At 30.2% G+C, this 143,928-nt stretch overlaps 11 protein-coding genes, 2 long non-coding RNA genes and 1 pseudogene across 14 annotated transcripts; 9 read left to right on the forward strand and 5 right to left on the reverse strand.

Annotated features, from left to right (window-relative positions):
- The first annotated feature begins 7,332 nt into the window (after positions 1–7,332).
- On the forward strand, positions 7,333–7,716 carry LOC125806943 (auxin-responsive protein SAUR71-like). The gene has a single exon (XM_049486695.1). The coding sequence runs from the start codon at positions 7,333–7,335 to the stop codon at positions 7,714–7,716; it is 384 nt and encodes a 127-aa protein (XP_049342652.1).
- A 6,502-nt stretch (positions 7,717–14,218) lies between these two features.
- LOC125841025 (uncharacterized) lies at positions 14,219–23,982 on the forward strand. Its single transcript, XR_007443774.1, has 2 exons — positions 14,219–14,288; positions 23,867–23,982. It is a non-coding gene; the product is annotated as an uncharacterized LOC125841025 (long non-coding RNA).
- Positions 23,983–32,693: 8,711 nt separating this feature from the next.
- On the reverse strand, positions 32,694–35,745 carry LOC125841013 (thylakoid lumenal 15.0 kDa protein 2, chloroplastic). The gene is made up of 6 exons (XM_049520010.1): positions 35,495–35,745; positions 33,706–33,809; positions 33,395–33,485; positions 33,225–33,293; positions 33,027–33,136; positions 32,694–32,937 (listed from the first exon to the last, which is right to left on the reverse strand). The coding sequence occupies exons 1-6, from the start codon at positions 35,694–35,696 to the stop codon at positions 32,845–32,847; spliced, it is 669 nt and encodes a 222-aa protein (XP_049375967.1). The 5' UTR covers positions 35,697–35,745; the 3' UTR covers positions 32,694–32,844.
- A 704-nt stretch (positions 35,746–36,449) lies between these two features.
- On the forward strand, positions 36,450–50,109 carry LOC125840986 (cell division cycle protein 48 homolog). 2 transcript variants are annotated; one of them, XM_049519977.1, is made up of 10 exons: positions 36,450–36,553; positions 40,008–40,085; positions 45,219–45,384; positions 47,057–47,285; positions 47,541–48,307; positions 48,396–48,617; positions 48,702–48,773; positions 48,875–49,156; positions 49,240–49,599; positions 49,694–50,109. In XM_049519977.1, exons 2-10 carry the CDS (start codon positions 40,066–40,068, stop codon positions 49,991–49,993), a joined length of 2,418 nt encoding a protein of 805 aa, XP_049375934.1. In that variant the 5' UTR covers positions 36,450–36,553; positions 40,008–40,065; the 3' UTR covers positions 49,994–50,109. The 2 variants fall into 2 exon arrangements, with proteins under 2 accessions (XP_049375934.1, XP_049375933.1); XM_049519976.1 differs by lacking the exons at positions 36,450–36,553; positions 40,008–40,085 and adding an exon at positions 44,967–45,113.
- Positions 50,110–55,215: 5,106 nt separating this feature from the next.
- On the reverse strand, positions 55,216–57,571 carry LOC125840993 (high affinity nitrate transporter 2.4-like). The gene is made up of 3 exons (XM_049519987.1): positions 56,750–57,571; positions 56,325–56,440; positions 55,216–55,882 (listed from the first exon to the last, which is right to left on the reverse strand). Exons 1-3 carry the CDS (start codon positions 57,569–57,571, stop codon positions 55,216–55,218), a joined length of 1,605 nt encoding a protein of 534 aa, XP_049375944.1.
- A 10,652-nt stretch (positions 57,572–68,223) lies between these two features.
- Positions 68,224–69,199, reverse strand: LOC125841027 (uncharacterized). Its single transcript, XR_007443775.1, has 3 exons — positions 69,085–69,199; positions 68,621–68,720; positions 68,224–68,482 (listed from the first exon to the last, which is right to left on the reverse strand). It is a non-coding gene; the product is annotated as an uncharacterized LOC125841027 (long non-coding RNA).
- A 13,017-nt stretch (positions 69,200–82,216) lies between these two features.
- LOC125806944 (pentatricopeptide repeat-containing protein At5g39710-like) lies at positions 82,217–92,069 on the forward strand. Its single transcript, XM_049486696.1, has 2 exons — positions 82,217–83,798; positions 92,007–92,069. Exons 1-2 carry the CDS (start codon positions 82,362–82,364, stop codon positions 92,067–92,069), a joined length of 1,500 nt encoding a protein of 499 aa, XP_049342653.1. The 5' UTR covers positions 82,217–82,361.
- Positions 86,613–97,841, forward strand: LOC125806945 (putative pentatricopeptide repeat-containing protein At5g06400, mitochondrial). Its single transcript, XM_049486697.1, is given in 8 exon segments — positions 86,613–86,743; positions 92,127–94,054; positions 94,057–94,092; positions 94,248–94,308; positions 94,632–94,656; positions 94,712–94,798; positions 95,758–95,850; positions 95,901–97,841. Coding segments are annotated over 7 exon segments (4,035 nt in total). The 5' UTR covers positions 86,613–86,743; positions 92,127–92,145; the 3' UTR covers positions 97,725–97,841.
- On the forward strand, positions 86,763–89,044 carry LOC125840990 (pentatricopeptide repeat-containing protein At2g32630-like). Its single transcript, XM_049519984.1, has one exon. The coding sequence runs from the start codon at positions 86,763–86,765 to the stop codon at positions 88,683–88,685; it is 1,923 nt and encodes a 640-aa protein (XP_049375941.1). The 3' UTR covers positions 88,686–89,044.
- A 2,864-nt stretch (positions 97,842–100,705) lies between the features above and the next one.
- LOC125806946 (fasciclin-like arabinogalactan protein 12) lies at positions 100,706–101,594 on the forward strand (annotated as a pseudogene).
- A 997-nt stretch (positions 101,595–102,591) lies between these two features.
- On the forward strand, positions 102,592–103,437 carry LOC125806948 (fasciclin-like arabinogalactan protein 12). The gene has a single exon (XM_049486699.1). The coding sequence runs from the start codon at positions 102,592–102,594 to the stop codon at positions 103,435–103,437; it is 846 nt and encodes a 281-aa protein (XP_049342656.1).
- Positions 103,438–104,672: 1,235 nt separating this feature from the next.
- Positions 104,673–108,036, reverse strand: LOC125841003 (probable E3 ubiquitin-protein ligase LOG2). Its single transcript, XM_049519999.1, has 3 exons — positions 107,423–108,036; positions 105,479–105,977; positions 104,673–105,058 (listed from the first exon to the last, which is right to left on the reverse strand). Exons 1-3 carry the CDS (start codon positions 107,779–107,781, stop codon positions 104,966–104,968), a joined length of 951 nt encoding a protein of 316 aa, XP_049375956.1. The 5' UTR covers positions 107,782–108,036; the 3' UTR covers positions 104,673–104,965.
- A 6,948-nt stretch (positions 108,037–114,984) lies between these two features.
- LOC125806949 (putative serine/threonine-protein kinase) lies at positions 114,985–117,205 on the forward strand. Its single transcript, XM_049486700.1, has 6 exons — positions 114,985–115,063; positions 115,154–115,275; positions 115,470–115,686; positions 115,995–116,232; positions 116,338–116,488; positions 116,837–117,205. Exons 1-6 carry the CDS (start codon positions 114,985–114,987, stop codon positions 117,203–117,205), a joined length of 1,176 nt encoding a protein of 391 aa, XP_049342657.1.
- Positions 117,206–117,477: 272 nt separating this feature from the next.
- LOC125841004 (aquaporin PIP2-1-like) lies at positions 117,478–119,897 on the reverse strand. The gene is made up of 4 exons (XM_049520000.1): positions 119,538–119,897; positions 118,992–119,287; positions 117,866–118,006; positions 117,478–117,769 (listed from the first exon to the last, which is right to left on the reverse strand). The coding sequence occupies exons 1-4, from the start codon at positions 119,830–119,832 to the stop codon at positions 117,656–117,658; spliced, it is 846 nt and encodes a 281-aa protein (XP_049375957.1). The 5' UTR covers positions 119,833–119,897; the 3' UTR covers positions 117,478–117,655.
- Between the last annotated feature and the right edge of the window lie 24,031 nt (positions 119,898–143,928).

The raw sequence follows: 143,928 nt of genomic DNA on the forward strand, positions 1-143,928 counted from the left end.
GGAGACCTTGTCTCAAAAATCTCTATCAATTCTCCACTTTACAGCCAATTTGGTGCATGAAAGTATACCGCGTTAATAAAAAAAATGTAAAAATCAAGGGGCCACCCTTGCCCCTTTGGGAGTGTAATTTAGCTATGTATTGATTTCATGACTCGAATACATAATCAATTTATATAACATATAAATAATTTTATTGTTGTTTTAAAGTCTTTCAATAAATTTTGAACCTAACAATAAAGAAACAACAAATTTTGAACATAACATAAACCCAAGCTAGTTCGTAAGGCGATAATTTCCAAAATTATATAATGAAGACCACCAATCTCTTGTTATCCATTGTGAGACTCTTCAATATCCTCTTTTTGTTCAGGTCTAGACATCTGAAGCATGGGTAATTAAATACGAGAGTCCACTATCGATAAAGAATAATTAAAATTAATTTTACTTTGATATCATGTTAAATGAACTGTTTTTATCCAAACAAAGGCATTATTCGAACACCAAACTCTTGAGAAACATCTTGTTCATATTTCTATTTATATATATGGTGTTTATATGATATTCCTTGCTCTTTTTCCCTCCTTATGTTTAAAGGGCCAAATGAGGAAAATGATGTATTTTTACTTCAAAAGTCAAAAATTGATGACACTGCTAATATATATATTTTTTGGAACCCCAGGATAATCTGACCTTTGCCACAACCTCTGTCCTTCGGGTGAGCACTTTGTGCGCACTGGGTAATTCCCTCACTGTGTAATAGTTTGCAAACCTACAGGGGATGTAAACCGCACTAGGCAAGTCTTATGTGGCAAGTTCGACTCAGAAGGCATTGAGGGGGGATCAATCCCGAGTTATCCGTGTGGATAACCACCCTCCAAACCAACTGAGCCATTCCAAAGGACCAACACTTCTAATATGGTTTATTAGAAGTTGTATAAAACACTATTTTCTTCGTCTTATTATATTAGTTATCATTTTTTTTGAGGATTAATTTTTCGAATTATTGCATTACATAAACTTGTAATAAAGTTTACAATTAAGATATTAAAAAATTATATGAAAAGTGCTATAAATTATAATTTTTTAATATTATTATGATAGAAATGAGGTCGTTATATTATCTTAATTAAATATTATACATATTTTTTATTTAATTATATTATTAATAAGCTACATTTAATATTCTCAGCACACGTTATTTTATGCAAGATCGTCTTATGTCTAGTTTCTGCATATATCAACCAAACACCACTATTGGAATTTGCAATTACTATAACGTTTACTCCTTTCGTTTCAAAGTACATTATATTATTATTTCGTTTTAAGATAAGTGATAATTTACAAAATTTAGAAAACATTTATTTGTTTTTAAATTTTATTCTTATTTTAATAAATAGAATTTTACATAACTAAAAGACCACTAAAGAACTATTTCCTTTCAAGGCATTTGACTAAGATAAATTGAAAACATTTCTTACTTTCTAAGAGTGTGCAATTTTCTCAAGGATTGTGTACAAAAACTACACTTCTTATTTTGTAATGAATGAGTAAAGTATATGTTTTTTTTTATATGTTTCTTATATAAATGTGGTGTCAAAATTAATTTGCACCAATGCAATATTCAAGCAGGGGATTCATCATCTATATACATCTAATACTTTCACGTGGAGTATAAATTTATGCGTAAGACTTAACTCAAATTATTGTAACAAATAGCATGTCTTAACTATAATTTATAGATGTACAATGAATTCAGCGCCAAAAACTTAATTAGAATATAATTTCAATATAAACTTTTTGCATATAAATATGTTGTTAAATTTAGATTATGCTTATTTTAAATATTTCATCAAGTATCTAAGCGTCCTCTGGGGTCCATTTTTTCATGAGGACATAACTATAAAGTGGATAAATTAGTCCAATTTGCTTTTATTTTTGATTGGGACAAGTTAATTATATTGTTCATTAGTAAGATTGGGATAGGAAAAAAAGGACCCAATAGTTTTATAAATAGTATTCAATTTTGTTAATTCTCAACTTTCCTTTGTTCATTATCTTCTAGTGAACAACTTCATGTGAGCAAAACAGACAATTTGGTACTACATGAAAGTTAAGGTTGTTCGAACTCTTTGTTTTCCGTGTTAACACAACGTGGATGTAAGATCTGTATCGAATTTGGTCAATCGATTTTTGGATATTTCAATCAAAAATTGACAGAGATATTCAAAATAAATAAAACAATTTATGTAATCAAAACAAAAGCTAAGGTAGAATGAAAGAAAATAGAATATCTTGTACATAGAAAATTTTTTGTCAATCCTTTTTCTATCTCATTCGAGGATTCTCCCGTGATCAATATTTTCAATCTGCAGAATACGACAATAAATATATACATAAATAAAAAGTGGTATAGTCATTAGTAACATTAGTTAATTGTCATTAGATCCAATGTCGCTATAAAATTTAGGGACATTTACAAAGAATGTTAATTGACTCTAAAAATAATAATTAGCGACAATTAAGTTATTGTTAATAATTAATTAACATTAAAAATTATTTTTAGTATAGTGTACGTCGTACGTGTTCTGTCTCATAATTTTTAGAACTTACATTGTACGTAGACTACGTAGACAGAGGCGTATCCAAGGGGGGTCATCGGATTCATGTGAACCCATGCTCTCCTCCCGAGATCATATATAGTAGTGTTATATATTTTCTTTTAAATATTGAAATATAGTTGTGTGAACCCACACTTGGAGAATCACATAATGCGATAATGACTAGGTGTACCTCTGTACGTGAGGTTAGAAATTTGAATTTTATATTTATCTTGTTTTATTTTACTTTCTAAAATTAGATAACACTTCTCTAAGTGGTAATTGATCACAATACTTTTGACATTTTAATTATCTAATAAGAATTAATTTTGGAGCTATAGTATTAAAATTTTAATAATTTACAATTAGTAAAAATCTAAATATCAAATCGATCAAATTTATATCTTAAATCAATATTTTTGTAATAACGCATCTATCTTCTCTAAATCCTGAATATGCCTCTTACTCAATTAATGTAGATGTTTTTCTACTCCCAACACAACACATGCATGAACCTTTGAACAATAACTTCGTGCAGAACTAAGGTACAATTTGGAAGGTTTGGACAGCTCAATCATTTATGTATTATTTTGCTTCATACTTTTTCCGTCCATCTTTACTTATTTTTACTTGTTCACTATACAAAAAATGATAGTTCAATATTCCATCTATCCCTAATTACTTATCTATTTTTTTCTTTTTTTAGTTGTTCCTAATTACTTGTCTATTTTGACAATCAAGAAAGGACAAATTTATTTTACTGATTATAACCCCAATTAATTACTTTGAAAAATGTAGAACCTCTTGAAAACTCTATGTTTTTAATTCATTCACTTCATAATTAATAGAGTAAAATGGTAACTCACTATATCAATAATTGTTTTCTTAAGAGGTGTGTTAATTCAAAAGTGGACAAGTAATTAGGTGTAGAGGGAGTAATACTTACTCTCTTTGTCCCTAATTACTTGTCCACTTTTTCTTTTTTAGTTGTCCCTATTTACTTGTCCATTTTGACAAATTACCTATTATGCCCTCAATTAATTACTTTGAAAAAAAGTAAAACTTTTTGAAAACATTAAATTTTTAATTCATCCACTTCATAATTAATGGGTGTAAAATGGTAAACTCACAGACAATTATTATTTTCTTAATAGGTGTGTCAATTCAAAAGTGAACAAGTAATTAGGGACAGAGGGAGTATCTAGTTTGGAAAATCAAGAGATAGTTTACTCTCTTAATTATGTCTATTTTACCCTTGATATTAAATACTACTCCCCCCCCCCCCCCCCCGTCTCATTTTATGTGAAGTAGTTTGACTCGGCATGAAGTTTAATAAAGAAATGAAGACTTTTAAAACTTGTGGTCTAAAATGAATGATAGAAATTTGTGTGACTATAAATCATTTCACTAAGGGTAAAATGAACAATTTAAAGTTTTAATTGTTACCTAATATAGAAAAGTGTTATTCTTTTTGGGATTGACTAAAAAGGAAAGTAAATCATATAAATTTGGACAGAAGGAGTATTCAACATCTAATACATTTCCCAAAAGATTAAATTTAACATATTCAAAGGGTAATATGGTATGTTACTCCTATTATTTATTATTTCTCAATGTGTGTATCATGTCAATAGTGAACAACTATTGTTGAACAAATAAAATATAATATTAATACTCATGTGTGAGATAAAAATCGGATTTAACAGTTGGACGAATCGGAAATTAGTGACACATGGCAAGAATGACAGGTCAGATGCGAATTTTGAATCGTGTTAATTATAAAATCGTCTTTATTAAAATATACTTTATCCTTTAATGAGAAATTTACCATAAAAAATCAAATTTAGTCGAATATGATATATAGTACATATAAGTTATTGGATTAGACTAATAAAAAATGTCAAATAACTTACTCAAACGGAGAAAATATAACTCATGATGAATCAAACAAGCGCATACGAATATTTTAAAGAATTCGTACAACATAATTTCATACTTAGGTGCGAATTAAGAGAAATAATAATATTTTCTCCGTCCTTATTTTTGTGGCATTTTTCGAATTTCGAAAAAACAAGTTAATTTTTAATCGTAAATTTTTATATATGTTTTAATTATTTTGAATTGACAATTACTGTGATTTATAGTACTTTTTACATAGTTTACAAATATATAAATTTCATTTAAATTTTTTTGAAGATTCCACGGGTAATTTTCAAATCAAATATCTCAAAAAATAAAAAATGTCATATAAATTAAAACAGATGAATGTCATATAAATTAAAACAGATGGAGTAATAAGAATAAAGAGGGACATGGAGATTTGTACAATTATTTGTAGTCTACGGACTAAGATAAAATATTGAAGATTGGACAGCTCATGAACCATATACTATACCGCGTTTTCATTATTGTCGAAAGAAAATTTAACTAAATATAATCCAAACTTTATAAAATATAGGGTAAAGGGTCAAATATGTCCTTAAACTATTCGAAAAGGTTTGGATATATCCTCTGTTTAAAGTTTGGCTCACTCATGCCCTCGCCGTCCAACTTTTGATCTAAATATGCCCTTATGGGCGTTAGTTGGCCTGTTGGACATATCCAGCTAATTTTTTATTTCTTTAAATGCCACATGAAATTGACATGTTATTTTGATTATACCACATGACATTTATATGAAAAATGGAAAGGGATCAATTATACCCCTAAAAAATTTGAGCCCATAAACACCTGATCCGACCCATAAATCAACCCCCCCTTTTAAATAAACTACCCGACCCGTTTTCAATAATTTTGTTTAAATTTTTATTTTTTTCGGTAAATCCGAAAATGAGTAATTGATTAATAAAAAATAGGAAAAATATGAAAAAAATATAAAATTAACGCCAAAAATTCACAAATAAATATTGTAACCTTAAATTCAACAATTTCAACAATTTTTTAATTTTTTTGTTTTTTTGGTAAATCCCGAAAATGAGTAATTGATTAATAAAAAATAGGAAAAATATGAAAAATAAAATAAAATTAATGCCAAAAATTCACAAATAAATATTGTAACCTTAAATTCAACAATTTCAACAATTTTTTAAATTTTTTATTTTTTTCGGCAAATTTCAAAAATGAGTAATTTATTAAAAACAATAAAAATTTAAATTTTTTTTCAAGGTTACTATATTTATTTGTGATTTTTTGGCGTTAATTTTATATTTTTTCATATTTTTTATTAATCAATTACTCATTTTTGAGATTTACCGAAAAAATAAAAATTTTAAAAAATTGTTGAAATTGTTGAATTTAAGGTTACAATATTTTTTTGTGAATTTTTGGCATTAATTTTATTTATTTTTTCATATTTTTTATTAATCAATTACACATTTTCGGGATTTACCAAAAAAAATAAAAATTTATACAAAATTGTTGATAACGGATCGGGTAGTTTATTTAAAGGGGGGGGGGGGGGGTTGATTTATGGGTCGGATTCGGTGTTTATGGGTTCAAATTTTTTAGGGGTATAATTGATCCCTTTCCATTTTCATATAAATGTTATGTTGTAAAGTCAAAATGACATGGCAATTCCATGTGGCATTTAAAGAAATAAAAAATAAGCTGAATATGTCCAGCAGGCCAACTAATGCCTATAGGGGCATATTTAGACCAAAAATTGGACGGCGAGGGCATGAGTGAGCCAAACTTTAAACAAAGGGTATATCTAGACCTTTTCGAATAGTTTAAGGGCATATTTGACCCTTTACCCTAAAATATATGTACTCCTATGTTCTAGGTTTTGTATAAAAATACATATAAAAAGTACACAATTAATTTGAACCCCACACTCTGAATTCCAAAGAGACCAACAGATAAAGATAATTCTTTTTTTTTTTTTTTGTAAAGTACATTTTTTGTTTCACTTTTTTTATTTGCTTTTAAAAACTTAATATATTTTTATATATATAGTAATGATTTAATCTTAAAATATTTAATTATTTCTTAATAAGATAATTTATTAACTTAAGTCATGTAAATATTTATAACTTATTTTAAAATATAAATTTTAAAAATCTTTATTTATTACTATTTTTGTCTCATATTAGATGAACATCATACTACTAAAAGTATTTGTCTCATTTTACTTGACACTTACTAAATTAGAATTAATTATTTTTCCATTTTACCCCCATAATTAATATGACTTTGAAAGTTTAAACAAATTTTGAAGATCCATTTTTTTTTTCAAGAGGCTAAGTAATATTTCCTTTGCCCAACAATAATTGTTCACTATTGATTTGACACAAGAATTCAGAATCAGTAAATGGTAGGGGTAAATTTACCTAATCACCCCTATTAAATATAATTGATCTAAACATTGAAAAATGAATACTAGTATTTAATAGTAAAGGTAAAATAGACACAAAATGGTAAATTATTCATTGATTTTGCAAACTAGACAAATAATGTTGGAGATCCCAAAACAGTAAAGTTGATCAATCTATTAATAATTTCTTAATAATCGTGTAAAATAGAAAGTGTCCATCTAATATAAGACGGAGGGAATAATGATTCGAAAAGATTCATTAATGACAAGTTGCAAGCACATGTAATGGACCTATTCTTAGCATCTTAGAAGTTTCATCAATCTCCTTAATTCAACTTATTGTATAAATTCCCTTCTTCTTAATCTGTTTTAGAAAGCAAAAACAAATATCACCTTACCAAAAACATATTCAAAAATTCTATAATGAGGAAAGAAAGAAACAATTGCAAGGCCATGCTTAATCATCTTATGGTAAAGCTCAAGAACATTATTATTCATCTTCAATTAATTCCAAAATCTTCCAGTAAGCATCAATTTGATGTTGTGGAATTTGTTGAAACACCAAGAGCAAATAATGAAATGGTACCAAATGATGTTAAAGAAGGATATTTTGCTGTATTTTCAGTAAATCCAGAAGAAGAGCCAAAGAGGTTTATTGTGGAACTTCATTGTCTTAATAATCCATCATTCTTGAAATTATTAAAACAGACTGAAGATGAATATGAATTTGGACAAAAGGGTGTTCTTGAAGTTCCTTGTCATGCCTCGGAATTACAAAAAATTCTCAAACTCAAGTTTATAGTTTAGATATATTGCAAAAATTGATTTTTAACCTGAGTTATAGATCATACTAAGATAACTTTAGCGATAGCTCTCTACTATTGTCGTTGTTTTAGAGGGTGTTTATATGATATTTATTGTTTTATTCCAATTTCTTAGTGGCTTGCTACTTCCAAAGTCAAAATTAACCTCTAATGTGGTTTAACAAATTCCTATTGATTTAAAGAATGTTGTGATTATTCCGTTTAAAAGCTTAAATACTTAAAAATATATATATTCTTATTTGTTTAATTATTATATTTTTAGTACACATCGATCTTTAATTACATGCAAGTTAATTTCAAAAGTTATTTATATTAACGATGTATGCTGTTCATCTATGGTTGGAAAATATTTATTGGATTGGAGCTATCCAAAAGAGGTAATAATTATCTCGTTAGTTCATTAGCTTGTCTTCCTTTAAAATATATCCTACTTATAATAACGTATAAATACACCATTATCGGTGTTGGAAAAAAAAGTTTTTTCTAACATAATATGACAACAAGAATTTACACAAAATATGCTTTGCATATCTATCTAGACCATAGAAACCAAAGAAACCATTCATCTTGTAATAATTCCTATAACATTCCACATGTAAGTAATTTTAATTTTTTTTTTCACGGGATAAATATGAGGAAAATTCTTTCTAATAATCGTCGATAGTAAAATTCAAAGTCAAATATGACCTCTACCTACAATAACACTATGTCAAAATGACGATCATCTTATCTAAAAATTTTCTTTATAAAAAAAAGGAAAGTACATTAATTTTAAAGTTCTTAATATTATATCGACAACAAAATCAAAAGTTGTTTGGTCAACTCCTTTTCAACTGTCTTACAGTTGGCACCATACTATGAAATGGAGAAAAATAAATTCCTTTTGAAATATTTGACCTTTAAATATCAATTTCTATAAACACGATAATGTGTAAGAAGTTGTCATCTCCTCGAATTTAGCATACTTCCAGCTGGATATATAACACAAAATACGTTATATACAAATTTTTCATTAATATATAATGGAAACAACTTTTATTTATAGCATAGCGAATCTTATTATGCGATACGAAAGTGAATTAATAATCTAATTATATAGTAAGTAGTATTGGATATAATAGCACACCTTATATAGTGTATAAACATAATAGTGAATCATAACAAATTCTTAAACGATCTATCAAAGATTAGAAAAATGATAATAATCGCGATCACTTCGAGGCAATAACATAGCGAGTAAAATTTGAGACAAGCAGAAAGGGGAAAGGTGCCAAAGACCTTCACATATGCTTAATAATAATAATAACATTAATAATAATATCCTTTTCTGTACGGACTAAGGTACGCTACGGAAAATAAATCCTTTTTCTTTTTATATTTATATATACAAATGTGGAGGTTGGGCAGCTCAATCATATTATTATTATGGTATACCGCGTTTCCATTTACGTCAAAAAAGGAAATTTAAAAATAGGATATCCAACTTACAAAATTATTATCTTATTATATGTGATATATATTTGAACGGGCTAAAAATTTAAAGTTTATGAATGGAGAATTCTAAAAAAATAGCTTAATGATTCTGGATAAATTATTTAAGTATATCTAATAAATTTTAAGCATAAAAAAAATAATTTGCATTTTGAATCAAATTATTGCGTTTAGTCAAACCCTAAATTGATAAGTTTGACAATTTCATTCTAAATTTTGCCACGTAAATGAAACTAATTTAGTAAATGACCATCGATCAATTTTGAGAGTAGTTATATTTGAAATTTTTTCTTCAAATATATGTTTGTTCATGAAATTTGATCAGATTTTGAAATTGAATTCATAGGTGATACTCTCTCCGTTTAAAAAAGAATGACCTAGTTTAATTTGAAACGGAATTTAATAAATGAAAGAAAACTTTTTAATCTTGTAGTTTTAAATTAGTTTTGTCAAATGTATCAAAATGCCCTTTAATCTTGTGGCTTTATATATGTCACGTGGAAAGTTAAAGTGCTGTCAAAAAAAGAAAATAAGTTTTTTTTTTTTTTAAACAAACTAAAAATGAAACTAGACAATTCTTTTTTAAACGGAGGAAATACAAAAAGTCAGAACTTGTTATTAGCACATGGCATGGACCCTATACTGACCATCTCAGAAGTTTCATCTGCTTGCTAGCTAGCTTCTTAGTATTTCAGAAAGTGCATGCATTAAATTCTTATATAAATTGCCTACCTAAATTCACTCCACAAACAAAATTAACTCTTACAAAAAATATATCACCACATCCCAAAATTAGAATATTCAACAATTCTATATATGGGAAAAGAAAGAAGCAATTCATGTATAGTCATGCTTAAGATTATAATGAGAAAATTCAAGAATAATGAAGTGGTACCAAATGATGTTAAAGAAGGACATTTTGCTGTATTTTCAGTAAATCCAGAAGAAGAGCCAAAGAAGTTTATTGTGGAGTTGCATTGGCTCAATAATCCATTATTCTTGAAATTATTAAAACAAGCTGAAGATGAATATGGATTCCAACAAAAGGGTGTTCTTGAAGTTCCTTGTCGCGCTGCGGAATTACAAAAGATTTTGGAACTCAAGATTGGATGAAATATCATATTCTTTATTATAGCTAGGATGAATTTTTCAATTTTTTTTATGTTAATTTGTTTAGTTTTGACTAATTAGTTATGTAGTTTAGTCTAAAAGACTATGTTATATACATCGATAGTGTAAAATGCCCTATCGAATTAAATAATTCTTTTTTTTTTTATAATAATCCATTCATCCAGACTTTCACCTCTCATGGTGATAGGAGGTTTGGCTCGGAAGAAATAATATCACTACTTCTTTTGCAGTTTATTAATCAAACTTTCTAACTTCTCTTTTAATTGTTTAGTGTTGGTGAAAATATCATAAATTACCGTTGAAAAAGAAATTGAGTTAACAAAAATTGAATAAATAAATATTCAGATAATTAAGGCGTAAATATCTCGCTCTCTTTAAGAAATTCAAATTCATTGTAGTATAATTTTCACTCATCCAGCAGTATAACTTTTGACTTGTTCCCTCTAGAATACATTATTCTAATAATAACGTCGTATAACTCAATTAAAATATCATCTTCAACTCTAATTTTATAAATTCTAAATAATAAAGAAAAATATTTGAAATCTATGACCAACCGCCGACTTAATGTCGTAAGTTTTTTTTAAAATCATCAATCCATAGTCGACAAACTTATTAAACTCCCCTCTTTATCCAATTTGCTTTTATGTTTTATTGAGACAAGTTAATAATTGTACATAAGAATTTACATCCTGGGATATAGGCAACAAATTAAAGGACCCAGTAGTTTTAGGAATAATTATTCAAGAAAGTATCTTCTCCAATTTCCATATTGACGATATTTGATTTTCTAGTGAATACCTTTATATGAGAAAAAAACAGTTTGATACGCAAAATATTTCATATATATTAATATAGATGTAATGTATATCATGTTCATGCATGATTCGAATAGGGCCAACCTAAGATGATGTAATACTGGAAAACCTTGAATATAATTAACCATTCCACGAATCAAATATGTGATCTAATCAATAAGTCACACATAAATAATTTTATCGTTACTTTAAAAATTGCTTCAATAATATCACGTAGGCATTATCTAAAATATATTGAAGAATATCCACTTCATGTTTATCTAGTTTGTAGTCTTGTAGGTTTGGAGGGTGTATAAATGATATTTCTTGTTCTTATGATGAAAATGATGTTTTTCTAGTTCCAAAGTCAAAATTATGAGACCTACTCTAATGTGGTTTAGCACATGTATTAATTAATTAAGTAGAAGCTATAAAAGTATCAAATTTAGAAAATGGTGGTGATTATCTCATATTCTCGTTTAATAAAAATATTATATTTTATTTATTTAATCACATTCTTAACAAAAGCAATGTTGTTAGCCAAATCTAGGGGTCAGTCCAATAAAATCTTGACTCACTCAATCCGTTTTAGTTTAGACTGGTTATCTCGTATATTTTATCAATTCAACCCTTTTGACCCGCTTAATGTAGCTTATTTTAAAATTGGACTGATATCCCGTTCAAATTGATTCATGAAAAAATTTATCTCACTATTTTAAAAAAGACATTTTCGTATTTAATATGTTATATATAGTCATTTATAAAGAACAAAGTTTTATTACGTACTCAATCTATAAGAGAACAAACAAAAAAACTTAGTAACTAAGAATTAAGTGAGTTAGATTAGATTATGATCCAATTTTAACTTACTTCTGCCAAATTTCATTGGCCCAACTAATTTTTGAGTTGTACGATTATTCGTCGATTAATTAACTCAACCTATTTTCCTCGATCCACCAATGATACACCCCTAGTCAAATCCTTTTCACCTTTCTTACTGTAATTTTGGCTCCATACTATGAATAAATTCTTGCACTGAAATATTTGACCTTAATTTCTATGAACACGACAATGTGTGTAAGAACACATCAAACTCACCATAAATACAGTACCAGTGGGTGGATGGGCAAAATTGCAACTCCAGCTGCATATCAACCGGACATACACCACTATTTGTATTTATAATAATTAACGAGGAAAATGGTCTGAAAATTATTTTAACTTTAGCCAAAATTGATGTTACGATACCAAACTTTATGAAGGACCTTTTACCCCCTACTCTATTTAATAGTGTATTTTAAAGGTATATATGTGCCCACGTGGACACGTTACTATTTATAATTAAGCAATATTTATGATGTCCACGTGAGCACATATATACCTTTAAAATACACTATTAAATAGTGTAGGGGTAAAAGGTCCTTTCCAAAGTTCGATATTATTACAACAATTTCAGTTAAAATTCGAATATATTTCATACCTTTATCCCATATTTAATGTTTGAAATATTTTTGTCTTATATAACAACGGTGTGACATAATATTCTTTTGTAGTATATAATAATAATTTATCAAAATCTGCTTACACATATCTCAATTATTTCATCAAAACTTGCACATTACAAGTGTACTAGTCGATAATTTGAGAATGTCACCATTTAAATTCAAAAAAGATTTTAATATTTAAGATTTTCAATATTAAACTCGTTTTTATCATTAATAAATTTTTACATGTATAGATACCCTGTATATAAAAAATTCACGTGTTCAGATGAACCCGTAGCGAAAAGAGTAGGCACCTCCACTGCAGTTCACACTAGTCGGTGAACAAGAAAAAAAATCCACCTACCTAGTCAAATTAGAATTTTCCAAAACCATAATATATACGTAGATTATTTCATCCAATAAGTGAATTTTAATTGATGTCTCGTATAAATCACTTACTAGCTCATTTAATGAAGTTTTACGCGATATAAAGTTAAATTAATCAATATAATGTGCGCTGAAAATCGACGCGATACGTTGGAGGAATTTTGACGCGTTGGACAGTGCTGCGCGATGTCAAATTAACGTTCTGATGAAATTATTTTTGGTAGAATTATTTCAAAACATAGCTTATAAGCATAATTTAATGATGTAGCAGCTGTATATTATTAATAAAATAGTATATCCTTTTATATTCCCAACACATGGACCTTACTAAAAGTATCTTGACTGACTGTACGGACTAAGGTACAGTACGGAAAATAAATCCTTTTTTTAAAATAATTGTGGAGGTTGGGCAGCTAAATCATATTATTATTATTATTATTATTATTATATATGGTATACCGCGTTTCCATTTACGTCTAAAAGGAAACTTTAAAAATAATATCCCACTTAGAATATTCTAATTCATCTGTTCTACAGTAAGTATGTGATATATGCTAGAAGCAGAGTTAAAATTTGAAATTTATAAATTTAAAATTTTAATGTTTTAGGTTACTAAAATCTAAGTTTGATTATTTTTATATATTCAATATGTTTTCTTTTAATATATAAATATAAAATTAAAGTCAAAATTATTGAATTAAGTCGAACCTGTAAATAAATCGCGCTAGGTATGCCTCTGCATATACTATTGCATTTTGGAAGTTAGAAGAGTTATTTCCTTTTTCTTTTTTTTTTTGCTTCATAAGTAGTATAATATATGTAGTTTTCAAATATATTAATTTTTTTTTTAAAAAAATAATATATTTTTTTTCAAATTCACATCTAGAATTAATTAGCTTGACACTTATGAAAAATTCAATTAGTTAGATGTTGAAAGTTGCTATAGCACATGGAATGGACCCTATTCTCAGCATCTTAGAAGTTTCATTTGCTAGCTAGCATTTTATTGTATAAATTGCATACCTAATTTTTTTCAAAAATCAAAACAAAATCATACTACAAATATATATCACTACATCCCAAAATTAGAATATTAATTTTTTTTATAAAGTTCATTGATATATGTGGAAAGAAATAAGCAATTCATGTATAGTCATGCTTAAACTTATAATGGGAAAGTTCAAGAAAAATGAAGTGGTACCAAATGATGTTAAAGAAGGACATTTTGCTGTATTTTCAGTAAATTCAGAGGAAGATCCAAAGAGGTTTATTGTGGAGTTGCATTGGCTCAATAATCCATTATTCTTGAAATTATTAAAACAAGCTGAAGATGAATATGGATTCCAACAAAAGGGTGTTCTTGAAGTTCCTTGTCACGCCGCGGAATTACAAAACATTTTGGAACTCAAGTTGGGATGAAATATCATATTTCTTTTTAAACGTTTCTCTGTTTGTTGAAGTATGTGACTGTCTTATTTAAAAGATGTGACAGAAAACACATATTTCATTTATTTAATTATATTCTCACAATATGCCCCCTAAACCCTAACGTGTGAGTCTAATTCTTTTTTATGGACAAGCACATAAAGATTCTATTCTTTATAATGGTGTTGTTAGAACCTAATCTAGAACTTCTATGTACTCTGATATCATATTAGTATATGTGACAATCTTATCTGAACGCTTAAGCGGTTGGAAAAAATACATTTCTATATACTTAGCATGAGTTTGATAATGTTATTAAGAAAGTTGAAGTAAATAAGTGTTTAACGTATAAATGACCATTCAATTTGGTCAAAAGCTTTTTCAAGACCAATTTTCATATTGGTCTGCTTACCTTACATTTTCCCAAAGTGAGTGATTATTTATTGGATCGCGATATACATTATCTATCGTCCATCTATTTTTTTTTTTTTTTTTTAAAACAACTTGATAGACAAGTTCCATCAAAGCCATAGAAATATTTTTGTCATTTTTTTATAGATGGCATTACAAAGATTTATAAGCCTAAAAAGTATGTAACCCATCCTTGAACGATTCAAAGGATTTAATAGCATATAATGTTTTCTCCTTCGTTTAGTTCCTTTCCTAGCGTAGATTGTCAATGTTGTTCAAATAAAAGTTGATTAGGCAGAAAAGATATTCTCAAAATAATTAACAAGTATAGTATGTGTAAACATCGAAATTTTGTGGGCACTCTACCAGACGAGCTCAAATACTCAACCATCAACTCGAGTTCACACCTATATATATAAAAATAACACATTCACTTCTCGAAATCTCATAAACTCTTGAAATATTCGTAAACAAGATCAAGACATCAAATACTGAGTTTGTCAAAGCCGGTGCCAAAAAATGTTTCTAGCGATCAAATACATCCTAAGGAAGCCCAAATCATCTGATATTTGATAAATACATTACTTACAACCCTCAAATCTATGAGAAAATTAATTGTAGATACTATAAATCAAAAAAGGAACAAACTTGCATTAAGAGTGGTGGTGGTTTGGACAAATTTTGTATTAGCATCACCAAGCCAATCTGTATAAATAATAAAGCTGAATATGAAAATGATGACGTGGCGCTCTCTGAGGGCTTGATTCTTATTAATCTTTTTTTGTGTTTTTTTTTGACATTTTTCTTTTATTTTATTTTCAATTATTTTATTTTCATACCTCTTTAATCACATAAATTTTACTCTTAATAAATATTAATAATGTTCATAACTCCTAACCTTTCATATTCATAACCTTCAAATAATTTAATATACAAATTTATGACATCTTAAAATCACACTTATAAAAACCTATTTTCAGACATATGTGATGATTATTATTTTTTTACATTTTTCCTTATTCTTCATCTTTTATCTCTTTTGTTGGTTAATTTTTTGTCTCTTTTGTAGGTTCAAATTTTGTCTTCTTTGATCTGATTTTGCAGGAGAGAGATCTATAATGAAGATTGTTAGACATTTTTGTGCAGTTCAATTTTACAAGGTAAAACTATTTGATGTGCCTAATATAGTTGTCACTATTTTCTGTTGCAATTATAAATTCAATATTATTATTTTTGAATTCATGATAATATGAATCATAAATTTTTAGAAAAAATTGTTTGATTTTTTCTCTTTGCTTCTCTTTGTAGTTTATAAAGATTTTTTTTCTTGTTTTTATAGTTTTTAGAGCATTATGTTATGTTATGTTGATAACAAGATCCTTCCTTTATCTTTAACTCATAACTAAAAATTCTTTAACGTTTTTATTTGATTAATTATCTTCTTTTTTATATTTTGTTGTTGTTGTTGTAAGGTTAACTTATTTTGTTTTTATGTCAGGATATTTTTGAAATTAATTAATAATTAAGCTAAGTGAGTTAAAACTTCTAAATATCCTATTTTTTATTTCAGGATATCATTAAAGTCTATAATATAAGCTGATTCTCTAATTTAAGCAAAAACTTGCTACGAAGATATTTTGGGAGACTTTTGGATGCCATTGATGCAGTTTAGTAACTTTCTTTTGTTAGTATAAGACAAAATCTGAAGGAAAGTTTCTGAAATTATTGCTATTACATAAAGTATCGTTTACGTTAAAATTCTGAATTGTTATTCAACTTTCAATTTATTACATCAAGAAATAATAAATTATCTTTGCAATTTGTCTTATATCCACATCACCAATCATAACCAATAGGTTCATATTATTTTATGATGATGGTCTCAGTTATTCTCAACTCTATCTTTCAAATATTTCTACTAATGTATGAGTAATATAAGTTAACCAGCTAGAATATGTCATACATATTTTTCTACTTTAACTTATATTAATGTAGATATTTATTTGGTGTTAATTTACGTTTATTCATACACAAAACTTAAACTCGATAAATATCTGGCTAGAAAAGTCCTTGGAACCTTCTTTTGCTAGTTTTTTTTTTCATCTTTATACAGAAACAAATTAATTAATTGTACCTAAAATCAGGTAAGGGAACAAAGGAACCAATTGGTATATGAATAGTCATTCAAGAAAGTGAAATATCATAAATCAAACTCATTGCATGATCATGAATTTCAAGTAAAATAAAAGGGAAATGTAGCATGAAGAGAAGGCCCTTCTCTTTTGTATACACATTTTCATGTGAACCATCAATTTTTTCAACTATGTGAAGAGGGCCTGATCATGTGGAAAGTGATGGTTTTCTAATATATCTCAGTATTAGAAGATACATATACAATTAATTATTAGGTAATGTATTTGATATTGTCTATATCAAGTCGATAAATGTTATTTTGTTAAAGTGTGATTGTATGTACATAGATTATTAGCAGTTAATCATATGATTAATTAACATACATGTATTCTCACCACATTAAGGATCCATTAGGCCATGATATTTTTTTTTTTTCCGGATTTTTATACTTTATTTGAAAATTAGGTTTGTCCATAAAATTTTCAGGTTAAAATCTATGGAAATATCATAGCAGGGATCATTTGGTTTGAAGACAAGTTATGTTGGATTTACTTAAGATTGAATTAGTTATCGAGTATTTGATTTTTGTTGTATAAAAAATAACACACATTACATAATTTCTAAGAAGAAGTTGTTTGTTTACAAATATACCCTCCAACTTATAATTTAGTAAAAAGAAAATTCGAGGTACTTCGAGCGTATTTTATCATTTTAATTTTTGTATCTCGAGATAACTTATCCCCATAATACTATTCCACCATGACAGAAATAACTTAATTATCTTAATACTATTACTAATTTTGGAATAACTTATCCCAGACGTAGTAACCAATTAAGGATAAAGCAATACTAATTATTTCTTTTAATCTCAAAACTACATATTCTTGTCCCACCTATCAAACGACTCCTAACATCATAATGAATTAAGTACTTTTATATGTTTCATTATGATACAAAGGTAACAAAAGCACATGCAATACTAATGTACCCTCTGGTCTCTAGCTCATCACCATCTAATAAGAAACTTGTTAATTAATTATTCATAGCTTCAATAAATTAAATCTCCTTCCTACAAATACCTCATGAATTCCCCTAAACACTAAAGCAAAACACATATCATCCATCCTACTACTAAACTCTCTACTTTAATTCCAAATTATCTTCAATAATGTCAATGCTTAATTATCTTATGGGAAAGCTCAAGAATAATCTTATTCAATTAATTTCCAAATTTGATGTTGTGGAAATCCCAAGAGAAAATAATAATCAAATGGTACCAAATGATGTTAAAGAAGGACACTTTGCTGTATTTTCTGTGAATTCACAAGAAGAGCCAATGAGGTTTATTGTGGAATTGTATTGGCTCAGTGATCCATCATTCTTGAAATTATTAAAACAAACTGAAGATGAATATGGATATGGACAAAAAGGTGTTCTTGAAGTTCATTGTCTTGCCGCGGAATTACAAAAAATTCTCAAAATCAAGTTTGTAGTTTAGATAATATATGGTTTAATTTACAACCATATGCTATATCATCATCTTCTTCGAGGCCAATCCTACAGACAATCAGGCAAACGCAAGTTCACTTCAAGTAGTGGAAAATTTCTTCTTTTTATAGTTTATTTAAATATATTGAGTCCATCTCTAAAATAAAACTGAGACTTACTTCATGTTAAGGACAAAAGGGTACTAGCTATTAGTACATTCTCCATGTTGTTTGGATGGTTGTTACTTGTTAGAATTGTAATGTATTATGACGTTAGTTTGGATATAATGTTTGTTTTATTTGGTATTTAAATTTTTATTGTATCGTATTGTTAGATTCAGCGTCATGTAACAATGAAAAATCTTATATCATATAAATACTGATTTGATGTGATTAATTTGTCTTTGCTTATTAATAATAATAATTTAATTTTATCCTTAATCTAGTTTTTTTCTTTATCTTATATCTTACTTTTTTTTTTTAGATTTATTCTTTGAATTACTGATGTATGATTATGTACAATAAAAAATAATATAATTTATTTAAATATTATATTTATCAAAACAATAATAAACAAAATATAATGCCTAATATAGCACAATATATTAGAATTTAGAAACATCATTAAATAAGGTCAACCATAAAATTAAAGTCAAACATTTGTTGACACCTTGAACTGCCCAAACCTCCTATCCAATAAGGGCCCATTCAGCATGATTGTTTTTTTAAAAAAACTATCTAATTACGTAAATAATCATGCTTTATATACCATTCAATCTATACTTTTAAATAATTAATTACTTATTATTTTATCATGTATCATATTATATATATATATATATATATAGACGTCAAAATTGTGAGACACTATCAAAATCGAGCATTCTATAGAACCTTTCCTAAACATCACTATCACTAAGCCAATTAATAAGTGAGTTACCCTTCCAAATATTCTCTTCTTGTTTAATTACTCTTTTATAAGATAACTCTCTTGATTAAGTAAAAACTTGCGATCAAAGATATTTGATATTTTGTGTAGAAAAATATTTCCACAGGAAGATTAAGCATGATGAAATAAAACCTGAAGGAAAGTCTCTTAATTATTATTTATACTAAAATGATATGACGTCGCATACTAGTAGTGCAAGTTAACCGGTTAGAATCGGTCACGTACACATATTTTTCTATGTTAACTTTTATTAATATAAATATTTATTTCTTGTTAATTTATGTTAATTGATTTTATATATAACTATTCATATGTAATGACCCGGAAGGTCATTTTTGAAAATTTTCACAAAATTATTGTTGTATCCCTTTCGATAGTTGTCACGAGTCATTTTCGATCAGTCGGTGAAGTTGGTCTGAAAATTTTGAATTATTCGATAACTACAGTTAGTTAATTGGCAAAATTTATTAAATAATTAATTTATTTAATTGGTGATTAATGGGTCAAGCCCTTAATTTAATTATTATCTCATGTCACTCAGACCATATACATTAAAAATAAGTAAGTAGGGTTTAACATTTTAGTCCATAATCATAGAGAGGCGGAGGGCACGGTTTGACGCCACAAGAAAAGTGACTCGTGCTTCAGGTAAAACCTCAGGTTTATTTTGTTTCTGTATTGTTGTTGTAGGAAAAGAGTAGTATATTGAGAGAGTTTAGTAAGAAAGTAATAATGAGTTAGGTATTTACAGGATAATGATATCTAAAAAATATAATTGAGGATGAATTCTGCGTAGTTTTCCTTGTTTTATATTTTTCTTCTTCTTCTTTGTTTGTTTAGTGGTCGAGGTTACTAATGGTGAAACTTAGCTTAAATTTTAGAATCTTCCTATAGTTATCACATTATGATTCAAGATTTGATATATATTAAGATAGGTAGTTAAATATGAATATTATTATATTTATGATATTGGAGATGTTGGAACCTAATCCTTGACTTGAAATTTGGAAAATATGAGAATTGACATGCTAATTGGTATCAAGATTAGGAGCTTGATTATACCTTTGAGTGAGTTTTTAGATCTAGGCTAAACCTATAGTAATATTGGTGTTGTTTGTTTCAAACTCTTATTGTGATTATCTATTTGAATTGATTTAGAAGTCCAACGAAAGGGAAAAGATCCAGTCCCGGAGTGATTGTTCAACTATTTGAGGCAAATGAATTTCTAAACCCTTGTTAAGTGTATGTAATTCGTGTATTTCCTTGTAATATGTGTTTGGGGGTAATGAGACTTGGTGATGGGTTGACTTGTCCACATTGATTAATTGTAATGATGAAAAAGGGGTAATAATATGCAATGTGATTAATTGTTTGTGTGTGATATGTTGAGAATGGTTTGAAAGGCTTGTTGAATCATTGTTGATGTTGTATCATGATTGTGTTGTTGTGAATTGTGCAATATTATGAAAATGACCATCTCCTCATTATTTATGTGAAACATGTCATTTGCATTGTTCTGAGACATGGTTGTGACAAGTGTTATGTGAATTGAGAAATAATAAGAAATTAAAGAGGATGTACCATTTCGAGGGACGTATCGCGAGCCGCGATGGATACTATATTTCGAGGGACGTATCGCGCGTCGTGATGGTTACTATTATCGAGGGTCATATCGCGCGCCGCGATGGTTACTATTATCACGGGTCGTATTGCACGCCGCGATGGATGCATGGACAGATATGTCCCCCATGGATCCCGAACTGAGAGACAGCGGGTGTGTATCAGTAGGTCAAACATGCATCACTATACTTGACATTGCATTCCATTGCATTGAACATATTTATCATTAGTGAGCTTGATATTGTGATTTGTTGATCTTGTGAGTGCCTTTCTGTGGAACTTTGATTGATGAATATTGAGCTTGTTGTTGAGGATATGTAATTGTTAGAGTGTTGTTGTTGAGTTGTGTGCTATGTGAATTATGAACTGGTTGGGCTGGTTTTATGCAGGTTGTAGTTGTGGAGGTTGTAATTGATGAACATTGAACTTGTTGTTGAGAATATGTGTTTGTTAGAATGTTGTTGTTGAGATATGTGCTTGGAAATTGTGAACTATTAGGTTGGGCTGGTTTTATACAGGTTGTAGTTGTGGAGGTTCGGTTGAGATGTAAGGAGTACCCGTATTCTATCCCCTTAGCTTGTGTTTAGATGTTTACTTGCTGAGTACCGTGTGTTTTGATACTCACCCCTTGCTACTACATTTTTTTGTAGGTTACTAGCCCGGACCTTGTGATATTTTCTATTCTCCTTGTCTGAGGCTTCTTGTGGAGGTTTGTGAGGTAGTTGCTTGTCATTTCAGCAGACCTTCTTTCTCCTTAATAATGATCTTGTTCTATTCTAGAAACAATATCATTTGAAACTTGTATTTTCTTTCAATTTTGTTACAACACATTAGAGGCTTATACACGTGACAACCAGATTTTGGGGGTATTTTTGAGTTTATTATAAAATTTTCGCATTTTATTGTAATGGTTGAGTTTTAGGCTGACTTGTCTTGGTGGGATAAGACGAGTGTCATCACATCCATTTTTTGGCGTGACATCATATATATTATTTGTGCATAAAATTTAAACTCGATAAAATATCTGCCTCGTGAAAGTTTGCCTAGAACCTTCTTTATATAGAAACAAATTACTTAATTGTACCTAAAATCCGGTAGCTAGGGGAACAAAGGACCCATTGGTATTTGAATAGTCATTCAAGAAAGTGAAATATCATAAATCAACTTATTGCATGATCTTGAATATCAAGTAAAATAAAAGGAAAACTTAGCATGAAGAGAATGCCCTTCTCTTCTCTATACACACTTTCATGTGAGCCATTAACTATTTTGGTCTTCAAAAAATCTATTAGATATTGATCACTTCATATCTTTAGCAAGTTGCTAACCTAATTTTTAAATTGAGATTGTCGCACACTTTAATATGATATTAGTGTAGAATAAAGTCTTATTGCTAGTACCCATTATCAAAAAGAATTTTAACATACGTAACTCATGAAAAAACATCAGGTTTGCATATGAATGATGTGACGAAAATATAACTAAGTAAATAAAAGGTGTGTCCTTAAAATAAGTATATCCCTATACTAAGGGGTTGATGTAGCCTTTAACTTTCCATAATATATGCAAAAAAAACTACTAAAATCTCAACAAATATTAGAGTTGAACCCATAACTTTAAGGGATTAGTTGGTTTGAAGACAATTGCTAGCTAGTTATGTTGAAATTAGTTAAGAGTGGATTAGTTATACTGGAAGTAGTTATTTTGATTTTATTTTTTGTTGATTGTTTGATTTGTTGCGTATTAATAACAACACACATTGTATAACTTCTAAAAAAAATTGTTTATTTACAAAACTATACCCTCCACTTAATTTAGTAGTAAGAAAAAAGGTTTGAGGGATCATGGTACTATTAGTCCATCATTTCTCAGAGAGATAACTTAGCATGATACTAATTACTAATTGCAGTATAACTTATCCCAAAATTAAGAACCAAACAAGGACAAGACAGTACTAAATTTTAACCTCAGGACTACCAATATATCTATGTTTATACCATATATCAAATGACCCCAACATTATAATGAATTCAATACTGACAATCTTAAAAGTTTACATTTTTTTTTCTTCAAAACAACAGAATAAAAAAATTAAAGATTCATCATATATGTTCCATTATTGTTGAGTTTAATTTGAATCATTTTGATAATTGTTAGAGTGATGAAACATGTTGATGCAACAAGTATGAGAATTAAGTTCTTAATATAGCAAATCTTGTAACCTGAATTTGTTGAGGTTCTTTGTTATAGTGAAGTTTGAAATAAATCCTATAGAGGTGTAAGTCGTGATTCTTTTACTCTTGTGAGCTAGGTGTTTTTCACATAAAAATATTTGTGTTCGTTTTTTTTTTTTTTATACTTTACTTTTACGACTAGATTATCAGTGAAACATGTAGTTTGAGTTGTTTCATATATATAAATGACATAGGAGTTCACAAAATATCAATTATGATACAAAGGATAGCAAAAGCACATGCAATATTAATGGACCCTTTTGCCTCTAGCTCATCCCCATCTAACAACAATTATTTGACAACTTCAATAATCTCCTCCTATAAATACCCTAAACTCTAAATCAAAACACATTATCCTACTACTACATTCTCATTAAATTATTTTCCAAATTATTTTCAATAATGTCTAGGCTTAATCATCTTATAGGAAAGCTCAAGAATAATCTTCTTCAATTATTTTCGAAATTTGATGATGTGGAAATTGTGGAAACCTCAAAAGCAAATAATGATCAAATGGTACCAAATGATGTTAAAGAAGGTTACTTTGCTGTATTTTCAGTGAATTCAGAGGAAGAACCAAAGAGGTTTATTGTGGAATTATGTTGGCTTACTGATCCATCATTCTTGGAATTATTAAAACAAACTGAAGATGAATATGGATTTGGACAAAAGGGTGTTCTTGAAGTTCATTGTCTCGCCGCGGAATTACAAAAAATTCTCATCAAACTCAAGATTGGAGTTTAGATTATAATATATGGTTTGATTTACAAACATATACTATATGTTCTTCTTCTGTTTATGTTACTAAATTAAGTCCATCTTTAACTAGAATTGAGACTTGCTTCATGTTAAAGGACACAATATACTAGCTAACTAGCTAGTATATTGTCTTTGTTGTTTGGATGCATGGTTGTTACCTACTGTAGTGTATTGAACTTTCATGTACTTGTCAGTTGAAATATAATGTTTGTTTTGATTGATACTTCAAGTTTTATTGTATCATATCGTTAATTCGGTATTATGTAATAATGAAAAGTCACATTTTTTATGTAGCAATAAATTTTACTGTATCGTATTGTTAATTAAATTCAGTATGTAACAATGAAAAGTTTCATTTTAGTTAACAACTAAAATTTGGTTTAGTTTTTTATTATTGGTAATTTGTTTGTATTGTACTGTTAAATTCAGTGTTATATAACAACAAAAAGGTCTCATTTTATGTAGCAATTTTGTTTTGATTGGTACTTTAATTTTATTGTATTGTATCGTTAAATTCAGTGTTATATGTAACAACGAAAAAAATCTCATTTTATGTAATGTAACGATTGATCTAATGTGAAACTAACATCTTTTAGCACTACACATCAAAAGGGATCCTCCCTAAAAACACCTACCAGAATGAATACTCGCCCACAAATAGGCGAATTGTCCCAAACAACGTTAAGTTCGTCTATTCCACTCCAACATACAACAGAAATATTGTACAATTTTTTTTTTAGCTTTTCCTTCTTCTTTTTTTAACAATAGATTTACCCAATATCCTACTTTTTATTTTTTTTAAATCCTTCAAATTGTTGATGTGTGACATTATATATAAAATGACGACAAACAATTCAATTTATCTAAATATTATATTCATTAAAATAATATAATACAATATAATATTATACCATACGATAAACTATAAAATAATATATAACAACCATTCATATGGTTGAGGGATAATTATGCACAAGGAAAAGAAAAGCCAAAATATTCTGAATTTTATTTAGATTTGGAAACAAAATTAAAGAATTTCCCCTTCAAACAAATTTCATGGGATTATTCTAATATTAAATAAAATAAAATAAAATTAAAGAGTTGAAATATAAAGTACTATAGAGATTATTCAATATAGTAAAAAATTCACGGGTATCTAATAACACCATTTTTAACTTGTACTCACTTTTAATATATTGTTATAGAGGTTTACCAACTTCAAATCTATTTCGAAATAATTTCAAATATGTGATGTCTGAAGTTAGTTATCACAAAGTTTAATTTTGAACAATAATGTTTTAAATTACATATAGTTGAAGTTCCGATAAAAAAATTGTTGAACTATAATATATGTCTAAAGTTCAAGCAAAACTAACTGAAATTCCAATAAAATGTGAAAATCCCCCGGAACCTTCGTTTGCTAGTTTATTTTTAATCTTTATATAGAAACAAATTAATAAATTGTACCTAAAAATCAGGTAGGGGAACAAAGGACCCATTGGTATATGAATAATCATTCAAGAAATTGAAATATCAATCAACATATTGCATGATCATGAGTATCAAAATGTGTAGCATGAAGAAGAAGGCCCTTCTCTTCTATATACACATTTTCATGTGAGCCATTAATTATTTTTGTTTTCAAAAAATCTATTGGATATTAATGATTTCATATCTTTAACTTGTTTGCTAGTTTGGGGGGTGTTTATATGATGTTTCTTCTTCAATTTTCTCACTTCTCTATGAAGAGGGCCTGATCAAGAGGAAAGTGATGGATTTCTAATAATTCATGCATTGTACATAGAAGATATACTGTTTATATCAAGTCGACAGATGCATGACATGTGGTCGGTATTGAAGCTTCTTTAAAGGTTAAGCTTTAAAGGATAATGTGTAATGTGAATCGAGAAATGTAGAAAATAAAATGGAGGAAAAATGAAAATTAAGGAAAGTTTGATTCTCCCTTATTGGTAATGAAGAGGAGATGTTTTCTGTTTATATATAGAATTATTATTTTTATTTTAATTTATTGTTTCGTATGATTAAATTCATCGTAAAAATCTCATTTTATGTGAATATCAATTTGATGTGATCTCATTATTTCTTTTTTTTCTCTTATTATTTTATCTTTGCTTATTATCTAATATCAATAATAATCATATTTTATCAATTTTACTATGTACCCTACTCTCCTTTTTTAAGGTTTATCCTTTACATTGCTAATGTGTAATATTATGCAATGACAAAAATTAAAATGATACAATTCATCAAAATATTGTATTCATTCAAACAATATAATACAATACGTACTATAACAAATAACAAATTTAGCAGCTATAATATAATTGAATATATATAATCGGCATTGATTGAATTTCAAGTAAAAATAGTTGAAGTTTAGCCATGACTTTAGCCATTCAACATATATGCATAAATTTTAGTTATATGAAACTTCAAAAATCACATACCTAAAGTATTTAAAAGTGGTTAGACATGTAAAATTTTACGTGATTCGAATAATGATTCCGAAATAAATAGGATATCTCTGCACTTGGGCTCTTGAATATATAGTAGGGAAAATTATATATAATAGCAAACTATTAATTCAAATTAAATGCTATAAATATACTTTGATTTAATTGTACCCTATAGCAAACTATGGTTATTTTCGCCACTCTCCCTGGTGGAATCTCGCTCGCCACTCTCGTTTGGTGGCAATCTCGCTCGCCTCTCTCGCTTTTATACAAACACAAATGTATAAAATGTGTTTGTATTTGTATAAAGCGAGAGGAAATTGTATATATACATATATTTTCGTTCCCCTCTCCCTCGCTCGCCACTCTCCCAAATCTCGCTCGCCACCCTCGCCTCTCTCGCTTATACAAACAGAAACGAAATGTATAAATTGCGCCTCTGTTTGTATAAAGCGAGAGAAAATTGTATATACACATGCAAATACATATATCTTCGTCCTATACATTTATAATTATACAATACAAATAATTTCATGCCCAATTTTCTTTCGTCTTTCTCTCTTTCTCGTTTTATACATACACAGATTATACAATTAATCTTTTGTATACAACTGCTTTCTTTTGTATATATATAGCGAATTATACAACTGCTTTCTTTGTATATGTATAGCGAATTATATATACAATTGTTTTTTTTTTGTATATGTATAGAGAATTATACATATATATGTTTGCTATGGAGCGCAATTATACAAACTTTGCTATAGCATACAAATAAATTTTGTGTTTGCTATATGTGAAAGTTGCTCCATATAGTAGGGGCAACTCTACCTCAAGACATAAATTTGTTTTAGGCCCGAGAAAATTGGAGGCCACAAAATTACTCATAGCATGCCTATATAATATAATCCAAATTATTAATTATTAAAAAAAATTTATTAGTTAAATCACCAATAGTTAATTACATGGTTGAATTTTATGTCTAATTAATTAAAACTCTAATGTCAACATTAGGGGTGTTCACGGGTTGGTTTGGATCAATAAAACCAAACCAACTTAATCAGTTTTAAAATTATCAAAACCAAATCAAACCAAATATAATATACATTTCTCGGTTTAGTGATTATCGGTTTCGGTTTGGTTTGGTTCGGTTATTCGGTTATTAACCATACACAAAAATAAAAGAAACAATTCATTTAAAATGTGAAAAAAGTGACAACAATCCATTCAAAACGAAAAATAGTTAGAATGACTTAAATTACTGAACTTTCGATCACTAAATTTACTATCAATAAACCTTTAAAATTCACTATATTGAAGGAAGAGACAATAACATTTTCAGTCCCACAAAGAATTTTCATAGACACTCATATACATGAAATCAATAAGATAAATGTTTCATCTTGGGCATTTTTGCTTTCAATAAGTAAATTATAAAAAAATTTTAATGAAAATATGTATAAGATCTTTAAAATTGTTTATAAAAACAATATATTAAGTATGTATATTAATAAAATATATGTATATAATTCATCGGTTCAGTTTGGTTATTTCTTCGGGTTTTTTTCGAATAAAACCATAACCAAACCAAATACTATCGGTATTCAAAAATCTAAAACCAAATCAAACCAAACCCAAATAAAATCGATTTTATTTTATCGATTTGGTTTGATTTTTCGATTTGGATCGATTTTTATCCAAACCGTGAACACCCTAGTCAACATAAATCTTATGCCTCATAATTCAAAAATAAAAGCAAGTAGAATACTCCATATATTATAATATAATAATACAAACAAGTCGAAGAAGATTAAAATGGAAGAGTTTGGTAAAGAATAATAATTTTGGAATTGATTGAATTATCATATTTAGTTTGAAGTATTTGTTAATTTTAAGATTATTTTATTATTTGTATTAAAATGATGGGATTACAATTCTAGATATCATTTTGATGTGTTTTACTTTTTTCCAACAAGTGAGGTTTGATGTTTCTAAATTCATTGTATTAATCCCACGTCCTACTTGCAATATGCACTATATATGATCTCCGCTTTACGATTCAATTGCCTTGTATTCAACTATTGAGTTCAAAATTTACGAAAGTTGACTCAAAATATTTTATCTTAGATGCATTTTCATAAAATGAGATAAAATAATTTCATATAATATCTCATCTTATAAAATATTTTTATTTATCTCATCCAACGTATGGAACGATGTTATATATTACTATTACTATTCATGATTAATATATCAGACCGCGTGCCAGTTGTAGAAAGTATACGGAATGGTACCAGACATTGTGGTACAATATGTTTCAAAAAAATCATTAATCTTTGTGGCTAGCAACATTTGTAATTGTCACATTGAACTAGACAAATCTCCTAACCAATAAGGGTCCATTTGGTTATGCTTGTTTTTTTAAAAATAAAAATAAAAATCAAATGTATTTCGGTTATATTCATTGGATGTGTATCGAAAAAAGTCTTGTATTAGTAACTGAATGTTCAATAATTTTGATTGTGTTGAGAATTCTTCGAAAGAATAACGTAAGGTTAATCTGAAACGGACAATATAATATTACACTATATAATAGTAGTATTTTTAAGTTACTTCAGCTCCACTAATATCAGAATCAATAATTCGAATTCAATTTACATATTTATGCATGAGCACTTAAGTAGCAAAGTAGTGCTTGAATTATAGTTACAAATGCCATTATTCTACCGTTATATATATGGAAAAAGGTCTGAGATATATTCGAATTTTGACCGAAATTGTTGTAACAATACTGAATTTTGAAAAAGACCTTTTACTCCCCTGCACTATTTAATAGTGTATTTTAAAGGTATATATGTGTCCACGTGGACATCATAAATATTGTATCATTATAAATAGTAACGTGTCCAGGTGGGCACATATATATACCTATAAAATACATTATTAAATAGTACAGGGGTAAAAAGTCCTCCATAAAGTTTGATATCGTAACTGCAATTTCGGCCAAAATTGGAGTATTTTTGAGACAATTTTCCCCATATATATGATATCTCTTTTTTTGTTTTAAAAAAAATGCAAGATTCTGCTAGCCCTTTCCAATCATTTCTCCTTGATCATTTTTTATAATTATTATAATATTTTATATTAAGTTCCTTTTTATTTATTGTAAAAATTAATTTATTTCTAAATTGAGAAGATGTAGTAGACCGCGTAACAGCTGTACGGAATTATTTTTTCGACGTACGGAATTTGGTACCTTAACTAAAACCTAATCAAACCTCAAACAAACTTTTAGTGCTCATTTGTTTTTAATAAATTAAGATTAAAATGACTTAATGTGAATATATATTTCCAATAGTTTTAAGTATTGCATTATGATTTGAGTACAAAATAATTAAAACTATTTATATTACTTTATAAACTAAGTTTTTGAAAAATTATTAGGTGATTATTGGTAATGGTGATGAGTGATGATGGATGTTGATTAGGATGGTATCGACTGATGATGGTAATTGTGAATAGAAAATAATAATAGTAAAGACGAATGACATTTGTGATCAAAGCTGGTTATTGGTGGTAGTTGATAACGGTGGAGGTGACTATGTTGGATGATAGATAGTAGTAATTGGTGGTTGGTTGAAAATGGTATTGATTGTTCATTGTAGTGATTGACAATAAATGTTGATTATACTTGATAACGATTAACGATAATTAATAGTGAAAGCGGATGATACAACAGTGGATTGTCTTCTTTGTAAAACTTCTTTGAATATATATCTTAATTATATTGAGATTTTATTGAACTTTTGAAAATATATAGATATCTTAATATGAACAAACATCTTAATTAATACAATTAAAATTTTATTATAGATCGATATTTATTAAATGGTTGTAAAACAAATAAAAGATACATTTACTGGTATAAATTTGAATAATTAAGTTTCATACTTAAAAACAAATTGACTAATATAATTAAGATTGATATTTTCATCAAGTATAAATAAATGAGGTTTTAGACTATAATCAGATTATATATAAAGAGCTAGAAAATAAGAGTGGGCTAGTAAATAAGAGAAATGAGCTTATTTTCTATATCAGAAAAATCTGTTGAATTTTAATAAATACATTAATATACAGTATCGTCAACGACAAGCCTCAAGCTCTAAAAGAATTCTATGAATATACTCCAACTATTTTGCAACATACATATCCTCATGATGTGACACTACATAACCAGAAAATATTCAACAAATACATGCATCATTTTTCCCACTAGTATAGACATTGGATAACATATATTTAATTTGCAAATTAAAGCAGGAAAAAACCCATAAAATGTTTCAATTACAGAAGGATGACAACTATATAATATAAATAAATGGACCCATATATATTGAAATTTGAAGCCTCTTAGAAATTTCATTTGTTCCCTTCTTTTCATACATAAGTTAATTATAAAAGCCCCTTTTCATTCCTACACATTATTATCTCACAAATTTAATTCAAAAAAAGAAAAGATCATTTGAAAAATGTTCAAGATTAATATTGGAGGAGAAAGAATTAAAGGCTTGATAATACTTAAGCTTTTAATCAAGAAGGTCATCAAGATTCATTTTTTGCCTCGTTATGATGACGATAAAAATAGAATTGATTTCGAAGAAACGTCGATAGAAGATGAAGAAGTTGTACCATATGATGTGAAGGAAGGACATTTTGCTATTTTTGCTGTCAATACTAAGGAAGAAAGAAAAAGGTTTATTTTAGAATTGAATTGGTTAAAAAATCCAACATTTTTGAGGTTGTTAAAGTTGGCTGAAGAAGAATATGGATTTAGACAAAAAGGTGTTTTGGAAATTCCTTGTTCACATGAGGAATTAGAAAAGATTATTTTGCAGCTCAAGATTGAGAGAATTTGATGATCAAGCTTGTAATTAGTAATTAATATAGGGAAAAAGGATAAATATACCTTTGAACTATCGTAAATGGTATATCGATATCCTTCGTCATACTTTTGGGACATTGGTGCCCCTGCCGTCCAAAAACTAGAGCATATATACCCTTCACTCTAACGGAAGACTAAAAGGGGACACGTGGTGCAATCTTATTCGTTGATCCGATATTTAATAAATGTCGGGTCGGTGGATAAGATTATGACAAGTGTATGTCGGTTAGTATAAAGGGTATATATGTTCTAGTTTTTGGACGGAGGGTATCTGCATACCATTTATGATAGTTCGGAGGTATATTTGTCATGTTTCCCATTAATATATAACTTAATTTGTTTATCAAGAAATGATTATGATATATATATTTACTTGTAATTATTTTATACGTGGACTTATTATTGTTATGTAAATTTCTTTATAACTGAATAAAATACACAGACTATACATTATAAAAGTTGAAAATTAAAGTTACTACAACTAAACTGTTTTTTTTTATTATTACTATAAGAGATTCACTAGGGAGTAAGGTGTGAGAGATGATTGGCTATGCAGAAATGGAGAAAAGTAAAAGGTAACGCAAAGAAGTATCGGGGAGAGGTAATTATACAGAACATGGCAAATGTGTGGCTTACAGAGAAAATGACCCTAGATTATAAGAAGATATATAGGTCAAGAATTAGGGCACTTAGTAGCTAGTCGAGTGTACTCTATTTCCGATATTAGTATTGTTATTATTACCCTCCTATTATCGTATTCTTTAATATTAGTATTACCTGATGTTCTTCGGCTATCGTAATATTTCTTGTTGCTATAATTCTCTTCTTTATTATTTTCAACCAGACTTCTTCGTCTGCTTTCCATACTTGATTCTTTACATGTTTTACTTGAACCAAGACTCGTTCGAAAATAACCGCTCTACCTCTATAAGCTAGGAGTAAGAATGCGTACACACCATCCTCCCAGATCTCACTTGTAGAATTACACAAGTATGTATGTTGTTGTTCGATTTTTTTTAAATGACGACTATTTAGACCAGTTATATTTAGCAATCACGAAAACTAAAATGAACCTCAAGAAACACTATCCCCCCAAGTAGTTTTCATAGCTAAAAAGCCTTTAAAGAGAGACCATAACAGTGTGAAATTTTCTCTAAAATATGCAATTTCTCCATCAATGGAGCCAATATCACAAGTTCGAATTCCAGAAAATAAATGGTCTATAGCTTCTTTCATCCTTTTCCTTTTCTTTACAATGACAGTAAGAAAATACATTGTATAACACTACATTGATCATTCATCTTTCGATGTACAGTTTATCGACAAATATGTTGTACAGAGATCAATTGAAAAATGGAACAAGCTCTACAGTGACACGCGGATATTACTTCACCTCTGAGCAATTATTCGGACCAACTGGTTCTCTCAAGCAGCTTGATATAGCCATAACAGCAGCCTCAATAGACGCGTCTTCACCCTGTTTCACACATCAGATTCATATAAGACTCAAACTTCAAAATATCCTAAATGTAACTCGAGGGAAAAGGAAAAAATTAAGAGTTTTACCTTTTCTTTCCAATAAAACATGTTTCCGTATGTCCCTGCCAAACGGCTCCAGAAGCTACGTGGAATATCGAGATCCACAGTAGCTCCAACGTTGAAATTCAGTATGTTTCCTGAACAAACACAATAAGCAACAGAAGATAATTCATCAGCACAGATTTAATCTGGGAAAAAAAGAAGGATTTCTGGCATACTATTTACCAAATGTAGGATCAGCAACAAAAACTATAGTCCTGTCATCCACTTGCCAAAAATCTTTAATAGCTAATCCTGTGAATATAGCATTGAAACATCACCATTATACTTTTAAAGAAGTTTAGTTAAGCAGCGATAGACGAGAGATAATTAGACACCAATAATAGTATATGTACCAGGCGTATCAGGGTAATTCTGAGCTAAAACTCTCAGCTTAAAACCAGTATCCTTTTCTATATCTGTGATCTCTTGTGCAAGTCTTTTCTCCTGTGAACAAATAATAATAATCAGGAGCATCTTTGTTCCTTTCATATGAAATAACAGCTATCTCAGTGCGTATAGGAAAATATAGACGGGCAAAATTTTTAAACCGCGTATCAAAAGTCTTTTAGCAGAGAAAACAAATTAGAGAGAAAGCAACGCAAGGAAATATGATGAGCGTAAGAACAATAAAATGCCTCTCCTATCAAGTGACCATAAATCACACCTGACCATCCGAGAGGAAGCCAGCAACATCAATAACTGAAGTAAACTCCTTAGGAAGCAGTTCCGGCTTGTTCACCCCAACCTTTCCCTCAGCAATACCAACTCCTACAACGGTACGTTTATTTTTCACTCAGCATTCTAATCCAAGAAAAAAACAAGTCCAGAATTATCAAAGCACACATTTCCTAAGAATTAGAACATATCCAAGAAAATATATCCTGCAGTGTTCTGAAGTACATTCCCTACTGATTCAGTGTTATAAAATAAGAACGAACTAACTAAATATTATTTTAATTAAATAGGAATTATTAAGTATTAACATTCCAATTGTTAAGATAGCACTTACTTTATAGATATGAAGTAAGATGATACCAGAATGAGTTCAAAAGCTGTGCCATTTCAACATTGTAAATCAAGTGAATATATCTTCTCTAACATATGTGAATGTTATTTCAGAAGGTCTACAAGATGTTCTGTTTTGCTGCTAAACTAGAGGACTCTTTTGGAAATTCTATCGGAAGCATGTATTTATCCAATACTTCTCTGGCACATTCCCATGAAAATTTGACATTGCACATGTCTTACTCAAAGGGATAACTAAGGCTGGAAAGAGGAGCTCAATATGACAATTTCAAGTCTCAAGTAGAGTTTTTGGATAATGGCTGTTGAAGCTAGCAATTTGCTTTCCCTTGGATACATTTGAAAAGTAATATGGCATTGTGTCTTACAGAAGAAAAGCAAGCTGCGGAAATCAGAAATCACTTATCGAATGTTAGACGCAGATTATACGATTGCTAAGACGAGGAAACTTGGGAACATAATCTAACAGTTAGACCAGCATGCATCTGGCTAGAGAGTTATAGAGTTCGGACATATGCGGATGTAGCCTTGTGGTACGGGTTCATCCGAACCCAGTCGAACTGAGGAGCATAAATTTATGTTTAGTTCGAGAAATTGATCATGTTTATAAGTTCCATTGGCTGCTCACACTTATGGACAACTTAAGCACTTACACCGTGGCGTCCGGCCGGACTTTGCCTTTTTTAGGAATTACTCATATCCAAAACAGCTTTCACAAGCACCCCACCCCATACAACTAGTTGACTTTTCTGGCCGGTAGGCTTTATAGCGGACCTGCCTTGCTGACAGCTAGGATTTTACATATATAGTTGCGCTTGCCTTCCCTTAGAAACTCTACGCCCCCTATTAGATCCCATCTTGAGCACACCTCAACTAATTCCACACATAAGATAGGAAGGAATCACTTGGTATTTTTTCCTCTGTAGGGAATGAACCTGAAACCTCATGATTCACAACCTACTTCATTGACCACTAAACAACACCCTCAGCTGCTATAAACCAGATTTTTATGATGGCTAGATCAGGGCTATCAAAAGCGAAAAGCGCAAAAAAGCTCTAAGATCCATTGGGCTTTTAGCACAAATAAAGTGTGGTCTTTAATGAGAAAATGCACAAATGGAGTTGAAAATCAAAGGCACTGAACTATGAGCTAATATTTACTGCATATAAAACTTATCTATGAGCTCCCAGCTTACTCAGAACTCGCTTTAGCAAAATAAATCCAACCCATCTAAGCTTTTATACTACATAGGGACAGCAAAAAAGAAAAAAAAATCCTAGCAGTCAATTTACAGTTCTAACGATCTTTATTATGCAAAACAAGCCAATAAAGTGGAAATAGTAAGTTTTAACAAGAACCCATTTGCAACAACTGTAGAAACTACAAAAGACAATGTATAAAAACACTAAATTTTAGGTGATAATGTTACCTGTGAGTGAGAGAGCAAGAGCCAAAGAACCAGAGAGCAAGAAATTCACAGTCTTTGATGAAAATTCTGAAATTTTGGATAATTTGGGAAGTGGGTTTTCATTCTTGACTGAAATTCGGTAATGGGAATGTGATGCTCTGATGGGAGGGTGACAGATTTTGCGGAATGTGAGAGATGAAGGAAGATGGAAAAGAGAAGCCATTTTCAGTTCTTTGTGTCTAGAGAAATGGGCACGTATTCTCACTCTAGAATAATGTACTCTTCTTAATTTATTTGATTTGGATTTAATTTTAAAAAATTCCTTATGATTAAAACTTATACTCCCTCCATTTCACCAAGAATGACATCATTTCCTTTTTAGTCGGTTTCAAAAAAATGACCTCTTTCCTTTTTTGGTAACATTTTACTTTTTACTTTCCACGTGACATGTTTAAGACCACAAGATTAAGGACAATTTTGTACATTTAACATAACTTTAATTTAGGACCACAAGATTCAAAAGTCTTCTTTAATTTTTTAAACTTCGTGCCAAGTCAAACCAGACTAATCTTTTTGAAACGGAGAGAGTACTAAATATTAAAAAAGTTTAAACCGGATATGACTCAACTTCATATTATCGAGGATTCTAGATAGGAACGAAGGGAGGTGTATATCGAAATAGAAGATTAGTGTAGGTGGAGTGTTGCCTTGCGCCACGGAGGTTTAGGGTTGTTAATACTTCTCTAGTTTTGTCATATATATATATTGTGTTTCGATTATCCTCTTTTTTTTCTTACTATTATTTTTTCCGCATAGATTTTATACTACTTTTTTTTAATTAACATATGCACTTGAGTCAAAAAGTTTTTCGAAAACAGTCTCCTTATCTCCACAATGTTATTTTAGGAAAATTATTGACCTCAATTAAAGATTAATAGCGGATTATATCGATAATCTGCCCTCATTGCAGCAATTACATATCTTCTCTCTTTTGCTCTCAATGTTGTTGCATTTTTTGGAATTCAATTTACTCCGCCGGCCCGAATCTGTGTGTATACCGTGAAATTGAGGGATTTCCAGGTCCGTATTTTGTTTGTTGAATAAGCTTTTGATTCTTTTTGTGTTTCAATTGCAAATTAGGTTTTTTGTTAGTGGTACTCTGTGTTGTATAAGTAACCCAAAGTTTGAGCTGAAAGGTTAGTTTTTTTTTTTTAATTAAGGGAAAATATTGAGAATTGCGGTGGTACAGATATGTGAAAATGTTTAGATTTGAAGGTTTTCAATGGTGAAGTCCATATGTGATCATAGGTGCATTAGAGGTGAATCATTGTGGATTTGGATTCTCGTATTATCACGGATATTGTTGAGTTTGTGAAATTAGCTCAAGAGATTACTTTTATGGCTGCCTTCATTTTCCTGATCGGTTTACTAGCATACACACATTTGCATAGAATGAGAGGGTATCTGATCCGTAAGCTGATAAAATTGAGTTAGCAAAGACAGCAAAGGAAGGGAGAAAATGATATAGGCTGCAGTTCCTATTAGAGCTAAACTTTACAATGAAATGGACAAAAAGCCATGTTTTTTTGCTGGAGTTGTTTTCTGCTGCAATCGAGACAATGAAGGATGATCCTTCTGAAACTGGATATGACATGGAGAAAAACCTCCTGATAAGAAGCATGCTGTATGTTTAGAGTGTAGATCTGGTAAGAAAGTCTTGTGCGGTTCTTTGGGTCCGAGACTTAAGAACAAGAGTTCTCAGAGAGAGCATCGGGGTTCAGGCGGGATGAAGAGAAAAATGACAAGAAGAGGAGAGCAGAGCTGATACTTAGGCAAGCTATGGAAAACTAGCAGGAGTTGACTCAATTGTAAATTTGTTCATGGAATGGGTAGCTTGATGGATTCTTTCATATTCTGTTAGGAAGATCAACACTTATTTAGGCTAGATAGAAGTCAGTCAAACTATAGTTGTCTTGTGAATGCTACAAGTCTATGATGAAGTCTGATGTAGCGCAAAGCATTTTTTGAGGTTAGTTGTTTAATTCTCCATTTACTGATCTGTTCCCTTATCTTATCAAACAAATGAAAAGGGAGGAAGTATGAATAAAAATGGAAACTATCAAGGATTTCTAACGGAATCATGTATTTTTTAAGGTGATTGACTGTGATTCTTTTTCTTTTTCATGCAAATTGGAAGTAAAACTGGGGACAAGAATAATTTGTGGACTAGAATAGATGAATTACTAATTTGAGTACCGAATTGCAACTAATAATATCTATTCTTCAAAAAATTTGATGTGTCATTTTACTTATAGCTTAATGTTTGGCTTTTTCATGTCAAATAATTAAACTTGTCATTTAAGCATGCTGAAGTATGCAGCTTCGAATAATGTAACTGTAATCTGCCAGACTGCCATCCTCTTACCTCCCACCCTCGTGATTATCACAGAATCCATGTCTCCCCATGAAAATAGAGTCATTTTTTCCTTAGGAGATGTGAGTGCAACATAATATGATGCTTATCCTATGATACTGATCCCTGTCATCTACGCTTCTTGAGTGCCTATGGTTTGCCCTCCTTCTGCCTGTTCATTCACAGTTTTGATAACCTTGTAATTTGGATTCACGAGTCTACCACTTGCTACTTCTATTAAACCAATATAAGTGATTGTTTCCAGTGTCATTATGCCAATCTGATGGGTGCTTAACTTGTATTTAAATTTGACAAGATAATAGCAACTTGATGATCATCAATGAAACAGAGAGAGTTTTTGGGTTCTATTGTATTATGAAACTGGAACAAAGTATAGTGGGCAATGAGTAAAAACTCTTCCATTTGTTGATCTAAGGTGATGATATAGTTTGTTTAATAAGTGGTCAATATTTCCACAAATCAGATATTTCTTAGGACAATTAGCTAGAGCAACATGTGCTGACGAAACTGATTGCAAAAGGGGGGATATTAAAAATACTTTTGAGGGGGGTCCATTTGATATCCAAAAACTTCTTAGCAACAATCAGACAATTGGGGGATGTACGGGTGAACTGAATCAAAAAAGTTTGGGTTGAGCAGATCTAAGCATTGCCTAGGTAAGCGTCTTGTAATAAGAGGATAACTATGAACCGTATAGAGTATAGACCACCCCCATGGGCAAGAGCTCCAATTGGTAGAAATTATCCCACAGCCACTTGGGTTATCCAACTGGAAGAAGCAAGAATATTAATAAATATAGTGATAATTTGATTCTTCATAATGCTTTTGTCAGCGGCACTAGTATTGTCAATTAATTTTGCGGAAGAAAACATGCTTATGGTATTTCTTGCAAACCTTACAACCTTTGTCATCATTAAATTGCTGAAGTTGCCTTGTCCAAGCTAATTGTTTGTGGTGTTCTCTCAAACCTTGTGAAATTTGAATCTCATGCCTCTTTGATATTTAAAGTATTAACATCAATGAATTCTGCAACGTGAATATATTTCTAATGTTTTTATTCAACTGATTTCTAGCCCATTCTGTGTGCTATCAGTTACTGTTGCTGGATATCTTTGACTAGGTATCATTTGTAATAATCAGGATGCTTTTATATGTTATGGTACTTAGATTTTTTGATAGACTGTGAACTGCATCCGATTTCTGCTGCAGAAAGACATTTTCAATCATGTTATTATTATTCAGGCCCTAAAATTGTGGTTGTACACTTGTATTATTTACTACTTTATGGTTAAGAGATGATCTTTTGTGCAAAACATCTACCAGCCTTACCTGCCACTGTCTGCTTCTGAATAAATGATTTATTGGATTTTCTATTTTTCTTTGGGCATAATCATCTTGCTAATAGATTTCGTTGAAGGGCTTTTCTTATGTTGTTCATAAAACACGATTCAGTGTCATTCATGACTGACTGATTACTTTTGTTGATTTCGTTATTGACACCTGTTGCACTCTATCTCATTCAGTACCATACCAATACACCATTTAATGTCACTATGCTATTACTATAGAATTATAGTGATTGGTTGTAGTTGCCTACTTAACTGACGAAACTCAATGAGGCACAATCTACACAATGCCTTGGATAGGTTAAATTCAGTTGTGCAGCGACAACACATGAAGCACCAAGTTTATTTCTCAAACCACAATTTAATCACCAACAAAATGCATTTGGTGTAGAGCCAGAAGGATAGAAAACTAATTGTGTTCCTTTTCTGTGATCTACGTTAGCTATATCATTTTCCTACTAATATTTTGCTTCCAACGCATCTAATGGAAAATTCAGGGTCTGGCAGCCCCATTTCAATTTACAGCTGATATGGTCGAGGATTAAAGTTGCAAATAATGATTTAGATTCAACCAAGTCTTAAATGGTTTTTGCATTTCGTTTATTTGAAACAATCATGCAACACAAACTCACATACATGCAATGTGCGTTGTAGTTATCAATTTTTTTTAACTTTTTGGTACCTCAAACCCTTTTGTACTTGTTTTCACTATATCATTTAGTTGTACACGGTTCTTAACTCCTCTGTACTGCAGCATTGTATGGCAATCTCAGCGTAAAAGAAGTCTCTGGATCTCACTGGCTTCACATGGTATGACTATCACCCCTTGCTGGTAATATCCAAATTCTCTTTCTGCTTCTTCCAGTAACTTGATAAAAGTAGGATGAGAAAGATAATCTAAAGCCAATGAGAATTTCCTTGGCTCTGCATTCACCCCCACAGCGAGCACCGAGAAGTGCCCTTTCTTTGTTGAAGTTGTAACTTGACCTTTCCATTTCTTCCAGTTGCTGATGTTGTGGAGAAACATCTTTTCAAAATGCTTCATGATCTTCTTAACTTTGGCAAAATAGTCCCCACATATCACTTCTGTTTTTTGGCTTTTCTTGCTCATTCTTGCTAAAATATGTTGAGAAAAGTGCAAGTTTTTGTTTCTCTATTGTGAAAGTTCTAAGTGATATTTCCAAAAGAATTCGAATCTCCTATTTATAGTATCTGACTACCGTGTCCGCCTTTATTTTCTCATTTGACAAGCTATTTTTGGGTTATCCAATTTGTCCTCCCCACAAAGGGACACAATGGAAATGTCACTGTTGAAGGGGTCTTTGGGAACATGGATTGCCAGTAACCAATTCTATTTATCCAGTTTACATTTTCATTTTGACACTGTTCTCTTCCGTGGATTGTTGAGTGAAAATCGAATTGTCTTGTACTTCCTCTGTCCTTTTCTTCTATTTTTCCGCTTGTTTTCTCAAGTATAATTCAGAAACTCTTGAAAGCCAATTCGTACACGATTCTAAATTCTATTCCAATGCATGATTCAAATCTATTACATGCACTTAATTCCCTTACTATTGAACCAAAAACCCCATTCTCTAATTCATACCCCACCCCCACTGTATGGTACCATATAGTGTGTATCGGAAACAACCTCTCCCTTCCAAGGTAGGGGTAAAGTCTGCGTACACACTATTACACTGCATACATTGTTATTGGTACCATACAGTGTGTATGCACAAATGTGGCTAGAGTTGAAACCACAGAAAGTTGGGAAGGAGAAAAGGACTGTTCACCAAAGATGTATATTTATTGGATAGTAAAGATTTGAATGGTAAGAATACAAGAAACGAGGCATTTACAGGTTCAGGTACATAAATAATCAGCTTGGTACAATGCACTTTGGATAGATATTAATTTTCATGCTAAGTTGCCATGATAGTAACATTTTTGCTATCTTCCCAGCTGGCCCCTTGTCCCCAGCCTCTTATGCTTTCTTCAATTCACTCCAATTTTGAACTACGTGGACTAATATGAACTACAGTTCAATTCAACAGTTGTCTACCTCAGAATTCTTTTTTTCTTCACAAAATGCAATCAATTCTTTCGACCAACACAGCTATTGTACTGCTGCTAACTGTACTGTGGTTTCTTTCTATCACTATCTCAGCAGTTCGTCTTTCATATTTCCACGCAGCATCCAAAAAACTGGTCGAAAATGTTGCTCAAGTTCATGCATCCAGCTCGACATGAGTTCAAGCTCTTGATTGATACCTTCGTTAATTAAGACAATATCCTTCGTAAATGAGACTGTCTTGTATTTTGTTGGTTAGCTCATCCATAACTCGGGTAAATAAGTAATATTCCGAAGCTGATTCTTGGTGTAAATCCATTGTTATGGGAACTCCTTCGTATCTCCTACTACTGTTCTCAGGCTAGTGATGATTCTTTCGTACATCTCTCCTTAAATATGTACAGAGAAGAAACAACATTTCGAAAAGTAACAACCTATAAAAAGTGAAAGAAAAAAGTGTACAAGATATGTTTACATTCATCAAGAAAAAGGTTCCTGTAAACTTTGGTCAAGGAACATAAGATATAGTCCCATTCCATAATTGTATTCTAATTAAGTTGTTGGGATGCCTCTACTAATTCACTAATTGTTTCTTCTGTTTGATCAATGACTCTATGGCCATAAGCTTTTTTACTTGATTTACAGCTCGCACAAGAATATGAGCTGGATTGAGGAGTAACATCTTTTGTTGAGTTCAAGAATGGGGTTTAGTTATTATTAATGAAGTGTGTTTAGAATTATGAGATTTCAAATTCAAACACCAATGAAACAACAGATGGGGGCACTACCACTAACAGATGCAACATTAGTTAAAGTATGTTACGTTACGCAATAATGCTTCATCTGATAATTTTATCACTTTTCGCCCTTGAGGTTGCCTGTTCGAAACTTGCCACCCCTAGGTATATGCGGGTCAAATTAAGTGTAATTTATACTAGATATACTAATATCTAAGCGCAATTTGTATGTATATGAGATACACTAACTCTCTCGCTTGTATCTCTCCCTCTCTTGCTCGCCTCTCTCCAATATATCTGAGTTTTACAAATTGTATGTATTTGTGTAATGAGAATCAATTCCATTTATCTGTGTATTTCGTTCGCCTCTCTTCCTATGTGTCGGTATTTCAGAATATACTCAAGTGTTGCAAATCTTATGTATCTATGTATCCAAAATTAATTTCGATTCTGATATCGATTTTATCCCGCAAATATCAATTTTATCCGTGTATTTGATATCAAATATTTAGTGTATCTCCGCATAGATACACTTATCTAATATCAAATATGTAGTATATCCTTGTATAATTAAGAATTGATTCTAAAGAGGCACATATATATATATCTAATGTATCTCTGATCAGATACAAGAATAAAGCTGAAATGATGTATCTAGTGTAATTTTATAATGGTGGTATGGACGAGAATAGAATTGAAGGTGGCTAATAAAATATATGTTCACATCTCAAGGTATATATATATATCGAATTTTATTTTTTCCAAAATTAACCAGTGCAGTGACCCCCTCCTTACCATGTGAGTCCGGGCTCTACTGTTAGGATATATATATATATATATATCGAATTTTATTTTTTCCAAAATTAACCAGTGCAGTGACCCCCTCCTTACCATGTGAGTCCGGCTCTACTATTAGGAGGCAATAGATACTCGTAGAATTAGTCAAGATACATGCAAACACAACTATTATAAATTTGGATACGGTTTTATGAGCAGCTAATAACGACTCAAGGGTCGTTTGATATGAGGGATAAAAAAAAATAGTACTGGGATAAAAAAAAAATAGTTCTAGAATAAAAAATTGGTGTCTTATTTGGTTGTCATGTTTGGGATAACGTATCCCACCATTTATAGTTTTATACCATAGTGGTGGGATAAGTTATCCCAGGATAACTATCCCAGAATAATTAATCATGGGATAACTTGTTCCCAACCAAACGACCCCTTAAGAGTACCAGTTTCATTCGAGTACCTAGTCCAAAACAATTAGTAGTAAGAATACATGCCAAGGTGAAATAACTCTGTAATGGAAACTATCTTCCTAGATAACACGTATATATGTATGATATGAGGGGGCGTATTTAAGTTCACTTAGTCAAGTAGAAGATTATTTTTATGCATGTTGTTCAAAAACAAACCTAATTATTCCCTCGAAGTTATTTCCAACACTTTTCTGTTTTGTTCTTCTTATTGTGGTGGAGGCTAAATGGTATAATCCTTCTCCATGTATTACTCCTTTTTGAGTATAGATTGATTGAGATTCATACCTAAAATCTAATTAGTACTATCTATTTATGATTGCTAGTATAGTTATATTCGAAGTCCTTCTGTTTTTTTCAAACTAACCTCCAATTGATCGGTTCGATTTTATGTATTATTGATTCGTTTGATTGGTTTTAGTTTTTAAATTTAAATTACAAAATTAAATAAATAAATAAATAAATTGAATTAAATACACTAAGCTAATAACCAAACCAATAAAAAAAAATTATATGACTTTCCCAAACAAAACAATAATGTAACTTTATATAATGTTTATAAAATAGAAATATTAGTAAGTGACGTGAAAAGAACTATACAACTGCAACATAAATAAAAGAATTAGGACAATAATGTGAATTGAAGGCTAAAGAACAAACTAATAACCAATATTGAATACCAAAATCAAATTGATAACCAATAATTTATTTTTTTGTAAAATAATTAAAAAGAGAAAATTTTAAGTTTAGCAAACATAAAAATCATATTTGTATGCTATAATTATAGTTTGTATAATTGCGCTCCATAACAAACATTATATTTGCTATGGCTATTAATCTGTATATTTCGATATACATATACATTGTATTTGTATATTTCGGTATACTTATACATAAAAACCTATCATGTCTTGATCTGTATATTTCGGTAATCTGTATACAAACTAAAACATAGTAATTGTATATAAACAAAATTACTATATATATACATAAATAGATTATACAAGCATGTCCTGTTATGTATAACTATGGAAAATATACAAACAACAAATTGAATTTGTATAAACAAACTAAAAAATAGTAATTGTAGACCGAATGGGTAATATATACAAACAACAAATTGAATTTGTATAAGCAAACTAAAAAATAGTAATTGTATACCGAACCAGATGGCCAAAAAAAAGGGATGTTTGCTACGAATTACAAATAAAATAAACTATGGCTATAACATTTAATTTGAATTAATAATTTGCTATTTCATACAGTTTTCCCAATTAAAAACACGTTAACCCAACAACTATAAACTAATAACATTTTTTTATTGGTCTATTTGATTTTTACACATCCCTAAAAAAATTATCGAGCCCAAAGAAAGAACTCTAAAAATTCACATTAAAATGCGTATTAGAAAAGGAAAAGTAAAATAAAGGAAAATATTTTATTTTCAATAGTGATTTTATTTATTTTGAAAGAAAAGTAAAATAAAAAGTGTTTACTTCCTACTAAAAAAAGTAAAATAAAAAGTGTTTACTTCCTATTTAAACAATGAAAAAGGAAAGTTATATACTCTATAGTCTATAAAAACTATTATTTATAAATAATAAAAAAAAAAAACAGATTTCTTTGATAACAAGAAATAGCGATATTCCTCTTTATATAACTCTTCGTTTTCTCAATTCCCTGTAACTTCGGCCGATTTTTTTTCTCTTATAAATATTACTCAAACAAAGCAAAACTCTTCAGAAACAAATCAATTTCTGCAAAATCATGACTAACAAAGCTGAATCTTCCGATTCGTAAGTACCCTTTTTCCAGATCTTTACAATTTGTTAGATTTTCGATTTTTTTTGAATTTTTTTTTGGTATTTATGTGAAAAAAATGTGTGTTTGTGTGTGTGCAGTAAAGGGACAAAGAGGGATTTTAGTACAGCGATTTTGGAGAGGAAGAAGTCGCCGAATCGACTTGTGGTGGATGAAGCAACCAATGATGACAACTCTGTTGTTGCTATTCATCCTGATACTATGGAGAAGCTTCAGCTTTTTCGTGGTGACACTATCTTGATCAAGGTTTGATTTTTTTTGTTGAACTTTAGTTGAGTTTATTGTGATTAGCTGTGCAAGTTTTGAACTTTGGTTGTTTTGTGGATTTATGGGTTGATTATTGAATGAGGGGTTTGAAGGGTTTTTAGTTCTTTGTATTGTGGTTTTTGATAATGGTGGTTAGTGTGAGGGTTTTGGAGTTTGATTGGGAAGCTGAGTTTGGATTTTTGGATTCAGGAATTTTGGTCAATGTCTGATTTTTACCCATGATTTTGGTAAAGTTTGCTTTGAGGTTTCTGTGTTTTAGCTGTGCAAGTAGAGTATTGAGCTTTGGTAGTTTATGGCTGACCGATTATGTAAAGGGGTTTGATATGTTTTTAGTTCTTTGTATTATGGTTCTCAATAATGGTGGTTAGTGTGAGGGGTTTGGAGTTTGATGGAAATCTGAATTTGGGTTCTTGGATTCAGAAATCTTGGTCAAGGTTCTGATTTTTACTCATGATTTTGGTAAATTTTACTTGAGTTCTGTGTTTAGCTGTGCAAGTAGTACTAACTTTGAACCATAGGACATCACCTTCCTCAATGCAATGGAAAACTAGGAGCACGGAAGCGATGAAAGCATGCCTTAGTTCTGTGTGTTTATGGATGACCGATTATATAAGGGGTTTGATGGGTTTTTAGTTCTTTGTACTATGATTTTCGATTTAATGTGTGGGTTTTTGGATTGGGATTTTTTAATTTGCTTGGATATCTGAATTGGGGTTCTGGCTTTCTGAAATCTTGATGAAGGTCCGATATTTACCCATGATTTTGTTAAAATTTACTTGAGTTTGCTGTTTTTAGATGTGCAAGTAGTATTAAGCTTTGGTAGTTCTGTGTGCTTATGGCTCACCAATTATATGAGGGGTTTTATAGGATTTTAGTTCTTTGTATTGTGGTTTTCAATAATGGTGGTTAGTGTGAGGGTTATGGAGTTCGATTGGAAATCTGAATTCGGAATTTGGGTTTCTGATAATCATGATCAAGGTCTGATTTTTACCCATGATTTTTGTCAAAAAAATTTCAATTTTCTGGTTTTTGCTGTGGAACTTTTAAACTTTGGTAGCTTTTCGGGGTTAAATTTCACACATGATAATGAGTGTTTTGATTGGTTTAGAGTCTTATAACTATCGATGAAGATAGTAATGATAGATGTGTATGGAGTTCATGGTTAAATTTGGTTTTGGTATTTTAAAGCTGTCTTTACCTCTATGAGAAAATTTGCTCCTGTGCTTGTTTTTGCTCTGAGTCAATTTCACGATGAAGTGTTGAAAGAGACTATGGATTAAGTTTGCTGAAAGAAGCTTTTAGATATTGGCTCTTTTCTCCTAAAGAATCTAGCTTTGTTCTGTTTATGTGCTTATTTCTTTTATTTTGAAGAGGTTATAGTGCATGCTGACATTTTTGGTTTGTTTTTGTTCCCATCCTTTTTTTGTTTCTTCCCCCATGTTCAGTGACCAATAGGTTTAGTTAAGCTCTCATGATTGCAGTTCTGTTTTGCTACTTGAGAATATATAGGTTTCTCTGTAATGCCACTATATTATGGTGATACAAGAAGGGCCTGATAGTAGTTGGATGCTGGGATATGAATAATATGATTAGGATGATGATCTTATGGTTAGATATGATTTAATTTCTAAAACTTCGTTTTTCTTTACAGGGTAAGAAGAGAAAAGATACAATCTGCATTGCCCTTGCTGATGACACCTGTGACGTGCCAAAGATTAGGATGAACAAGGTTGTCAGAAATAACCTAAGGGTTCGACTTGGTGATGTTGTCTCTGTGCATCAGTGTCCTGATGTCAAATATGGCAAACGCGTACACATTCTTCCCATTGATGACACCATTGAAGGAGTCACTGGGAACCTCTTTGATGCTTACTTGAAGCGTAAGTATTATGTGTTTTAGAATTTCTTCTGTCTGCTAGCTTGCCACTGCTAGTAATTAGGATATTTGATTTTGGTGTATGCATGTAATAAAGAGGCTGGACTTAGGTTACAGTATACACCTAAGAGTGCAATGAATATGATCTGCAGTTGATTATAATCAGTAGTCATGTTTCTTGTTGAAGCAATGTATTCACATCCTAGTTATGTATACAAACACTGATATGATCTTGTGTCTTTATTTTATTTATCTGCAGCCTATTTTCTTGAAGCATACAGACCAGTGAGGAAGGGTGATCTTTTTCTGGTAAGGGGAGGCATGAGAAGTGTTGAGTTCAAGGTTATCGAGACTGATCCTGCTGAATACTGTGTCGTTGCCCCTGATACTGAAATATTTTGTGAGGGTGAACCTGTGATTAGGGAAGACGAGAATAGACTAGATGAGGTTGGTTATGACGATGTTGGTGGTGTGCGTAAACAAATGGCTCAGATAAGGGAGCTTGTTGAGCTGCCACTAAGGCACCCACAACTCTTCAAATCTATTGGTGTCAAGCCTCCCAAAGGAATTTTGTTGTATGGACCTCCTGGATCAGGAAAGACTTTAATAGCCCGAGCTGTTGCAAATGAGACTGGTGCGTTCTTTTTCTGCATTAATGGTCCAGAGATCATGTCTAAATTGGCGGGAGAAAGTGAAAGTAATCTCAGGAAAGCATTTGAAGAAGCTGAGAAGAATGCACCATCAATTATTTTCATTGATGAAATTGATTCAATAGCTCCTAAACGTGAGAAGACAAATGGAGAGGTGGAGAGGAGGATTGTCTCCCAGCTTTTGACACTTATGGATGGACTTAAGTCACGTGCCCATGTAATTGTTATGGGTGCCACTAATCGCCCCAATAGCATTGACCCTGCCTTAAGAAGGTTTGGTAGATTTGACCGTGAAATAGACATTGGTGTTCCGGATGAAGTGGGGCGTCTTGAGGTGCTTCGTATCCATACAAAGAACATGAAGCTCGCTGAAGAAGTAATTTTTCATTTTCAACTTTTTACTGTTCTCAAATCTTCTTCCATCAAGACTTGCATTTTATTAACTTTGGGATCTTTCATTGCAGGTTGATTTAGAAAGAATTTGCAAAGACACTCATGGTTATGTTGGAGCTGATTTAGCAGCTTTGTGTACCGAGGCTGCACTCCAATGCATCAGAGAGAAGATGGACGTGATAGATTTGGAGGATGAGACCATTGATGCAGAGATTCTGAACTCTATGGCTGTGACAAATGAGCACTTCCAAACTGCTCTTGGGACGAGCAATCCTTCTGCCTTGCGTGAAACCGTATGTCTGATCTTCTCTTGTTTTCTATTTATGACACCTACTAAATCTCATTTGATTTTAACTATGCAACTTTTTTCTGAGCAGGTTGTTGAAGTTCCCAATGTTTCATGGGAGGATATTGGAGGACTTGAAAATGTTAAGCGTGAGCTCCAAGAGGTATGTTTATGTTTCCTAATGAAATGACCATTTTAATTTATTTTTAATCTGTTGTTCTTTTCACATCAATTGTTTTTATTTTCAATCAACTTGTCGCGCAGACTGTTCAATATCCGGTGGAACATCCTGAGAAATTCGAGAAGTTTGGTATGTCTCCCTCAAAGGGAGTCCTTTTCTATGGCCCACCTGGATGTGGAAAAACTTTGCTCGCAAAGGCCATTGCAAATGAATGCCAGGCTAACTTCATCAGTATCAAGGGTCCAGAGCTGCTTACCATGTGGTTTGGAGAGAGTGAAGCCAACGTTAGAGAAATATTTGACAAGGCCCGCCAATCTGCTCCGTGTGTCCTATTTTTTGATGAACTGGACTCGATCGCCACACAGGTTTGTTACCTTGTTCTTGACCAGTAATCTATGGCTTCTTTGTGGAATTTGTCTATCTTACTGATTGATCTTAAATTTTTCAGAGAGGCAGTAGTTCGGGAGACGCTGGGGGAGCTGCTGACAGAGTTTTGAATCAACTCCTTACTGAAATGGATGGCATGAACGCTAAGAAGACTGTGTTCATTATTGGTGCAACCAATAGGCCAGACATTATTGATCCTGCACTTCTGCGTCCTGGTCGTCTTGACCAATTGATTTATATTCCTCTCCCTGATGAAGATTCTCGTCACCAAATTTTCAAGGCATGCCTGAGGAAATCACCGCTTTCTAAGGACATCGATCTAAGAGCACTTGCAAAGTATACACAGGGCTTTAGTGGAGCTGACATTACAGAGATCTGTCAACGTGCTTGCAAATACGCTATCAGAGAAAACATTGAGAAAGTAAGTTCCTGAGCTCCTCTAGTCTGTTGATAACTATTAGTCTAGCATCCGTTGGTTACAGAAAACTAACGTGGGCACGTGTGTTTGTTTGCAGGATATCGAGAGGGAGAAAAGGAGAAGTGAGAATCCTGAAGCCATGGAGGAAGACGTTGAAGACGAGGTACCTGAGATCAAGGCTGCTCATTTTGAGGAATCAATGAAGTATGCTAGGAGGAGTGTCAGTGATGCTGATATCCGCAAGTACCAGGCTTTCGCTCAGACGTTGCAACAGTCCAGAGGTTTCGGTTCTGAATTCCGATTTTCCGAGACCAGCACTGCAGGGACAACTGGAACTGCTGCTGACCCCTTTGCAACTTCAGCTGGTGGAGCAGATGAAGATGACCTGTATAGTTAGGTTGTCCAAGTTTTACTTACATATTTTACATACATTTGGAATTCTGTATTAATTCAGTTTAAAAACTTGTGAGTAGCAAATTGAAATCTCTCCTTTGCTGCTCTCAGTTTATAATTCATGTTTGGATCTTTTTGCTCAGTTTATAATTTATATTTGGATCTTCCATAGCTGTGTCTTTTATAATTCATTTTATTTTTCTTGATGTATGACTTTGGTGCCAAAAAAAAGGAGTTTTTTTTTTGTTGTTTGGCAAAACATGTGTTGAATGTGAGCATTTTATATCTGTTCTGTGAGACTTCTTATAATGAAATAATCCAGAAGTGTGTATATAGCGAAAATTTTAGTGTATCGACCTTGTTTTTTTAAATTCTTGATGTCTATATCCTAAAATCTTGAATCTAATTATAAAATTCAAATCATGGATCTGGTAATTTTTTTTATTAAGTGCAGCTATTAGACTAACTTATTATAGGTGAGGCAATTGCACATGAGTGCTAAAAAATAGTGTTTCCTAATTCATTGAATGACCTTAACGTAGCTACTAAACTATTGGTTCTTTGCTTGACTTCTCTTAAAGAAAATTTTGCACTTGCTATAATTTTGTCAAAACCTATCAAGAGTCTTGTTTCCCTTTTCGGAATACTTTACGTTCATTTTTACTTGTCGATTTTATATTAAAAATATGTGTGCATCTCAGACAACTTTGAAACAGTATAACTTTTTCGTGCTCTAGTTTTATCTATGACACCAAAAAGGTTTTAAATCGTCAATGTTGAGAGTAAAATTAGATATAAAATATTAAACTGTTGTATTGAAAAAATAATATAAAAAATTATCATTCTATTTATTATTCATTAAAAAATATGTAAAATTAGTATAATAGGGAACAATGAAAAATGGACGGAGAGCGTATTAACGAAGAAAGTGAAATGATGTGATTGGGTTAGGGTCCCATAAAAGTGGACCAAATGAATATTGAATAAGAAGGGTGCACACGAGTGGCCCTGTTTTGGTGCAGACTGCAGATTCTTGCTGTCCGCTCCATGTCGATTACCCTTTTCCATTGGAATGTATCCAAGTTTATGATACGTATTATCTGTTTTGATTTAGTAAATTTGAAAAAATTGTTAGTTAGATCAAGTTATTAATGAATTCAAAATTGTATCATACATGTGAACTTACGTTATGCCTAAATCTTATATATCACTTCACTTAGTATCTCCATTTTTGTTGTGGAATTTGGCTAAGTGTCATATGCAACACTAGAATACTATCTAAACTAAAAAAAAAAATCTCGTCTTATTTGATTAATAGTTACTAACTAAATGTCAATTGAGAAAGAAAAATAATTTCTTATCTTATTCTTAAAATAAATTCTGTTTGACAAAATGACTAATATTTGAGATCGAATAAATTATTCCCTCTGTCCACTTTACATATCCATTATAATACAAGTAGATATTCATTTTTATTTGTTCAGTTCAATAAATTAAGAGATAATTTATTATTTCATACTGATTTTACCCTTATTATTAAGTCCTACTAATCATTTTCAACATTCATATGACTTAAAAGGGTAATTAGGTGACATAGAAAAACTATTATTTTGTTTTAATATTTCTTAAAGGGATGTGCAGAGTCAAACATAAATAAAATGAAGTGAGTAACTTCTAGCCCAATAATTTTGTAGGGAACGAGAAACTAAAGAAACAAATTTGGAAACTTAAATTTGCAAAATTAATTGAGTCTTATTCCAAACTAAAACAAAGTTGAAAAACTTTCAAACACTCAAATACTAAATGCATCTAAGCTATAGTTATATATACTTATATATATATATATATATATATATATATATATATATATCTTGTGGCAACTTGTACACTTATTTTCACCACATATTTAGTTAAGAAATCACAATATAAATTAGCTTCTTCCCAAAAAATTAAACTATGAAGCAAGGTGATAAAATATTAAAGCACAAAAACTAATCATGAAACCTATAAAAACCCAAAAATCAAGATTCAAAACTATATACTAAAATTCATAAATAAATTAAACTTGCAAGCTTATAAAATTCAATGATCATTTCTCTCATGCCAACAAACAAGCATAGCTATGCATCTCCTGAGAATATAAAACTTAGCTTTCTGCTTCTTTGCCAAATCCTTGCACTTCTTCATCAAACTATTTTTCTTTGAAATTTTCGCGGTGCAACAATTTGCAGTACTACTTATAATAATGTTGTCTTCAATTTCAAATTCTTTTGGTGCCATGGATATGAAATTTAAAGAAGAAAAAAGAAAATTTATATATAGTTGGAAGAGGATATAATATAAATGTACATATGGTTTTTAGTAATACACATGTCACTTCTTTTTATAGTACTGGATCTGAGTGACATTTTGGAGCAATTATTTTGTGATATATAATATTATTATAGCTGTTGATATATTGTGTATTTATAATCAATAATCTATACGAACATGGCTAAATTTTTTTAGTAATTTTAGATATAATAATATTAACTCAATTGCTACTAAATAATTTTACGACAATAAATATTGTAGGTAAAAGAAAAATGTTTGTCACTAAATATGTTTGTTATTGTTGTAGTGTTTGTGCAAAATTTTTTGGATCTTGATTTAGGTGATGTATAATTTTGTACGAAATTTACATTTACTCCTTGTTGGCTTTTCAAACGTGATGGATTAGTTTCTATCATTTAATTAGTAGGGGAAAGGTTAGGTAATTGTACTATGTATATCAACATGGGTTGTTGGTGCAGTGGTAGGACTGTTTCACCCTTAATCAAAGGTCTTGGATTCAAGCTCCGGGTATGAATTTTTTTTTGTTGGGAGCGCCACCTCCAAATGAACCTTGAAGTACGTGATTTGAATTTAGTCGCAGCTCAAATGTGAACTCTAGATATCGAGTGGGAAACAAAACAAATAAACTGATACGGTATATACAGACTATATATTACCACATTTCACAGTGGCAATTAAAAATTATTTTGTTTAAGTTAAGACATTGTAGTGCAGTCGTTGCTGAACGCTGCATTTTAGTTGAAAAGGCGCGCTCAAATTTCTATCATTCATTTTGGATTACAAGTTTTAAAAGTCTTTATTTCTTTCTTAAACTCCGTAAGTCAAACTATCTCACATAAAATGGGACGGAGAGAGTACTACTTTTTATTTTTGGTATATTTATACCGATACACAAAAATTAGTCATTCTCTTAACGTATGTTACAAATTACCACCAAGAATGTGGTGAGAATGACTAAATTCTAAAAAAGATTATCATGTATCTATAGTCAAACAATAACACACATACTCCCTAGTCACAATTTATACGAAGTCAGTTTTAAAAAAAATGATATATTTTTTAATTAACTTAACATCAAAATATTTATTTTACCTTTAATAAAATAATTTATATTCACACAAATATGCATTACTATATCATTAGATTCAAAATTCTTTCTATTTTAAACTCGGTACTAAATTAAACTACATTTTATATCATATAAAATGAAACGAAGGGAGTAATTAATATGGGAACAAAGGAAGTAGTAGTACATTACGCCTCTCTTTGGAAACAATAAGAGTTCGTTTGGTAGAGTGTATTAGGGATATAATGCATGTATTAGATGTGTATTAGCAATTTATAACTAATGCAAACATTAGTAATTCACTCTATTGTGTATTAAGTTGTGTATTACTAATATCAAGGAATTCTAGGTATTAGTAATACATAGCATTTTAACACTTGCATTAGATTAAATAATTACAAAATTATCCTTAAAGTCTTTTCATTTTTTTTTGTCATAAGTTTTTATTTTTATGTTGATTTGTTTTTTAGTGTCTTTTCATTTATTGGTGTCTTAATAGGCTTTATGGCCTCTTAAGAATCTTAAAAAAAATCTAATTTAAATATAATTTGATCAAATATTTTACTATTGTGACGATAAATTTTAAGCAGTCCACTGCCTCACCCCAACTTATTAACTCAAAAAAACAAAACTTATTCTTTTTTCACATCCGTTATGCTTTTCTTAATTAGTAGTACATAAATTCATCCTTAAAAAAATGAAGGTAGAATTTTTTTGTTGTAAAAGAATCTAATCTTAGTTGATTAGTAATAATTAGATGTGAACAAGTAAATTACTACCTTTTTCTTGAGTTGATTGCATTACTTTCATGTATTTTATTAGTATTTGATGACAATCTAAATGCTTTGTTTTCAATGTAGACAAAAAAAGAAATTTCAATTTTTTACAAAAATATTTTGACTCAATAGTATAACTATTTAATATTATTTTTGAAAAAAAGAAAAAGAAGAATGAAGAGTTAATGATGTTTTAGCAAAGAAATATTTTTTTGATGTTTTAGCAAAGAAATATTTCTTTGATGTTTTAGCAAATAACTTTGTTGCAAAGGAAGTGTACAAATAAATATAGTGTGAAGGATATTTTTGTAAACATATATTTTTTAATAGAAATTATGCAAGATTTGTTATTTTTGATACATCAAACCAAACAATATATAAGAAATAATGCTTATATAACTAATGCTGGCATTACTAATGCACCCTATTTTACATTATTCTAATACACTCTACCAAACAACCCCTAAGTTTACTATTTGTGGTTAAAGTGAAATTTGTTTTGTTTTTTTTGACAAGTTATTGGTACCTTTGAAAACAGGTACCGATATAATTAAGGCACGTTCACGTGCATGACCAGGTACGGTGTGAGTGTGACCATATTAAAGTTTTACTTTTTCCTGCTCACTAAATCTTTTTTCAGTATCAAATTATTAATTACTCATCCGTTTCAATTCATGTGATTGTCAATTATTGTGACTTATAATATACTTATTACGTAGTTTACAAATATATAAATTTTATTGTACAAAACTGAAGATTTCATGGGCAAACTAACCGTTTGACTCTAAAAAAAATGAAATGTGTCACATAAATTGCGACATAGAAAGTATCTAATTTCTACCAGATTTTTATTTGAATTATAAGTTGATCAGTTTAGTTATAATTAATCTAGTTACATGACTATTTGTTATTTCTTAATTGTGTAAAGGTTAAGGTCTACAGTCTACACATCCACCAACGTACGTGTATATATATATATATAACATATAACAATGTAACTTTTCATAATAAATAATTTAAACCGCGATAGAGATCGATAACACACATAATTCACACAATAGGTGGTGTAGCATCCGGCGGAGTTGTCACGGAAACCACCCGCCGGCCTCTTTCTGACCGGCTATTCTCAGCAAACTTCAAACTCCCCTCATCCAACCCCTTTAACTTCTCCTCGTCATTCCACTCCAACCCATAATAATACTCTTCATTAAATTTCGCGATATTTTTACTAGGTGGTAAAAACATACTTCCCCATTGTGGAAAATGCACCAACGTGACGGGAAGTGTACACACCACAATCATCACACCCATATAGGACAATCCAGTCGAAGTTGAATAATTCGCGTTGGTAAAAAAAAGAAGTTGAGTTAAACCCGATCCAAAATTTCCACCAGCTCCAGTTAGACCTGAGATAACACCAAGTGATCGCCTCGAAATAAAAGGGATAATACCAAATGTTGCACCAGCTGCAGCTTGTGCACCAATTGAAAAAAGTATCATTGATAAAATTGAAATTGGGAGTTTTTCGGATTTTCCGAGGAGAATACAGAAGATTCCTCCGAATGTTTGGAGGATCCATAGATTCCATAGTCGACCTCTCATACCGAATCGGTTAGCTAAAACGTCTGAAGTTAGGCCTCCCAAGGGTCGAGCCAATATGTTAGCCATGCCAAATGTTGCAGCAATTGTACCAGCCGTTCGAAGCTTAAGGTTAAACCTTAATATTAAATCAAGAAAACAAAAAATTATAAAATGATATCTATGATCATCATTTCGTTTCTTCAATAACATGCTTTGATGAATAGAATTACTGTAGTCTAATATATTAATTATAACTTGTTATTAAACTAGCTAGGTTTCATGCTATAAAATAACAACTTTAATTTATTATTATATTGTCATTAGTTATAATAAATTAAAGTTATTATTTTTAGTCAGAATGATAAATTTCTAATTTTTTGTTTTACCCTATATGAAGCACAAATGTTATGATATTCTTAAAAAAATTAAAAATTCAAAAGTATTTATAGGTATACAAATGATAATGACAATTTTAAAAATATATATTTTCATAAATTTTATGCCGATTCAAATTAAGTTAGAGAACGGAGATAGAATTATGTTGAGTGGAAAACGATGAGAAAGGAAGATGTTCTTACCTATCGAAAAAGTATTCAGCAATGACATTATCAGTGGTTAATTCCACACCTAGTGACATCCCATATAGAAGAACAAAAATCCATGTTCTATAGTTTGTCACACCATACCAAAGAACCTAAATAAGACAACAATAAAAAATAAATTAAATAAGAATATTTGATACTTATCTAAAATAATAATAGTCAAAAATACATTTGAAGCATCATATTTTTACAAGTTTTTTTTTATCTGAATTAACTATGTGTTCATTATTTCTATCTTATTGAAACGCATCTCAATTATCATTTGTTTCATTTTTTCTACTTGAACAATATGGTGATATATGAGGTAGAAAAAAGGAAAGTTGATAGTTGAGATTATTTTGATAAATAATTGATGATAGTTTAGTAAACTCCCAAAATCCGATACTTCTTGATTAAGTTACCTTTGAGAATTTATCTTTTGCAACGTCTCCTTTCTTTTGTAAGGTACCAAGATTTCCATCTGGCAAATCTTGACCTAGCCCTAAAACCAATAAACCCATGACCACGTGCAACCATCCCGGTACAAAAAACGCGATCCGCCAGGCCGTGAACGGGGTGGCCCCGGCCTGGCGGATCAGCTCATAAAGTAAAGGCATGAGCAATTGAGTGGCCCCACCACCCATATTTCCCCACCCGGCTGCCGTACCATTAACTACTCCAATAATTTTACTATTAAACATCGTACTCATCCAATACTGACACGAAACAAACGTAGCTAACGAAAATCCAATCATGAATCGAACCGCGATGTATCCACCGGCCGACGACACGAACGACATGCAAAAAACCGTTGGAGCGGTTAACATCATGAGAAAAGCACACCCGTAACGCGGGCCTAACAAATCACATACCGCACCCATAACAAGTCTAGAAAAAATACTACCAGAAACCGAGGCGATACCGGCATTTCCTATGTCGGATTTTGTTAGGTTAAGGTTGTCCCGAATAATTGGGACTAAGGGTGCAGCAGCGAAAGTGGAGATGAAACAAGTGAAGAACGAAGTCCAAGAAAGGTGGAAAGTTGTCATGTGTGGTTTCGCAAAGGAGAAAATTTTAAAGACTTTTGATTTGTGTTCAGAATCAACTGGTAAGGCGAATTTCGCCATTGTGTCCGTAGGGATATTTGGATCTGATGTAACGGAGAAGGCGAACGCTTGTTCTTTCCCGGTGACGCCGTGCATGGAGGTTCCCGGAGAGCCACCAGCACCATCATTTTCAGCCATTGTGTTTTAATTAGGAGAATTATGAGATTGTTTGTTTTTTATAACATTCTAAGTATGGATATCCATAATATATACTATTGTCCTAGTAAATTGTAATGATGTTTTTTTAAAGTGCTCCATCTGTCTCTTTTTACTTGACCTCAGTTGATTTGACACTATTCATAAAATAATGTTTTTAATCTAAGATACAAGTAAAAAAATACAAAAGAGAGGGAGTGTATAAAACTTATGGTTTTGAAAGTGATCTTGTTCTCTGGTTATAAAACAAGTATGATTGATGTCATCACTCTTTGTAGGAAAAGATAAAGATATACATTAATTATACCCCATAGTGATACACATATTATACATAGGTTATATATATATATATACGTGTGCCGGCTAGGAGCAGTATGTACTTAATATAAGTGGATTTTTATTCATACCATTTCATTTTATGTAACGTGTTTAACTGAGTATATAGTTTAAGAAAACCAAATACTTATAAGACTTTTGGCTCGATCTTATATATCCGTAGATGGGATATGTTATTCTTTATGATCATAACAATTACTTTAACCAGTGAAAGAACAAAAGACATATACATACCAACTTTTTGAAATTGTGTTGAACAAAAGGATTCGGACCTGAATGATTTATTTATGACCAGGATGAATATTAGGCGAAATTAAATGAAAGTCCAATTCCACTGATGTTGAATCAAATATTGTTATTTAATTTATTTTTATTGTTGTATTTTATAAAATTCAATTATATTGAACTTAATAGTACAAGGTTCTCTGTCTTTTGATTATTTATATTTATTTATTTTTCGATTTTTTCCCTTTAAGAAGTCCTTAGAGTTTTCTATATAGTATAGTTGATTTGACAATATCGTTCTTTCTCATTTTGTTGTTTTGTTTTTGAATTATATGCCACATGCCGAATGGTTGCTTTAGATTTTGTTTAATCATATGGAAAAATAAGTTTTTAAATCTTTAGAATTGTTTTAAATTTATGTGTTTATTTTCCAATAAAAAAACTATGGAGTTGTTCTTTTTCATTTGTTAGGTACCACTTTGTGAAGTTGAAATTTTCTCCGCAGCATATGGCATATACCATGACAGCCTTATAATTAAAAACAATACCAATAAAATTAGGTGAAAATAAAAAAAGGCCTTTCCAACTATATGGAAACCAACAAAATTTGGATGAATGCGTTTATCTTTTTCTGTTAGTTTCTTTACTATATTCTTGGACCAATACATAAGCTAGTCGTTTAGATGGACTCAATTATACGATATTGAAATTATCTTATCGTGATTTTTTTAAAAATAATTATAATAATAATATACTTAAAGTGACTCCATAAGTGAAATCTGAAGTTTCTAAACATAGTTGTCTCAATCTATTCGTCATTTTAGTAGTTCATAACAAAATTAATTATTATTATTTTCATTTTCCCGTAATTAGTATAGTAATACGGAGCGTTTCATATCCAAAATGAAGGCCCATATATAGATAGCCGGCCCAATGCACATGATGATCTTTTAAATTACAGAAATCTGACATTTTAGTTTACTTATTACCATTATCCCCTATAAGTTTTACAAATCTCCAAAATCCCTCATTTTCGCGCATCAGATTAGTGTATCATGTATAAAATGTAATGTATGTTACTTAATGATTAATGTATCTCGCGCATCAGATTAATGTATCAGCGCTTATATTATTGTATCCGTTTGAGGGATTTCTGTAATTATAAACTTTTAAGGGATAAATTGTAATTTTGCCTTAAAAGTATGTGATTTCTGTAATTTGCCCATTTTTAACAATATTGATGTTTACACAAATAGCTGAAAAATATTCAAGAAAGTAAAGGGAAAATGGAACTTGATATACATATATTTTATACTAATTATACATAATTATACTAGTAGTACCTGTAAAATAACACAATTAAAACTTGAACGTCTTAAACATGGTCATTGGGTTGTTCTCTTTATTAATTTGTAATGGTATTACCCGTGTGTAATGGCAAAGCCAGAATTTTGGATAAGAAAATTAAAAAGATTTAATAAATGGCATACCTGGAGAATTGCAATTGCCAGGTATTTCTCTTATATTATTAAGAACAGTAAGAAGATTCAAAATTATAATTATGTACATGATTTTTTTTAATCCTATATATGTAGTATATAACTCCGACTAACACTTTGTTTGGATGGTTGTTATGTATTGTTTCATAATGTATTGTGTTGTATTGTATTGTTTTAATGAATACAACATTTAAATATATTGTATCGTTCCCTGTCACTACATAATGTCACATATTTCTAATTTGAATGATAAACCTACAAGAAATTGTAGGATACGGGACAAAACTATTATGAAAAAGTAGGATAAATGATAAATTAGAAATGCTTCATATTTTGCCTAATTAAAATAATCTAGTAACCCTGTGTGGACCACAAATTCTACAACTAAAATTATATGTACGATTCCACAACCTGGCCTTTTAATTTATGTTACAGTACTGTTTTTTGTCAAAACTAAAATAAAATTATACATCGAAATAGTATAAAATTGTTGTATAGTGGCATGACTTTATTATTATGCAGGTCCCAACGTGAAATCTGTATCAGTATTTATATTGTGTTTGGTAATTGTCTTCAATATTTTTATTTTTGTAAGCATGAAAAAAGGGAATCTAACATAGAAGAATAGTACGAGGAACCATGTGCTTGGAGGTTTTTATCATGTTACAATGTTTTAAATAGCCAACAACATAGGAATATGTTAATTTTTTAATCTATTTTTAGGAACTCTCCTTATAATGAGGAAGTAAATACCTTATATATATATTGTTAATTTCTTAAACAAAAAATACTACTTGTATTATATATGTACCCCCATTCCATTTTGTCTGGTTCAAAAAAGAGCAATATATATATAGAGATTATTATTTTTTGATTTTAACTTCATATTTTAGATTATTTTTCTCCGTCAATATTTTTCTTATTTAGTTATGACTTATAAGAGATTTTTCGTTGTTTTTTCCTATTTCATTTTCAATGGTGGGTATTTGGTAGATAACTATTAAAGAATGAAAAAAAAGTCTTATATTAATGGTTAATGAGATGTGTGGTCTCTTTATAAGACTTAAATGACAATCTTTCTCCATTTGATCTAGATTTTGGGTAGGGTGTTCGTGGTTCGGTTTGGATCGATCGGTTATTGATTAAAATCAAAACCAAATCAATCTAGTCGGTTTTTAAAATTTCTAAAACCAAACCAAACTAAACGAAAAAATAACCGTTGGTTTTGTTCAGTTTTTCTGGTTTATTCAATTTGAAACTATGATTTTTTGAGGACTTACTATCTCGATAGACACAAACACCTAGCACATGAACAATTTACAGAAAAGCTAATGTTGGTTCAATTAAGTAATACTAGAGTTATCATTACACAGAGAAAGTGATTAAATTAAGAGAAAATGTAACTATTTTATGTGAAGTAGGGTAGGTAAAGAATAAAATGAATTTTGATGGACATGAACTTAGGATTGTTATAGTTGGGCTAAAAATGTTGGGCTTGAGAAAATGGTAAGTTAAGGACTTAGGTTAATTAAGATTTAACAAAATATTTATATTTTATTTATGAATAATATATAAATAATTAAAAAATTTATATATCTAATTTATTGGTTCGGTATGGTTATTTTTGCGGTTGTTTTTTTAGTAAAACTAAAACCAACCAAATAACATCGGTTTTCAAAATTTAAAACTGAACCTAACCAAATCAAACCAAAAATTAATTTTTTAATCTGCTTGATTCGAATTACGTTCGATAGGATTTTTTAACCATAACCAAGAACAACCCTAATTTTGGGTATCAATTAAGCTCAAGATCTAATTTTACAACAACAATACGCACTTAAAGTCTTTGGCACATTTTATCCTTCATCAAAATCTTAAATTTTTAAAAAATAAATAGATAAGATAAAAAATATTTCTTCTCTCTCTTTTTGAGAAGAGAAAGTTTCTACTAATATTTATTTTGTGGGTAGCAACTAGCAAAGAATATTGACAAAATGGTACTCAGTTGATACCATTCATACACGACTTGTGATAAAATTCTTCTTTAATTACTTTTTAAACAAAGTTTATTTCATATTGACGGTTATTTTGTTGTAATTAAAAATGATAAGCATGGCATAATTTCTAAAAAAAAAATGTTTGTTTTAAAAATATCTTCCACCTTATTTAAAAGGAGAAAAAAGGTTTGATTTGAGAGACCTCATGATTATTTTTGTCATTTTTATTGTTTTATTCAGGACTAACTAATTCTAATACTATTATTCCATGACCCGATAGGGATATAACTAGAGTCTATTCGTATGAGTTTATAACTTGTGACTTATAATCATAAGTCTTAACTTGCTTTTGACTTATTTTGTTAGTTTAGCTTAAAACTAAATGTTTAAAAATATAATTCAAAACTATTTAAACTTAAAAATACCTAAAATAAGGCAATTCAAACACATACTAATTATTAATCAAACAAGGAATATTTTATTATTATTATTTTTAACTCATCCCTGGGAGCTCCCATACTTTTTGCTTTCTTGATGACTCGAATTCATAGCCTTCAGGTTGGAATTCAGGGATACTTATCATTCAAGCAACTCCTCTCGTCCAAATAGAGTATGTACTAAACTTTTATCCAAAAACTATTTATGTTTGTACAAGTACAATCCAACATACCAAACGTCCCTTAATATATAATACATACTTATAATTAAAAAAACATAAATATAAAACATGCCAATAATTAATTGGCTGAATAATTCAACCCAAAACCCTATAGTACTAATTCTCCACTCATATAATATATTCTCTCTCTCTCATAGAAGCACACAATAAAGCTCACTAACTCATGGCATCCATAGATCTATGCACAGTCCAAAGTTTTTTTCCCCCTTTATTCATAAGCCATGGCTCTTTTAATTACTACGATTTTTTTTTTAATTCTTTGAAACCCTAAAAATTATCATATTTTTTTGATTTCACATATCAAGTTTGTTGATCTAGTTAATATGTGTGTCAAATACCCTTTTGTTGATCTAAAATCTCAACATATATGTGAAGATCATACTCTACAAAGATCTGCCCTTTTTCTTCTTATGTAATTGTTTATGCATAGCTTCTGATATTAGATACTTATATAAGCTCGACCAATCCAGATTCGTGTAAGAGGAAGCTTTGATAGGGATTTTTCGTCTATAGGGTTTGAATTCGAGATCTTACTATATCTTTTTGGTGGTCTTTCTCTTTTCTTTTTTGTTTTATTTATGTCCCGTGGTATTATCAATCTGAATTCACATCACATAAGATCCAATTAAAATATATTTCATCCGTCCTACCACATCCCACCCTTGATAGTCTTTTTGTTCTCTTAATTTACTTGATTCTACTTTTGATTTATTGAAAATTGATGTCATATGATTCCAATTGATGGCAAAAGTAGTGTGTTTCAACATATTTACCTTATTAAATTTAGGGTTTTATAAAAAAAAAAAAAAAACTTTTGTGTACAACAATTATGATTTTGTTTTTTTTCAATGATAAATGGTGATTTTTTTAGTCTCCATAGGCATCATGAGTTGTTATTTGCTTTAATTTTGTTCATCATATCTCTTGGTACACACAGTCGTTGTTTGCAAATGCAGCACTATTAAGATTCTCAAATATTCGGCATTAAAATGCAATTAAATGTGAATCTTGATGATGCTGCATTAGCAATAACCGACTAAAGAAACTATTGTCATGGCCCCTGCAAAAGAATGACACAAATTTAATTTTATCGGATGCTTATTTCTTGACTTCCAATCATGGTATGTAATTTCCTATTTCTTCGAGGATTTAAGTTGTATATGTCATGAATATTATTATCGAGAGTGACAATTAATGTTTTATCTTATAAATGATCTGACTGTGTAAATAATTCTTCGAACGATGTAACATTATCATTGTTTCATGTCTTTCCTTGAAATTGTATCTTTTGTTGAAGTTAAAATTAGTGAGTAGCCTGTAGGCAGTAGGTATGATGCTGTTATTCTTTTAGCAAATTATTTGGGTTTTGACTTGAGTATAAATAAATTCTTTTTGTACTATAATTACCTTAAAATAACTTTATCTTAATTTGTCTAGAAATGTATCATAGCCACATTCCCACTAAAATGTAATGTGATATCATTGATAGTTAATTTATTGCTAATCGGGGTGATTTAAGTTATATATATTGACACCAACATGGTTGTGGTGCATTGGTGGGAGTGTTTCACCCTTAACCAGAGGTCTCAGGTTCGAGCCCTGGGTATGGAGAATCATGTTGGGAGCACCACCCTCAAATTGGGCCCTGCAGTACGCGATTCGAATTTAGTCAGAGCTCCAATATGGGCTTCGGACATCGGGGGAAAAAACCAAAAAAAGTTATATATATTGCCAGATAATTGGCATGTTATAATAGGTTATTTGTCATTTGTTATAGGTTACTTATCAATGTTTGTAGTACGTGTTAAAAAGAGTTATCTAAAAAATATTTTCTATGCCATTAAATGCTTAAAACTTACAATCAAGTATTTTTTTTTTTGTGGATTTATGTTATATATTAGTATTGCATATAGTTTTAACACAATTAGTATAACTTAACATGTTAAAGTAGAATAGAGATTTATTTATAATAATAATTAATCTTATAAATAAACTTATGTAAATGCTTTTACATCGTCAATATATAGACTTTAAACTCTATTTTTAGTCTATGACAAATAAATTAGATTTCTTTCGTTAAACAAAACACTTTGGATTTACTAAATCAAGACCAGTAACATGAAATTTTTAAAGTCAATACAAGACATCTTATGGTTCGTATTAGGATCTTGAATAATCCGAATTTAGGAATCTCATATTGTAAGATATTAAATTAAAAGGGGAAGCATTTTCTGTCCACATTTTTTCATATTCAAAAGTTGAATCCCCATAATCTTTGGTTAAAGACAAATGAACTTATCCATTAATTTATCATAATCTTTGGTGATAAGTACTATTCTTTGATTTGGTGTTCGGCCTAGATAAAAACTCGAAACTTGAAGGTTTTTGGCTTGATGTCCCCTTTCATATTTGTATTTCTCTTTTGATTGTCATGCCACCCCACCACCTCAGGAAGATACCTTGGGTGGTTGATTATAATTTTATTTATTTACAATTTGAATAGAAAAAAAATTATGCAAATGTCTCTTGTGTGCTATTTTTCAGATATCTTATGTGTAAACCAAAAATAAATACATAAAAGGCTGCAAAATTAATTGAAATTTACTAGAAGTGTCAATAACAACAATAACATATTCACTGTCATTCCATAAATAGGGTGGAGTTGGAAGAGGTGAGGTATATCTAGACTAAGGTTAGATATTGTTTCCAGTAGACCATCAACTAAGAATAATGTTTACAAATTAAAATAGGTTTGAGAACAATAATTTGTATAGATCTCTACTTTTGCAGAATGCAATACTTACAATGATGTTCATTCACCTTTTTTGGTTATTATGTTAGAAATTAAAGTCATTTTGTACCAGCAAACATATAATAGTGCAGCAAGATGGAAGAACAAATTATACAGGTTGGTCCCTCTATTTCTATGATCAAAATGTACCACATTTAATATATATGCCATTTCAATCAATTTTGGTCCCTCCATAAGTACTATTGAGCAGTAGTAGTACTTTTTCTTCAAGTAGATTATATTGTGAATCCAACACTAATGTTCTGCAGCTGATTGATGTGTTCGTATATGGATTCTGAACCACAATTCTTTGGTATAATTTACATAAATCCTATAGTGTTAGGAGCTAATTGCATTATTTCCCTACTATTTTTCAAAATTTATGGATTTCGGATACATCACAGAACTTTCGGATACATTAACAGACTTCGGATACATCAACAAACTTCCGGATACATTGGGGAGGGATATCCGAGAGGGCAGGGATGTATCAAAGAGGGAATAGGACATCCGGATACATAGGGTAGGAATGTATCCGAGAGGGGAGGGATGTATCCGAGAGTGAAGGGATGTATCAGAGAGGTGAGTGATGTATCTGAGAGGGAGATAGGGATGTATCTGAGAGGTGAGTGATGTATCTGAGAGGGAGATAGGGATGTATCAGTGAGAGTGAAATGATGTATTCAAAAGGGGATTTTTGAAAAAAATTTAAATGATAATTTTTTTTTAGAGATTATGGTAAAATAAGATGTGTATTTAGGTAATTTTTCCAATTCTTTTTGCTTACTCGGGTTTCTAAATAGAAACTATTTATTTTAGTATAACTTACATAAATCCCATAATGTAAGACCTAAATTACATTCTATCCCTACTCTTTTTTATTTTACAAAAATCCCTTAAAATATCAGCCATCCGGATACATAAGTTTCACCCGGATACGTTAATTGTGATACATTATAAAACCTGTCTGTTGCGCTTAATATGGAATATAAACATAAAATTGATTTTCTTTCCATAAATCACACAGATCTGATAGATATCAATTCATTCCAATCTGTAACAACTTCACAAAATTCAAAATTTAGATTTTCATCTTCTCCATCAATTCGAAATCATAAAATTTTCACGGGAGGAATTGCCCTTCTTTGTGTTGTTGCATCTATGGAAGGATTGTTGATTTTCAACTGTATAGAGGGGTACTCTTATCTGTTACTCGCTTTTAACACATTTCTTTGCCCTTTCTTTTCTCAAGAATTCCAAAAATGACATGCACTTCGTTCTCTAAAAAAAATAAGCAAAAAGCAATTTTAATATGGAAGAGAAAGAAAGATAATGGGTCTGTGAGGTGTTCACTGAAGATTGAAGTAATTGATGATGCAATAATGATTGATATTTCTCAAGTTGGAAAAAGTTGCTCAATTGATAAAAATATCAAGGATTTTGATGGAAAATCAGGAAGAAAGAGAATGCAAACCAAATGGTTGCGATAAAAGCAAAAGTTAGGAATATGATGATTACTGGATAATCAAGAACTCATGGGGTACATCGTGGGGAGTGGAGGGATATGGATATATAAGAAGATACGTTGATTTGCCATATGGTGTTTGTGCCATTAATTCATTGATTTTTTATCCGACGAAGGAATTATCTTTTGTATTATCTCATTATCCATCTCCGGTCGTTCAATCACCTCCTCCACCTTTCTCTCTGCCCTCTCCATCATTGGTATATAGTTTTTTTTAATGTATCATTGTTATAGTTTTGTTTTGTCGTTTTGATGTGAATATGAAAGTCATGATACATTAGTTGTGAATGACCCGCGTGTATTGTAATTTTGTATCTAGATATTATGATGTGGTCATTATTTTGTATTCGGATGTGATTTGTATAAAAATGTATCATCATAATAAATTATATATGATACATGTAATAAATGGATTAACAATTGAGACATATCAGATACGTTTTGAATATCGAGTGTGTGTATCACAGATTTGTATAATGTATCAGGTTATTATTGTGTGTATTGTACATATAAATAGTGTAACGGTTAAGATATGTAAATTATTTGTTTTGATCAAGACCAATGTGGATGATACATTAATATATATTAATATCAATCTTGGATTTTTGTGAATGGTTGTATCATTGATACTTTTAATGTACCTAGTACATGTTATCAGATGGTTACAAAATTGTGTCGATATGTGTTAGTTTGTTGTTAGATAGGTGTTGCTTTGAAAATTAAAAAAAAAATGTATCACTACATTTTTTAATGTTTGCAGATTGTTCCATGTCGTCTGAGTTTTTATATATCAAGATTATTATTGGGTAATATGTACATATACATTGCATTCTAAGTTGGATAAAAACAAACAAATATTAAAGAGTGCAGATACATAACACACAACAGATTTGTTTGTCTATATAGCCTTTTAAATTTGAATAAGATTGATGATACACTGAAAAACTTGATACATGCAACTGATACATTAGGTAGTGTTTATGTATCAAGTACATTTATATCGAAGATTCAACAACATTAGGGTTATGTATCAACACCTTAAATATAAATATGATACACTGCATAAAACAAGGATGAACGGAGAATCAGATACAATGGAGAATTATGTGTATCACAAAAAAGGGTAAAAACAATTATTTTTTTTGAAAAAAACGACAATGGAAAATATGAAAAGTACCTAATTCAGTGGTTTAAATTTGATTGACTAGAGAGAGAATTCTTTTGAAATTCAAATTGAGATGAAAATTGTAACTTATAAAATTGTGGAGTGAAATTAGGAGAGATTAAAGGAGTGAAAAAGGAAGGAAAAACATGGGTTAAGGCTAAAATACTTATGTATTCGGATGACTTGAGAATTGGGTGAAAATAAGGGATTTTGGAAAAATTTCAAAATGGTAGGGAATCATGGAAATTATGAAAAATAAAGGTGTGTATATATGTAATTAATCCTTTATTTTATACCTACTTTACTTAAAAAAATTTAAACATAAATACATGAATTGAGTTGAAGTTATTGAATTATGTTGAATCTGTAATCATTACTGTGGCCGCCACGTATGTGTATATGTGGAGAGAGATATGAGAGGAGGGAATACAAGAACCATATTATTCATTAAACAAGAAAGAAATATATAAACTTCATCAATACAAAGTCTCAAATTATAACAACATATTTTGTTACATAATTAAAGGGCCAAAGTGAAGGATCACATATAGTAGTACATATTGCATCACTAGTTGAATAGACAAACATAAGTTGATTCCTTTAGATGAGTCATATCCCCCCAAAGGTTTAGTCAAAACAAACTTCACATAGCCAGCAGCAACACAATGCAAAGAGGCTTTGCAAAAAAAAAAAAAAAAGACAATTAGTCTAGTTAGAGTTCATGATAGAAATTAATTATTAGAGAATACTATATAATATGTCTCTTATGATTTGAGACCATATGTTTGCAAATAATTTTACTTAACTAACTTACCATCCTTCCAAGAACCCTCTTTCTCCTCTTGGCTTACTTCTTGGCCAGCCTTTCATCTTCTTCTTTTTGTTCTCATTTGGAGTAAATTCAATGGGATAGCCTTTAACCAATACAAAAGTAAAAAGATGTTGGTTTAGAATGAGTGTATGTGATATTAATTAGTACATGTACACATTTTAACTTTTTTTTTTTTACATATATATTATTATAATACGAGCAGAAAACAATAGGTTCAATTGAACCCGTCTTAACTCTCCACCCCGCGCCATGAGTTGTTGTGCACGTGCTTGAGAGCGTGAAATAAAGGGAGGTGTGTGTGTTGGGGAAGGGGGGTCGGAGGGGGGTTGAGGACAGTGGCGAAGCTTGAATTTTCACAAAGAAATTCGTATATCTACCATAATTTATAAATTTATTCCTGTATTTTAGCTCCGCCCTTGATAGATGGGAAATAAATATATACATACCTAGAGGAGGTTGGTTTACTTGGTTTTCTTGCTTTTGCATATTGAAAGATGGTGTATATATATATGATTTAAGTTATAAACAATTGATTGGATGCAAAGTGTGCAAGTACTTGTTACTATTTTGCAAACGCTACCCTCTATTTATACAATTTCAGTTGGATGGACAAGAGGCATAAGGAAATTAGGATGCAACATACAAGTGTAAATAGAATGTTAACTTTACCATATGCTTTAACAACTTGTTTGGTCAAATTTCTGGGAATTGAAGTCGAAAGTGTTTTTTATTACTTTTATTATTAAAAAATGCTTATATTATAGAGTTAATATGTTTAATTTGATCAAGTTTTTAGGAAAGGGATAAATGTTTTTGAGTAGTAACATAAGTTGCTTTTGGAGGTTAACGAATGTTTTTTCTGAAGAACTTTTGAAATCTTGATCACACTTATATTGATAAGAATATTTTTTCAAGTTGATTAGTCAAACACAAATTACTACTCTATAGAAGTATTTTTTCGAAAATTATGTCTGATAACAAATACTTTTAAAATAACCTGAATTTAAGAGATTAACCAAATAAGTTATAATTGTGTTAAAATAGTTTTTTGTGAACAACAGAAGTTGCTTAATCGTGTGATGGAATGGTTTTTTTTTTCTTAGTGGAGTATATTACTCAAAAGGAAGCCAAAAATGACCTTTTTTAAAAATAAATACAAAATAAAGTAAAAGTATGAACCAAAAAAGAAAAAAGCTATGTAGTTGGTGACTTGCTGATTCACTAAAATTACATAGTACTATACTTTCCTCCTAAGTAAACTTTTTAAAAATAGTTTTGAAGAAAGAATATATTCTCTAATTTTATATTTTTATATTTATTGTTGGAATGTCCAAAAAAAATATTGAAATCCACTAATAAGAAAGACATTATAAGTTTTTTTTTTGTTCAAACTATGAAAGATAAGGAATTTGTTGGATTGAGTTTGGAGAGGGACAAATAGCATAAGAGATTCTTTTGTTTATTGGAATAATATTATATTGGCTTAATAATATTGACCATGTTAGTGAGTTTTAATTAAACTTAAACACTCAAAATACGACTTGTTTAATTTACACACCTAAATATATGATTAAGATGTTTTATCAGATACTTTTATTTCAAATTTGAATAAGAATATTGTCAACCCTATTGAATAAGGCAGCCCATTGCTACTTTGAGTATTTTTTACTTAAGGCCCTAGACATGCCAGTTGGTAGCAAAGGCCTTTGTTGGATGACACAACTATTCAAAAATATTTCCTCGATCGTAATTTATGCGATATATTTCTTTTTACTTTGTCCTCCAAACACCAAAGAATATTACCTTTTCTTATTTAACCATTATTTGATGGCATCATCTTCATTACACTCGGGTCGTACTTAAAACTTTATTATAAAGAAAAGTCAATTAAAAGTAAGTACTAAAGTGACTTTAATAAGAATAATTTGCCTAACATAACAAAATCTTTTTTTATTTCTTAAACTCCACAAAAGTAAACGTCAAATTGTCTTTAACAAGGACAATCTGGTAATAATAAACTAAATAAAGTCTTCTTTTATTTTCTTAAACTTCATATCCGATCAAACAGTACCACATCTATAGGAACGAAAAGAGTGCTACTTATTCTTAGCTAAAAGGTAATACACACACACAAAACTATTAAACTTTTGGACCTACCCTAAGTAAAATAACGCTATATTATTTCTAATTAATGTGACGTGAAAGAGCATTGCAAATTGCTATGTCACTGACCTAGAACTATATATATATAAAAAGGTCACTTAAAATTATATATTACCTAGGTATATATTTTAATTCTCTTGTTTTGATGGAAGGCCAGTTGGATTACCTTGTAATTTAGTGAACCTTTGACACTTATATATAATAATAATAATAATCAATTGTATTGGTTCATCTATTATTACTATGTTCGAGTATTTACTCATGGTTTATAATACAAATTTACAAAAGACGCCAACAAACAAACAAAAAGATTAAAAAACACACACCCTATTCCTACTTGGCTCGTGACTCTTTGCTTTTTCATAGGCCTTGAAAATCAAGTCCCAAAATGCTCTTTTCATATTTGACATAGTAGTAGTAGAGCCTGTTCGGATAAATTTATCACTTATGTTTTACAAATTAAAAATTATAAGATAACATTTTTAACATAATTTTACTTAATTTTATATAAACATAAAATTACTTTAATTAAAACACTAAAAATAAATCGATTCAAACAAACCTATCTTAATATTTTCTATATATTCCATTAAAGAGTTGCTTGTATATTCCAAATGGGGACATTTCACGTCACATGACTTGCATCAAATTTTCCACCGGCCTATGCCTTTTTCCTTAGGTTGAGAAAAGCATTATCCTATTCCCATATCCTCTTGTTCTTTTTTTTATTGGATGTTAAGAAGTTATATTGAAGTATTTTACGTATTATTTGAATAGTTTTGATTTTTTAATTTCTTTAAAGTGAGATTTTTTTTTAATCTCTATCGAATATTTATCAAATTTTCGTAGTTAAATTTTAATCCGACTGTGAAGATATCATATTTGGAATACAACTTTAGTAGTTTATGTTATTTTGGTTTATTTCAATAGTCTGTAACAATTTTTCGAGAAGCAATTTCTATTATTATTTTTTTGTCTATTTTTTGTGTTTTGTGTAGTTTTTTATGTCATAATTATTTTGATAAAAAAAATTCTGGTATTTATGATTACCTTTTCTCATGTTAAATTTAGCTATTATAGTTTGATAAATATTAAAAATGCTCACTTTTGGTGATCTTAAATGACCATAACTGCTTAATAATACTTAGAAGACTAATTTGAACCTATTATCAAAGATAAGGGACCATTTCTGTCACTTCTCCCAAAATTCTATAACAATTACATGAGCGGAATTTAAAACTATATGATAACTGTTTTGTTTTTTTTTTACAATTACGAAGACCGATAAATGGCTATTTATGAAATTTACCTTAATATTACACCATGCTTAAATTTAATTGGATTTTTTTATGTCAAAAATTATACTATATAAATAAATAAAATAAACTATTTATTATATATATATATATAACGACAAAGACAATTTTTTAAATAATTAGTCAAAATCACACAAATATAAATCTCACGTGTGATATTGTTGCATTTTTTTATATACCCTACCAACCTTGGTCCACTATAATAATTATTTTTTGAATCTACTAGTAGTTTTTATTAATTAATTCTTTTGCATAATTGAAATTTCATTTCTTCCTATTTTCTGCACCTGGAAACAGGAATCAAGTTCAGAAGTATATAGAATAAAAACTATATGGTATAAATAGGATAAAAATGAATTATTTTAATTATATATAAACCTTTTAATCCCTTTGCCATAAGAAAGATTTTAATATAATGGTAAAAGGAATTCAAAATTTGCTTTTGATTACAATTTTAAATCCTGGGTTAATTTTTTTATATAAATTTTTAATTCTAAATTAGTCGAACATTAATTAGAATCTGGTGTTTTGGGCCACAAATAAGATGGAATTTTTGGTTTATTTTGTTTCTTCCTAATTCTACCAGTACTAGTCTTTGTTAAGTCATGGTCCACAATAGATAAATGGTTGGATGATGGGTTGGTGGTTGTTAGTCAGGAGGAAATAATGCGACTTGTTTTTACTATTTTAATTAAAAAAGTTATTTTTTTTAATTTTAAGAAGTAAATATTTTTTGAATTTTTTAACCAATGAAAAATAAACATGTTCCTGCAGCTCGAACACATGACCCCTTATAAAGGATAGATGAAATCTACTCATTGATTTTATATAAGATGAGTAATCGTACTATATGATCGTTTGGAAGATATGGGCGCCCATGGACTACACACAAGAATTCAAAAATTTTAGGATGGGAACAACCTAAGCCCTCCATATTCTGACGTTATAAACATTGAACAACGATTTTACACCTATAATATTTAGAATATTGATCGATTCTTAAAAAATTTATTTGAGAATATATTTTTTGTCATCATTATATATAAGGGAAACTATGCAATCAATTACGAATGATATGCTTGGCAGCAACACTGCAACTTGTGTTTGGTACGAAAAGAAAACACCTTTATGTAGTATTTATGAACAAATATAGGTATATAATAATCAAACATTCACATAAAATTATTTATGATTTTCTCTTAAAAACCGTATTTTCCGGAATAATGTAGAAAAGAAGAATCTTCACGCATTATATATATATTTTTTTGCTGGATTAGAACATTTTGTTATTTGCAAAAAATCCAAAATGACATATTCTTATCGAACCTTAACGACTTTGTCCTTTAATTGACAAAAGGGTAAGCCACTTCAAACGGAAAACAATAATAAATTGTGAATTTGCCCACTCATCCAAATTGGTCCAAATAAGTAATTGGAAAGCAAAGGCTTTCTAAGAGTTGATTTGATTGGTGGGATTACAAATAATAATTTCAGAATAATTATATTTCTAGTTTGATTGAATTTTTAAGAGAAAAGACTTCAACTTTGGTCGAAATTGTTGTTACGATATCAAATTTTATGGAGGACCTTTTACCCCTGCACTATTTAATAGTGCATTTTAAAGGTATATATGTGCCCACGTGGACACGTTACTATTTATAATGATGCAATATTTATGATGTCCACGTGAACACATATGTACCTTTAAAATACACTATTAAATGGTGTAGGGGTAAAAGGATTTTTTCAAAGTTCGGTATTGTTACAGCAATTTCGGTCAAAGTTCAGATATATTTCAGACATTTTTCCCAATTTTTAATTTTGTAATTAGTAATTTCGACATTATTTATACCATAATTGTGATATTATTTGTATATCACACTAAAATACTAAATGTATGATAATAATCACTAATTACTAATCTCCAGATAAAATACCAAAGAAAAAAAAAAAAACTGGTGTCTTCTCCAAAGTTTTTCTCCCAAAAATCCTTCTAAAAGAATAAGGTTAAAACCTAAAATAAAAATTCACGTACATGCTTTGAATATAATATAGATAAATAATTGTTAATCTTTAAAATATATATTTTACTATACTGTTGATTGTATATTTTTCCTCTATTAAAAGATTTTATCATAGACAAAATTGTTAATTATTATTTTTCTCAAATAATTTTTCATTTAGTTATTATCCTAATATTGAGGATTTCGAAATTATTATAAGTATAACTATTAAGTCTTTACTTATTTGTAATTGGTAAGAACTCCTAATATTTAGTAACTTAAAGTTGACCAAAAAATTGCTTTTTAAATCTTTCCTTTTTTGAACTATATTAGAAGTTCTAACATTTAAGACTTTAAAATCAATATTTTTTTTATATTAAATGGTAAACAAAAAAATAATTAAAAAAAGAGGCTCACATATATTTAAATAACTTTTTAACCTTCCTGTATAAATTCTAATCATTTAGATAGATATACCATTTATTTTAACATTATTTTCTATTTTTTTAAATAATTTTATTGATATGACGCAAGATACGTATGCAAAACACTTACACCAAACTAGTAATATTAAAAATCAATGATTATGTTGATGTATTTCATGGTAATCAAACACATAAAATGATCACATCATGGAAAATCCTTTTTTTTTCTTCAAAAAAATACTTTTGTTATACAAAATATATAATTTAATTACAATCAAACCTTTTACAACAATTATATATTTTCTATAGTGTTTATAAAAATAAATAAATTATTTATAACAATATTTTACTATAATGAATATGAAATACCAGACAAGAAACCAATTAAAACATTACATTATAGTGGCAAAAAAACAAAAATAGCTAACACATCACATTATAATGGCAAAAAAAAAAGTGAAGCTAACTTTTTATGTTATGTTATAGGAACAAAAAAATATCAAACAAATAACATCTTTATACAGAAATTAGAAATTTAACTGTGTAAACTTCAAGTTATAATTTTTATAAAAAGACTTTTATCATATATAATTCAAATTATACAATCAGACCTCTCTTTTTATTATAATGGCCAAATTTTTTTCTTTGGGAACTAATTTTTTATAATATGGTATATAATATTTATTTTTATAGGATTATTTTGTTATAGTAGTCCAAAAAAATTATTCAAATAAACAATATTACTAAAGATAGATTTGAGATTTGACTGTATTTATTTCTTTTTTATCTAAACAGATAAAATAATTCAAAATACCAACAAACCAAATCAAAAAACATTTAAGCCAATGTTTTAATTTGTCTTTATCTTTGACAACTTTTTGTCTATATATATATATTATGCCTAGGATACAGCTGGCTTTTGAGTAAAACTAAATTTTCTCTATAAAAACTTGTATCTTTTTCATTATTTTATCAACAATTTTCCCCATTTCTTTTTTACCCTAGATGGCTAGAGCAGAACAAAAAATCAAAGTGAAAGTGGAGTCACCAACTTCTGAATTTTATGTTGAAGTGAAAGCAAGTGATAAAGTGAAAGATTTGATCAAAATTGTGAAAAAGGTATGGGGAAGTGACTATATGTTACTTAGCCATAATTCTGTTGAAATGAAGGGTGATCAGACTTTGTCTACATATGGTGTTACAAATGGCTCCGTTATCAAAGTCACTGTCTTTGCTGAAGAACCGTGAAAGACGATTAAATTTGTAAGTTCATCTAAGATTATTTTTTCTTAGAAGTTGTGGTGGTGTAGGACTAGATGTTATGGTATTGAGTTGATGAAACAAAAATGTAATTTGATGTTGTTGGATTGATCAATGGGATTTTTTATGTTGTGATTTTGTTTTATGCTTATAATTTTTGTGATGATTTAATTTGTTTTTTACTTAGTTGTTGGATATCAATTGTTATGCTTTGCAAGTAGATTCTGAATGTACTGACTTTAGATCTTTGAATCGCGTCTCCCCAAACTTAAGTATTAGTTGATGAATCAATAGTTAGAGGAGAGCGATGGTAATTCAATAAATATTTTACCTTTTTACCTTTTAGGGTTGTAATGGGATAGATACGATCTATCTATCTATCCTTAAGTAGTTAGAAGTCTCGGATTCTTGAATATAAATAAAATCTTTGTTAGAAATTGTTTTCTCCCTGAATAGGCTTACACAATGCGAATTTGATTGAACCGGGACCCAATGCTGTGGGGAAGCCAAAAAAAAAAAGGAATAAAAGGAAATTCCTTTTCGTCAATCTAAGACCCCATCATGGTATTTCATTTCTTTTTTTAAAAATTCATCCAATCACTAATTTTGTGAGTTTCTTAATTAATTATAAATTATAAATTTTCTTTTTTTCTTTTTTTCTTTTCTGGGAGGATCTGCAGTTTTTTTTTTTTTTTTATATTTTAAGAATACTATAAGGAAGTCTATGACGCAATTTAGCCTACATATTTGAAGCCCAATTGTTTCATGGTCATTTTGGTTATCAATGCTAGAAGCCTAGAAAGACATAATCACTAAAAAATCGGGTATTGGGGATATTCGATAAACACCTCATTGGAATTTGGCTCATCAGTAAGAAGTTTCCGATAGAAAAAATATATTTGTTGGCTTAATAAACGAAAGGTTTTAATTATTTATAAAGGATTATCCATACAAAAGGGAAAGGGAACTGGTCTGAAGCAGTTACATTAGCATCTCTTTCTAGAATGTTAGCAGCAAACGAAAGAGATGCGTCTAAAATATATAGTTTGTTTATAATCATAGTAGGATCCTTTGATTTCCTTCCGTATTCAGCGACTCTATTAGCCTCCCTCAGAGTATGGTGGAGTGTTGGTCCTTCCAATTGTTGGAGCAATGACCTGCAATCAGCACGTATGTTTGAGTACAAGTATAGGGAATTTAGTAGTACCTGTGAGTCGGTTTTCACCAACACTTTCTTTATATTTTTTGTTTTTGCTAGTGTCAGGCCATGTAGTAGAGACAATAGTTCTACATGGTAAGCACTTTCCACTATAGTTGTACATGCAAATCCCGTAATCCACTGTCCTGAGTGGTTCCTTATCACACCTCCAGTGCCAACTTTGACCATTTTAGGCTCATAGGATCCATTAATGTTTAGTTTGAAGTGGTCGTCAGGTGGTTTCTGCCATGTGATAGGAATTCTGTTTTTTTTTTTTGGGTGATTTTCCCCAGTAGTGTAAGCGATATGCTAAAGTTCAAGGGCTTGGAAGAGGATTGTGTGCATCAGTGGCGGAGCCAGGATTTTTAATAAGGGGGTTCAAAATTTGAGAAATAAGCACACGAACTAGTGGAAGGGGGTTCGACATCTATTATACATATGTAAAAATTAATTTTAACCATGTATAAATAGTAATGTTTTCCACAGATGAATCCCTAAGCATATGCTACCTCCGCCCCTGGTGTGCATAATTCTGTTGACATCATTTGAGGGTTGACGTTTGAAAAACTTATTATTTCTCGGTTTCCAAATATTCCAAAGAATAATTGGTGTGAGTATGAAAGTATGAACCACGTGATTGTTCCAGGTTATGGACAGTGCTTTGGAATGGCACAAACTGTAGATGTTGTTATAAAAATCATTGTTGTCTAAAGTTATCCAAATTTTTTCCAGGCATATATAGGTGAGTGTAAGTATTGTGAATGGAGGATCTTATATGGGAATGAAGTTCGAAGGAGATTCTGGATAAATCCCAAAATTTGTTTCTCTTTACATCCATCACTACAAGCTCTATATCTAATTTATTAAGGGGTCCATGGATAGTTTCTCGTAGAGTGTGAGTCCCTTCGATCCATCTTTCATTCCAAATTTTGGTTCCATCACCTATGTTCCAAGAGATACCTTTATGGAATAGTTGGTATGGCTTTTCCAGATATATGAGTCGTAGGAGTGAACTTTGTTAGTAAAGGCTTTATTTATCCTATTGATATATTTTTCTGAAAGCACTTTAACCCACAAACTGTCTTTGTTACTTAAAAAAAATCTCCAGTGCAAGCTGGCTAGAAGTGAGAAATTAGCACCACTCGTGTTTTTGAGGCCTAGACAACCTTTGATTCTTCGCGGTGGTGCAATTTACTAAGTGGAGCTTCCTCTTGTCTGGTATTGAACCCCAAATGAAGTTTCTCTAGATGCGGTCTATATGGTTAATATATAATAGCTTGGGGAATTAAGTTGGATATGCATTGCATAAGTTGGGATGATGGCTAGGACTGCTTTAATGAGGGAAAGGGATCGTGTTTTCTACCCACTAAGTTTTTTTATTTAGGTGGTCTATAATGTATTGGTAGTCTTGGCTCTTCGGATGATGCTTTGTAATGGGTAAGCCTCGATCGATATTTACCTATTCTTTCTGATTGGCGGATATTCATCATAATAGATAATTCATTCCTCACATCAGAACTAACATTAGACAAAAAAATGATGGAGGATTTGTTGAAATTGATTTTTTGCCCCGACTAGTTTGATAGAGTATTAAAGATGTGGATTATCGAGGATGCATTCATGAGTAGAAGAACATATATAATTTACATAATATCTAAGGGGGACCACTTACTGAAACTTAAGAAGGGGGATGAATTGAAATTTTTTTGTAGACTTGTAATCGACTATCACTATGTACCAGTCGATTTACTTGGTGTACAAAATTAAATCTAACCAAATCGTAAATCAAGTCAAATCGAAACTAGTGGTTTGGTTTGACTTGGTTTGGTATTGGAAAAAGAAACCCGATTATATTTGGGTTGGTTTGGTTTGGTTTTAACTAAAAAAAAACAACCCGAGACCAAATCAACCCGACATTATATATGTAATTTTAAAATTTTATTTTATACATAATAATGTTTACTTTGAGATAATTTTAAAATATTTCTTATAATATTTCATAGTTTTTATCTTTTAATATATTATTTCAAGTTTAAAACTTAGAATTCGGAATGGTCCAATAAAGATTATAGTTCATAGATGTTAATAATTATAATAAAACTTAAATCAAAATCAAATTAATACTAATGCAAATAGAAAATCAATTCAACACTAAGAATGACCATAATATTGAATATTTGTTCTTTAGTTTTACATTGGTTTAGACAATTAAAATACATAATCTAATTTTAATTTTCCTTAAATATTTAGTAATGTAACTAATACTAACTTATTTTAGCATGATTTAATACTTTTAAATTATGATCATTTCCATTATGACTTTGCAATACTTATTTTATATGATGATTTCATTATTATTTTTTATTGAATATTTTTGTGCATCAGTACTCATCTCATATTTTGTGTTATTTTTTTAAGAAACACGTTAGATAATTGTATTTTGGTTGGACTAAAGAAATATTTAGAGCACAAGTTAATTATATGTTTGTATGCAAACTTTACCGAAAAAATTCGAGGTTTATTAGTTCGGTTTGATTTATAAATTAAAAAATTCGACACAATGGTTTGGTTTGGTATTTGTAAAACCCTAACCAACCCGAGGTTGAAAAACCCGAAAAAATCCGAATTTTATTAGTTTGGTTTGGTTTATAAATTTAAATTTTTTACACAAATGATTTGATTTGATATTTAAAAAACTCGAACCAACCCGGTCATGTACACCCCTACTTGCAGGTTAGTTTTAACAAAGCTATAATAAACAATTAATGAAATGAAAATAAAGATATAGATTTTTACCCTGTAAAGTTTTAGATTAAAATCTAATTTTTTGAAGAAACTCAGATTAGTTCAAAAATGTCTATATTTATCCTAACAAACTTTTAGAGTTGTGTGCGTGTTGCCGCGTTTGAAGAAGAATTTGTCCAAACTAGTCAAACTAATTATCACACACACCTAACAAATTTAAGTTTGTATAAACAAATATCTTAAAATTTATACTACTAGTCTTCTCATTCTATGTAGCCAAACCAGCAGCCAACAACTTGCAAACTACCAACTAAGAAAATTTAGGTTTGCACAAAGCTTCAATATGAAATCGTTTTTGTTATGAATTAAAACTATTCATAGTTACAAGGATAAATGTTAATATTAAATATTCAAGTTCAAGAAATTAGTAATTAAGATAAATCTAAATAAAATATGTTAAATTTAAAATGATATTTATTTATTATGTTTTTTTTATATGTCATAATCAAAAGAGTCTGTGCATTGTTATTGACTAAAATGTATATAATGCTTTGTTCTCTCCAATCCAATCCAATTAAGTTTGCTACCAATACCCCAACCCCTTAAAAAAAGTCGTTGCCTTAAGTGCAAAGAAAGGAATATAAAGTACAAAAATATTAAACATTTTTGTCAATTTACATACTTATTCTTTGTTTACAAGGCTTTAAAGTATTATTTTCTCCTAGCCATCATGTGGTATTTGGTACCTAAAGAATTCGATTAAATTAGATTTATATCGCATATGGCTTAATAAAAAGGGAACCATTTTTTATAATGGGTTCTTTCATTCTATCAACTCAACCTCGATATTGGTGATTAAAATTATATATATAAAAATTTGACAGAACTCAATAGCTTTAACTTAAGAATTTCATATTTATATTAAAAAAATCACTTGATATGTATAAATAGTCTATCAAAAATCTAAAAAATATTAGACTTAAAATCCTGACCATCTCTCTCAAATGTACCGTCAAAAACTGGGATATAAAATATATATTTGGATAGATATATATTCACGTGAACACTATACATTTTTTGCCTATTAAGAAACATTAATGGTTACAAAATTAAACCTTTGACGGATCGTTTGGTACGTGAGATGAAGTAATCAAGGATATCTCTTGAGTTGAGATATTTCATAAGATATTACTTTAACTTATCTTCTATATTAGATAAAACAATTCCGTGATTAATTAACACCTCATATTAAAAATGAGAAAAAATTAATCTTAAATAAAAAGAGATTATTATCTTTTTATCCCATTAAGCAAAGTACCAATATCCCATCCCAAAAGCTTATATATAGTATACTCAATAACATTGCTATATCCTCTCAACATTCCAAGACAACTTTATATTATTTAAATCTTCAATTTCTTCCTTCCCCTATTTTGTACAAACAATGGCTAGAGAACCAAGAATCATGAAGATCAAATTTGAGTCTCCAACATCAGAATTCTATGCTCAAGTTAGAGAAAAAAGTAGTGTAAGAGAATTGATGAAAATAATCAAAAAGGTATGGGGAGATGAATACATGAGACTTTATCACAAGTCTAAAGAAATGAAAAGTGATCAATTTTTATCTGTTTATAATATCAAAGATGGATCTATTGTCAAAGTTCAAGTTCTTGCAGAGCCTCCTGATCATCATCAGCATCAGCCACTAAATGATGTTTGCACAAACAACTTCAAGTTCATGGAGAACAACAAAAAGTTAAATAGGTTTTCAATTCTTGGCTTAATTCATTTTGTTTCTTGAGGTGTGTACATATATTAAGTCGAGGGTCTTTCAGAAACAGTTTCTATGTCTTTACAAGATATAGATAATGTTTGCGTATACATCAACTTTAGATCTCACTTGTGATATTACATACACTGAATATGTTATTATTGTTGTTGTAATAGTTTTATGAAATTTACTTGATTGTTACAAAATTGATGCTAACAATATAATGATTCCAAGACTGAAGGTTACTTCACTTGTTGTATGAGTAAATATTCCATTGAATTATGTATACTCTTTCTTGTTTGTCCTTACCATGTCTAAAAAGAATCATCTAATGGAATAAAAGACTAAGAAAAAGGTAAATTGTTTTCTATGAATTAAAAATGGAAGTAGGATAGACAAATTGAAACTGAATTAGAGGACTAAATAAATACTACCATATTATTTGAAACTGTTTTCAACTGCATATATGAGATTAAAATTGAGTTGATGAAATGGGATAATTACACAAATGATGGACTAAAAGTGAGTAGAGTAGTTAAAAGGACTTCCTTTTGCAACATAAGTGTCAAATATGAGGACTTAATTGAATCTTTTAAAAGTATATGGGGCCAATTTTAACTCCTTCAAAACCATACAAGGGCTAAAAATTCATTTCACCCATATTTCCCCAAGTCCTGAGGAACTCCAAATTACACTTTTCTCCCCGTCGGAAATCAGTCACTGTCGCCGGAAAACATGTATTTGGCTTCTTTTTGCCGGTGACTTATTTCCTCCGATAACCATTGAAATAAATGATTAATGGAGTTCATATGGTGTATTTGCTATGAAAAGGCAAAAACGATATGCTTCATTGTTCGAGTTTTTTCCGGCAGATGGTTAAGTTTGAAGTGAAATTTACAGTTTATTCGATGACAATGGTAACTGATGAATTGTGTAAAATGGGGGAGTTTCATAAGGCAAGAAAGTTCATGGATGGAAAATTTGTGAAACCAAATAATTGCACTTATAAAAAACTATTAAATACATATATAAAGAAACCAGATTATTTTATTGTGAAGGTAATTTTGAGGACAATGGAGAAGGAAGGATGGGATTTCGACCCGAAAAGTTATACACTTCTGATTAAACGTTATTCAACTTTTGGAGAATTTGGAGAAATGAAGAGATTATTTATGGAAATTGAAGAGAAGGGTGTAAAGCCAGATGTTCATTTATACACATCTATGATTAGTGGTTATTGTAAGTTAGGTAATGTTAGAAAGGCATATCAAGTGTTCGACGAAATGACTGAGAGAGGACTTGTTCCTGATGGTCACGCATATGGGGCTTTGATAAATGGGTTGTGCAAGGCTGGACTAATGCAAGAAGCTGAAGTTCTGGTTAACGAGATGCAAAGCAAGGGAATTTGGATTAATCGAGCTATATTTAATACGATGATGGATGGTTATTGTAAGCAGGGTAATGTGGATGAAGCGTTGAGGTTACAGAGAATTATGGAGGATGAAGGACATGAGCCTGATGCAAATGCTTACAATATAATTGCTACTGGCCTGCGTAAGCTAGATTTGCATGACGAGGCAAAGAGGTTGTTGCTCTCGATGGTGGATCGAGGTGTAGCTCCAAATGTATTGTCTTATACGTCTTTGATTGATATTTACTGCAAGCAGGGTTATTTTTTTGAAGCAAAAAGGATACTTAGTGAGATGGAAACTAAGGGAATTAAGCCTAGCACGGGAACGTACAACGCCCTGATAGATGGTTATTTCAAGCACGGAAATTATATTGAAGCAAAAAGGGCATTTATTGAGATGGAAACTAAAGGAGTTAAGCCTAACACGACAACATACACTGCGCTGATAGATGGTTATTGTAAGCAAGGAGATTTTGTTAAAGCTAAAAGGACACTTATTGAGATGGAAAGTACTGGAGTTAAGCCTAACACCAATACATACACTGCACTAATAGATGGTTATTGCCAGAAAGGTATGATGAATGAAGCTTATAAGCTAAGAATTGTCATGGAATCTAAGGACTTGATACCTAACGTCTATACATACACCTCACTTGTACACGGGGAATGCAAATCAGGAAATGTTGATGGTGCTCTGAAGTTTTTCAACGAGATGCCTACAAAGGGTTTAGTTCCGAATGTTGTGACTTACACAGCAGTGATTTCTGGCTTATCAAAAGAAGGCAGATCAGGTGAAGCCCTCCGATTATACAATCAGATGATAGAGGCAGGCGTAATACCCGATGCTGCTGCATGCTCTGCACTTAGTGTGAGAAATTCTTCTCTATAAACTTGTACATCATGAACTTCATTTGGATTAGATTTAGCCAGTCAGAAGTATATATAGCAGATTGTTTTTTATTAAACTGGAATTCACTAAGTTGAACCATTAGATATTGTACATGTCCTTGTGTATATGTTCTTGCTGTAATATCTTCTGCCATGTCTAGAGTTTGTATTCTAGTATGTACATGTGCATGTCAAAAGGATTAAAACTTAAAAGTAAGGACCATATCTTGTCCTTGTTGAAGTCTTCATGTGCAGTATATAGGTGTAGACCCCATACTTGTAAGTTGTAACTTGATATCAGTTGCATGTTGAAAATATGAAGGTCAAGAGCCGTTGCTTGTTGCATATAGAAGAAAAAATTATGCATGGTTAGTACTTCGGATATACTCGGGAGTGTTATCGAAGACAAAATGCTTAAGCTTTGGTAGGACTTGAGCCTTTAAACGCAAAGGACAATTAAAGCATGAACTTTAGTGGAAAGGGTGCAATGAAGGATAAACTAAAATAAGCTGAATGTGATTTAAGAATAATAATTATGAGTACAAATGAAAATTTTAGTAAGGATAAAAGAATTAAAATTTTACAATTAACTTATTGTTTAGCCTTAGGATAAAGCCCATTGGTGATAAGGTGTATGCTTTAGTACCTTTGTGGCTGCACTAAACTGTCAACTAAGTGAGGATGAAGCACTCAACCTGTTTTGCACCTCGCTTCTGAGTTTTTGATAACACTAATACTTCGTTTATACTATCTCCACAATCTTCTTTTCTGATTACTACCCTTTTGGAAATTGTAGTTTTTGGCAGGACAACTGGAGTTGCAAAGGTCCTCTAGCCAATGATTACCATGAAACAGAGAAGAGTACCGAGACTCTAGTAAGACATTTCATTACTAATGGAACTTGGGACAATGCAAAGATGCAGAACATCCTATGAGATAGCACAATTCAGCATATCAAGACCATTGGAATTGGCAAGTATGACAGACAAGGTCTTTTGGTACCTCACAGAAGATGGGAAATATTCCAACAGACCACAATATTGATCAGGTATGGAACTCCAACATTCCCTTTAAGATTTCATTTTTCGTTTGGAAATTCTGGCAGTGAAAACTTTCCTTTGACGAAGTCATTAGCAGATTTGGTATTCTGAAGGATACTCTATGCAACTGGTGCTCTCTTCCTAAAATGAAAATCAAATGCAACATGTTTTTCTTCATGGAGAGGCAGCTCAATATGTGTGGAAGCACTTTGGAGGGCCACTGGCAAGCAGAACTTACAACTGGTGGAATCAAAAATCAAATAACTCCATCGACAAGCTAGTTCTTCAAACTATACCAGGCCTTATCTGTTTGGAGATTTTGAAACAAAGGTCCAAGTGTAGTAATTATGGAGGCTTAAGGAATTTCAACAGATATATGATGATCCAACACATTGGCTGCAGCATTCAGAGTACAATTGCTAAAGCTTATCCAAAAGTTGGTTTGACATTACTTTGGATCACTCCTTGTGAAGCTGAAACCTTCCTCAAACCTTTCTATTGTATGCTGGAAGTTCCCTGAAAATGGCGTCCTTAAATTGAAAACTGACGGAAGCTACTGCCCAGCTAGTGGAAAATCTGGTATGGTGGGAGTTTTGAGGGATGATAGAGGCAATCTCATCTTGGTTTTCTCCTCAGCTTCGAGTTGTTGCAGCAGCACATAAGCAGAAGCTAAGGCTGCCAGTTATGGACTCTGAAAATTCTGAAGAACTTCACCAAAGAGACGGACTCTTTGATCCTATTTCCGATGATTGTGAACAACCAGCAATCCAACTACAAGCTGAACTTCATTATTGAGGAGATACAACAAAGAATGAAACAAGCTAATGTTAAAGCAACTCACTACTTTAGAGAGGCTAACGAAGTAGCGGATCATCTGGTAAAACTGGCTATGAATAGTCAAAAAAAAAATTCTTCCTCCTTTCAACATCTTCCAGCAAGGGCAAAAGGGGCCTTTCTATTTGTATAATTAAATGTTAATCTTATATATGTCGTGAATAAATATGCATATTCCAAATATTTCAATGTAAGAAAGAGATAATATTTTCGAGATAATATAATGTAAAATTCAATGAAATGCCTTCATGTTAAAGATAAAGTGTTTTTACTACACTTTTAATTAAATAAAATTAACGAGTTTTTGTGCCTACAACACCTTGTATAAGTTCCATTTGATGCTTATGTGTATAATAATAAAAAGAGGAGATATATTTAATGTAATTAATTTATTTATGTGATAGACTCTTATGAACACATACATACACTTTTCCAAAATATCAAAGGGTTTATTTCACAGGGTCATTTAATTTATTATCTTAAAAAAATCTTTTTTAAAAAAAAAATCATTTATCTTCAACAAAGAAAAAAGTGACTTTACGAGATAATAACGTATTAATTAAGTAACAATCAAATCAACTCTATTATGAATAGAAAGTGCTTATTAAGAATATTTTATCCGTTTATCATGTGTTCAAATTTTTAATTAAAATAAATTATAATTTAAATGTCTAAATAAAACAATGACAAATTTTAGTTGCACGAGGTGCTAAATTTGAAATTGAGTTGACGGAGAGGAATATTTGGACCAAACTAGTAGCAAAACGTCAAATATGAGGACTAAATGTAACTTCTTAAAAGTGTAGAAGGACAATTTGTATACCTTTTATGAGACCTCATTTGTAATTCAATCAAAATTCTTCACAGCCGTCTTCTCCAAGTTCTCTTAAAAGCTTCAAATTACAATTTTATTAACTCGCCCAGCTCGCCGGAAAACAGGGTATCTCCAGCTCGACGGAAAATAGGGTATGTCCAGTTGCGTTAATAGAGGTAACCTATATTTCTGAAGTTCAGAAATGAAAATTTCAAATTGCACTGTTCAAGTTTATAGGTATTGAATTATTCTTCACATGTCGACTCAAAAGTTTTACCAACCGATAATACAACGTTTTCCCGATAGACCCATTAAAGAAATTGCCAAATTAATCTCCCTCTTTCCCCCTTCCTCTTCTTCTTGCTCAAATTTCTTCACATTCAAGCAAAGTCCCAATCTTGAAACCCATTTAGCCGTGGTTGTAGACTTGTTAAAATCTAAGGAGTTTGCTGAAGCCGAGAATAAATTGAATGCTGTTGTTGTTACTGATGGTATGAGGAAACCAGTTTCAAAAATAGCTTCTTTGTTGAGTGAGAATCATGTTAAGCGTAAGGTTATGGGGAAGATGTTTAATATGTTATTTAGTGTTTATGTTAATAACATGAGGTTTAATGAAGCTCTACAAGTTTTTGATTATATGAAAAAAGGGTGCTTTAGAATTGATGATAGAGCTTGTATGGCTTACTTGCTTGCTATGAAAAGGCAAAGGCAATATGACTCGTTGTTCGAGTTTTTCCATAAGATGGTTGAGTTTAATGTGAAAATTACAGTTTATTCGATGACGGTGGTAGTTGACGGATTGTGTAAAATGGGGGAGGTTTGTGAGGCTAGAAAGCTCGTGGATGAAATGGCTAGTAAAGGGGTGAAGCCAAGTGATTACACGTATAACATATTGTTACAAGCATATATGAAGATACAAGATTTTGTGGCTGTAATGGAGGTTTTGAGGAAAATGGAGAAGGATGGTTTTGATCTCAATATGACTAGTTATACACTTCTGATTAAAGGATATTCAACTTTTGGCGATCTTGTAGAGGTTGAGAGGTTGTTTAAGGAAATAGAAGAGAAGGGTATAGAGCCAAATGTTCATTTATGCACCTCCATGATTAGTGGTTATAGTAAGTTAGGTAATGTTATGAAGGCATTTTCAATGTTTGTTGAAATGGTGGAGAGAGGCCTCATTCCTGATGGTCACACATATGGAGCTTTGATAAATGGCTTCTGCAAGGCTGGACTAATGCAAGGAGCTGAAGTTTTGCTAAATGAAATGCAAGGCAAGGGCATTAGCATAGACCAGGTCATATTTAATACGATGATGGATGGTTACTGTAAGCAAGGTAATGTGGATGAAGCACTAAGGCTACAGACAATTATGGAGGGTGAAGGACATCAGCCTGATGCAAATGCTTACAATATAATTACTACAGGCCTGCGTAAGCTAGAATTGTATGATGAAGCAAAAATGTTGTTGCTCTCAATGGTGGATCAAGGTGTAGCTCCAGATACAATTAGTTATACAACTTTGATCGATATTTATTGCAAGCAGGGAAATTTTGTGGAAGCAAAAAGGGCACTTATTGAGATGGAAACTAAGGGAATTAAGCCTAGCACGGGAACGTACACTACACTGGTAGATGATTATTGCAAGCTGGGAAAAATTGTTGACGCACAAAGGATACTTAGGGTGATGGAAACTGAAGGAGTTAAGCCTAACACAACAACATATACTGCATTGATAGATGGTTATTCCAAGCAAGGAGATTTTGTTAAAGCTAAAAGGATACTTATTGAGATGGAGAGTAACGGAGTTAAGCCTAACACCAATACATACACTGCACTGATAGATGGTTATTGCCAGAAAGGTATGATGAATGAAGCTTATAAGCTAAGAATTGTCATGGAATCTAAGGACTTGGTGGCTAACGTCTATACATACACCTCACTTGTACATGGGGAATGCAAATCAGGAAAGGTAGATGATGCTCTGAAGCTTTTCAATGAGATGCCTACAAAGGGTTTAGTTCCGAATGTTGTGACTTATACAGCAATGATTTCTGGCTTATCAAAAGAAGGCAGATCAGGTGAAGCCCTCCGATTATACAATCAGATGATAGAGGCAGGCGTAATACCCGATGCTGCTGTATACTCTACACTTAGTGTGAGAAATTCTTCTCTATAAACTTGTACATCGTGAACTTTATTTGGATTAGATTTAGCCAGTCAGAAGTATATATAGCAGATTGTTTTTTAATTAAACTGGAATTCACTGAGTTAAACCATTAGCCATTGTACGTGTGCTTTTGTATATTTTATTGTTGTAGAATGCTTCTATTATGTCTAGAGTTTGTATTCTAATATGTACATGTGCATGTCAAAAGGATTAAAAGTAAGGACCATATCTTGTGCTTGTTGAAAAGAGAAGTCTTCATGTGCAGTATATAGGTGTAGACCCCATACTTGTAAGTTGTAACTTGATATCAGTTGCATGTTGAAAATATGAAGGTTAAGAGCCATTGCTTGTTGGATATAGAAGAGAAAATTCTGCATAGTTAGTATTTTTGATATATTTGAGAGTGTTATCGAAGGGAAAAAACTTAAGCTTTGGTGGGACTTAGCCTTTAAACGCAAAGGACAGTGAAAGCATGGACTTTAGTTGGAAATGTGGAAATGAAGGATAAAGTAAAATGAAACGAATGTAATTTACGAATAATAATTGTAAGTACAAATAAAAATTATAGTAAGGATAAAAGAATTTAGAAATTTACGTGTAAGTCATTGTTTAGTGTCGTCTCTTTAGGATAAAGCCCATTGGTGATAAGGTGTATGCTTTAGTACCTTTGTGGCTGCACTGAAGTGCCAACTAAGTGAGGGTGAAGCACTCGAACTGTTTTGCACCTCGCTTCTGAGTCTTTGACAACACCAATACTTGGTCTATACTATCTCCACAATTTTCTTTTCTGATTACTACCCTTCTGGAAATTGTAGTTTTTGGCGGGACAACTGGAGTAGCAAAGGTCCTCTAGCCAATGATTACCATGAAACAGAGAAGAATACCGAGACTCTAGTAAGACATTTCATTACCAATGGAACTTGGGACAATGCAAAGATGCAGAACATCCTATGAGATAGCACAATTCAGCATATCAAGACCATTGGAATTGGCAAGTATGACACTCAAGACAAGGTCTTTTGGGACCTCACAGAAGATGGGAAATATTCCAACAGCCCACAATATTGATCAGGTATGGAACTCCAACATTCCTTTTAAGATTTCATTTTTCGTTTGGAAATTCTGGCAGTGAAAACTTTCCTTTGACGAAGTCATTAGCAGATTTGGTATTCTGAAGGATACTCTATGCAACTGGTGCTCTCTTCCTAAAATGAAAATCAAATGCAACATGTTTTTCTTCATGGAGAGGCAGCTCAATATGTGTGGAAGCACTTTGGAGGGCCACTGGCAATCAGAACTTACAACTGGTGGAATAAAAATTCAAATAACTCCATCGACAAGCTAGTTCTTCAAACTATACCAGGCCTTATCTGCTTGGAGATTTAGAAACAAAAGTCCGAGTGTAGTAATTATGGAGGCTTAAGGAATCTCAACAGATATATGATGATCCAACACATTGGGTGCAGCATTCAGAGTACAATTGCTAAAGCTTATCCAAAAGTTGGTTCGACATAACTTTGGATCACTCTTTGTGAAAAAATTGTGAAGCTGAAACCTTCCTCAAACCTTTCTATTGTATGCTGGAAGTTCCCTGAAAATGGCGTCCTTAAATTGAAAACTGACGGAAGCTACTGCCCAGCTAGTGGAAAATCTGGTATGAGGGGAGTTTTGAGGGATGATAGAGGCAATCTCATCTTCGCTTTCTCCTCACCTTCGAGTGGTAGCAGCATCACAGAAGCAGAAGCTAAGGCCGCCAGTTATGGACTAAGAGCCTCTGCATTTTGAAAAATCTGAAGAATTTCACCAAAGAGACAGACTCTTTGAACCTATTTCCTATGATTGTGAACAACCAGTAATCCAACTACATGCTGAATTTCATCATTGAGGAGATACAACAAAGAATGAAATAAGCTAATGTTAAAGCAACTCACTACTTTAGAGAGGCTAGCGATGTAGTGGATCACCTGGTAAAACTGGCTATGAACAGTCAAAAAAATTCTTCTTTTGCCTCCTTTCAACATCTTCCAGCAAGGGCAAAAGGGCCTTTCTATTTGGATAAAGGTCAAATGCCATCAATTAGATTGAAATATGAGACAAACTTTTTTGCTAGCTTAATATAGATTAGTGTCTTATTGCGGGGGTTAACTTGTAGATATTAGTCTCCTAACCCTCCTTTTGCAAAGGGTAAAGTGTTTTATCCTTGTGTTGTATTGTGAGGTAAGGCCAAGCTGTGGTATGAGGAAATCATGGATTAGTAACTTAATTAAATATAATGAATTGTATTTCTTGTATTTTTAGTTTTGGCCTTTTTTATTGTATCACCTAAACTTGAATGGATTTTGAAACATTGGAATGGTCAACTAAATCCGTATTCGCGCCGGGAAGTCCCACATTAGGATAAACTGCTTCCTAACAAAGGCGACTCGAACCCGAGACCTCTTGGTTAAGGATGAAAGAGTACTTACCACTCTAACACAATTCCAAAGATTTCAATGTTAGAAAGAGATAATACTTTTAAGATACTATAATGGTTAAAGAAAAATATTTCATGTAAAATTCAATTAAATGTCTTCCTATTAAAGATAAAGTGTTTTTACTAGACACTTTTAATTAAATAAAAATTAAGAAGTTTTTGTGCGTATTCTCAAGCGTTCATTATAATAAATAAGTTTACTATTTAAAATATATCACCTCCTTTAGTTACATACATTAGCCTTAATAAGCTATCATACCTTGTATATGTTCCAATTGATGCTTATGTGTATGATAAAAAGAGGTGATATATTTAATGAAATTAATTTATTTATGTGATAAACTCTCACATACATAAACTTTTCCAAAATATGAAGTGTTCGTTCCACATGGTCATTTAACTAATACTTATCTCAATTTTTTTTTAATTCCATTTATTTTCAACAAAAAAAAAGTGACTTTATGAGATAATAACTATTAATTGAATAACAATATGAGAAATCAACTCAATTATGAATAGAAAGTGCTTATTAAGAATACTTTATCCGTTTATTATGTGTTCAAATTTTTAATTAGAAGAAATTATAATTTAAATGTCTAAATAAAATTCAATGACAAATTTAAGTTCCACGAGGTGTAAAATTTGAAATTGAGTTGATGGAGATTGGAGAGGAATAATTGCACCAAATTAGTAGCAAAACGTCAAATATGAGGACTAAGTGTAACTTCTTAAAAGTATAGAGGGTCAATTTGTACACATTTATGAGGACTCATTTGTACTTCAATCAAAGTTCTTTACGCCGTCTTCTCCAACTTCTCTTAAAAAGCTTAACACTATAGTTTTATTAATTTGCTGAGCTCGCCGGGAACTCGCCGAAACTCGCCGGAAAACATGGCATCTGCACTTGTGTTAAGAGGTAACCTTTATTTCTAAAGTTCAGAAATGAAAATTTCAAATTGCAGTGCTCAAGTTTATAGGTATTGAGTTGTTCTTCACATGTCGACTCAAAAGTTTTACCAACGGGTAAAACAACGTTTTCCCAAGAGACCCATTAAAGAAATTGCCAAATTAATCTCCCTCTTTCCCCCTTCCCCTTCCCCTTCTTCTTGCTCAAATTTCTTCAATTTCAAGCAAAGTCCCAATCTTGAAACCCATTTAGCCTTGGTTGTGGACTTGTTAAAATCCAAGGAGTTTGCTGAAGCCGAGAATATATTGAATGCTGTTGTTGTTACTGATGGTTTGAGGAAACCAGTTTCAAAATTAGCTTCTTTGTTGAGTGAGAATCATGTAAAGCGTAAGGTTATGGGGAAGATGTTTAATATGTTATTTAGTGTTTATGTTAATAACATGAGGTTTAATGAAGCTCTACAAGTTTTTGATTATATGAAAAAAGGGTGCTTTAGAATTGATGATAGAGCTTGTATGGCTTACTTGCTTGCTATGAAAAGGCAAAGGCAATATGACTCGCTGTTCGAGTTTTTCCATAAGATGGTTGAGTTTAATGTGAAAATTACAGTTTATTCGATGACGGTGGTAGTTGACGGATTGTGTAAAATGGGGGAGGTTTGTGAGGCTAGAAAGCTCGTGGATGAAATGGCTAGTAAAGGGGTGAAACCAAGTGATTACACGTATAACATATTGTTACAAGCATATATGAAGATACAAGATTTTGTGGCTGTAATGGAGGTTTTGAGGAAAATGGAGAAGGATGGTTTTGATCTCAATATGACTAGTTATACACTTCTGATTAAAGGATATTCAACTTTTGGCGATCTTGTAGAGGTTGAGAGGTTGTTTAAGGAAATAGAAGAGAAGGGTATAGAGCCAAATGTTCATTTATGCACCTCCATGATTAGTGGTTATAGTAAGTTAGGTAATGTTATGAAGGCATTTTCAACGTTTGTTGAAATGGTGGAGAGAGGCCTCATTCCTGATGGTCACACATATGGAGCTTTGATAAATGGCTTCTGCAAGGCTGGACTAATGCAAGGAGCTGAAGTTTTGCTAAATGAGATGCAAGGCAAGCGCATTAGCATAGACCGGGTCATATTTAATACAATGATGGATGGTTACTGTAAGCAGGGTAATGTGGATGAAGCACTGAGGCTACAGACAATTATGGAGGGTGAAGGACATCAGCCTGATGCAAATGCTTACAATATAATTGCTACGGGCCTGCGTAAGCTAGAATTGTATGATGAAGCAAAAATGGTGTTGCTCTCAATGGTGGATCGAGGTGTAGCTCCAGATACAGTTAGTTATACAACTTTGATTGATATTTATTGCAAGCAGGGAAATTTTGTGGAAGCAAAAAGGGCACTTATTGAGATGGAAACTAAGGGACTTAAGCCTAACACGGCAACATACACTACACTGGTAGATGGTTATTGCAAGCTGGGAAAAATTGTTGACGCGAAAAGGATACTTAGGGTGATGGAAACTGAGGGAGTTAAGCCTAACACAACAACAAACAGTGCCTGTGCCCTGACAGACGGTTATTGCAAGCAGGGAGATTTCATTGAAGCAAAAACTGTATTTAGTGAGATTGGAACTAAGGGAGTTAAGCCTAACACAGTAACGTACACTGCCCTGATAGATGGTTATTGCAAGGTGCGAAATCCTGCTAAAGCTGAAAAGGTACTTATTGAGATGGAAACTAAGGGAGTTAAGCCTAACACGGTAACGTACACTGCACTGATAGATGGTTGTTGCAAGGTGGGAAATATTGCTAAAGCAATAAAGATACTTATTGAGATGGAAACTAAGGGAGTGAAGCCTAACACTGTAACGTACACTGCCCTGATAGATGGTTGTTGCAAGGTGGGAAATATTGCTAAAGCAATAAAGGTACTTCTTGAGATGGAAAATAAGGGAGTTAAGCCTAACGCAATTACTTACAATGCCCTGAAGATGGTTATTGTAAGAAAGGTACGATGAAAGAAGGTTTGAGATGGATACTAAGGGAGTTAAAGTAACACAATTACTTACAATGCCCTGCAGATGGTTATTGTAAGAAAGGTACGAAGGTTTAAGGATTGTCATGATGTCCCAGATGTCTATACATACACCTCTTATATTACATCGGGAATGCATATCAGGAAAAGCAGATGCTGCTTTGAAGCTTTTCATCGAGATTATTACACAGTTTAAATTGCTCCAGTAAGTCCAAAGTTCAGGCCATCTCTTTGAAGTTCTTGACTAATCAGGATATAGCGCATATACTAGATTATGTTGGCTACATTGCACTAGGATGATCCCTGTATCTATTGATACATCACTCCAAGGAATTATTACATGTCTGCAGAGTTTAGAAATCTGTTGTTTCATCTGTCAAATATTGAAGCACCAGATAACTATACTATTTGTATCTTTTTTCATATTGTTTGATTGATGTACATTGAGCAAATCTAAATCTATATCTCCTCTCAAAAATTTGTATTACAGATAAACTGAGTGACCATGAATGTTTATGACTTTGATAGGTATGCTCTCTTTTACACCTTTCTAGTACGTTACAGCTGTGACGTATTAAATTCTGAATATATTATGTCCTCTGATGCAGTCTACAGTACCTTCAAAGACATTTTCTGGCACTCATATAAGGACCATTTTAGCTGGATGTGCTCGATCATCAGTGGAGTACTGTGAAGTTCTCCTTCTGCATTCCTCACTTTCCTTACAGAGACTCTGGTCACCAACTTTCCTCTTTCTGAATTTGTGAAGACAATTGGTATCAGTCTGTTGATACACTTAACTTTTTCAGATAGAGTATAGAGAGAAGATTCAATTACAGTTGAGTGGAACGGCGAGTTGTAAGAGATTGTTGAAAGAGAAGTGTTGATGAAGATGCTGAGCTATGAAAACATCGACAAGGTGAAGACAATGTTGAAAGAACTGAAGAGGAAGTAGAGCATGACAATACTGCATTTATGCCACATTCTAATGATATGTTGCTTGGTTACTTTACCTTGAAAAGTTCAGTTCCTAAGGGAACAAAGTTCAAAATCAACAAGGGTTTGTAAAATGAAGGGAATGTATAACTAGGGTGCAGCCGCACTATTTTGTTTGGGAATGTATTAAACATTGTTGTATGTTTTGGAAATTCTTATGCTTTTATTTAGGAATATTATGTGATGTGAAATAATGACATTTGTTTTTTCTCGCTCTGAAATCAACAAAATAAAAAGAAAAATAGATGATAAAAATTAAAAATACACAAAACCAAACTTGATAATTGTTTTTTTCACCCTGAGAAAGCCTTGTATAAAAAAAGACATTTTTGAATCAATGGGTCAATGAAGAGGAGTTATCACTAATCACACACACCTTCATTCTTGATTAGAGTTTCAGGTTCTAGTTTCTATGGAACTTAGGGAACGTTTTATTCTCAATGTGGAACTTTCCGTGGAATTTATGAAGCCTTTTATCCTCAATATGAAACTTTCTGATGTGAATTTTAATTTTAGTCGGAATTCAATGTGAATAACAAACATCGGGTGGGAACCCAAAAACAAAAACACAACTTTAAAAAAGGGACTTAATGGATATTTCAAGAAGCATTTGGGCCAAATTTCGACTCTTTCAAAACTACAAAAATGCTAAATTCAGCTGACGCCGTCTTCCCCAGTTACTGAAGAAACAAACCTCGCCGGGAACTGGACTCCGTCACCGGAAAAACATGTCATCAGTGTCATCCTTCCGGTAATCTCTTCAAACCCATAAAACTTCCATTGTAAAAATCTCAACTTTATTCTCAAATGTCGACTCAAAAGTTTTACCAAACTGCAAAACAACTTTTTTCCAAAAAACCAAGTGAAGAAATTGCTAAATTGATCTCCAATACTCTGATAAATTTCAGTTCTACAAAGAAAATCCCCCCATCTCTAACTTCCTACCTTAATCCCCAAGTAATCCATCTTGTTTTTTCAAACCCATCTTTCTCTACACAATCTTGTTTAAGTTTCTTCAAATTTCTCCAAAAAAATCAATCTTTCGAAAGACCCAATCTTGAATCACATATTGCCTTGTTTTTGCGCTTGTTTAAAGCCAGGAAGTTTGCTGAAGCCAAAAGTATATTGTATACTGTTGCTTCGGATGATAGTTTAAGGAAACCAATTTCAGAAATAGCTTCTCTTTTGGGTGCGAATCGTGTAGAACACAAAGTTATGGGGAAGATGTTTGACATGTTGTTTAGGGTTTATGTTGATAGTATGAGGTTTAAGGAAGCTCTTGAGGTTTTTGAGTATATGAAGAATGGTGGGTTTGAAATAGATGATAGATCTTGTATGGTTTACTTACTTGCTATGAAAAGGCGAAAACAGTATGACTCGCTGGTTGAGTTTTTCGAGATGATGGTTGAATTTGATGTGAGAATTACGGTGTATTCTATGACGATGGTAATCGACGGGTTGTGTAAAGTAGGAGAGGTTAGCAAGGCAAGAAAACTCATGGATGAAATGGTTAGTAAAGGGGTGAAACCAAATGTGTACACTTACAACACATTATTAGATGCTTGTATGAAGAAGCCAGATTTTGTGGCTCTGAAGGAGATTTTGATGGCTATGGAGAAAGAGGGGTTGGATCTTGATGTGACGAGTTATACTCTTCTGATTGACGGGTATTGTAATATTGGCAATCTTAAAGAGGTTGAGAGGTTGTTTAGGGAAATAGAAGGGAAAGGCATAGAGCCAGATGTTCATTTATACACCTCTATGATTAGTGGTTGTAGTAAGTTAGGTAACGTCAAAAAAGCGTTTTCATTGTTTGATGAAATGGTGGAGATGGGTCTTGTTCCGAATGCTCACACATATGGAGCTTTGATAAATTGCTTGTGCAAGGCTGGACAGATGCAAGCTGCTGAAGTTTTACTTAATGAGATGCAAAGTAAGGGGATTGATATAGGTCCAGTTATATTTAATACAATGATGGATGGTTACTGTAAGCAAGGTAATATAGATGAAGCATGGAGGCTGCAAAAAATTATGGAGGGCAAAGGGTATGAATCTGATGTATATGTTTATAACATAATTGCTACTGGATTGTGTAAGTTAGATCGGTGCGAGGAAGCAAAGACGTGGTTGTTCTCAATGGTGGATCGAGGTGTAGCTCCAAACGAAGTTGCTCATACAACTTTGATCAGTATTTATTCTAAGGAAGGAAATTTTGTTGAAGCAAAAAGGACACTTCGTGAGATGGAAGCAAAGGGAGTTAAGCCTAATACGGCAACGTACAATACCCTGATAGATGGTTATTGCAAGAAGGGTATGATGAAGGAAGCATATAAGCTAAAGAATGTTATGGAATGTAAAGGCCTGAAACCTGATCTCTATACATACACCTCACTTGTACACGGGGAATGCATATCAGGAAAGGTAGATGATGCTCTGAAACTTTTCAACGAGATGCCTCGAGAAGGTTTAGTTCCAAATGTGGTGACTTACACAGCAATGATTTCTGGCTTATCGAAAGAGGGCAGATCAGATGAAGCCTTCAGATTATATGATGAGATGATAGAGGCAGGACTTACACCTGATGCTAGCGCATATTCTGCTCTCGTGGGCAGTCTTCATGGTTGACGTTTATTTAGTATGTGAAGTTGTTCTAGGAACTTGTAATCGTAAACATCAAAAGTAAATCAAATTTAGCTAATTGGAGATATAACAGATTGTTCAATATATCCTCCAGATGTTTTATATAAAAGGAATATATTGCAGGACACTCTCAGAGATTCAATGTGCCTGGCTTGTTGCTTGTCATTGCAGATCTTATGTTGTCCTTAGACATGGTCCGACATTATCTGTTATACATTTACAAAAGATTCAAGAAAGAGCAAAGGCACTGCTCAGATAGTCAGATCTAAGCTGCTTGAATTCCTCTTATGATTTTAGCACATTAATCTACAGGAGGATGATAGGGCTATGATATCTGTAAGTATCTGGAGGACTTTATGGTCTTAAAAGATAAGTTTTGTTTTGACGCAGTCTTGATGAGAAAACCACTGCTTAGTGTATTATCTCAAACTTTGGAGGCTCTTGGTTCAAAATATATTTTGCTAGCTCACACATTTTTTCTCTAAGCTATGTTACTTTCTTTGTTGTCCAGTACAATATTCTCTTGAGAATGGAAGAACCAGAAGAAAAAAGTGGTGGATGATGGCAACTTTGTAGGTAACGTCGCATTTTTTTGACCGAGTGGCCTAGCTCTAATCTTAATCTATACCGCGTGTAAGCTTTTAGCAAAAGCATGATGTGGTTTAGAAGTTGGATCATTCTTGTGCAACAGTCATGTGATATTAGTGTCAGTTATTCTCACAAGGAAGAAGAAAAAGAAACACATCTCTGTGTTTCTTGTACTAGATGATGGAAAAGACTTCTCAGATATGCAGTGTGTTTTAATACTGAGGTGAAAGAATAGATTATAGATGTCTTGTGGCAACTGGCAACTCTCATCATTGTGGCTGATTGGCTTCTGAGGCTCAATATCTATGCAGCACCCAGTCCAATTGTTAATAGGTTAGTATGACGATGGTCTTTGTTCCTTGACTTCGAGACCCAAGCACACTTGTCAAAGTTGCCAACACTCTCTGCTGATTCAGAGAATTGGGTTCCAAGTAATTTATCAGGCAAGCAATAAACTGGCCATATATGTGACTTTCTCATACTTGTTTTCGATAGTCTGCCTTCTGAAGCTGTCTGTAACTTTCAAAAGAAACGAAGCATGAGGTTTTGTTTGCCAGAGACTTGTTTGGTTAAGATCTTCTTATAATCTTTTGGAAAAAACATTTAAGTGGAGTTCATCTCACAGAACATTTGCAACCCTTAAGAAAACTGCAACTCTCTATGCACTTATTCTTTTTGCACAAAAAATTTCTTCAAGAATAGTCCAAATGCCTAGTAGCTCCAACTTTTTGCATCATCATGGGAGTAATCTTATAATTATATTAGCTATGAGATATCTCCATTACCATTTGAAATGACTATTTTATACCTATTAAATCTCTGGCTATTTGCCCGCCCTAAGCTCTTCAGGTTGTGTAGTTTGATAAAGAACTCATGATATGCTTGTGTCACTTTACAGTTTGCTTCAATCTGTATGCCAATATTCTAATATATTTTGCAATATGAGATGTTCTTTTCTTGAATATACTTCTAACTCTTTTCACTCTGTTACTTCCCTTTCCCATTTGTACCTTGTTACTATTTTGCTTTCATAGTGAGGTGAGAAAAGAATGTTGCCTTTTGGACTTTCTGCTGTTTGTCTGAGTATCTTTTAGCTCTCTTTGCAGTTTTTTTATCCATGAGATGAAATGTAGACAATATGAACAGGGGGAGGGACAAGACGGCACAGGTTCAGTAATGAGAAGGAGAAGGAGGATTTAAATCCATTGGAGCAGGGAAGTTTATTTATTCCACTTTGAAGGAGTATTTCCTGGTAATGATTTGGTGAGTTTTCTGGTAGTGGATTCCCTTTTTGGCATTGCTAATGTGGATGCTTTGTGCACTGGACTTCCCATGGATTTTGTCTTCATACCTAACTAAGAAACTCCAACTTGCTTGGGATTGAGCATAGTTTTTTTTTTTTTGTTGGTCAACTAAGAAACTCATATGGCGAACGTTCCCTTGTTTGGACCTATAACAGCTTCATTTGTAGCTGTGTAGCAGATAACAGGTTATTACTTTATTGAATAAAAATTTAGAATCCCAGAGGTGAAAAGAGATTGACTTAAACGAAGCAACATGGACAATACAAATTTGTATAATCAATATTGACTTGTTTGGAATTGAAACGTAATTATTATGTATAATCAGAAAAATGTGACATTGATGCTTTTGATAATCCAGATTGATAAAACACAGTATAATTATCACATCCTCCTGAAAATTTTAGCTCATCTGCTGATAACGGTTGACATTGCAAAAAATAGTAGCATATAGCACTACCAATATTTTGGTGGATTATCATTCATTATCTTACATTACATTATTGTCAGCTGTACCAAGATATTCTCGATTGTGACCAATGCAGTTGCAACTAAATTAGCCTCTTGTCCCACAATTCCATGAGTAATCACTTATGATTGTCCTGTAACCTATGCAGCCATTGTATACAAGCAACTTGAAAACCTTTAACCAGATATCTCGGGTTCGAGCCCTATGAATGGTGTATAGAAAGGAATTTGCTTCATTTCCCCAGCTGTTTTTTGTCCCTTCATAAGCAAGCTAGCAGCTGCATTATAACAGTACATAATATATTATTCTCAACTCACCTTAGATTGCACCTTTTCACCGAACTTCTTATTTCATCCCAATACCCCACAAACTTTTTACCCTCAACCTCTTATCACATCTTTTTATGTTTTCTTAATTATTTTAGAGAAAGAAATCCATCCCCAGCATGCTATATAACTGGTGCAGATTCTCCTTTTCCCTCCATCAGACAACTTCAAATTAAGCTTAAATCAAGAAACAAAAAAATGACTTACAACTTAGTGTCATCTTTACCTTTGTTGTTCTTCTTCTTGCTCTAATTCACTTGCAATTTGGCTCAAGCACCTGTTATGCTTCCATTGCCACCAGCTATTTCTTCTCCTCCGGCCCCAGTATTACCCACAATTGTAGCCTCTGCTCCGGCTCCAGGACCACCTGGTCCGCCAAATTAAATGTGGTAAAAATCATTGGGAAAGCTGGATCATATTCGACGTTCATCAAGTTGTTACAAATCACTCAAGAAGTTGGCGAAATCACCTCATTACTAAATAACTCCAACAGCATAACCATGTTTATTCCATCGGATGGTGCTTTCTTGAACCTGAAAACTGGCACCCTCAACTCTTTCAGTGATCAGCGGAAAGCTGAATTGGTTAAATTCCATATCCTCCCTTCATATTTCTCCCTGTCACAGTTCCAAACAGCTAGCAACCCTTTAAACACACAAGCCGGTGGAACCACTGATCGTGAATTCCCCATCAATATAACCACAAATGGGACAGCAGTGAACATAACAACTGGGATTGTGAATGCAAGTGTGTCCAGCACAATTTACACTGACAATCAATTAGCTATTTACCAAGTGGATAAAGTACTGCTTCCTTTGCAATTCTTTGTCCCACCGTTACCACCAGCACGGCAGCACCTGCTCCAGCGCCATCGAAGCCAAAAAAGGACGAACCTTCCTCGGACTGTTCCTCTGTTAATGTGTGCCACTTCTCTTCTTCCCCACATGTTCTGGGGAATGCTCTATCCTGGCTTCTTAGAGGTGGAAATAAACTGTCTACTTGTTGTCAAGTTATCAAAGAGCACACGCACTATCACCCTTTAGGGCTATTATTGAAGATTGTAAAAATTTGCTGGAAACCACGAAGGCTACTATTTATATACATCTGGTCAAAAGAGAACAGACTGCCGGATTTCTGGCTAATGAAGGTCACAGACATAAAAAGGGTTTGACCACATGGAAAGCTCTGCTCAAGAAAATGGAGTTTTTTCTCTAGGTCGATTCAAGTCATGTTGCTTATGAACGATTAAAAATAAGTTGTCTTTTCCCATGTAAGGAAAAACAAATAAACTTATTTTGCAAGTCTTGTGATCTTGAACTAGGGGTGAAACAATCTCAGACACACATAAAAAATTTTGCTCTCCTATCAAGAAAATCTCATCACTTTTGCACTATTAAATGTATTAATATACCTATGTTGTGATTCCATATATGCAACTTGAAATATACCACCAATGAGTCTGGTGGGATGGATGTTATCTTTTACCTTTAACTAGAGATCTCAAGTTCGAGCTCTGTAAATGGAGATACTCTTGGAAGGAAGAGATTCTCTCTTCCACGCAATACGAAATGGATTAGTAGAGTGAATAGGCCCCTAAACGCATAAAGCCAAAAAAAAAAGAACTTGAAATATTTTTACCTAACTACTTTACCCATCTCAAATCACACAAGATAAACTGAATGGCCGATTCACTGTCCGGCCTAGTATGAGGATGGAAAACTAGAACATTTTATCCATAGGTGGATATAAAATCGTGAATACAATAATTTCTGATTGACCATGTTCCCAGGAAAAAAAAGATATTTTGGAGGAAGGACGAACATGATTGACGTGGCTATACATATAAATCGGATCTATATAATGGCATCTACAAAGGAATTAGTTCATTTACCCTGCTGTTTTTCCCTTCATAAGCAAGCTAGCAGCTGCATTATAACAGTACATAACATATTATTCTAAACTCACCTGAAATTGCACCTTTTCACCTAACTATTTCTTTCATCCCAATACTCCACATCCTTTTATCCCCAAAACTATTATCATATCTTTTTTTTTCTTAATTGTTTTAGAGCAAGACATCCACCCCAGCTTACTATATAACTGTCGCACATACTCCTTCTTCCCTCCATAGTCAGACAACTCCAAATTAAGCTAAATCAAGAGAGAAAATGACTTACAACTTAGTGGCACCTTTTCTTTTACTGTTCTTCTTCTTACTCCAATTCACTTGCAATTTGGCTCAAGCACCTTCTATGGTTCCAATGCAACCAACTCAATCTTCTGCTCCAGCTTCACTGCCACCAACTATTTCTTCTCCTCCAGCACCAATATTGCCCCCAATTATAGCCTCTGCTCCGGTTCCAGGACCACCTGGTCCGCCAAACGTGATAAAAATCCTTGGGAAAGCAGGACAATATTCGACGTTCATCAAGTTGTTGCAAATCACTCAAGAAGTTGGTGAAATCACCTCATTACTAAACAACTCCAACAGCATAACCATGTTTGTTCCATTGGATGGTGCTTTCTTGAACCTGAAAACTGGCACCCTTAACTCTTTCAGTGATCAGCGGAAAGCTGAATTGGTTAAATTCCATATCCTCCCATCATATTTCTCCCTGTCACAGTTCCAAACAGCTAGCAACCCTTTAAACACACAAGCCGGTGGAACCACTAATCGTGAATTCCCTATCAATATAACCACAAATGGGACAGCAGTGAACATAACAACTGGGATTGTGAATGCAAGTGTGTCCAGCACAATTTACACTGATAATCAATTAGCTATTTACCAAGTGGATAAAGTGCTCCTCCCTTTGCAGTTTTTTGTCCCACCATTACCACCAGCACCTGCTCCAGCACCATCAAAGCCAAAAAAGGATGCTTCCTCGTCGGATTCTTCCTCTGTTAATGTTGTTCCATCTGGTGCCACTTCTCTTCTTCCCCACATGCTTGAGGGAATGGTCTATCCCGGCTGCTTTTTTTTCTCCTCTGTTTGCTTTGTGTATATGAGTTAAGAAGTCGCATGCATGTGTGCATGATTGGGGTGTAATGTTATGTACATTTAAGTGTTATTTAATAAGATGTTAATTTTCAGTGTGTACTCAAGCACATATAGCATCACATCCTAAGTTAGCCAACTTCCCAATACAAGCATTGCTCTATTTTCAAAATGCCAGCAAGGACAAAACTTAAAACATGGAAAAGAAAGACACAAGAAGCAAGGCCTGACTACAGTCCCTTTTTTTTAGTTTATCCATCTAATATCTGAAATCTATTGGCCTGAACAATCTGGATTTGCGGCTGTATAGGGCCCAATAAAGGAACTACTTTCTCCATTCCTAGAAGACTGGACTCAAGACTCTGGTTACGGGTGGAGTGATCCTATCCATTTTTACCACTCACCTTGGGGATCCTTAATTAAACTATAAAATGCCATGAACCTATTTGTTTCACCCAATACCAGCACACCGAAGGTGCTCATCACGGCAGGAGGAAGTCACTCAAAACATAGCTACTATGCAAGAAGCCAACAAGAGCACATTTGTTGTTTAATAGTTGTGACTCTATCCTGCAGCCAACTGATTCTTGATTCAAATCTCACCATTGGTTTTATCCTCTTCTTCCTTCTCCTTCCCTCTCCTCACGGGAGCAAAATGGATCTTTCACAAACATGAGGGAAAAGGTGATAAGGCCTCTGTTGGGATGTAAAAACTGAACTTGGATATCTTTAGAACAGAGCCAAGCACCACTGTATGAAGACTTCTCAGCCTTTTCCCATATGACATAACTGGGAACATTGACATAGATAAAGGAGAGAAGTTTAGGCGAACTGCTTGCTTCAGGCACAAAGTTATATATCTTGCACCATTTCCTCAAATACTCCTTTAAAAATATGACCTGTCCAAGAAATTGACTCATTCTTCACAAGCAGACATCAAATATACTAATTTACGAAGGAAAACTGGAGAAATGGTTAACATACCAAAATTGTTATTGCAGAACTGGAGAAAGCTAACATCTTCTAACTTCAGGTAACTCCTCAAGAACAGCTGTCCACATGTGCAGTCAATAGACCCATTTTCCACTGCTAAGAGGATAGCTTTTGGATGGTGTTGGGCTGTTGGCTATTGGCCGATAGTAGATTTCTTATTAAAATTCAGTCATGAAATTTGAAAAGAAAAGAGAAATTTATATTGGAGATCCCAGACAAGCCAAACACACCATATAGTAGGTAATAAAAAAAGGAACTCAAAGTATTCAACCAAAGCATTGCATAGTTTTAATTATAGAAGGGTTAAACAAAGTGGATCAAACTTACAGCATTTTGTGATCTAATGGTCAGAATATGCACTTTGTCCAACCACTGGAAAATTTAAGAGCTTAACTGTTGGATTATCTAATCTAGGAAGTGAAAGACAAAAGGAAAAAACAACTTAAAAACAAGATCGAAAAATGAGAGGATTACAGTGAAAACAGAAAGATCTATATACAAGAATGTAGTCGCAACTGTTCCTATATTTACTGTTCAGAACCTTCGCTGACTTAGATCTCCAGAAGTCGCTCAACTGGCTGCCGACATATAGGACACCTATTTGTCTGGATCCTCAAGACTTTTGCACAACCACTGCACATGCACTGCATCAAGGAAAATACTCAATATTTGTGGCACATAATAGTATTGCACCAATAAATAAGACAAACAAAAAACAGTTGTGTCATGTATGGCCTCTTCAATCAATAAATGCATATAAATCAACACAGAAGTTGATGCATTGGTTTATCAAGCACAATGAAACTGATGCATATCATATTTAATGCTAGATACACGATATTGTGTTGACATTTTGAACCATGGCTAGTCTACTAGCTAAAGAAAGGAAATAAGGTGGGGTTTCAGGTCAGGGAAGAATTACTCAAGTTGTATTAGTGAAAACTGTTGCAACAGCAGCTGAATAAACAGTAAGATAGATCATTAAAACAAAGCATTCAAGATAGTTGCACATTTATTCAGACCAGCACCTCAGTTGCAAGGGTTGCGAAAGGTTAAAGCCATACCATGTGTCGACATGGAAGTACAGTTGTGTCCCGAGGTTCAGAAAGGCATATCACACATTCTTTCCCAGGATCATTTCCATCAAAGTCATTATCAATTGAATCACCAATCCCATAAATCTCTTGTAATTCATATCTCATGCCATTCACCCAAAGTATTTGCTTCACCACCCTAACATGGTATTCACCTTTATCCTTTTCAAAAACTGCTAGAGTAAGCTGGGAATTTGTGGACCCAGATGCTGCATTCTCATCCTCTGATACACTTTCCCTAACTGGGATTGCCTCTACTTTCACCGCTAATGGATATACATCTGCATCAGCATCTTTGGAGGATTCTGCTTCATCAAACATCGAAAGATCAATGCCAGTTCCTGAGGGTTGCCTAAACTTCTGAGATAAACCTTGTTGAAATTCAACAGTTATTGGTGGAAGTAAGCTTTCTTTCATAGGTGTCAACAAACAATCTTCACCTTCTTTTCCAAAGAAAATGACAGTCAAGCTGCAATAGATTAAAGAAAAAACCAATTTAACATTTTAAAAATAAAAAGAATTGCAAGTGATACTTGAAGATCCATACGAATGACTAAAACTCATTAATGAGTAAGATTTCCAAACAATGAAAAAAGACAAAGCACTGATTGAATTTCTAAGCAAGTGTTTGCGAGCATATCTGAAACAGTTCCTAGGCAGAAGACAAATAAGCAATGAAGTACCTTTGAGAAGTAATAAGTACTACTAAACTAAAGTTTTTTGAAAGATAAAAAGTCTACCGAAACATAAACCTCTTAATAGTTAGTATCTCAAGGAAATGAAGTGCACCTTTTTTCTCTCTTCCTTACCACAGTGAGCATAGCTATAAGAGGGTCTATGCTTCTACACAAGAAGCAGGGTACTCTTATGAAGAATTATTATCAATTACTCGTTTAGCATCATGAAGGAAAGCAAAGCTTCTTACAAGATATAGAGCACCATCCTAAACTGGTTTCCAGCTCAACCTCTGACCAACTATGTTAAATAGGATATCACCTCAAAAAATCAACCTGAGTAATTCTGAACTCCCACTTAAGCCACAAGCTTATTCACATGCCAAAAAGAAAAAGGCTTATTCACATGCAGAATGCCATGAGGACATACTATAATTGCAAAGTTTAGATACCAGGATCCTTAATGGTCTTGGATTGTATTTTCTACAAGGTAAGTAACTTTACAAAGAAAACTCATGCAGAAAAATCACACTGCTCTCCAAATAGACTAAATTACCCACTTGTCCAGGGATTTGAGATTATATGACTTGCAGCAAAAAAAACATCTCATTATTTCAAGAGCATATAGGGCTGCTGATTAAAGATTTTGAATGATGAAATGCAGGAATATCAACAACTCACAGATAAATTTGTTAGAATGATAACTAGCAGGAACTACTAAGTAGCAACACGACGCAATGTGTAAGGGAATCCCAGAAAATGAACTATGATCAAATCATATCTATGTCAAGAAAACTAAAGTTCGTAAGCCATACAATCTAAAGGGAAAATCAGCAAATGAATTGTGTTAACCAAAATCATATACTTATATGTCAAAAAAGTTCAAAACTTTAACACACATATACTGATTAAAATGACACATACAAGACAAACTACCGGATTACACTACATTCCCACATAGAGAGTATACAACAAAATCATGTATGAATCGTTAAACTTATACGAAACATGGAGTATATTATATGACTATGAACCTACTATTTTCATTCTGCAGTTCTAAATCCAGTTTCATTCTAATACTCCACAAAGTTGACATTAAAGACGACTTATGAAATAACATACCCTGATCCACATAGTGAAAGAAAACAATATGGGGTCGCATTTTATACCGTCAACCAAACACAGTACAAATGACCCTTGAAAAGCACAAATTCTTACTCCAACCCCACAAAAAAAGTACCTTCCAGAAATGGTTGCGTCGAAAGTGAAAGCAACAAGGTACTTCCCGGGATTCTTCTCATCAGGCTCAATCCTCAAAGTTTCCTTCTTCAGGTTAACATCATTACGTATTGTCACTGCTTTTTCATGCTCCACGTATGGTACTGGCATTGGGGGTGGCCGCGGCGGCGGTGGCCTCGTATACCCCGGGTACTGATAATACGATGGCCCATGTGGGAATCGAGAAAGATACGGTGTTGCCGCAAACACATACCCGTTCGCACGTATCTCCGGATGAGGTGGCGGCGGTGGTGGTGGGTGGCTCCTCCGGCTGTTGCTTCGTCGCCGGCCGTTCACACCCCTGCTTCCAGCATTTCCCATCTCAAATTTTGAAAGTAAAAACTCTAATTTGGATTACAGAAGCTTAATTTTACCTCTGATCACACCATGAAAGAGACAGATTTTTACAGTATTAGACACCCTTTGCTTCCTTTGTTTGCTGAACAGAGAAGAAATCAACAGAAACTCAAAGGGAATTTACTGAATTAGTGAAAACTATGGGTAAAAAGGACATGGTATTCTTTTGAGAAGACAGCAAGGAAGATGAAATTGAGAATGAATGATAGTTCATTGTACAGCTACAGAAATAGTAACAATATGGAGTTGGAAAAGATAAGTTAAAAAGTTTTGAGTAAAATTTTTTCTATAAAAGTCAAGTATATCCGATGAGTTGGAAATAAGTTATTTCGCAATTAATTATACAAAATAAGTTACTCTTTTTGTTCTTAATTACTTGTTTATTTTTGAATTGACACATTTATTAATAAAACAAGAGCAACTTTCATATATAGCAAACACAAAATTCATATTTGTATGTTAAAGCAAAGTTTGCATAATTGCGCTTCATAGCAAACAAATATATGTATAATTCGCTATACATATACAAAAAAAAAAAACAATTGTATAATTCGCTATACATATACAAAGAAGGCAGTTGTATAATTCGCTATACATATACAAAAGAAAGCAGTTGTATACAAAAGATCAATTGTATAATTTGTGTATGTATAAAACGAGAAAGAGAGAAAGGCAAAAGAAAACTAGGCAGGAAAATATTTGTATTGTATAATTATAAGTGTATAGGACGAAGATATGTGTATTTGCATGTGTATATACAATTTTTTCTCGCTTTATACAAACAGAAGCGCAATTTATACATTTCGTTTCTGTTTGTATAAGCGAGAGAGGCAAGGGTGGCGAGCGAGATTTGGGAGAGTGGCGAGCGAGATCTGGGAGAGGGGAGAGAGGGGAACGAAAATATATGTATATATACAATTTCCTCTCGCTTTATACAAACACAAACACATTTTATACATTTGTGTTTGTATAAAAGCGAGAGAGGCGAGCGAGACTGCCACCAAACGAGAGTGGTGAGCAAGATTCCACCAGGGAGAGTGGCTAAAATAGCAATAGTTTGCTATAGGGTACAATTAAATCAAAGTATATTTATAGCATTTAATTTGAATTAATAGTTTGTTATTATATACAACTTTCCCATAAAACAATGATGGACATAGTGAGTTTACCATTTCACTATCACGACTCAAAACGAGTCATGAGTGGCACCCACACTTAACCTCCTAAGTGGACGAACTAACGAATTCAACCCCAATTTATATTTATTGTTCAACTTACAAAATACTGATCATAATGCGAAAGCTCAAATCTTATTAATGTAAGAAACACAAATCTACTAATTAAAGTCTATTAAATATCGTATCTCAAAATCTCAGGACATCTAATTTTCAAATATTAAGTCTAAAAGGAGGAAAGACTCAAAATAGTCCCTCATCTTTGGGTTAAGGCTCAAAGTCATCCTTGAGTTTTCACATGGAGCACTAATAGTCCCTCATGTTTGCAATATTGGTGCACTTTTGGTCCTCCTCAAAAATTTTGCCTATTTTTTTCATTAATTTTGTCCACAATTTTATGTAAGGAATGTCCAATTGTCTTTTTATATATTTAGTAGAAATAATAACTCTATGTGAAAGAAGGTGATAAGAAGAACACATTGTTCTGTTCAGTAGAAATATTACTGCAGCTAAACTAAGAACATCTTAACATATGACGTTGGAAGAAAAGAAAAAAAATTGTACTATTGCACGTGAAATTATCATGATAAACCTTTCGACTTTACCTGCAATACAATTTCTACTAAACAAAACAAGATGTTTTTCTTCTCACATTCTCTCATATGGAGTTATTATTTCTATTAAATATATAAAATGACAATTGAACATATCATACATAAGTTATGGATAAAATCAATGTTAAAAAATAGGCAAAATTTTGGAGGAGGACCAGAAGTGTACCAATATTGCAAACATGAGGGACTGTTAGTGCTCCATATGAAAACTCAAGGATGACTTTAAGCCTTAACCCAAAGATGAGAGACTATTTTGAGTCTTTCTTCAGTCTAAAGTATCAAAGACACCCAAATAAATAAATAAAGTAATTTGTGTCCAAAAATTAAGGACATATGTCATGACCAAGAGAATCCAACACGAGCTAGAATGAATAGCTTACCCTGAAACCTGATGTGTTGGAGACTAGCTAGAGCTGAGGACTAGTCGAAGTCACTGGTACACTCGCTACACTCCACCAAAGGAAAACGAAGAAAAATACAAGTAGGGGTCAATACAAGGCAACATGTACTGAGTAGATATAATCGGGCGACCCAAAATAGAAATTAAAATGCAATAAGTAATACTTGGTATAAAATCAACTATATCACTTAGCAGGTGGCAAGCAACAAACAACATGGACAAATGACAACAACACCAAAGCAAGTACGTAAGCAGTCACAATATCAAGAACACACATGACGACTCATGCCTCCACACCATGCTCTTTTGGGAAATTCGATATATTGAAATAAAGTAATAATTCTTATACAAGCAACCCTAAAGACTATACAGTACTCCTTATCCCACCGATTACCATGCAACATCTCAATTGTGGCATAGTATGTTTACCATTTTACTCCTACTAATTATGAAGTGAATGAACTAAAAACTTAAGATTTTCAAAAAGTTCTACCATTTTCAAAATAATTAATGAGAGTATAATAGATAAAAAAAATTGTCCTTTCTTGATTTGTCAAAATGGACAAGTGAACAAGTAATTAGGGATAAAGTGAGTACTTCATTATGTATATAGATAGCTTATTTTATTACTATTATAAAAATTATGAGTGCAAGCACTATTTAATATCTCCAATTCTAATCAAACATAAAATAAAATAATTTTACATTTTATCTTTAAATTATTATATATTATACCTCACGTTAAACTATAAGGAAATATATTAACTGTTATCAACAACAAAAAACATGTCATAAATCTAGCTTCATGCACCCACACCCAACTACCAGAAGTGCACGCATGCATGACACAAAACTCAAGTTGGTTCATACTCCTCCATTTTATTTTATTTGATCGCGCTATATCAAAAATAAATATTTTATTTTACTTGTTTATTTAGTAAATCAAAAGAGTTTATTAAAAAAAACTTATATTATTTTTAATATTAAAAAACTATACAAAATAGTAATGATCAAATTTAGAATTTCAAAATACCATTAATAAGGTTAGTTATATTCAGTAAATACTTATTTAATTAAAAAAAATTAAATATATTGTGTCAAGTCAATTTGGACAAAGTAATATTAAAACAGAGAATGGGAGTACTGTTCTTCTTAATTCTATAATTGAATTCATCTAGAAGATTAACCTTAAAATGCCAACCCAAACGTTGACAAATTCACATTATTCTTGTCATTAAATTATAGTTAATTAAAATTTAACACATACTTTATATTAATAGTACATGACTTAGTCATGATGAATTAATATAAATTGATATATATAAACATTGAATGCAAATACGTTTTTACTTGTATTAGATGTGTACTCCAAATCAATACATGAATATATAACCATGTTTGTATGCACATTTATTTCATTTAATTATGATTAATTAATATATAATGTTAATTATTAATTAAATTAATTAATCGAAAAAATGATTTGACGTAAATATCGTGTGGATTAAATTTTTCACCTGTGGACAGTCCTCACAACTAAAATAAAGACTAGTCGTTATGAAAGTCACCCATGGCAACCCATGCACCTAACTTTTATTCTATTTTTTGAATTCTCTTTCTTCTTGAAAATGATTTATTTCTCTGTTTAATTCGTTGTAAGATTGATTTTCTCATTAATGAAAAAAAAAGTCTGAATTTGTCCCTGCAGTTTCATTCAAATCTAAAAATTTTATTTAAAATAATATTTTAAGGTACGTTTGGCCTGAAAATTGTAAAAAAAATTTAAAAAATGTTTTAAGTGTGATGAAATAATTATTTTACTCTATCATGAGATGAATATTATTTCAGAAAATATTCCCTTTCTCTATTTCTAATCGCATGTGTTATCTGAAGCTCCTAGTGGACATTAAAAGAGATCGTTGAATTTCGATTAATATATTTATATCAAGTAAAATATTATTAACGACACACCTCAGTCTAGCAAAAAATCTCTATGATCATACTTCAGCTAACTTTACAAAAAAAACCCTTGTGAATTGTCTTATATTTTCCTTGTATACTAATGGAGTTTCCTTTTGTTTTTTAAATCGGTGAACTTTACATGTCAAAATACTTCAAGGCTTAGTTTTTTTTTTTTGTGTATTAGAAAATATTATAGTAAAGTGATTTTTATTAAAAAAAAATGACAATTATGTGACCATATGTAATTTACTTGACTATCAGTTTAGAATTTGGGAGTATAAGTCATATTTTATGTTTTTTAGAAAAATACATTCGAACAATCAAATATTCTTTGCAAAAAAATTTATCAAAACATAACTTTATCTTTGATTTCAATGTATCAGAAATTTCAAATAAAGTAAAAAATATTTAATTTCTACGACCAATCACTTGCGTAATTTCAAAAAAAAATTGGACATTTGCGCCGGCGATGATATTGTTGGGGAGTGGGGGAGGCTACAATTACATACATCACCGTCCACACTAAAAAGTGAATACATCAAAACCAATATTAAGTCAACATATTCATCTCCCCTTCAAATAGAGGACCTTGTCAATATTTTTAATTATTATAAATGAAAATTGAGATTTTAACTTTTGTAAGTTATTAGGTACTAAGATAATAATGGTACATAATACAATGAATCAGAGTTTAAACTAAAATTATTAAATTCGATTAAATATATAATCAACGTACTGACTTCATCCCCAATTATAAAGGGAAAGAAAGACGAAGTCTCAAAATATGTTTTGTAATGGAAACAATTTCAAGTTTTCTAAGAAATATAGAGGGGAATAATTTTTCTTTTTAAGTAAGTAGTCAACAATTTTACTTTTGAAAATTAAATTTACACGTTAGCATCCTTCTCTTATAACGACGAGCATGTCAGTTTGGAAATTGTTAATAAAATAAGAAATATTTGGACTCTTGAATTACGTTTAAAATATTTATCAAGGATCCAATAAAAAAAATTGAATTTTATGTATTATATATTCATTAATTAAATGTCTACACAAATATTTTATTGGGAATCTAGTTATTATCGTGTATTAACTTTAAGTTATTGTAGAAACTCATTAACTTAAATTTTGGATATATGTGTCTGCCAGAGAGTCACACTTTTATTAACAGATTCAAAATATGAAAAAACAAACAAATGAAAAGATCAAAGAGGATTCATCATATACTATTTATGCATAAAAAATGATTTAATAATTTATAAGCCGTTTAATTTTTTGTTAATTTTTTTTTTTGTATGAACTCCTCAATCCTATCAGATCACTCCGACTCATCCACCAACCTCACCCTTGGTGCAATGTCACCAACTCATTATCATGCGCAACAATTGTTGTTCCACCACAAAGCATAAATTATTTGTGGGCTTAAAAGTAGGTAAAACATTGTCAAGCACGATGGAAATGTGTTGCCTAGCCTAGTTTAGAAAGTATTTCTAGCACTTGCACCAATGAATAGGGGTGTAGCCACATAAATTAAAGAATAAAGAAGGATAGATTGAACATCGTTTATCAAAATATTACTGAAAATTATGTAATATAATAAATACATGTTAAAGATGAAAGTGTACTCATGTAATATGTAATATATATTAAAAATGAAAGTGTACTCATGTAATATATATATATATATATATATATATATATATATATATATATATATATATATATTTGAACAGTTGTGATGAAAAATTTAAATTCGTCACTAACAAAGACTAATGTCACATCTGATCAATTGAATCTTACACAAGTATATACGTATGATAGGAAGAGTAGAATAGTTAGGTGAAGTGATCAAATAATTAGATTGTACCGTTGTAGTATGATTAACTCTATGTACTTGTATTCTCTTTTCAATTGATGCAATGTAATTTTGCTCAGTATTTAGAAAAAAATATTGAAATTTATGGTCGTGATTTTAAACATGTCATAATATTTGAGTGACTATAAGATTTTTGATATTTTGTGATTTTAAACATATCATAACTAATGGTGAAGTCAGAAATTTTGTTAAGAATATAAATTTTGTTTTAGAGTATTCGGAAAAAAATTTGACTTATATATTCGTATAATTTTCTATATTATACGTAGTATAGTTTTTTGACGTAAAGTGTGAAGACAACCATCCTACACTACATTTGGCTACGTCTTTAAACTATTGACAGCTGTAAAAACACTTTTCTAGTTGAGTAGCTGAACTTAGATACACTCCTAATCACTTCTGATCCGCCACATTAATAGTCTCAAACTCTTGTAAAGGCATGGGATCTTAATAAAAAATTGAGAGAAACTTAGAAAAAATCTCTAAACTTGACGAGAATTTAAGGGTGCATTCTACTCATACTGATCATGTGAAACTAACAAACTATACAAACTGTAATTAATTCTCAAAGTTGTCTAGTTTACTAAAACTAAAATGTGAATACTCTACTTTAATTAATTAGCTTATGACCAGAGTGGATAACTTTGAAGTTTGAAGAATCATATAAGTATCTCTCAGTTAGCTACCATACAATAATTAATATGATGATTGATAAATGATCGATGACCATTGACCACTGTCCACTAAACAAAAATTTCAATCAATTGATACATATACATCATGATTAATATGATTGACAAGGCTAGCTTTATTTGAAAGATAAAAACAAAAATACAAAGAATCGATAAATTTTATAGCTAGATAGTAAATTTTATCGCTATAAAATTTATCGTTATTAGTGATAAATTTGCAGTTCCTTCTATTATTATTTTTTAAGTGGAACTAGTAAGATACTTAAAATATTATTTTTATAAAATATGAGAAAGTCGTATACTTCAAAGATTAGATATGGTCAAAATATGTGGCCACGATATTATATTTGTCCATTAAATGAAGCTCTTTTCTATTTTAATTTCCTTCCATCCTCTTCTTTCTAGCTTTTCATGTTAATTTCAGAAATTAATTAGCCATTAAAGAGTTATGAAGTTTTCTTTTGCATTTTCCAATTGTTTTAATCCATCATCTGATATTATGGAAACTAATCAAATTATTCCATATGGTAATTAACTTCTCTAATCCCATTTGTACATTCTTAATTGTAATTACAACTGCTTAATTAATTAAATTGTACATATCTTAATTATTGTAGAAACAGGTGGAAAAAGAGTTCAAAAATTCTCTAGTTTTTCTTTCAAAGAATTGAAGGTAGCAACTCATGGATTTAGAGCATCAAATCGAATTGGAGAAGGAGGATTTGGTTCTGTTTACAAGGTACATTTTTTAATCCGACTTCTAACTTTACGAGTTCTGAATTCTATAACATATTGTTGAAAAGTTTAGAAAAAATTTCACTCGTCCCTCCTCAGACCACACTTATGAACATGTTGTTGCTGTTGTATATATTTATTTGCTATTTTGTTAAGTGGACGACTATTTAAGTTAATTTTGTGCATTTTTTTGAAAAGGGTCGGCTTGAAGATGGAAGCTTTGTGGCTGTAAAAGTTTTATTAATAGAATTAGAATCAATGAGAGGTGAAAGGGAATTTATATCAGAAATAGCTGCATTGTCTAATATTACACATGAAAATCTTGTCACCCTCAGAGGATATTGTGTTGATGGGACTAAAAGACTCTTAGTCTATGATTACATGGAAAATAATTGCCTTTCACAAACATTACTAGGTAATTCTTTCATATCTCGCGCGTTTTAAATTTTGAATTTTACTTTTATATACTGGCAAAGTTATTGTCATGTGACCAGAAGGTCACTGATTTGAATTGTGGAAACAGTCTCTTGCAGAAATGTAAGCTAAGACTGCATATAATAGACCCTTGTGGTCTGGCCCTACACCTGACCCCACACATAGTGATGTGTGGGAGTTTAGTACACCGGGCTACCCAATAAAGTGTCGATCACATCGATCCGAACCACGTTAATTATTGTTAACTACAAATTACAACTCATAATAACATGGTTGTTTGACAAGCAGGGGAAGAAGAGAACAGAAGTAAATTTACATGGGAACTTAGAAGAGAAATTTCGAAAGGAATAGCAAAGGGACTTTCATATCTTCATGAAGAAGTGAATCCTCATGTTGTACATAGAGATATTAAGGCCAGCAACATAGTTCTTGATCACAATTTCACACCAAAAATCGCGGATTTTGGTTTATCTAGGCTATTTTCGAAGAACATTTCACATATTACAACTCGAGTTGCTGGTACATTGTAAGTAACAAATTACAAAGTTGTTCTTTCTGATTACACACATCAACTTTACGAGTGTTTAAGCTAATCATGTTATTAATTTCTTGATTAATGTTATGCCTAAAGAGGCTATCTTTCTCCAGAATACGCGATCAGTGGACATTTAACTCGAAAATCAGATGTTTATAGCTTCGGAGTATTATTGCTTGAAATAATCAGTGGTTGCCCTGTTATTGCCTTTGACATTGAGAGAGGAGAACATTTCCTAGTTAAAAAGGTAATTATCAATCACATTTAGTTAATTAATCTTAATCCTACTTTTTTTCCAATCTGATAATCATAATCTTCATTTTTTTTTAACGAAATTTAGCTCTTATAATCACTGTATAATAAGTGTGTAATCACTATACACCATCAACTGCTACAAATAATGCTCAATTACTATGTTATTGGCTTGATGAGACATGACAAGATCTACATATACTGACAGTATAAAGAATTTTGATTTATCAGTATGTAACACATAACTTGTCATATATATACTATAGGTAACTAGTTACACTTTTTACGATTAGTATACCTGTAGTTATCATTTAAGTGATCTGAAGGGGTTATTTTATTTCAGGCATGGGAAATGTACAACTCTGGCAAATTATTAGAGCTAGTGGACCCCATGTTAAATGGAGAATTTTGTGGCGACGAAGCTGTTCGATTCTTGAAAATTGGGTTACTTTGTGTGCAAGAAATAGCCAGTCTACGTCCAAAAATGTCAGCAATTTTCAACATGTTGAACAGTGCAAATTATATGGAATTAGATGACATAAATATAACTCAACCTGGAATTCTTGCTGATTTGGGAGATGTTAAAATAGGTCAAAAACAATCATCTAATAGTTTTTTGTCCAATGTTGTAACTACAGTTAGAAAATGTTGGTACAAAGTGTATATTTCACACACACAAAGTTGGCCTAATACTCTCTTTGAGAAGATATAGGGTTTGAAGCAGAGACAGATTTAGGATTTGAATTTTATAGGTTTTTATAAATATTTCAAGTGAATATACAAGAATAATTAGCTAGATTCACAAGAAAATATATAAATATTGTTTCCCTTTAATTTCAACTACTATTTAATTCATTTGCCTCTGCGTACACTCTACCCTCCCAAATTTCACTTTATAGGATTTTACTGAGTATATTATTGTTTTGTTAAAATTGATTTGATATAAGTACTCAGTGTAAATAAGTGTTTCTAGTGACAAGAAAAAGAGTAGAACACACTTTGCTTAGTCCATTATTTTGATGTTGAAACAAGTAGGAGAAAATTTACAAGGAAAATTAAGAAAACCAAAACAAGAAAAAGCAACCAAACAAGAAGAAATTACAATATTTTGGCACATTTAAAAATTAATAATTGCCAATATAGCTTATATTAATTCTTATTATTAGGCATTGCTTCTGAATGAGTTAATTGATTTGGATGCTCCAGCTCTCAAAATATATTGGTGATATAATGCAGCAATTGCAGCACCAATAAAAGGTCCAACCCAAAAAATCCACTGTATCATCATACAAAAAAAAATGAATATTAAAATTTAAAAATATATATTTTTTGATATAAAAAATTTAGAACAAAAAAAATAAAAATTGCTTACTTGGTCATCCCAGGATTTATTTTTGCCATAAATTACAGCAGCTCCAAAACTTCTAGCTGGGTTGATACCAGTTCCAGTAATTGGAATAGTGGCCAAATGAACCATAAATACAGCAAATCCAATTGGAAGTGGTGCCAATACCTTTAATCAATTAGAAAAATATTAATTTCTTATTGATTAACTCAACTTAATTACTAAAAAGAAGCATCAATAGACAGGATTAATACATCAAAGGTGTAAATAAGTCCTTGTGATAATTAATTGTTGTATTCTTTAGGTAACTAGTTGCACTTATTTTATTTTGGGAAAACTATACAAATTAGACTCATTAGGTAAAGTATTTATTCAAATTGGACTCAGCTCAATATATTTATCCTAATTGGACCCATGACCCAAACTATTTACCCTACTGCCCCTTTATTCTATTCACTGAACCACTGCTTCTATATTATTGATACCATCAGAGTATATATATACATTGATGGTATCTATATACTCTGATGTTATCAAGCAGTAATTGAGCAGAAAACACTGCATATTCTTCCTTGATGCCATCAGATTATATATTTACTTTAGTAGTATCAAGGAGTAACTGAGTAGTGTTTTTTTCACTAAACCACCGCTTCTTTTTCTTTGATACCATCAAATTATATATATACTTTGATGGTATCAAATACTAAACGTGTATTAGTAGTTAAAACCTAAAAATATGGGGTATGAAAGTAAGGGGGTAGCCGTTTGTAAATAGTTTCCCTTTTTGGGTACAAGTGTTCTTTTTGCTTTTGTTTTGGTTTTCCACTTTGTATCCGAAGTCTGTAGTGAAACTCGACTAAATTCGAATCACGCACTTCATGGCCCATTCTATAAGTGACCTATAAAAATCTTTTACATACCAATGTGTAAGGGCAAAGCTGATTTTTTCAAACGAGGACTCTTCTTTTTAGGGGGATACAAAAGGTTCATCTGAACTTCCTCAGTCAGAAAATTATATTGTATATATAAGATCAAAATATTTCCCAAGGACGAATTAGAGCAACAAAATATTGAATCTCAATAATTCGTGACAGCAAGATCACTTTGCCACTCGAAAAAATTGTTATGTAGTGTTGCAAAATTGTATACTTACAGGAACATGAGAGTCTCTGGCATTTCTCTTGGGATCAGTAGCAGAAAAAACAGTGTAAACAAGAACAAAAGTGCCAATAATTTCAGCACCTAATCCAGTGGCTGTGTTGTAACCAACAGCAAGTTCATTAGCACCACCACCATACTTAACATAATAAGCCTTTTGAAATAACTTCACTAAACCACAACCACAAATGGCTCCTAAGCATTGTGCTATTATGTAAAAAATTGCTCTCACTAGTGACACTTTTCTAGCCAAAAAGAGTCCAAATGTCACAGCAGGGTTAATGTGTCCACCTGCATATACAAAATTGGAAACCCCATTAAATATATTGTCCCATAACATAATTAAATAAATAAAAATATGTTCGATCTGATAGCTTAAAGTTTTCTCATTAGATATGGTTACATAATTCAAATCTCATCGCTACTTATAATCGTGTATGAAGACGTTACTATATAAAAAATGAAGTTCGGTTCGTCACACGAATTGAACAGTAATAGTTTAAATACTCATACGAGATGATGGTCACACAATTCAACGTACCAGAAATGCCAGCAGTGCAATAAACAAGAACAAAAATCATGCCACCAAAAGCCCAAGCAATACCAAGAATGCCAACACCACCACATTGGTCACCATCACTTTGGCTCTTGTAGCCAATCACAGTGAGTACAGTGATGTATAGAAACAAAAGTGTGGCAATAAATTCAGCAATAATAGCTCTGTAAAATGACCATTTTCCAAGTTCCTCAGGGTCAATAAATGGTGCTGGAGGTGGGTCTTGGTAGTCTTTACTAGGGGCATATTGGTCATTTCCATACTCCATGTCCTTAGCCATTTGTAAACTAATAAAATATTTGTTTTTGAGTTAGAGAGAAATGTGTAAGAATAATTGATTGTGGTGGAGTTGATAGAGAGTGAAGGGTGGTATTTATATATGGATAATCTTGGACTAATTAATTAGTGGACTATTAATTAAACTCACTTTTTAGCCGCCCATTTTAATTTCTTTTTTGTTATATTAATTTTCTTTCACTTTTATGATCAACATAGCTCGCCTCTAACTTGAGGGTCTTGAAGGGTTCGATATCTAACAATAAAATAATATATTAAGTATAATTTCATAGATGAGATCTGGAAAGGGTGAGATGCACGTAAATTTTATTTTTGATTTTGAAGAAAATGATCAAGAGGCTGTTTACGATAAATTAACTCCAACATTAAAAGCTAATTTCAAAAATGAGAATTGTTCGACACATAAAAAATAAAAAAAAACACCCCATCAATACTCTATGTGTGGGACTCATCTCATGTCAAAGGCAATTCGAATGTTATCATAAAAGTTTAAAATTTAAAAAAAACAAGACATTATATGAAAATGTTAAATTAAACCGACCATCTACATAAACCACAAATTAATTTTCGTTGATATATAATGGCATACACCACCGTCCATTCCAACTCAGCCCACAATTTTTTCTTAATTACAACAACTAATATATAGCCATGTCAGGTACAACTGCCATATTCCAATCATTTGATTTTATTAAGGAATTAATATGTGTTAAAAAGGCATATTAAATAACGTTATCTCCACGAGTTTAGAAAGATAAAAAGGATGGTATTAGTGTGTTCGGTACGAAGAAAAATATTTTTAAGAGCAAAAAATTTATATGAATTGGGGATCGGAGGTGGGATGATCAAGCTAAGGGATAGGGGGTTTGGAACGTTGGATGAATAAGATGATACATCAAATATAAAATGTCACTTATAGAACTTGTTTTTCCTATTTTCATTAAGAAAATCATTTTCCTCATTTTTTACGAACTTGTTTTTCCTGGAAAAAATATTTTTCAAATTCTGTTCAATCAAATATGAGAAAATAAGAAAACATTTTCTAGAAAATATTCTCCTCCGTACCAAATACATCCTAATTTCAAAGTGGTTATAGAGTCTCCATGTGTAGAGCAAGTAAGATCATAGTAACTTAGGATTACGTTAATATGAATTTAGTCAGATTTCAAAATAGATATTGAACACAAGTGAGTTGTAATAAATAAAAATAAGGTTCTACTGGCTTTGTGGACTCTATTAACTGGGCGGTTATCCATTGTATTTCTAATAATTAAATTTAAACCCTCGCTTTTTTTAAAACTTTTTTTAAAGATTATGAGTGGATTTGGTACTACTTCGTCTAATTATTTTATATGATATTGCTTGATTATGTAAGAGGTTAAAAATTACCTGCACAACAGTTGTATTTATAAAGCCACTCAATATTTGTGGTGGAATTATATTATTTTAGTCAATAATTACAATATGGATCTCCCAACCATTACATTCTATTTAGGCTTTCAAAATTTTGACACTAATCCATACACTGTTATTCCATTAGTGAAATAGTGGGAAAAAATATAAGAGCATTAAAAGTTAAACAATTAGTTTGATAGAAAAATATTAATATCACATGATCAAAGATTGAGTCTTGAAAGTTGTAAAAGTGGTACTCTTTTCGTGTTAAATTATTTATAGTGATTTTTAAAAATAGTTATTTCAAATTATTTGTCATTTTAAAAATTCAAGATAGAATTAATTACTCTTTTTTCATTTTATTCTTAGTAATTATTTTTGAATACTACATATACTTCAATTATAAGATGACGACACTTAAATATAGTAAAGATTTAATCAAGAGAGATTATATTTCAACACATAAAATAAAGATAAAATAGTCAAAATCCCTCATAATTGATGTTTTTATCTAAAGATACGTGAAAGATAAACACGACAGATAATTTGAGACATAGAGATTAACGACTTAGAAAGTAGTATGATATGGAATGAAAAAAATGTCATTTTGGAGGATCTTACTAGCTCAATTGTTCGGCTAGCTATCCGAACTTTCACGGTGAGGGTTCGATTCTGGCTTTATAATCCCTTTTTTCATTTCTACCCACTTTATGTTATTTTTATAATCCCTTTTTTCATTTCTAGCCACTTTATGTTATTTTTGGATAATTATTCAAGTCAAATAGATCTACATTAATAATTTTGTATGGCAGTGTTTAAGTAGCAAAAACTTCAAAATTAGTTTTATCCTACTTAATTTCCATCGTCAACCTACAAATAATTTAAGAACAATAATTCAAACACACAACAATTTTTTTTTTCTATTAATAATCTAAAGCATTTAATTAATTATTAATTCAAAAGCAAAATGTACTTCAATCTCTCATAGAAACAAATTCCGAGAAGAGATGAATTTCTTATTCTATACGCTGACTGTAAAATAAAAATCAAACTAATGTATCATCATCTGATCCCTCGTTGATCTCTTCCCAAATAGTCTCCAATCCGGACTTAAGTGAAGGCTTTCGTCCATACGTTGTAAGGTCTGGATAGACCTCCATCCTGCAAGAATGTACATTACTTGATTCCCTTGCCATATTTGAAAGGAAATTAATTGATCAAATAACAACTTAAAAATTGTGATCAATATCAAGATTCTGTTGTAAACCCACCTCTACAAACTCCTAATCAAACTCCTAAAAAAGCAAAACATTACCTAAGTTGCAGAGTAATGGAATCAACTGTGTAAAAGATTGAGGAAACAAAAAAGTATTATCTGAAGAACATAACTAGAGGTGTTGTGATTTGCAACCCTCAATCGCCATCGTCGGATGCTACAAAAGAGGTTGAGAGTCGTCCTAAAATGGAGCTCAAAGATAAGATAGGTTAATATGAAAATGGGTTTTTGGGTGGGTTTAAGTTTTTGTAGCACAAATGGGTCGGGTCGTTGGGCTGGATTTTAAAAATTAGGTGGACCAATAAGATAAAGTCACTTGGCTAATTAAATAAGTCATCATTTATTATGTTAGTGGGCTGTTAATAAAGGGCAATTTTAAACCTTAAAAAAACGTTGAGGGCATTTTTAAACCAAAAGGTGGAAGGAGGGCATTTTTGAACCATTTGAGATACGTTAAGGGCATTTTTAACCCTTTTCCCATTATATTTCCATCTTCTTCTAACTCAACAACTTTGTATAGCTCAAGGATTCCTAAAATCACATCACCTAGATCTAAATCTAATAAAAGACATGGAAACATAACATCCACCATCAAATTTATGTAGATCTACTTAAATAGATATACAGAAACAGATTCCGTGATACAGAAACAGATAGCATACACATGAAAAATTTGTGATTTCATCAGATCTGCAATCAGATAAGATCGAAAGCAACAGATCTAAAGCAAATTCCGTGATTTCCAACCTCCACCGACTCAATTTATCAAACAAAAACAGATAACATACACATAAAAAACGGCGATTTCATCAGATCTACGGTCCACTCAGATTGAAATTAACAGATCTAAAGCAGAACATCAACGATTACAAGTTACGCAAAACATCAAGGAAGATTAAAGTGAAAACTCGAGATTAAGGAAATCATAAGAGATAAATCTTACCTTGAAACGGTGCTGGGAATCAAATGAGCGAGCGAGCGAGCGAGAAAGCTATCGATCGAAAGCAGGAGAAGTAGATTGAGAAAAATGAGAATTGAGAAAATGGATACAGAAGGGTCCTTTATATAGTAAATGAAAGGCTACCTTTTCGTATGAAACTTCGGGTTAAGTGGGATCCACTTTTGATACTTTCTAGATAAAAACCATTACTAACTTTTTTATAATAATGCACCTGCCAACTAATATTAATTTAATTAATACTCATTAAAATATAATATTTGACCTGTAATTTTATAATAAAGTAAATAACAGTAATAATTGTTTTTATATCAACTTTCTACTTTTTCTACACATATTTTTCTTTAATAAAATAATTATTGCCTCCATTTTTTTTTTAATTTTTAACATTTATTTTTAATTTTAAAACATTGGAAATTTTATGTTAAAAATTTAAATAATAGAAAAAATGATTTATTTAACTTTTATCATCATCGATACAACTAATTTATTTGACGTTTTTTCTTAATCTTCATATCATCATTAATGTTATTTATATAATTTTCTTAAATCACTTATTTTTTCTTTTTTAACTCTTTTTTATATATATAAAAGTTGGATATGTAAATGATGATGTCACATTTCTTAGAAGCTAACATTACTATTTATCTAATTTGTCCAAATTTAAAAAAAAAATGAAGATATCATACGCAAATTTATGGTTAAACTTAAACTATTTGATTCTCGAAAAATAAAAAGTCTCACATAAAATGGGACAGACGAAGGATAACTCTCAATTAAATTTATTTCACTTTTTATTTTCCATTTTTAGCATAATTTTTCAAGTTGGATTTCTAGGAATTCTATAGTAGACCCATTTAAATTTTACTTTTTTGTTTTAAATTAGAGAACTTGGCCGCACTTCGCGCGATCATTTAAATTAAATAATTTTTTTTAATTTTATATTTACTTTGTTGTTTAATTGTAATATTATTATTTGTCTTAATAATATGAAGATTGTGAAAAAAAATAAAGCTTCACAAATTTTACATCTATTAAATGAGGAAGAATATATTTTTTATCAAATAAGTTAAAATATATTTGCTAATAACAAATTCTTCCATTGCATGAAGTTCATCCTTTAATATATAATATATATTTCGGTCTACCATTCTCCTTAAATGTCTAAGAAATATCTCATAATGTCAAATAAGACTGTAATACTCTCTCTGTCCCTAATTACTTCTCCACTTTTAAATTTACGCATTTATTAAGAAATCAATTAATGACATAGTCAGTTTATCATTTTACCCTTATTAATTATGAAGTAGATGAAAAGTTCTGCAATTTTCAAAATAATTGCTCATTTAATTAAGGGTATAATAGGTAAAAAAATATTCTTTCTTGATTTGTCAAAATGGACAAGTAATTAGAGACAACTATAAAAGGAAAAGTAAACAAGTAATTAGGGACAGAGGGAGTACTAAACAAATGCATCAACAAATGAAATTTATATTAAAAATATATTGAATAATGACATAAAGATAACTTAATAGAATTTCCTATCCATTTACAAAAAAAAAAAAAAAACGTCACCCTTTCAATTTCGTTATATCTTCTTATTTAGTAAAAGAATCATCATTTATTATATTTTACTCCACCTTCATTTGTACCGTCAGAGTTTTAAGAATAAACATTAAATTTTAAATTGAAATAAAATTCATTGAAAAATGACAGAAAAAATAATAATGGTATATGAAAATTAAAATAAGGTGCAAGAAAAGCCTTTTCACAATAATTTTTTCAAATATATTGACAACAATTAAAATGAAGCTATTATTTTATCTTTAAAATTAAGTTTCATTGAATTGAATTAGTACAATGAGAAAAAATATTAAACTAATAACTTTTTGATGTTATTAAATGCATTCTATTTTTAATTGAGTAGTAGATTAAAAGTTCCGAATTAGGATATTAAAATAATATCTTACTCTCTCCTTAATTATTATGGTATTGATAACATTTATTTTCCTTAAATCGTGATTCATTTTCCATTTACAGTTATATCCAATTAATTTCTAATGTATTGTTATGGGATATTGAAATAATATCTTTATTTTTCCTTAATCATAATAAAATTATAATTTAACATTTATTTTTCTGAAATGATAATTTTGTTTTAATTCCTAGAACATGTTGTTTACTATATTGAATGTAATTATAATAAAACATATTGTATTTAGTATGACAAAAGAACTCAAAAAATGGAGAAACTAGATAAATAGTAATCTTAACTTCTAAGAAATGTCACATCATCATTTACATATCCAACTTTATATATATAAAAGAGTTAAAAAAGAAAAAATAAGTGATTAAACAAAATTATATAAATAACATTAATGATAAGTTGAAGATTAAGAAAAAACGTCAAAAAAATTAGTAGTATTGATGATGATAAAAGTTAAATAAATCATTTTTTCTATTATTAAAATTTTTAACATAAAATTTCCAATCTTTTAAAATTAAAAATAAAGCTTAAAAAAAAAATCAAGGCAATAATTATTTTAAAGAAAATATAACCAAAATTGTCAAAAAAAAATATAAAAATAAGTAACTATCTATTAGTAAGAATGGTGTCACTACATTTTCTATTTTAACTTTATTGTTACGTATGGATAGAAACTTTTACATGAAGAAATGATCCAAAAAATAAAAAATAATGATTCCTTAAATGGTGATTCCTTTTCCATTTACAGCTTTTCAATTAATTTTTAATGTATTATATATGCTTATGGATATTGGAATAATAATTTTATCTTTCCTTAATCATAATAAATTATATTTTAACCTTTGTTTTTGTGAAATGATAATTTTCTTTTCATTCGTACAACATATTGATTAATATATTAAATGTAATTATAATAAAACATGTTGTATTTAGTATGACAAAAGAATTCAAAAATTTTAAAAATTATAGAAATAGTAATCCTAACTTCTAAGAAATGTCACAAATATATATATATATATATATATATATATATATGTGTGTGTGTGTGTGTGTATGTATCTAAGAAAATGATATAAATTACATTAATGATGAAATGAAGATTAAGAAAAGAAGTAAAACAAATTAATAATAATATTGATGATGATAGGAGTTAAATAAATCATTTTTTATATTTTGTAAATTTTCAATATAAATTTTTCAGTCTTTTAAAATTAGAAAATGCTACAAAAATAAAACTAAAACTAAAAATCGAGGCAACAATTATTTTAAGGAAAAAATAACAAAAAATGTCAGAAACATTGATCAGAATAAATAAGTATTTATTGCTAAAAAGGTGTCACCCCACATTTTCTATTTTAGCTTTATTATTACATATAGATAGAAACTTTAAGATGAAGAATGATCCAAAAATTTTAAAAATAACAAATCAATTATGTAAAAATACATGTGTAATTCTTATAAAGTTATAATAACTAATTTCTTCAAATAAATAATTAAATGAAAGAAAAAAAAGTAATTAAGAAAATAATATAAATAACACTAATTATGAGATTAATAGCATTGATGCGGAAAGGAACTAAATATGATCATCTTTTTAAATTCTTTTTTAAGAAAATATATATAAACTTTAATTAAAGATAAATAAGAAAAAAAAAACTTTAATTAAAGATACAAAAAATCAAGACAAAATAAAAGAAGAAAGAAATTAGAAGAATAATGAGGTTGAAAGAAATAATATCTAATTTTCTCTCTTTTCAAGCCACAAAATAAATTTTTGCTTGTTCTCCTCCTAATTTGATACGAATTCCATAAATAGAATGATTTTTTCTCCAAATAATTTTTCTTACCCTTTGAAACACTAATCAGGCTTCTTATAAATTTCTCAATCACAATGAATTTTCTCTCCTTGTAGGAGGAATAAACATTTTTTCAAAATGTCTTTTATTTTGAAAAGAATTTTTTGTTACATAATCTCTTTCTTTACATCAATGTCTTCACAAGAATAATGAGATATTCTCTCTTTCTCTTTTGTTAAAAAAGTCACATGACCTAGAAATTTGATGGACATCTTAGCGACAAAAGTTGATACCATATATTGGTCATTATCGTCAGAAGAAGAAGAACCAAAGTGAAGAAATTTGTTCTTATTTGTTACAAATGCTCAACTATTTTGTTTTTATTTTATAGGCTAAATAATTATAAACAGTTATAAAAAATGAATAGTTTTTATCTTTTCATCTTCCATTTTCATTTACTTAAATTTATATTAGTGTAATGGATGTTATAAAGGGCATAATTAATCGGGTATGACATAAATACATTTTTTTTAAGTACAAATAAAAAATACAAAACAAAGATAAAATGTCAAAAAAAGGAAAAAAATATGAATACAAATACTGGTCATAGAGAGATGCCACATCAAATTGTCAATATTCAACTTTAGATATACATATATAGGTTCATGCCCTTAGATGTTATTTTATTACTTTAGCTGGCATCGACATTTTTGTAAATCTGATATCTACTTTGGAACATTTTATAATGTGGCATAGGCTACAATTCAGATCATAAATTTAAAATAATAAAATTTAATTTATTATAATACTAATATCAATATCATAAAGATATATATATATATACATATATATATAATTTAAAAATATATAAAAAGTATTATGAATTGTAATAATTAACCGTTTTTTTTAAATCATATAACTAATTTGATTTACACTCCAAAATTCATAGGTGTCACATAATTTACACATTAATTCTTCATTACTTAATATATGTAATTATATCAATGACATATAAATTGAAATTAAAAAATACATATTTTATTTGAAAATCACGTAATATTACTATAAGATATAATAATTAACAACTTAACATATTTAAAAATTTTAGTTCACTCTCCAAATTCCATATGTCTCATGTAATTGAAACAGAGAAAAACATATATTGGTTTAAAATTAATAAAAATATTATAAATTATAATAATTAACAACTTAAAATTTATAAAAAAAACCCTTTCAAAATTTTTAGTTGGCTCTCCAAATTCAATCGGTATTACAATAATTAAAACATAGAAATTAACATAGATTGGACTCATGCTGACATTTATGTTTCCTTTTTCTAAATTTTTTCTTTTATACTTTATATAAATAATTTTTTTATGTAAAAAGTATTATAAATCATAATAATTAATAGCTTAAAATATTTCAAAACATATAAAAAGTTTTTGTTAACTTTCAAAATTTCATCTATACCGCATAAATTGGGAGAAATATAGATATATAGATATTTTAAGTTGCTAATTATTGTGAGTTATAGTACGTTTTATGTAATTTTCATATATATTACTCGGTCCTGATTTATGTGATACAAATGAAATTTCAAAAGTCAATGAATTTTTTATAAGTTTTTTTTTATATTAACTTGTTAATTATTGTGATTTCTAATATATTTACGTAAAATATACTCTAAGTACAAATAATTAGCAACTTAAAATATATAAAAACATACTAAAAAATTGATTAATTTCAAATTTCATATGTACCACATAAATTAAAACAGAAACAGTAACATATATTGGGCCCCGTGCTGGTACGGGGTCTCATATCTAGTATATATATATATAATTTACTTTAATAAGTATCTTCTACCAAATGGCCTCTTTCGACTCTACTAGAGCCAATAGACATAGTCTTAGCCTTGTAATCTAACACATTGTCTTTTGATTAGTCTTGTGTTTTTTGTATTTATATAACTTTTTTCCTCTTTTATAATATGAGTTTTAATGAAATTAGTCGAATTAATTAACATAATAACTATAAATTTTTTATTTTTTATTTTTGTCAGGGTAACTATAAATATTTACGTATACATATTTATTTATATATATCATAAGAGACAGGGCAGTTTCAGCATGTCATTTAATTGACAAGTGAGGATATTTTTGTCATTCCAATTTTTCAAAGTGAAAAGTATTGCATAGAAAAATTGTACTATTTGCCTTATTATTTGGGCCTTCTTAACATCTTTAGAAAAAAGCCTATATTTTTCTACTAAATTACAGACTATGCCTTCTATCATTGAGTATAGTGGGGCCCATTTAATTTTATCATTGAGTATAGTGGGGTCCATTTAATTTTATCATTGACACATATACAATGATTACTTTATTGAGTTTCTATATATTTCCATTTTTATTCTCTACATATTAAATTCTTTAAATTTAATATAATTACATAATTTCATAAAATTTTATTATTTAGCTTTAATATTCAAAACAATTTATTTTTTAATATTATATATATATATATATATATCATTAAATAACTATATAAGATTATTAATAGTCATATTTATATTTTTAAAGTATAATTAATAAAATTATTTTTTTCTAAAATAAACTCCTAATAAATAATTTATTAAGAAAACGTCAAATTAATTTAAATCAAGTATATATTTATTAATTCGACGTAAGTATTCAAATAATATTTCACCTTTGTGAGGTGTAAATACAATTCACCAATATTTAATTATTAGAGTTTATATTCTACACACAATTTATCAACATAAAAAGATAAGAAATCATAGCATGTTTTTCTTTGCAAGTAAGTTTTTTTTTTTTACTGAACTTTCAATACTTTTGCAAGATCAATAAGAATTTTTTCTTTTTGAAAAATATTGAATTGCTTTTTATTATTAAAATGACGTTATGGAAAGAAAGGGCAAAAAAAACACATTTTTTCTTTTAAATTATGTGGTATAATTTAACCAAAAATTTACTTCCTTTATTTGATTTTTGTGAAGTAATTTAACTAAATATTGATATACGTTTTTCTACTCTTTGAAATATTAGGGAATTTTACTTTGAAATAAAAAAACTCTATATCAACATATTTGGGGTCCATAATTATAGGTTCTAATGTACAAGATTTTGATAAATTAAAATCTTTAAAGTTAAAACTATTTTTAAACATAATAATGTTTTAAAAAAAATTGAAAACATAATGTCATACAAAATAAAATTAAAAAAAAATTATGATTTCTTCAGGGTTTGACCCTTACTCCCGAGAGAGAATTAACTATAAGGTTGCAAAAACATCAATGCTTATTATAATCCTAAAATATTCTCTTCGTTACTATTTATATGTCACTATTTTTCTTTCGCTTATGTAAATAAAATATATATACCTATCTTATAAAACTTGTCTCCAACAACTAATATATAATTTTGATATATATCTATGTGTCACACTTGCAATATACTTAATATACAATATTTATTTTATATATGTGTCACACTTGCTATGTTGGGCCATGTTGGCATGGGTCATTCACTTCTAGTATACTAGATATGAGACCCCGTGCCAGCACAGGACCCAATATATGTTACTGTTTCTGTTTTAATTTATGTGGTACATTTGAAATTTGAAATTAATCAATTTTTTAGTATGTTTTTATATATTTTAAGTTGCTAATTATTTGTATTTAGAGTATGTTTTACGTAAATATATTAGAAATCACAATAATTAACAAGTTAATATAAAAAAAAACTTATAAAAAAATTCATTGACTTTTGAAATTTCATTTGTATCACATAAATCAGGACCGAGTAATATATATGAAAATTATATAAAACGTACTATAACTCACAATAATTAGCAACTTAAAATATCTATATATCTATATTTCTCCCAATTTATGCGGTATAGATGAAATTTTGAAAGTTAACAAAAACTTTTTATATGTTTTGAAATATTTTAAGCTATTAATTATTATGATTTATAATACTTTTTACATAAAAAAAATTATTTATATGAAGTATAAAAGAAAAAATTTAGAAAAAGGAAACATAAATGTCAGCAGGAGTCCAATCTATGTTAATTTCTATGTTTTAATTATTGTAATACCGATTGAATTTGGAGAGCCAACTAAAAATTTTGAAAGGATTTTTTTTATAAATTTTAAGTTGTTAATTATTATAATTTATAATATTTTTATTAATTTTAAACCAATATATGTTTTTCTCTGTCTCAATTACACGAGACATATGGAATTTGGAGAGTCAACTAAAATTTTTAAATATGTTAAGTTGTTAATTATTATATCTTATAGTACTATTACGTGATTTTCAAATAAAATATGTATTTTTTAATTTCAATTTATATGTCATTGATATAATTACATATATTAAGTAATGAAGAATTAATGTGTAAATTATGTGACACCTATGAATTTTGGAGTGTAAATCAAATTAGTTATATGATTTAAAAAAAAACGGTTAATTATTACAATTCATAATACTTTTTATATATTTTTTAAATTATATATATATATATCTTTATGATATTGATATTAGTATTATAATAAATTAAATTTTATTATTTTAAATTTATGATCTGAATTGTCAGCCTATGCCACATTATAAAATGTTCCAAAGTAGATATCAGATTTACAAAAATGTCGATGCCAGCTAAAGTAATAAAATAACATCTAAGGGCATGAACCTATATATGTATTGTAATTCATTGTGATTGAGAAATTTATAAGAAGCCTGATTAGTGTTTCAAAGGGTAAGAAAAATTATTTGGAGAAAAAATCATTCTATTTATGGAATTCGTATCAAATTAGGAGGAGAACAAGCAAAAATTTATTTTGTGGCTTGAAAAGAGAGAAAATTAGATATTATTTCTTTCAACCTCATTATTCTTCTAATTTCTTTCTTCTTTTATTTTGTCTTGATTTTTTGTATCTTTAATTAAACTTTTTTTTTCTTATTTATCTATAATTAAAGTTTATATATATTTTCTTAAAAAAGAATTTAAAAAGATGATCATATTTAGTTCCTTTCCTCATCAATGCTATTAATCTCATAATTAGTGTTATTTATATTATTTTCTTAATTACTTTTTTTTCTTTCATTTAATTATTTATTTGAAGAAATTAGTTATTATAACTTTATAAGAATTACACATGTATTTTTACATAATTGATTTGTTATTTTTAAAATTTTTGGATCATTCTTCATCTTAAAGTTTCTATCTATATGTAATAATAAAGCTAAAATAGAAAATGTGGGGTGACACCTTTTTAGCAATAGATACTTATTTATTCTGATCAATGTTTCTGACATTTTTTGTTATTTTTTCCTTAAAATAATTGTTGCCTCGATTTTTAGTTTTAGTTTTATTTTTGTAGCATTTTCTAATTTTAAAAGACTGAAAAATTTATATTGAAAATTTACAAAATATAAAAAATGATTTATTTAACTCCTATCATCATCAATATTATTATTAATTTGTTTTACTTCTTTTCTTAATCTTCATTTCATCATTAATGTAATTTATATCATTTTCTTAGATACATACACACACACACATATATATATATATATATATATATATATATATATATATATATATATATATTTGTGACATTTCTTAGAAGTTAGGATTACTATTTCTATAATTTTTAAAATTTTTGAATTCTTTTGTCATACTAAATACAACATGTTTTATTATAATTACATTTAATATATTAATCAATATGTTGTACGAATGAAAAGAAAATTATCATTTCACAAAAACAAAGGTTAAAATATAATTTATTATGATTAAGGAAAGATAAAATTATTATTCCAATATCCATAAGCATATATAATACATTAAAAATTAATTGAAAAGCTGTAAATGAAAAAGGAATCACCATTTAAGGAATCATTATTTTTTATTTTTTGGATCATTTCTTCATGTAAAAGTTTCTATCCATACGTAACAATAAAGTTAAAATAGAAAATGTAGTGACACCATTCTTACTAATAGATAGTTACTTATTTTTATATTATTTTTTTGACAATTTTGGTTATATTTTCTTTAAAATAATTATTGCCTTGATTTTTTTTTTAAGCTTTATTTTTAATTTTAAAAGATTGGAAATTTTATGTTAAAAATTTTAATAATAGAAAAAATGATTTATTTAACTTTTATCATCATCAATACTACTAATTTTTTTGACGTTTTTTCTTAATCTTCATCTTATCATTAATGTTATTTATATAATTTTGTTTAATCACTTATTTTTTCTTTTTAAACTCTTTTATATATATAAAGTTGGATATGTAAATGATGATGTGACATTTCTTAGAAGTTAAGATTACTATTTATCTAATTTCTCCATTTTTTGAGTTCTTTTGTCATACTAAATACAATATGTTTTATTATAATTACATTCAATATAGTAAACAACATGTTCTAGGAATTAAAACAAAATTATCATTTCAGAAAAATAAATGTTAAATTATAATTTTATTATGATTAAGGAAAAATAAAGATATTATTTCAATATCCCATAACAATACATTAGAAATTAATTGGATATAACTGTAAATGGAAAATGAATCACGATTTAAGGAAAATAAATGTTTGCAATACCATAATAATTAAGGAGAGAGTAAGATATTATTTTAATATCCTAATTCGGAACTTTTAATCTACTACTCAATTAAAAATAGAATGCATTTAATAACATCAAAAAGTTATTAGTTTAATATTTTTTATCATTGTACTAATTCAATTCAATGAAACTTAATTTTAAAGATAAAATAATAGCTTCATTTTAATTGTTGTCAATATATTTGAAAAAATTATTGTGAAAAGGCTTTTCTTGCACCTTATTTTAATTTTCATATACCATTATTATTTTTTCTGTCATTTTTCAATGAATTTTATTTCAATTTAAAATTTAATGTTTATTCTTAAAACTCTGACGGTACAAATGAAGGTGGAGTAAAATATAATAAATGATGATTCTTTTACTAAATAAGAAGATATAACGAAATTGAAAGGGTGACGTTTTTTTTTTTTGTAAATGGATAGGAAATTCTATTAAGTTATCTTTATGTCATTATTCAATATATTTTTAATATAAATTTCATTTGTTGATGCATTTGTTTAGTACTCCCTCTGTCCCTAATTACTTGTTTACTTTTCCTTTTATAGTTGTCTCTAATTACTTGTCCATTTTGACAAATCAAGAAAGAATATTTTTTTACCTATTATACCCTCAATTAAATGAGCAATTACTTTGAAAATTGCAGAACTTTTCATCTACTTCATAATTAATAGGGGTAAAATGATAAACTGACTATGTCATTAATTGATTTCTTAATAAATGAGTAAATTTAAAAGTAGAGAAGTAATTAGGGACAGAGAGAGTATTACAGTCTTATTTGACATTATGAGATATTTCTTAGACATTTAAGGAGAATGGTAGACCGAAATATATATTATATATTAAAGGATGAATTTGTTATTAGCAAATATATTTTAACTTATTTGATAAAAAATATATTCTTCCTCATTTAATAGATGTAAAATTTGTGAAGCTTTATTTTTTTTCACAATCTTCATATTATTAAGACAAATAATAATATTACAATTAAACAACAAAGTAAATATAAAATTAAAAAAAATTATTTAATTTAAATGATCGCGCGAAGTGCGGCCAAGTTCTCTAATTTAAAACAAAAAAGTAAAATTTAAATGGGTCTACTATAGAATTCCTAGAAATCCAACTTGAAAAATTATGCTAAAAATGGAAAATAAAAAATGAAATAAATTTAATTGAGAGTTATCCTTCGTCTGTCCCATTTTATGTGAGACTTTTTATTTTTCGAGAATTAAATAGTTTAAGTTTAACCATAAATTTGCGTATGATATCTTCATTTTTTTTTTAAATTTGGACAAATTAGATAAATAGTAATGTTAGCTTCTAAGAAATGTGACATCATCATTTACATATCCAACTTTTATATATATAAAAAAAGAGTTAAAAAAGAAAAAATAAGTGATTTAAGAAAATTATATAAATAACATTAATGATGAGATGAAGATTAAGAAAAAACGTCAAATAAATTAGTTGTATCGATGATGATAAAAGTTAAATAAATCATTTTTTCTATTATTTAAATTTTTAACATAAAATTTCCAATGTTTTAAAATTAAAAAAAAATGTTAAAAATTAAAAAAAATAAAATGGAGGCAATAATTATTTTATTAAAGAAAAATATGTGTAGAAAAAGTAGAAGTAGATGAAGCCAAATGAGTAATAATAATAATTCTAATAAGGACTAATGAGTAATAATAATAATTCTAATAAGGACTAATGAGTAATAATAATAATTGCTATGTTAGTCCTTGGTGTTAGTCCTTCTATTAATGTACAATTGTTTTTGCACATTGTACAACTAATTAATGCAGTGAAAAGTGAATGTACAAAATTGTATGCATGTTGTACAAGAATATTAATGCAATGTTGGTCCTTTCCAACTCTCACTTCTAAATAAGAGTAATGTATAAAGAGAACATTCCAGAAAGTACAAAAGTGTGCTCAACATGTTGTGAGATTCTAGAAACTTCCGGCATGTTCCCTCTCTATAGTGACAATTTTATAAAACTTACTAGATAAAATTGTGTCACTTGTCCCTATTTAGTCTTCTGTTAAGATTGCGTCACGTGTCCCTATTTTGTCTTTTGTTGGAGTGAAGGGCATATATGCTCTAGCTTTTGGACGGCAGGGACATCAATGTCCCAAAAGTATGATGAAAGGTATCTGCATACCATTTACGATAATTCGGGGATATATTTGTCATTTTTCCCTATAATATATTTAGTGTAAATATCATATTAGCTAATTGATGGATTGCGGCATTGCACACATATATAATATATATGTTTCTCCCTCCCTTACTATAGTGATTAGTACAATATCTCATGGGGGACTCTTTACACTTGCGACACTCTTACACATCATTAATTTTAGTATGAACAATATAATATAAGAGTCCAACATCAATGAATGAAGAATTAGAATAAGGTCCGACTCTAATACCATAAATAGCATTTGCATTATGTTTGCATAGCGTCTCCCTACATAGAACAAACACAAAAATAAAACAATAAGTTAAATTATTTTACTCATCCATTAATGGGACTTGATCAAGACAGAGTAAAAGTTTCTTCTTAAATCTTCACCAGTTGGGCATAAAATAATTCAATTGGTTAGCAACAATAGAGTCAGTCACCCCTCAATTAAGAGAAAATGGTCAAATGACCATCAACCTATTATCGGATTTTCAATTACACACCTATTTTTTGTGGAATTTCTATTACCTCTGAACTACTTTAAAATGGAGTAAATAACCCCTTAAGTGCTGAGTTGGCATAGATAGTGTATTTCACTCTCTCTCTGCCTATATTTTTTTAATTTCTGTTTTTTTTTAATTTTATGTTTTCTTTCTCTTTCTTTCTTTTTATTTATCTATATAACTATACCTTTTTCACCATTATCATTGTTGAAACTTTTTCAATGGATGTTTTGTATAAAATAATCAACAACTAATGCATTTTGTGAATAAATAATTTTTCAATTGACTTATTTAGAACATTCTAATAAATTAAATTTATTTTTTAAAAAAAACATACCCATTAATTAATTTTTTTTAAGTCATGGACTCAAGAGTAACAAAATCAAAGTGAAGTAATTATATATTTAAAAAGTATTTTCAAACTTATTAAAAGGAACTAAAACAAAACAATTTCTTCTACATTTTAAAAGAAGGATCCTACATGCATGTTCTCCTAAAACCCATTAAGTATCAAAATCAAAAACTCAAATTATAAATTAATCATGAAAATTTTAGAGGGAGTAAGAATAAAGAATGGGGAAACGAGAGAGGTTTCTCAAATTGGCGTTACAAATTGGTCTCAAATTAGTCTTCTCATCCGTGATGAATTTGAGTTGTCGACCGAATCTTCAGGGGATGAATCTGATTTCGAATGTTCATGACCCCATTTAATGTGTATTTGAAATTGTCTAAGGAAGAAAATCGAACAAAATGTTAAAAAATCTGGAAAAAACTATTTAATTGGTTGGATGAGAGATTTGATTATGATCGCTATCTTCTAGGCTCTAGAGATTCGGAGTAGATGAAAAGGCGACTTGAATATTCATTTTTATAAATTGTTAGAGATATAGAAATTTATTGAGGTAAAAAATGGTGCTTATTATAGTTAAGGTTGAAGAAATGATTGGGGAAGAAAGGAAGAGAAGGAGGAGAGCTATTTTATATAAAAAAAAATATTAAATAGTGAAATACACGTGTCATGTGTGTGTATTTCACCACAAGACACATGCCTGGTAATGACATTTCAGGGAGGAAATAATTTCACTTTAAAATAGCTTAAGGGGTAATAGGACCCCCGTGAAGTACAAGTGTGTAGTTGAAAATCGATAATAGATTGGGGATTATTTGGCCATTTTCTCCACAATTAACATGTGCAAGAATTGGGAAATCTAATCAAACAGAACTATATAACAAGCTCAAACTAATGTAAGTTCCACTTAGTACCTTGTAATAACATATATATAATCTTTATGCAGACTAGATTGTTGTTCTGTTTTACTAGATTTTTCAGTTCTTGGACTTATGTTAATTGAGAGGTGACCGAATCATTCTATTGTGAAGGTCTGACGCAAATAAACAATGGTGAAAAAGATACACAACACATAACAATAACAATATAGTTCGTGTAATATCACAAATATGGTCTAAAGAGGTATAGTATTTACAGTCTGACAGAAATTATCCTTAACCGTAAAGATTACAACGCATGCACAACAATAATATAGTGTAAACTCACAAATGTGATCTGAAGAAGTATAGTGTACCTGAAATTTATCTCTAACGGTAAAGATAGAAAGGTTGTTTCCTATATATCATCGGCTTAAAAAAAAACATATTCAAATAATTTGTAATGTAAATAAAAAAAAGAATAAAAAGTGTTCGTCGCCTGAGAGATTCGAACTCATAATCTTATTCATCCGCCGTTTGAATTCATATGATATACTTTTCTTTTAATTTTATCTCAAAAATAACGTTACTTTTTATTTTAAAATAATTTTATTTTATTTTTTCGATTTTATCATAGATAAGATAATTTATAATTAAATAAATAAATACTACGATATTTTTAATTGAAGTTCTAATTTTTACAAGTCTATCTTTATTTTCAAATTTCGTAATTAATTAATTATATTACTATCACATAAATGGGGAGGAGAGGGTAGCATAAAGCCACTATACACATGCATATGCATGTACTTGAGGGGTGTAGTTATCATCTCTTTGTCAAAAAATTATAATATGTAATTAGTTAGAAATAATTTTTTTATGTATATATATTACATATTAGTATATTTTTGATTTTTTCATAGATTTACTTTTTTATATTTTGGTCCTTCTTAATAAAAATTTTGGTTCTTGTCACTGTCTTTCTCCACTTTTACTTATCTACTATATTAAAAATAGAAAATTATTTTGTTCAAAACCAAGATATAATTATATTTTTATACCTATTTTACTCTTATTATTATTTTACTAGTATACGTACCTGTGCATTGCACGGATATTTTAAAATATTTTTTTTTTAAAACTTAAAAAAATTAAGATGAATTATTATTGAGTTTAAAAAGTGCATGTATAATTACATATAATGTTTTGAATCTATATATACAGTTAATGCTGACAAAAATTTACCTTAATCTATGTGCGATGAGGATATGTTCTTCAAAGATACCAAACATTATTCTAAAGGATTCTTCTTCTTTTAGTATAAAGAAGATTAATAGCATATGTGGCATGTGTTGAAATGATATATGTTTTAATTATTAAAAATTTAAATTCATAGATCAATCTATAACCTAGTATTCAAAATATGATTCTACTTTTAGCTAAAATATAAATATAATTTGCAAAGCATGTTGCAACCTCTTTAGCATACTTCTCTCTCGTTCAATCTTGCAAAATAAGACGATTTTTATTTAATCAAACATAATTTCATAAAATAAGGATACAAAAAAATGAATTTCAGATATCGATATAAAAAAATACTATAATCAAATCAATATTATACCACATAAAAATAAACTATTTGTAGTGCAATGAAAAAATTGAAAGATGAAAAAAATTAGATTTGTACATAATTATTTATCAAGTTTCCTAAAAAAATTGAGATAATTTTTTAAGAAAACAATTAAACTGAAAAATTGAAAATTATTTTGATGATGAAATGTGATAATTCGAAATATTTATGTTGTTGACATGTTTTTTCAACAAAATATAAATTTGAAATATTTAAATTTATTTTTATAAATTCAAAATTTATTTATTTTTGTGTGATGCTTCAGGTTATATATGGAACTTTTATTTTTTCCTATTACGAAGGTAGAACATTAAAATATATAATTGAGTTTTCAAAGATTAGGTTAGTAGGTGGTTGAGGAAAATAACACAAGTAAAGAACGCCAATCAAATTTAAATAGTGATTGACATACATGGTCTATTGCTATGAAATTTATATAATTCCTCCATTTATTCATTATCTGTTTCTTCTTTTTCTTTGTTGCATTGGAGAGTATGGAGATCCTTCTCCTTTCATCATAAGACATAACAAAATAATTTCAAATCAAACAATTAAGAAAAATGGAATATACACACACTACTATGTTTGCCCTCATTTTCTTTTATGATCTCACATGAGTGTAATAAAATTTTTGTTTGAATGTAATTTTTGTTTTACAAATGTTTGAATTTGTATTTTGAAGAGTTTGGTTAAAAAAGATGTGAATGATGCTTTAATAATAGTAACTTTTTTTAAAGATGTGGGTTAGGAAGTTGAGAATCTATTTAGGGATAAGGTTAGTTATTATTTAAAGTTTGAATTTTAAATTAATTATTCAAATATTTTGTTGTTGCTAATTTTGAGGTTTCTTTTTTTAAAGAGCGGATTTCTTTTTTCTTTTTAAAATTGAAAGACTTTTCTTTCGATTATGTGAATACAATTTAATAAACTTTTAAAAGAAAGGGAATAAAAACTACCTCATTTTTCCTACGAATTCATAGTTTTTAACAATAAGTTTTTAAATTTATATTTTAATGGTAAATATTGCATTTGCTAACAAAACGTTTTTAAATTTATTTTTAATAAAATTTTAAAATAAAGGGAAAAAAACTACTCCATTTCCTTAAGAATCCACCGTCTTCAACTTTTTTTTTTTTTACAATAAGTTTTAAATTTTTTTTTTAATGGTAATCTATGTTTTTTACAATGAGTTTTTAAAAATTATATATATATAAGATATAGGATAAGATTGCCCTTTTATTTTATTTGAATTTTATAAATTGGATACTTTTTGAAATACTAAACCAGCCCAGATTAAATGATTTTTAAAAAAAAAATAATTTTACAAATTTATAATTGAAACTTAAAAAAAAAAAGCACACTTTTTTTGGGTGCTGACATTTGTCGGTATTCATCTAATTTGATGACATTTGTCATTTATAGAACTGCCTTTTTTTAAATAAAAAAAAGTGTATCAATTATTATTTTTAAATAGTAAATATGTCCTAGATTAAAATAAAAAAAATTCTATCTATTACAAATTTATAAATTGGATTTTAAAAAAATATTAAATTTGTTTATAAAAATGCTGACATTTGTCATTATTTGACATGTGAATTTTTGTTTCAAATTTATAATATTTAATTAGTTATATAATATTTAATTATTTATAATTTAAAATTCTGAAAATTTGTGATGCTGACATGTGGCGTTTTTTTCTTCTCCTATTATATATAGATAGATTATTATTATTATTATTATTATTATTATTATTATTATTATTATTATTATTATTATTATTATTATATTTTTATTTTATTTTTCTAAAATGAAGATTAATTCAATTTTGAAACGACAACTTTTGTAACCGTAGAATTTTTTATTATTTATTATTATTATAGAAATCAGTTATTTATATTTTAAAAAAAGAATACGTTTGAAATTTTTATAGATTGTTTAAACATGTTTAAATTTAAATTGAAAATAATTAACTAATACAAAATTAAATTATTTTAAAAACTAAAATTGAAAATTTTTGTGGTGATGACATGTGTCACTTATTTCTTCTCCTTTTATAAATAGATGGATTTTTCAATATTTAGATAACTTATAATTAATAGAAATGAGATAGTAATATTATTATTGTTATATTATATTATTCTATAAAAATATATCAAGTCAATTATAAACAAGCAAAGACGAAAAAAATCAGAACAGAAGGAAGGGGAAAAACCATGTGACTAATAACTTTTGTGTACATTTATATCTATAGGCTTGATAGATATAGGGTTTGTATATGTTAATGCATCCTTGAAGTTTAATTTTTTATGTGTAGTGGTATTCTTTGTATGGACCATTTGTTTGCTGCAAAAACACTCATACTGATGGTGAAAATGATGTTACTTTTGAAATAGATAATATTTTGATAAGAAGCGTTTATCCCTTTAGTAAATTTATCTAGATAAAATCTAAGTTACACTATTAAAAATAATACAAAAATCTATTAAAGAAATTTGATTTCAGTACAAAGATTCAGAGAAAATCGATTTATACTTTCCAAAAAAACTTTTTAAATTATTTTTAAATATAATCAACGAACGTCCATCGATTTTTTTGCCCATCCTCTAGCCACTCCACCCTCATAGCACCCCCGCCAACCCCACCCACACTTCTATAGCCCTCATCCCTACCTTCCACCCCCACCTCCATAGTTTCCGTCCCCACACTCATCATAACAAATAAAGAATTTAGTGGCACTAACAAAAATAAGTATTTATAATCGTACTCTATCTAATTAGGGCCGGCTCTTGTATACAAAATTTGAGGCATATGCCTTATGGGGGCCTCAAATTATTACCAAGAATACATTTTTTGTTAAATTTTTTTACATAAAATTATATTATTTTGTTCTCCTTAACCCCATTCAAACAGAAAAAAATCAATTATTTTTCGCTAACACTTATATTATTTATCTGTTTGAACTCTTTTTTTTCAAATCTTTGATAAGATAGAGTAATAGACTATCAAAAATATGAATCAATAGTCGAAAAGTGTTGAACAAAGTAAATTACAATTTTTTTTATTTCTTCTTAAATTTTCAAGCAATACAACAAACATAGTAAGTAGGATATACCAACTTATCAACTTCTTGAATCAAATTTTATGATTTTAACTCTTGTTTTTATTTAAAGTTTGTCAACTTATTACTAAGAATTATGTTAACAATTCATATAGTAATGACCCAATAAAAGAATGTTTTCTAATGTTGAATTGATAAAATCTTACCTAAAACTAATAATAATAAAGATATTTGAAGAAATCATATATAAAGAAATTTTAAGCAAAAATTTACATCTAAAAAGTTAGAAAAATAATTTTTAAATAAATACATATGAAGTTTATTTAGATTTTAGGCTTCTAATTGAAATCTAAAAGTTAGAAAAATATTTTTTAAATAAATATATATGAATTTTATTTAGATTTTAGGCCTCTAATTACTTTGAATCACCCATGTATATAATAGTCGCTATATTATATATAATGACAATAATAATTTTGTATGTTTATAATCAATAGTCCATTAAATGTCGTCTCTGGATGTAATAATATTAACTCCTTTGTTGCGAAATAATTTTGTTACAACAAATATTGTCGCTAAAAGGAAAATTTATTGTCACTAAATACCTCTTTGGTTATACGGTGTTTGCCAAGATTATACAAACTGTTTTTTCGTACTTACAAGAAACAAGAAAATAAGTAAAAAATTCATTTATTTTTTAGGAAATTATTTGAACTTCTCAACATCAATGTAGAGTAATTAATTCCTTGATGAATTTTCACAATTAAACTCATAGCCAAAACAGAAAATAGACTCTTCAACCACCATATGCCTATTTTTTTTTTTTGTATGTTAAGTTTCTCCATATATATTTTCCAAACCAAAACTAGTCAAGGCATTCCCCCATTATGCATGAAAATGGGGACCAACAATATGGGGACTATGATTGTATCCAAAACAATGAAAATATTGCACATGTATTTTGTTTGCAACTAACCTTAATTATCACCTCTTTCCATGATATATCAGTATCAATATCTCATTTTGTTTGACTAGAGGCACCAATTCTACAATGCCCAAGCAGAGGGGACCTATTTTATTGGCCCCCTTCTGTTATATGTCTTGTTCAAGGACCATATATACCACTGTATAGTTGTCCCTTAACTAAAACCTTAACACCAAACACATAGCTAAAAAAAAATCAGTTGAAACATGTGCTACTCTCTTTGGTTTCAATTTGTCTATCTGGTTTCACTTAACACGGAGTTTAAAAAACTTTAGAATTTTATGGTCTTAAACATATCTTCTATTTTTGCCCTTCTTCTTAAATTAAGGGTAGGGGAAATAGGGAGGGGATTACAAGGTAGGAATTGAACTCTCACTAATAAAGTGAAAGTTCAGGTAACAAACCAACTCTCCTCATAAAAATGTCATGTGA

The sequence above is a fragment of the Solanum verrucosum genome, unplaced genomic scaffold (assembly GCF_900185275.1).
Source record: "Solanum verrucosum unplaced genomic scaffold, falcon-dt-bn FXZP01000196.1, whole genome shotgun sequence".
In the NCBI taxonomy this organism is placed as follows: domain Eukaryota; kingdom Viridiplantae; phylum Streptophyta; class Magnoliopsida; order Solanales; family Solanaceae; genus Solanum; species Solanum verrucosum.

Coding starts and splice junctions, on each gene's coding strand:
- LOC125806943 (XM_049486695.1), top strand. CDS start 7,333: ATGAGGAAAGAAAGAAACAATTGCAAGGCCATGCTTAATCATCTTATG.
- LOC125841013 (XM_049520010.1), bottom strand. CDS start 35,696: ATGGCTTCTCTTTTCCATCTTCCTTCATCTCTCACATTCCGCAAAATC. Junction 33,294..33,394: donor GAATTACCCTGATACGCCTG/GTACATATACTA, acceptor CTATATTCACAG/GATTAGCTATTAAAGATTTT. Junction 32,938..33,026: donor TGTTTTATTGGAAAGAAAAG/GTAAAACTCTTA, acceptor TGTGTGAAACAG/GGTGAAGACGCGTCTATTGA.
- LOC125840986 (XM_049519976.1), top strand. CDS start 45,085: ATGACTAACAAAGCTGAATCTTCCGATTC. Junction 47,286..47,540: donor CTTTGATGCTTACTTGAAGC/GTAAGTATTATG, acceptor ATTTATCTGCAG/CCTATTTTCTTGAAGCATAC. Junction 48,308..48,395: donor ACATGAAGCTCGCTGAAGAA/GTAATTTTTCAT, acceptor CTTTCATTGCAG/GTTGATTTAGAAAGAATTTG.
- LOC125840993 (XM_049519987.1), bottom strand. CDS start 57,571: ATGGCTGAAAATGATGGTGCTGGTGGCTCTCCGGGAACCTCCATGCAC. Junction 56,441..56,749: donor CAAAAGATAAATTCTCAAAG/GTAACTTAATCA, acceptor TGTCTTATTTAG/GTTCTTTGGTATGGTGTGAC. Junction 55,883..56,324: donor GCTGAATACTTTTTCGATAG/GTAAGAACATCT, acceptor TTTAATATTAAG/GTTTAACCTTAAGCTTCGAA.
- LOC125806944 (XM_049486696.1), top strand. CDS start 82,362: ATGCTTCATTGTTCGAGTTTTTTCCGGCAGATGGTTAAGTTTGAAGTG. Junction 83,799..92,006: donor CTGCATGCTCTGCACTTAGT/GTGAGAAATTCT, acceptor TAATTTGCTGAG/CTCGCCGGGAACTCGCCGAA.
- LOC125840990 (XM_049519984.1), top strand. CDS start 86,763: ATGTCGACTCAAAAGTTTTACCAACCGATAATACAACGTTTTCCCGAT.
- LOC125806948 (XM_049486699.1), top strand. CDS start 102,592: ATGACTTACAACTTAGTGGCACCTTTTCTTTTACTGTTCTTCTTCTTA.
- LOC125841003 (XM_049519999.1), bottom strand. CDS start 107,781: ATGGGAAATGCTGGAAGCAGGGGTGTGAACGGCCGGCGACGAAGCAAC. Junction 105,978..107,422: donor GACGCAACCATTTCTGGAAG/GTACTTTTTTTG, acceptor AATCTATTGCAG/CTTGACTGTCATTTTCTTTG. Junction 105,059..105,478: donor TACTTCCATGTCGACACATG/GTATGGCTTTAA, acceptor TCCTTGATGCAG/TGCATGTGCAGTGGTTGTGC.
- LOC125806949 (XM_049486700.1), top strand. CDS start 114,985: ATGAAGTTTTCTTTTGCATTTTCCAATTGTTTTAATCCATCATCTGAT. Junction 115,064..115,153: donor TAATCAAATTATTCCATATG/GTAATTAACTTC, acceptor TAATTATTGTAG/AAACAGGTGGAAAAAGAGTT. Junction 116,233..116,337: donor ACTCGAGTTGCTGGTACATT/GTAAGTAACAAA, acceptor TTATGCCTAAAG/AGGCTATCTTTCTCCAGAAT.
- LOC125841004 (XM_049520000.1), bottom strand. CDS start 119,832: ATGGCTAAGGACATGGAGTATGGAAATGACCAATATGCCCCTAGTAAA. Junction 119,288..119,537: donor TTGCACTGCTGGCATTTCTG/GTACGTTGAATT, acceptor TTGTATATGCAG/GTGGACACATTAACCCTGCT. Junction 117,770..117,865: donor ATAAATCCTGGGATGACCAA/GTAAGCAATTTT, acceptor ATGATGATACAG/TGGATTTTTTGGGTTGGACC.